Source organism: Zosterops lateralis (genome assembly GCF_965231275.1).
Source record: "Zosterops lateralis genome assembly, chromosome: 8".
Taxonomy (NCBI): Eukaryota; Metazoa; Chordata; class Aves; order Passeriformes; family Zosteropidae; genus Zosterops; species Zosterops lateralis.
In genome coordinates, this window is record NC_139768.1 from 20,017,265 (window position 1) to 20,139,801 (window position 122,537).

The 122,537-nt window shown below is 40.5% G+C and overlaps 2 protein-coding genes across 6 annotated transcripts; one reads left to right on the plus strand and one right to left on the minus strand.

The window, feature by feature from the left end:
- The first annotated feature begins 47,284 nt into the window (after nucleotides 1-47,284).
- Nucleotides 47,285-70,974, plus strand: HABP2 (hyaluronan binding protein 2). Of its 3 annotated transcripts, none has more exons than XM_083866084.1 (14): nucleotides 47,285-47,405; nucleotides 55,658-55,694; nucleotides 60,677-60,787; nucleotides 61,883-61,990; nucleotides 62,405-62,521; nucleotides 62,778-62,897; nucleotides 63,533-63,704; nucleotides 64,131-64,219; nucleotides 64,350-64,584; nucleotides 65,473-65,615; nucleotides 65,969-66,103; nucleotides 67,615-67,760; nucleotides 68,655-68,855; nucleotides 70,439-70,974. In XM_083866084.1, exons 1-13 carry the CDS (start codon nucleotides 47,337-47,339, stop codon nucleotides 68,829-68,831), a joined length of 1,659 nt encoding a protein of 552 aa, XP_083722210.1. In that variant the 5' UTR covers nucleotides 47,285-47,336; the 3' UTR covers nucleotides 68,832-68,855; nucleotides 70,439-70,974. The 3 variants fall into 3 exon arrangements, with proteins under 3 accessions (XP_083722210.1, XP_083722211.1, XP_083722212.1); XM_083866085.1 differs by having other exon boundaries at nucleotides 70,410-70,509; XM_083866086.1 differs by lacking the exon at nucleotides 70,439-70,974 and adding an exon at nucleotides 70,026-70,132.
- Nucleotides 68,884-116,697, minus strand: NRAP (nebulin related anchoring protein). 3 transcript variants are annotated; one of them, XM_083866082.1, is made up of 42 exons: nucleotides 116,459-116,697; nucleotides 116,097-116,191; nucleotides 115,344-115,422; nucleotides 112,997-113,101; nucleotides 112,342-112,446; nucleotides 111,557-111,664; nucleotides 110,635-110,739; nucleotides 109,978-110,085; nucleotides 108,928-109,032; nucleotides 106,095-106,199; nucleotides 104,266-104,382; nucleotides 102,766-102,870; nucleotides 101,707-101,814; nucleotides 100,899-101,003; nucleotides 99,431-99,529; nucleotides 98,806-98,910; nucleotides 97,123-97,230; nucleotides 96,207-96,308; nucleotides 95,524-95,721; nucleotides 95,280-95,384; nucleotides 92,941-93,039; nucleotides 91,790-91,894; nucleotides 91,226-91,333; nucleotides 90,293-90,604; nucleotides 89,145-89,249; nucleotides 86,974-87,072; nucleotides 85,041-85,145; nucleotides 84,540-84,647; nucleotides 84,000-84,113; nucleotides 82,497-82,694; nucleotides 80,996-81,100; nucleotides 79,871-79,969; nucleotides 78,941-79,045; nucleotides 78,468-78,575; nucleotides 76,566-76,877; nucleotides 75,691-75,795; nucleotides 74,928-75,026; nucleotides 74,705-74,809; nucleotides 73,071-73,178; nucleotides 72,095-72,406; nucleotides 71,698-71,850; nucleotides 68,884-70,498 (listed from the first exon to the last, which is right to left on the minus strand). In XM_083866082.1, exons 1-42 carry the CDS (start codon nucleotides 116,528-116,530, stop codon nucleotides 70,397-70,399), a joined length of 5,205 nt encoding a protein of 1,734 aa, XP_083722208.1. In that variant the 5' UTR covers nucleotides 116,531-116,697; the 3' UTR covers nucleotides 68,884-70,396. The 3 variants fall into 3 exon arrangements, with proteins under 3 accessions (XP_083722208.1, XP_083722207.1, XP_083722209.1); XM_083866081.1 differs by having other exon boundaries at nucleotides 115,335-115,422; XM_083866083.1 differs by lacking the exon at nucleotides 116,097-116,191 and having other exon boundaries at nucleotides 115,335-115,422.
- Nucleotides 116,698-122,537: the final 5,840 nt, after the last annotated feature.

The window sequence follows — 122,537 nt, forward strand, 5'->3', positions numbered from 1 at the left end:
GAGACTTAGAAAGCCAATTAAAACTGTAGGTAAGGTCTGTAAATTTAAACTTCCTTTTTTATTCTTTTTTTTTTTAGTGTGAGATTTTTAGGCTGTCTAATCCTAGGCACATCTGAGCTGTAAAGCACCTGTGCTGTGCTGAAGTTTGGTGATCTAGTGCTGATATCCTGGATGGTAGCATAAAATATTCACAAAGACAAATGTGAACTGAAGCTGTGAAAGCTCCCTCTACCAGCTGTGTGGACAAAAAAAAAAAAAAAAAAACAACAAAAAAACCAAACAACCCAACCCAAACGAAGCCAAACAAAAATACATATAAAAACCAAAATACCCAACAAAAACAAAATGAAAAAAACTCAAACCCCACCCAGTTAAAGGAAATGTGGCGAGCAATCAGAAGTGCCTCCACATATGTGAGTTAGTCTCTGTGCTTTAAAAGCCACATTATCAGGGTTTTGTGAACAATGTTCTCCTGATAAGTCAGGTGAATTTTATTCCTTTCTTTCAGCTACTCCAGTGAATTTTATGCAGCTCTCTAGAGAGGCTCAAGCTTACAGCGCTTCTTCCAAAAATGTCATCTTTTCTGTCTTTGTTGCATCCCTCTCCTTGTCAAACTTCCACTGCTCCAGTCCCCAATTCTTTTAAATGGGCCTTTCCTGTTCATTTTTGTGCTTTAGTGGCTGCACATTGTCAAAAGTTTTTCTTCCTGTCAGACCTGAAACACCCACGAAGTTAAACTTCTTCCCTTTGACAAAAGAAGGGGGGCATGGAGACTTAGAAATCTGCTGAAAGGAGAGAATAAACAGTCAGGATGGGTCTGTGAGAGGCTGGAACTATGGGTGTCCATGGGTTAAGGTGTCCCTCCAGACAAGCATCCTTCACAGTGCCTCTGAGGGATGTTTCCTATAACAGGTAAGGTTTGGACAACACTGGAAGAACAAGTAGTAGAGAAGAGAAGGTGTGGGATTTTGGGGATTTTTTTTTGTTGGGTTTGTTTCCTGTTGGGTTTGTTGGGTTGATCCCAGCTATGTGATCCCATATTATATAGGATTTGAGGCCCAAGGTAGAGGCAGAAAGAGCAGAAGCCTCTCCAGGTACTGCTGGATGTGATTCCTTGATGAAGGCAGGCTTAGCAGGGGCTCAGAATGGTCTGTCTCAAACTCACCCCTCGGGGCAGGTTTGTTGACCTCTGTTCTCTCCTGGCTTCTCCAGAGAACCATGACATTAATTAATGGAATGTGGAATGCTGGGGACACCTGCCCCTGGTCTGTGGGAGCCCTGTGCCCCTGCAGTGGCAGGAGGTGGTGGCTGCTCCAGCCCAGGGAAGACTGGAATGAGTGACCCAGAAGCAAAGAGCTCAGTATCCTGTTACTAATCCAGCATCCAGCTAGATCCCCTTCTTTCCCCTCTTTTTCTTTTTTTTTTTTTTTCTTTAAAGGGCATTTGCTGCACCAGCTGCCAGAAAATCTCAATTGCATCATGTCAGCAGATCCATCTCAGCCTGGTGTTTTATTCCAGGGAAGGTTGGGCTTAACTCTTCCGTTAAACAATTAAAGCCATGCACACCAAACTCGAAACAGGCTCTGTTGGAAGAGAACAATAAATACTGATGGGTTGAGGCAAGCCTGGCTTTTATGACGTTTGATGACAAGTGGTATCACTTACAAAAATTACATCATAAGGAAAAAGCAATGAAATTGCATGTCATCAAGCATCACTAAATGTCAGAAGAAATATGTTTATCCTTTGTTTTCAGATCCAAATTCAGTTTTAACATTCAAATGAAATCTAGGACCGTTTTGATATTTATCAGGCACCATTACAAAAAGTCTTAGGGTATTTTTGTTTGCTAACTTGCACATTGCCAAGGGTGGTGTGTTGTTTATGTTCCTGTTCTTTCAAGCCAATTTATGGTTAGTAGAGCATCCTCTGAATTGAAACATCCCCTTCCTCTTTACCCCACCCACTTATTTTTGTCTGTTCTCATCCTCTGGAGGATTCATGGGCTGGCAGCTTGTTGAAAACCTCAGTGTAATCAATGGCAGTACTGGGCCTGGAGTGAGATTCACAGGGGTCTGGTATTAGCAATAATCCATGGGTTTATAGAGATACTTGGAGATGTAAACACTTTGTCTCCTGTTTTTTTTGTAAGCTAAATAAAATTAGGACTGTCTGGACCACTGCACCACAGCTCTGTGGTTCAAACAAAACAAACCCTCCCTCTGGACATGAACCTCAAGATCCTATATATAGCCAAGGATGTTAAAATAAATGCTATTATTAAGCAACGTTAGAATTTTCAGCTATTCTGAGTGCTTTAATATCTGTTACTATACACATTAAGAAACCCCCAACCAACCAAAACAAAAACAAAACACAACAACAACAACAATAAAAGAGCCCCAAAAACAACAACAACAAAAAAAAAAAAAAAAAAAAAAAAAAAAAAAAAAAAATCCAAAAAACAACCACAAAGAGAAACCTTAAAATGCATGTGTTAGTATTGATGTCCTTTTGCTGGTCAAATTCTAAAAATTCATTCTTGTCTTTGCACAAAGTGGTAGATCATGTGAGAAACCTGGCCTGGGGTTCATTACTGCTTGTCAAGTTTCACTTTTGATAATTGAAACAAATGTAAAAAAGTTACAATTTGGGGAGGAATTGGTAGAAGAAAGTAGAAATGGCACTCAGCAAGCACCTGGGAGGGTACAAATGTCATTTCTCTTTGAAACAGCAACAACAGCATTGAGCACCTTTTACAGTAACCTACATCTCCACGGTATCTGAAACCAGTGAGCTCTTTGAGCAGAAGAGCTTTGCCGTTGCTTTCATTGTTAACAATGTCCCCTGATGTCTAATGTAGGGGGAAAAAATATGCTCAAGTTTTTTGACTGAGCCATAGGAGATGAATGTGTTCCCTTTCTCCTGTAGCCCGTACACAAAAGGTGCAGCTGCCCCACGTGCACCTCCAAGGTAAACTGTGCACACAGCCTCAGTGTCTTCTCAGACATCAGCCAGAACTTTTGGATTTAAGCACTTGGAAGATTGGGTAAAGCCTGCCCTGTACCTTTATGGCAAGTTTAGCCCCCTGAAGACTTCAGTGTTTTTCATTTAGAAAGCTGCTAGAAGGGGTCGGGGGAGTTGCATTTGACTCTGGGGGATCTAAACCCAATTAAACTATGCAAAAAGTACATTTCTGGAACAATTTTGCGGTAAAAGTTTCAGTCAAGTTTTACTTGTTGAGTTTTTGGCTCATCCCTAATGAACCAAAAGAGGAAGGGGGAAATGTATTATTTTTTTTTCCTCCTGGATGGTGCACAGGCTGCCAGTTCATGCAAGCTGAATAATCATTGCTGGGTGTTAGGTCTCAGATTTTCTGATGATTTTAAAGCAAGACAGGGGCAGCTGCAGTTGTTTTACACTGAGGAATTTCAAAGAATCACCATATGCTTTTTCTTGTAGTTGAAATGCTTAAAATATTCCTGTTTCTAAAGTAAGCTGAATTTACACACATCTATATGTATTTATAAACAAACACATACTAAGGCTCTAAGTCTGCTGGGAAAAAAAAAAGTAGCAGTTGAAGCAGGAATACATCTAAGTTATTCTGGGAGAGTATGAAAGCATAAAAAAGTAAATAAAACCTTTAAAAAATCCAAACCACAAAAAAAATAAATAAAAAAATCAAAATCAAGCATTCATAAGGACTGGAAGATAGTCCATTGGCTTTGCTCATTTGCATGTCAATGCCACAATGCCATGCCAGCTTGGAGCTGCTTCATAGCAGCACTGGTGTCTGAGCCCAAGGGAACAATGTAAGAGGTCAGAGCAGCACATTTGTAGGTTCACTGATTTCTTTTCAGTGTGCTTGGGAAAACAAAACAAGAGTGGAGAGACAGGATCCGTGTCCTACGTGGTGATTTGTCACTGACCTTTCAGGTCCCCAGCACAAGCACGGTGGCAGGTTTTCCTTTACACTGCACAACGTGGTGCAAGGAAAAACCCTGGAATTCCACTCTGGGCTCTGCTGCAGCCTCTCAGTCAGCACAGCACCCATCTAGGTGTGCTTTGACTATCAGCTTTTCCATGCCTGACCTGAAGGTCAGTCAGGGTGTCTTCAGCTGAAACAGGAGCAGTCAGCTTTAATTATTATTCTGTCAACTTCTCTAAAGCCTCATATCTGAATGTTCCAGGGCATTTTATGGATGTTAAGGTGTAAATTTAGCTCTGTTACACATGCAGGGCTTTCTTAAAGGACATTGTATTTGTGGCTCTGATTTGAAACAATTAAATTTCTTACTATCACATCAGCAAGTGCTTTTAGGAGGAGCCTCCAGTTCCTGTGTGACCTGTATGGAAAGCAAGCTATACTGATATGTGGGGTAAGAATAAGAAAAATACTGAATCTGAGGATGTGAAGGGTAAACAAGCCTGGTGAGAATCTCCTGCTTCAGTAGTTCACAGGTGAAGCATTCTCCTGAAATTCTCGCTGCATCTTACTGGTATTTCACAGGACTCCTGTATCTTTCCTTAGCACTTGCCACTGCTTCGTGGTGTCGGCCCTGAATTTTGTGGCTCACACTTTCAGGTGGTTATGGTTCTCTTCAGGCTTAGTTCTGGACTACTGCCTTCATAAGGTGGTTAAAAATTTAGGAGTTTCAGGTCCAGGGCTCAATTTTCTTTGTGGAGCCAGCTTTGAGTTTTCTCACCATGCTTAAGATGACTGCTTAAACAAGTCCAGCTGTTGCCACATGATAAACACAAATGGCTACTCTGGATTAGCCCTCCTGCTACAGCTGCAACTGGTTCATTTTTTATTTTCTTAAATGACTGGGAACTTATGCTAGGACCTCACCATGCTGTACCAAAAGCAAGAACAAGAGACCTGTGGAGGAATCCAAAATCTCTAAACAAACTAAAAATAAATTCTGCAGCTGGAGGATACCATGAGGAAAAGGAAGAGCTGCCAATACATGCAGCATTTTTCAGCCTATCATTATGTGCCAATTTTAGCTTGTCAACCATTGTTGGCAGTGGCCAGAGAATGTGAGTGATTTTCATTAATTACCATTTCTCTGCCAATGTAGATAACCAGAACTTTCTTCCACCTCATTGATGTACAATGTGACTTTTCTTTCTTTTTTCTTTTTTTTTTCTCAGTTACAAAACTTCCAATTATCTTTGGAAACAGGAACTTTCACCAGGCTTTAAGCCTGCAATTTTTTTCCTGGGTTGAAGTTATGTCTCATTGATTTAAGTTCTGTTTTACACTTGCTTGCACCTTCTTCGACACTGAATGCTGATGAGCTTTTCTGTAGTTTCAGCTGTTCTTAGACGATGGTAAAACTTTCTGTTCTCTGAACTGGATTTTTTTTCCCCAAAAGAAAATAAAACCCCTCCAAACTTTCTTTCCTTTGTCTTGGCCATGTGATAGGTGTGCAGAAAGCTGGATTGAAAGGGAGCAAAATTATCCATTTGGGGAAGATCACATTGTGTTAGTAATGAGGCAGAGTTTGTGGGATTAAACCAGCTAGAAAGCTGGTGAAAGCTGAAATATTGGTGTAAATCTAGCTCATGTTTTGTCATCACCTGCACAAATGGTGATCTTTACCTTCCATGCTCTAGCCACAATTATAAAAATATATGTAAGCAAGGACTACAAGGAGAGACAAAGCCATTTGTCTTTATATAAGCTAACTTCTTCCTTACTGCTTCTGTATTTTTAGACTAACCAGACTACAATGATGTTGACCCTTTGTAATTAGCAAGACTTTAATTTTATTTTTCATGAACTAGCAAGTGATTTTGAAGGCTACAAGGTTTTTTTCCTCAGATTTGCTCCAATAGAGAGTGTTTAAGTTTTTTCTCCCTACATGGAATATTTAGTCATGGTTGAACAAATAACAGATGAGAAAGTCTGAGAAAAGTGAAAGCTAATTTAAACCATTGATTCAAGACTGCTGGTATATTCAGAACATTTTGTTTAATGTTTCTGTTAACCTAAATAGTTGTATCTCCAGCATAAAAGGCAAAAATGCTGGAGTCTTCCATAGCAAAGTTCTCAGCCACTTCATCACTTTCTGTAAGACCAAGTTAATAGTTTTCCTCTCTTTAAAGGATAACACCTGCTCTGCCCACAAACTTAAGGTTCACTTTCTGAAATAGCCCCTGCGGTTCTGTGTTTTAGGCTCCGACTTAAAATACTCAATTCATTTTTTGTGTTAGCACAGAAGATCAGCCTGTGTTTCACACCTTTTGGCAATCTGCCACTGAAACCAGAAAAGTGTTTAGAACCAAACAGGTCTATCTCAATGGTGGGTAGACAGTGTTTAGAGAAAAGGTTTTAGATGGCAAAATAATGTTATTATCCAGCTTTCCATCAATTATTCTAAACATATCTTCTTCATAAGTTTCTTCATATGTTCTAGAGAGTACCAGAGGTCTAGTTTAATTTCTTTTCTTATCTTAATCACCTGGGCACTGGTATTTATGAAAAAAATTCTTTAAGATTGTATGTAGTAGAAATAAAAATCTAAAAAGTAATAACTTTGGCATGTTTCTCTCATGTCTCCTTTATGGTATTCAAGGCAGTTCTTGAGCTTTGATTTGATTTACCTGCAGCTTTTATCTTTGGTTTACCTGCAGCTTTTATCTTTCTAGCTTCTAATTAAATAAAATCTGATTCATATGGGAAGCATTTATATCCAAGTCATGACACTGTGAAACATATATGTAAGCTCCTGATTAAGTTCCTACCCGAGCAGGTGCCCAGATTGACCATATTGTACCTATTGAGACCCAAAATACTATTTCCATTCCCTCATTTCTGAATGAGAATCTTCAGATCCCTCCACTCGTTCAGGTCGCTTTTGTAGGCAGATTGAATCTCTGCTCTTATCCCTCCATTCTGAGGGACCTGAATCTTCCCCCCTTTTTTCTTGGGACCCTGAAGCTCTTTGTTTCTTCTGTCCTTCAGGCTGTACCACAAAGAAAATGAACCTGGCTCGATCTTGTAACTCGCTGTCAACCTTTCTGAAAGTCTGTGAAGAGCTCTGCTAATTGTGCTTATGTGTTTGCCTACCCCTGATCATGTTTAGCTGAGCTCTAGGAACAGTCAAGCCTCATTAACTAATCATACCTTTGGTGAAAAAATTGGGTCTGACATCTTCATGGACATAAATGCCCTCTAGTGACTAGTGATCACTGTAAAGAGCTGTACATTGGGTAGAGCCTGTGTATTCTTTGATAAATGTCTTGTATGTCTGGGCTGTTGGCTACTTATGGTACTGGTCTGTTATGGGAAAATTCAATGAAGTTTAGGGTTTTTGAGAAAGCATTCACTCTTTATTCTTTAACTCCATGCTTAGAGTTATATGTGAGAAACCCCTCTGATACTGCCGTGTTTTTCCAACCTTCTCTTCCCTCTCTATCTTTCAGATAACATGAGCAGATGATAGTTGTCACTTTTCCCTGACAACCCTCAGTGCCATGTTTTCCCCCAATACGGAGCAGCATACCTGCAACAAGTATTCCTGGGTCTAATCGTGCTCCTAATTGTGTTTTTCTTCAACTGGAATAACTTAATTCTTGTTAATGAGCAGGAGAACTGGGAACAGGAGGATTGGGACTGCTTGGTTCTGTTCCCAGCTCTTACTGTGAGATAATGTACAAGTAGATCTTTAATTTTTTAGTTTGGTGGTTTTTTTCTTAAAGCTCTTGGATCCCTTCTTCCTGGTTTCTGCTTCTATTAGCTGGGGTTCAGAGATCCAAGGAGCACTCTTGCAGAGGAAGTACAAGATGCCCATTGCCTTTGCTTTTTAGCATGATAGTGCCAGCCCCTCTGGAGAAGACCCTACCACTGCTGCCTATTGACCTGTGGACAGGTCTGCTCCCAATCTGAGCTTTCACCAGTGGAGATAAAGCCTTTGAAGCTGCCCTTAACCAGAGCCTTGAATCTAGACCTCATCAGACCAAAAGATGTCTTTCACCCACTTGACTGGGAGATAACAGGTCTTGTCCACTGGCAGAAGGTGTGATGACCACCAGTGGCACCATTGGAGCCAGGCACCCTGGCCAGGCAGTGCTGCCCGTCCTCTACTCAGCCCCTAATCGCCCAGTTTTGTTCCAAGGTGGGTTCACCCCACTCCTGGAATTCCTCCTTCCCCGTTCCCAGCTCATCCTTATCTTTCTGTCTGTGCAGGCTTCCTGGCCCTGCGCTGCTGGCAGCCCCACCAGGTCCGGGCAGCGCTGCCGATTTACATGTGAGTGCATTGCTGCCAGCCTGCTGCTGCTTGGCCGCCTGCGCTGACCCTGCTCGCTTTGGTTTGGGTTTTGTTCCTTTTAATGCTGCTAATCCCCAAATCTTATGTAGGACGAATACAGGACAGCTAAAGAATTTTTTTTTTTTTTTTTTTTTTTTTTTTTGGTTAGAGAGCCTTGCAAAGCTCCATAGTCAGCATGTGAATGCTATCTGGAGAGGAGGGAAAACAGCTGATCTTGGCTGTGTCTCAGGGTGGCTGAAGGTTTCACATTAGTCTGGGCTGATTTGTTTGGAGCTCTTTCGCACCAGGGTGCTTGCAATATCTGCTATACACACATATTCTGTGTGCTTTCATGCACGTGTGTTATTTTCCATGTTGCTCTTAAAAGGATTTGCCATTGCTATTCATATTCCTGTCCCTTTTGGGTGTCGTTTCCTTCTGCCATGATGACTAAACCGAAAAGGGGGAGGGGGAAAGTAACCATACAAATAAAAACTACAGACTCATCAGCCTTGACAAAGGCATCAATGTTAAAACAGAGGTTTTCGATACTATGACAGCTTTCCTGTTATACCTAGCTAAGGGAAAATGCAACTGATGTGTTTTTTAGTGATTAAGTGGTTAATGATTTAATGAACTAAAAAAAAATCTCATTTGTTGCATCCCTTGGACTCAGAAAAAACCTCAAAGAGCTGATTTTCTGTGTACCTCAGTCCAATATTGCTACCTGCTGGGATATGAACACAATCTCTAAATAAATTGCAAGTGGCCTTGGGCAAATGGAAGAGTTTCGCTTTGATCTTGCTAGAGAGAATGAACTCAAATGTTCAATCAATCAAATTCATAACTTCTAGCTACAATCGGCCTGACAACAGCCTATTATTTATTTTTAAAATCATATATTTCATTATTGCAAAACACACAGTCTCTCGTGGGGGGAAAAAGCCTAAATTATTGATAAGCCTTGTATGTGACTGAGTTTGTTGGTTTTGACATGCTTGTCACTAACTATTGTCAGGAAGAATTTACTAAGATGTTTAGTCTGAAAAGTTGGCCAGGAGTGTGTGTTGTGCCACATTTAACTGGGTAGAGAAAACTTTAATAGCTGCTTTCTTCTTGAATTCCTAGTTGGTAAAGACAGCTGAAGGCAGACTGGGCTTTCTAGTGTGAAAACAATGCATTAGAACAAGCACCCTTTGTTTTAATTGCTGCAAACCAGATGATTCAAGCTCTGAAATTATCCATGAGCTGGGGATATGAAACTTTTACTTGATTTGTGTATTTCTGGAAATAGCAATTCTCAGTCTGCAGAATATTTATGTGTACAGAAAAGGGAGAACAATTAACCCCACACCTCAAGAGTCTGTATTCACTAGTGTTTGCCAAAAGCATCTGAAGAGTGGCTAAGGGAAGAGTGTATCAGGGAAATCTGTAGGGAGAGTCATCCTGTTATACAAAAGCATTTATAGAAATGTTATGAGTAGTTTCTCCAGCCCAGCTGGAGTTTGTGAGGAGGCTGTGCAGACACCTGGATGCAGCTCCCACATGGCTCAGGGGACCCCAGGACTGACCTATCACCGTGTGCCTGGTACTGGATACAGTTTTGTAGAAGCATCACCTCTTCACTCCCCACTGTTGTTTATGTGACCCTTATGGGCCTTACATGTCTGTAAATAACTACTAATACTTCCTTCTTGCAGGAAAGAACAACTCTTACAACTCTGGAGCAGATCGAGGGGCACATCTGATCCATGAGTATAATATAAGTAAAAATCTGCAGAACTGTCTCAAACTCTAATATGTCACACAGTCATAGGGCTTGGCAGAGAAATCTTAAGATAATTTTAATGGGAAGGTGATGGTATTACAAAATCAAAGTGATCGAAATAATACTCCTTTTCTTCTAAATGCTGGCTCTCTCTGCAGAGTCTAAATGTCATTTTATTTCAGCTTAGTATAACACTGATATATTTTTCTTCTGGTTTTGGCATGGCTTGATTCAAAATGAAATTTTTCAGGTCACTAAAAGAAAAAAAATTAAATGTTGTCATAATCTCCAGAATGTTCTTTTGTTCAGATACTGAAATTATCATTTTATTACTTCTGGCTCCACTTGTTCCCAAACAATTTGTTCCATGAACTTTTGGATGATATTTCATCATTTTCTATTGACTTCACAACAGTGGAGTATCCCATGGGTTACAAGTTCCATGAGAAGGTAGTGGAAAAGCTGAGCAAAGAGGACTGATTGAACCAAACTAACAATCTGAAAGCTGTGAATCTCACCCGAGGTCTTCCAGGGTGCCTCTGCAGACCCTGCAAAGAGGAGCCCTTCCAGGAGATGGTTTGCCTTATGCTGAAGCAGTTGAGCGTGGACAACCTTTCTCCACAGAAATGGAGGTTACTATTGAAAGTACTATTTGCACTTTTGACATCTTTCCTCATTTCCTTGTTTTAGCGGCCACTGTTTCATAGTTTGTCAGAAACAACAGTACAAAAAAATCTCCAAACCTTTCCAGGTCCCTCTGTTCAGATGTGTCAGAAACAGCATTGTAGGAGCAACAGGCAGTACCAATAAATCTAGGTGGCTTTGGGAGTTTCTCTTCCTGGAGCTTGCTTGGCAACTCTGAGCATGAACTCGCACCATTTGTCTGGTCTGTATCACATATGGCAGTCCTATTCGCACCTAGGCTTGGGTCCAGACTGTGAATGCCTTTTAAGCCCCACACCAATTCACACTTGTTACAAAGCCTGGAAAATTAAGCCTTTCTTTAGGCTTTACTCCTGTGGCATCATTGTACCATGTAATTATAGAGACTGTAATGTTATTTTATTATGAAGGTTTAGCAAGATGAGCAGTTTGGGACACACTTAATGCCTAACATGCAGTTCAACTTGGCTTTGATTTCCGTTATGAGATTTATTATCACAGGGAATACACACTTCACTTGACACTGCTGTGTGCCTGTCTAAGCTGAGTACATAGACTTTTTAAAACTAGAAAGATTTATTTGTTCTTTTTAGTGTCTGGGACTAAACTTTTGCATGGAAGGAATGTGTTGCCTAAATATAATGTGATCCTTCCAGGTATATAGTGGGATAGAATAATTTGTTTTATATCTGGTTTTGTCTGAGGAATATTTCAAAGGTCTTTCCTGCCCAGTTTCCATAGGGCTCTAAGTGATTGTTGTCTGTTTTCAGAAGTTCACAGGTCTATCAAAATGTACAAATCCTATCTCTTCCCCCTTAGCACACACAGAGGCTCAGATCATTGTGGGGAGACAGTGCCAGCGTTGTGTTCTTTGCCAGATGCTTAGCTGCTGTGATAATGAGAGTTATTAAGGAAGCAGGGATATTAGCTGCTGCAATCCGTGATAGTGGGGGACTCTGCCTGATGACTCAGAAAGGTCTCCTCAGCTGCTGTGTTCTTGTGTTTAAGGAAGGTGGTGTTTGTTACCTGCCAAGCAGCCTCTGATTTACAATCTCAAAGCACCGTGAAGTGTCAACACCAAATTAATTTCTTTGTGTGTCAGCTGTGATCTCAAACAGTCCCTTCTGATACATGGTGGTTATGGAAGAGTGGTAAATTCGGCTCTGAGGTTGTTTTGGTTTTTTGGCTCAAGTGAACATCAGAGGATATCCTTCCCTTTTTACTCAACTGTGCTATTGAGAGGAGTGGAGAAACGGCTCAGCTATGCAGCTGGAGTCAGTTGGAAGTGTTTTCAAAGGAAAAAACAGCACTTGAAAACTGGATTGTCCTGTGATTTTTCTTAACCAGGTATATTTTGCTGTTAACTATAATCATGTAATCCCAAGCAAGCCACATACCATCTGTTTGTCAACTTATCCACTTGGAAATGAACACACAGCAGGTAATTCTGCTGCTGTAGGTGGCTCCGTGGTACCTCCAGAGACAATAATTATCAATCACTTCTGTCTGAATTAAGACACCCTCTGCACCGGTTCACAACAAGAGCAGATGTTAAAAGTTAACCACACATGCCTGCACAGGGAACCATTAGAACAAGTTTGTCACACAGGACAGGATCCTGTTGCCATTTTGTGTGTCAGAAATTATTCATTGACTTCAGCAGCCACAGAGTTTTGGCCAGGGCTTTGGATGCATGCAGCAAAAGTTTGTTTATGATGAGCTTTGGTAGCACAGCAACACCTACTGCCTTCAGGTTTGAGGAATGAGACAGTTGGACATTTTTCCAGGGAACTTGTGCATGTTACTGCCTCAGCCTGTGCTGGTTTTCTTTCTCATTCCAGTAACTTATCACAGCGCTTCATGACTTTGAAACCTGAAGTTCAAGGACACCTTTTTGCCCAGGCAAGCAATTGTGTGATTTACACATACACCGCATGTGGGCACTTCTGAAGGAACCAAGGGTGCCATCTGATTGTTTTCTTCTGGATTTTGCATATGAGGCTCCCCATTTTCATATTAGCGTTTTAACATACCATAAATAAAACCATGTCTCCAGAAATTATAAACCATCTAGACAACCTGATGCTTTCTCCATGTGAAAAGTGGAAGTTAACAAACCAGACGGTGTTGGATGATTCAGTTCCTTGTCCTTGCTGTGAAAATTTCCTAATTTCCTCAGGTTCTTGGGAAGCTGTTCATCTGCTTTATCAACATTTAATTATAGGCAATTACCTGTTTCCTCAAAAACATAATTATTGATGCATTTAATATTCACCCTTATAAAAGCCTGGCCACAATAAACTAGGGAAAATAGAGCTTTATCCCTAAAGAGAGGCTGATTTATTCTAGCAGTGTAGTTGCAATGGGACTCTGTGAACTAACAAAGGGACAAAAATGAGGCAAGAGGATGATAATCAGTACACACAGGCTGGAAGAAAGGCCCACATTTCAGGTTTGGATGGCAGCTGGCCCAGGCTGGCATAAAGCAGTGGGTGATTCAAGGTGCCCAGGTTCCCAGCTGAGCTCCAGCTACCCCTGCCTGTGACTGCATGGGCAGTGCTGAGCTCTGCTGCTCAGAGCATTTCCAGCTCTTGTTCTTATGCTGGTTTTTGATACATACAACAATTCAGGTGTGAACCTGGTCCATGAAGCTCCCCAGGAAATCTTACTATGCAGCACCATTGTTGATGCTGGTAGGTTTCCCACTGTTAAGTGTTAAGTGGAACACCACAGATTTTGCCATGCTGTGGTGTTGTTTGGAGATGTCCTGCTTCCAGGGAGAGCAGCACCTGAGTGCAGAACCATCATGAATGTCCATCCTGATAGGTATTCAGCTCACTGCCTATCCACCAGTTTTAGATTTACTGTATTGGTGGGAGCTTGATTTCACAGGGGCAATGGAAAAGATTTGACTCCATGATTGACTTTCCTCAAATGACACTTACAGTGGTTGATGGCCAATTGCTGTTGGTCTCATTGTGCTATTTTAGTTGAACTTCTTAAACCATAAAGTGCTTATATTCCTGTTTTTATCCTCATGGTAGCACAAACTGCAACTCATCTTCTGGATATAAGATGTGGTTATCTATAAATGCATGGGAGAGAGTGGATTATGCAAATGTGCTTATTACTCTGTTATGGTGCTGGTGGTAGTTTATTTGTGGGTTTGTCTTTGGTTTATTTTTAATTTGAGCTCATTAACACTTGAGGCGACATGTATTTTTCTTGCAATCTGAAGACAAAACCATAGAAAAAAAGATTGTTGCCACCTCTATTATGCCTGGGTGAGACATAAAAACAAAGAGGCTGCACATTGTTGACCAAGCCTTTCCTAAACCCCTCCAGCTCCCCCTATGTCAGTCCTTGTTTTCTCACTCCTGAGTTGAAAGTATCAACCAGGAGCAAACATACAATGTTTTTGTAGTTGTTTCCTTAGAAATTAGGCAGTTCTTCTGCTACACCTTAATTGCATATGTGGCAGATCCCGTCATAAGTCGTTCTGACAAAAAGGCCAGGGAATGTTAATATTTTTGTTTACACTATGTTAAACAGATGTTTTTTTCAGTGTAGAGATAAGACTACATTAATATGATTTTATAAATAGAGGCTCTCACAGCTCAGCTTCTCTCGGGACTGCTCTGATTTGCTTGTTGGATGATTATAATGGGTTTTTAATTACACCTGTTAGCCAAGGTGTATATCGGAACTAAATTACAAAGCACCTTACAGTTAAGATTTTTCCAGTGTACAATGAGCTGAGAAAGGCTTTTTGTCCATAAGGACAAAGAAATTATTTTTCACATTATCAAAATTCAGAAGTTTTCTGGGCAAACATAGTGATAACACACTAGATTAAGTCAGACAAACTTTTTCTCTTTATTTTTATTATTTGTTTATTTTGAAAAGTGCTTGGTAATTATGCCCAGCAAGTTTAACTCCTTGTGAGCAGCTGACTAAGCCTCTGCTGGTTTTAATAGTTGGTAAAGTTTGCAGCAGGTTATTTTGTCTTTTTTTTTTTCATTTTTTTTCATAAGAATGAAGAAGCCAAATTATGACATTAAAAAAAAATACCCCACAAAGAAAAAAGTCCTACCCCAAACTAAAAGGCTTGTGTTTAGAAGAATGAGGACAAATGGTTTTTACCCTTGAAAGAAAAACATTTAAAACAGTTCAATCTTTTCTGAGTCATCTGCAGCTGTCACTAAGGCTGAGAGGTACCTCTAGCTGCCATGAGGAGTTGGACAGCTGGAATCATAAAGGAGTGGCTATTTTGGTCATATATGAATTCTCAACGAACTTACAGGAGCACAATAATTCCATATAAACAATGATTGAGGTAATATTTAGAACAGGCTCACTTAGTGAAGGCTCTCAAATACATTATTTCAAACATAAATGCCAAGCTGATCCAAGTCCTGCTGAGGCCAGTGGAAATAGGCCCAGTTTCAAAGTTCTGGGTTTGATTACAACTAGCTCCAATATCTTTTGAATTTCCCTGACGCACAGGGTGAAGTTTTTGAAAGTACTAGTGTGAATTAGGGTTCCAGCTGCAGAAGCCTACTGAAAGGTTTTTAAGCATTTCATCAGTGTTCTGGTGTGCCTTTTAACCAGGAGTTGTGTGTTTCCATCCATTGAAGCACATAATGGTCTGAACATCAGAAGATCTGGGAAGGCCAGAAGGGTTGTGCTTTGCCAGGCTGCCCTTTCTGGGAGCGTTGCACAGAGGGAGGTTGTTGGATTTGCTGGGAGACCCAATTCTTTGGGTCTTAACCCAGCAAAAGGCAAGTCTTGGCCAACCTGCATTTTTGTTTTAGAACATGGCAGCTGTTGAATCCCAGACTTCCACAAGGAGAGACTAAGGAGAGCCCACAGTGGTGTCTCAGGGACGTCCAGATGTGTTTGAAAAAGCCCTGTATGCAACAAGGGACTTGATTGTTGGATGATAATAAGAGGCCTCTTGCTTATCCTTTTTTAAAATAATTTTTTCCAGTATCAGACTGTATCAAGGAAGCCACCATACACCTCCCATATTTGTTTTTCACCTTCCAGCAGCATTCCTGGGTGTGCCAGCATGCAGAGACACTGCTGGTCATGGGAATGACACAAGCTGTGGTACCTGGAAGCCCAGCTGCACTGCTCCAAGAACTCATGTTTGAAGAGTATGAAATGGACTTCAACTAACCTTTCTTGACTCCTGAATTGTGTCAGGAAGAGTCATTTCACTGTGGATGCGAATCTTTTACTCTATCTTTCAGAAGAATTTTTTGACTTACTGGTGTTTTTAATGAGTTGATTACAATAATTATGTGGGTCTGAACTTCTCTGAATAGCATAAGAGCAGGTGCTTCCATAGTTTGTCTCTTAAATGCATAAGTCTTCTCAGAAAAGGTGCTTGTCTCAGAGTGTAAAAAGACTTTTTTTTGGTTGTCACAACCTGAGTAATGCTGACCCTGACTGTTTGCCCCTTTAGCAGCTCAACATTGACTAGTGAAAAGAACAAGAAATCTCTTTTCCCCACATGTTTTGAGAAGGGGAGGGGTTGTTTCTTTATAAAATTTTGAGAAACTAAAAAGTCTACTGTAAAGAAAGAAGGGTGGATGTCAAATGAAGGAATAGTGAAATAGTCACCTATAGATATCATTGTTGAAAAGCTGTGCAGTCCAAAGATATTAGTCAGGCATAGGAAGGGGAAAAGTGCAAAAAGCAAAGCTGATTGCCATGTTTACCCTGCCTTGGTAAACTTACCCACAGGGCAGCCTCCCCTGTTGAGTTTACTGCCCATAAATGTGCACATGCACTAAGCAGGCAGTATCTCTGTTCTTGCCTCATATATCTTTCAGAGAATGAACTTGCTGTGTTTCTGAAGGTATTGCTTAATGGCCGAGGGGTAAATGGACCACTTGAGATAAGCCATATTTGAAGGAGCCTGTAGGCATGTTGTTCATGAACTTTAATTTTTCCCTGAGTGGAACTGGAAGACAGTAAGCCGAATGTTGAAAGGTGGTGATGGAAAAGTAATACAAAAAGAAAGGGTAGGGGGAAATGCAAGGCATAAGAAAATAAGTAGAGATGAGTAGATGGGAAAATTGAAGAAATGGAAATGAAAAGAGAAACACATAGTGAGGAAGCTGGTACTAAGTGATTGGTATTAGGATGAGCTTCCAGAGGAGATTTTATTATCTGTTCTGCTCCAATCATGCAGAGAGCAACTGACCACAGATATTGGCTTGGACACTGTTTTCAGACACTGTTTTCACCCAATACAAGTGTTAATGCTGGTTTGAATTAAGCATTTTACAATTTCATAGAGAAAAATGGAACATGATCCCCCTGGCTCTAATCTGATGGTGAGCAGTGGTGTTGTCCATTGTGCTGATTCCAGTTCTAGTGAAATTCATACAGGGTGTCATCAAACTTCAGCAGGAGCTCATTTAGCACCAGATCAAAGGCTGATAAAAAGAGAGACTAACTATGCTTCCATGGTAGCTTTCTCTTTTGGAAATGCCAAAATAGTGGCTGAATCTTGTTTGGTTTAGATGTGGCACATTAGGTTCAGCATGGTTGCAAATGTCAGTCTGGTTGGTTTGGGGAGTAATACTTACTATACACAGTTCCTGATACGACCATGAACACAGAGTATAGAAGGCCAGATCTGTAACAGGTATGAATTTTCTAGACAAAGATCTCTTCTGTTCCACTGAACCAAATATTTCTTTCACTTGTCTGACACTTCTTGCTGGATGTTGACAGTTAGGTCTCTTCCCAAGTGTTCTCCTCATTGCTCTGCTGACTTTGGCCAGGGTGTGATGGCTGGGACAGCCCCTCCTAAGTGAACACAGCAGGACTGCCAGTTTCTGACTTTTTCTTGTTTTTACAACAGGGGTGGCAACAGTGCAATAACTGTATCATTTCCCTGATGTTGCTGACTTGAAACAAACCCAGGTAGCATGTTTATCACAGTTCACAGCTCTTTTTCAGAAATCAAATTACCTTTGATCTCCAAATCCTCCATTTATTATCACTCAAGACCAGAAAGCCTGATTCACAATACTGAAGGTACAACCATGTTCAAGAAGCTGGCCGTGGCCTCTGTTGTGCCTCCTTTCCTGAGGTGTTTGAGGCCATAAGAGTGCTTTAAGGCCTCCAAATGACAGGAGTGCACTGGCAGTAAAATGAGACATACTGTAGGGCTGTGGCAACTGGAGTACACAGCGTTATAACAAGTAGCTCTCCAGTTGCTGTCAGCCTTGACAAGTACCCTATTGAAATGCAGATGCCTCCTTCTTCCATCCAACCAGCAAATGGTTCAGCCAGAGTACGTTCCTCTGGCTCTAACGAGAAAGAGGGGAAAGGACGAGCTTTTGATAATATATAATCATCTTGGCTTGTCTGTGCTTCAGGGTAGGCCCGTATCATGCAGGTGCTCTGCACATTATTCTGGTATAAAATTTAATATTTGGCCTGTCCTACCTACACCCCAGCCAGGAACCTGCAGTGATATCTGAGGATTTGTTCCCTGTTCTTTGACTTTGTGGCAGTAAGTGGGAATGACCTCAACCTTGACAGAAGATGAAATTTCATAAGCATTTATCTACAGGTGGATGTTAATAAATATTTCTTGCATTCTAATATCCTTCCACTTAAACATTAGTAGTAAAATCTCCCTTCCTCCTTTAATCACCGGAGCTAGACATTTCTGAGCTTTTGAAAAGAGACAAACACGCAACAAATCGCGCTTGACTAATTTTGTTAAATTCTACAGAAAAGCAAATGTGAAGTCAAGTCTCTAGAGGTCGGGTCTTTGGCAAGAGGAATTTATAAGCGGAGTACTATTTGTTCTCTGATTATTTGCTCCGCTGACAGTAGATGAAGAAAAGACGAAGCAGAAGATTTGTGCTAATTTAGAAAAATGTTTGAGAATGTTTGCCTTGCAAATCCAAATATATTAACTAAATGTTATTGAATAATAATGAGAATGGGCGTTTATTGACTGAAGGACTTTGGAACTATGCAAAATTAATTTGTATTTATTTAACACTGCCTTTCAATGGATCTTTGTTCATGTTTCTGCAGCTTGGATTTCCTTGCAAGAGCTGATCTCTTTTTATAGCACTTCTTTATTTTAGTAACCAGCCTAAGTGCCTTGGTTCCCTAACAAAGCTTGAACAAGAAACGAAGTAAATATACAAAGCAAGGGCTTGCTTCTCAGAGGTGCTATTGTTTGTACAATGGTGAAGTGCCGGCATCTCCGCTGAGGCCTGGGCCACCTCTTGCTGGATGTGCAGTAACCCCAAATCTTCCCAGACAAATGGCTGAAAGAAAAGAACTCTGTTATCTTCGACTTGCAGGCAGAGAGCTGAAGTGGGGAGCAAGCAGGAGACCCATCCCAGTCTCTGGTAACAGTGATCTGGGCTTCCCCGAGCCACAACCCCTTACCCCAAGCACGATTCCCTCCTCTCATCCTATACGAAACTCTCCACCTGATGCCTTTTTCTTACACAAAGAGAAATGTTTCATCAGATTAAAATGAAGAAGGATGAGAGTCATAGGTAAGGAGATATGAGAAGGATTTACTAGTAAAGAGTGGCTATTAAAAGCGAAAAATCAAGTTCTCACTAATCTTTCATACAAAGATGATCTTGTCCAGCCATGCCCACAAACATAATGTGGGAGATGAAATTAGTTGAATGCATCCTCTTCCTCACTCTTCCAGCACCCTGGGTGCCTTCCTGGTGTTTATGCATCCCATTCTGCTGTGCCCTGAAGCTCAGCAGCACTCAGTCCTGTGTGGTCAGCTCTCTGCTGAAGGACATACGTCTGAATTTCATTCTCCTGTGGGGCAGTGTGGAGCATGGAAAGGTGTTGGTTTACAGACTGGGGCTGCAAAGACCCTCACTTCTCCTGCTGCACTCCATGTAAAGGGCAGCTGGGCTCATTTCATCCCTGCACATCCTCTGTGGTGCAGTCTCAGGAGCCTGTTTAATCTTTTTCACTCACTCAGATGGGATTGAGCAACCCCTAAATCCTTTCTGATATCTTCTATAACAGGTCCATCAAGGGCACTCTACAGCTTCCTGCTGCTCCAGGAGTCTGGTGACTCTGGTGGCCCAGACTCGACATATCTTTATGTCTCTGTGGAGCACAGAGGGCTGTTACTCATTCCTCTTTCATAACAGTTGTTCACATGTGAAAGATTTTGCCCTCTCTGTCTTTTTCTTTAGTTCTAGACTAGCCAAACCCGTGGGGTTTTTGCCTCCAGTGTGGGTGGGGATTCTCAGAGCTCAAATGCTCTGAGCTCCATCCCATTTGCCACCTCTCCATCACTACAGAGCCCATATGTGTCCTTCCTGTATCTCCCGAAGAGGTCAGGAACTCTCCACCCTTCTCATTTTGGAAATGCCACCAAGGACTTCTGGAAAGATCAGTGAAAACATTTCACAGTTTCTCTGGAAATCCAGAGAATAAGGAGCATTTGTCAATAGGAACAAAAGCAGGATGTCATGTTCCTTTTCTCTGTGGGTGTGGAAGTGTTAAAGGCTTTTAAGCTCTGCTGAGGACAAGGTAAAAGAAGTCCCCAGCATGTCTGTAACAGTTACACCATTGCCTGCATGTACATGTATTATCTGTAGTAACACAATACTTTTGCAGAGGGCTTTGGGAAGTGTGAGAATGAAACAGACTCTTTTTAATCTCATTTATTTCCTCAGGCCATCTGGATTTAGTAAACACTCAAGACGACTGACAGGAAAAAGTTGAACCTTAGCACTAACAGGTTCATATGTGCATTAAAAGCCAGGACTTTCTGCACTCCAAGTATTGGTTGGATCACTGGCTTGCTATGAAGCCTTAATAGCTTTTCTGCAGTTTATATGTCTTAAAGTAGGCCCAGCTCTGACTTCTTGCCTCATGGGATGTTGGGAATGTTTATTGCTTATTGCTGAGAGTGGACAGCATTACTGAAAAAAAAGCTATCGGTCTTATCCAAGGTTCATTAAAACCTTGAGGATTTGGCTTGTGCAAAGTCATTCTCAGGAGTTACCTGTTGAAGTTGCTTTACACCTTCTTGTGTGAGAATGGCAGAGCTGAGCCTTTCAAATGGTTTCTAAATGAATCTGCTTTCAATGTGGTCAGGAGAATCTTTAACTGGCTTCAGTGGAAGCATGGGATGTGGTCCAAAGTAAAAGAATCGGCACTCTGGGAGTTTGAATGAAAACTAGTAACTAATAAATGAAAAGTACTTTTGTTTATCCATGCTGGCAAGCAGCCTGTCTGTAGTGGGAACACCAGTGCCCAAGTATGTTCTTTATCCGTTTGGATTTATACGATGCTAAAATGGGAGCCTGGCCAAAGCAGGAGGTGCCCCTGCCACAAAAAGCAAACTTAGCTCCGAGAGCCGTTTGTGAAATCTGTGTGAAACAGAGCTCCCAGCTCCATGAAATCCTTCTCTTTGCCTGTTCCTGTTTGTGTCTGGCTAGCACAGACTTCCATTAAAGATGTTGCTACGTTGCTGACCTCCATGCAATGCTGAGAGTATGGTGGGAGTATTTGGATGTAAATTGTGCAAAACATCAGCTAGAGGCCTGGAGGTTCTTTGGCCTCATAGTCCTTCACTAGGCTAGGAGGATTCTCAGATGGTTTAGTCATCTTGGCTCTTTTACTCCCTTGAAGTAGCACCAGGTCCAACTCACCAACACTTGTGTGACCCTGGACCTACCTCTCTACTCACTGGTGTCAGAAAGGGGATGAGTAAACCATAAGTTAACTTACGGTTTCTGGGGTTTAAAAGTAAACTTATAAACCTTGATTTATTTTGATGTGAAGGCAGTAGAAGGAAGGGTTAAGTGGTATTTTTCCAGTATTGTCACCTATCTGATGCTTACCCTTATCTACAGTCCTGCTGTGAGCCTTGTGTGTAGTTTTATGGAAATTTGTGTTATGGTAAGTGTTGTGAGAAGGGGGATGTTCCCCTTTATTGTTCCTGATCCAGAAAACTGAGGATGCAAATATTCTACTTGGACTTCAAAGTGTATTTTAACATTAGGAGAAAGAGTTGTTTAATGCCTTTTCTTGGGGTTTGCACTCAAGATACTGGGTTAAATGTTAAAATTTGGTCTAATTGTATGAATGAAAAGCTGCTGGAGGGAGTTTCGAGGAATCATTCAGCTGAGCCACACCTTAAATATCTTCCTAATTTTTGTGCCTGAGCACACTAATTACACCTCTTCCCCCTCCCCCCAGCTGAAACTTGTGTGGGACATTTTATTCAAGTCAGGCATATATTAATAGCTGCTACAGCATGACACAATGTAATAATCATTACAAGATAAGACAATCTCTAGCTCCAACATCATGCATGTCTGCATTTTTTTAAATTGCAGACAAAAACCTCCCACCTATTGCAAGGCATCTTGGTCAGCTGCTTCATGTCTTCCACTGGAGGGGGAGTGGGTGGTGCCATGCAGGCTGGTAAATCTGAACCCTGGTTTGACACCACCTCAGCCTGAGGTTGAGCCATTTGAATTTCACGGGTATGCAAAGCGATTGGGATGGAAGGTGTGGGGGGAAGAGGCTTTCAGCTAGTTAGAGCCTTACACTGCTCTTGGTATGATGCCTCCTGATGGGAAGCAGTCTAATAAAGCTTCCATTTTCAAGTTGAGATAAAAGCATTACCTATCCAATAGATCTGTGTGTAGAGACTAATGCCTCTCCGCTTTGTTTTCACGTATTATATGTACAACTGGCATTAATTGTTACATTTTCCTTATGTTTTTCCAGTATGTTTTTAATCTCTGCAGGCTGTATTGATTTTTTTCCTGTGTTGCTTCTACACTTGCCACCAGGACCTCCTTGTAGATAAGGTGTTTCAATTCAGTGTGTGATATTTCTTGGGAAAACACTCTAAAACACTTTTTTTTTTTAATGTGGTTTTTTTTCTTCTCTCCCCCCTTTTGCGATGTATTAAAAGGAAGATGCTGGAAAAGAATTCAGAACACAAAGCAGGGACTTGCAATGCCCTTTCTCTTTCAGCGAACTCTTTTATTCTACTGTGAGGAATGAAACGTTCCTGTTACAGCAAACACAGACTTGTGTTTTACAGCAAAAGCTGTTTAAAAGGTTATACACAGACTGTACACAGAGTTGAGCTTGGTAACAAGAGTGTTTCTGTGTTGCTAATATTGAGAAGAGAACACTTATTCTGAAGTCACAGCTGTTATGGAAGGAATCTTCCTTTTACTGTTTCTGTCATCTCTTTAATTCAGAGCTGAGGGGATTCTGGTTGGAGAGCTAGGAGTTAAGGCAACATATTAAGCTGTCACAGAATTAGGCTTGGGGGCTACAAAAAGGGTGTCCTTGGCTGTTCCTCTTGCCTGATGGATGATGACGGGGGATAAAGTTTGATGTGGGGTGGGTAAATCCAGTGGCCCCAGATAGAGATATCACAATATTTTTTAGTTTTTTGCGGTTTATGATGCATTCCTTAAAAAAAAATTAAATATTAAAATTCTTCATTACAAACAGCAGACACAAAATCGTCTGAAAATACCATGGAGGTGGACTCAGCTGCCATCTCCAGGCAAACAGAGCTGCCAGAGATGGTTTGTGGTATATCGTGATCACCAGTGTTGTGCAGATGTGATTTACGTCCCCGTCACGCATCTCCCACCATCCCAGGCAATCTGAGTGCTGCTGCCAGAGGGAGCTTTCCTCTCAAGCATTCTGCCTCTCTGCTGCCAGCCCCCACCTATGACCTCAGCTGCCCAGCCATAAACTGAGTTGTTGAAACTTGGTATGAGCACAATTCACCTCAGCACAGCACATCTAAAGAAATGCATCATAAAGTCCAGCTACAGCCACCCTGGCTGTGAAGGTCCCACAGAAGGGCAGTGGGGCTCCTGTCTCCCCACAAAGCTGGGCTTTCTCAGCCAGCTGTTGTGGCAGCCCTGATCCAGGGGAATGGGAGTCACATCATTCAGTGACATGTCCTAGGGAATCCAAACCACTGTCGAGCCCTCCTCAGTTATAAATTGAGTGGTTTCACTTGTCTTGGGAAGCAGGACCTTTTTCTGCCCTATGCACTCCCCTGGACACACAGTCGCTTTCCTCTCTCTTTCCTGGTGTGGACTGTGTGAGCCTGCTGCCCTGCCTGCTGCCTGGACAGTATCCTGCTGGTTTCTGGATATGGTATAAACAGGCTAACCCAGATTTAGCAGTCAGAAAACTGTGCTTGGAGCATCATGCTGTGCACTTCCCACAGCCTGTATGATGTGCAAGCCAGCAGCCTTGTCTGCCTCAGCCATGCATCATTATCTGGGCCCTTCAGATCCACTGCTGCTCATTAGGTCTCTTTTCTTAGCACAACAGTGTCCACCTGTGCATCCCCAAAATGTCAGGGACCCTCCTGGCTGGTGCTGCCGGGGTGATCACACACACATGAAGCCAGTGCTCACCAGAGGTGATTTTGGTAGACCACTAACTGCTAGTTCAGCTGCAGACTGATTCTGCTCTGGCGACTGGAGGACAGTGAAACACAAGCTACTCTTGTTATCAGGTGCAGTAAAGACTCAAACCTGTTTCTCTCCTCTCTCTCCCTTTATTTGTGCCCTGGTTTAGGGGGTGTTTGGCTGCTTATGGACCCCCCACAAATTGTGCTGACGGTGACTGCGCTGCATCCACTACTTTTGCCAGTACTTATGTGGTGATCTCATTGTTCTGGCTAAGTCCTCAGGGCAAGATAGAGCAGAGGAAACTCCCCTTCAAAGCTCAGGGTTCAAAATCAGACCAGCATCTCCCATAGCACTTTATTGCCTGGGAAGCCTATGTCAGCTGTGCCTCATATCCCACCAGCCTGGGATGCTCCAGCACACAGCCTCCCACAAGCAGGAGAGGGAGAGGAGGTGAACTTCCCAACAAGCACCAGGACAAGGGAAAGAGCACCAGCCTGAGCATTTCCCAGTGATGCTTATTCTTTCATGTGCAGTGAAAGAAATTGCCACGAGTAGGTCAAAGAGCCTATGCTCTATTGTCACAGGCTGTACCTCGGGCAAAACACAGCTGAAGGAAAAATCAGACACCTTCCAACCCAGTCAACTTGGATTGTAAGCAGAGTGAACAATGTTAGAGAAGAGCTACGTTTCCATCTGATGTCCCTAAATGCAAGTGATCACTTTAGAAAATAATTCAATATTAAAAATTCAGCCACATTAATTAGAAATAAGCCCTGATTCAACACAGATGTACAAAAAATGTTTTGAATTTTTAGGTCTACACCCCAACCCCAGAGAGCTAAACACTGAATCATCACCACTCTGAAATGCATGTTGTCTCCTGGAAAGCTCTCCAAAAGGTGAAATGTGTTGTGGTTTGTTTTGCTTCCAGGCTGATCTAACTAACTGTTTGAACTTTCAAAGAAACTGTGTAGGAGTCTGACATTTAAAGGAGTGGAGGGAAAAAAAGAACGTGATGGAGAAAGTAGAATTTTCCTCACGAATTTGAAAAGATATTTTTCTGCCCCCCTCCCCGAAGGAGAGTGTGTCTGGGGCACTGCTGGGCTGGTGTTTGCTCACAGGGGGCAGGAGATTGCTCTGTGTGTGTCCCGGTGCTGCAGGAGAGAGGAGAGTGCAGATGGGGGTGCCAGGTTTGCCTGGCTGGGCAGCCCGGTGGGAGAGGAGGGCTCGGATCAGCTCTCCTTGCATCGAGAGATGCTGCAAGGAACAATAGGAAATATTTGCGAAGACATTATGGGCCATGAGAGATTCAAAGCTGGAAAACACAGAGCGTGCTACAGACTGGTCATCTACCCAGGAGGCAGACAAGTCTTGTACTCCCTTTAGTAAACCAGGAATTTACTAAACTAAACTGGGGTGCATTCTCAGTGTGCTGTTCCCTCTTTGCAGTGTGCAGGATTCCCATGCTCGCATACACATATAGATATATAATAGAATCATACAGAATATATACTGCTATGATATATGCAAGTATTCTTCAGTTTAAGTATGTCTTTTATATTTTGAGACACATTATGAATGCAAATCAGCTGTTTGGAAGCACAATAAAATTTTTGCCAGAGCCTACGTGTAAGCCACGAGAAGGTGTCCCTAGGTACAAGATTTCTGAAATTTAGCTCAAGAGAGGAAAACCTGCTTTGTCCTTAGGAAACCATCACCAGGCAATACATATCCTTAGAGAAAGTTTTTTTTCCCTTACCATACCAACATAGACAGATCCACACAAATGATCTGGATTTAGATAAAAGCTCCTGAGGTGTAAATGTTGACATACAAATGGCCAAGTTCACTGTAATCCTGCCGAGCAGACGACCACAGGTTACTCAGCACAGCTGCCCTCCCAGGGCCCTTGCAGCTCCTGATGGTGCAGGTCCACACTGAGTGCCGGAATGATGCTGTTATGACTGGTAAGAATTTACCTCTCACAAACTGAAATAAATGTCTCGTTCAGGTGGAATGTGGTGGATGTTGCTGAGGCTCGTGGCCGTGAGGTGTGGGAACAAACTATGAAGTTAAAAGTCCTCTGCTGTCCTCCAAAACTATGCTCATACTAATTCTTCTCACTTATGTCATGCTTCCCACTAAAGTAAAATCAAACTCCAATGTTATTCCTTTCTCTGAGCTTCCCTCTACATCCTGTCTCCTTTGTTTCTTACAGAGGTTGGGAATGCAGGATGGCAGCTTTCAGCACCAAGACTTAAACTGAAAATAGTGCCTTACTGGTGAGGTGAGAGACAAAAAATATCAAATAGAGATTAAAAAACACATTTTCAGTGATTTCAGTAGAAAAATGCAATCTTAAGAGAGCATTAATTGGTGCAACTATCTGCAGAAATTATTTTTTAACTAAGTTAATATTTTAATTTATGGAAGAAATGCAAATCAAGATCTCTCTGCCTTAAATAATTTCAATTTTTAACAATTTTCTTTCATACAAGAAACCTCTAAATCTCCTGGTTTTCTTTTTCCTTTTTTTTTTTCCTCATAGTAAGATGAGCTAAGAATGCCCAGCAAATGTTTTTTTAAAAAAAAATTAATTTACATGAAGTAAAATAAAATGTTTTGTGTAAAAACAGAACAGTAACGGGCTCTCTTTTCATTCTTTTTTTGATTTTTGGTTATCTCCTAGAAATTTTAGGGGTATATTTTGCTAAAATTATTTCAGTTCTTACATTTGGTATATTCCAGTTACATTTAAAAATATTTCACATTATCTTAGTGTCATATTTTCAGTTATCAAGAATGACAGTCATTCACTTCTGCACGTTTTTTAATGCTGGGGTTTCTTACATCTGGTTTATAGCTAACAAAAAGGTGTGAACTGATTTGCACCAAATTCTCTCATAACAGGAAGAGTTTATAATAAAAAGTGATTGTGAAAGTGAGGGAAGAATTAAATATAATGTTAAAATAATTCTTTTAATCACTCAGGATAGGATAAGCATGAAACGCAGCTATAATATGAATGATAATCTGAAGGGAGAAGTAACAGCTGAAAGACTGAAAGAATTTCAATTAAAATATACTAAGCTTAACTGATTGTGCAGATAAAGCCCACGATACAGCAGTGATGGGCACTCCGTACATGCCAGTGTAGATTCCCCGAGCACACCAAACAGTTTAATTAAAAATGAATTTCGATACAATTATTATTTTAGCCTGACAAAACAACTGCAAGGGAAAAGTCTCATTTCATCTCAGGAGCTGCCGGCGCACAAAGCCTTTCATTGTCGGGTATTTACCCGCCCGGTTTTGTTTCACCCCCGGTAAGGGACAGTGGGAACGCGGCGCGATGAGCATTTCCTTGCGTTGATCCTTTGTTCTGGAATTTTATCTAAAGCTCTAATGAGCGGGAAGGCGGTGGCACCGCGGGAGCCCCGGTTCCGCTCAGGAGCCCGGCGCTCCATCGCTCCGGTTGTGTTTCAGTGCCCTCTCGTGGCTCCCGCGCCGCGGGGACAGGGGACAGGCGGCCCCAGGCGGGGACACGGCCACCAGGGCCGTGCTGGGGACCCCCGGCACCCCGCCGCGCCTCTCGGCTGCACTGAACCCTTCCCACATCCCTGGGGCACCGCCCGCCTCGGAGCGTCCCCGCGGGGTGGCACGGCCCGGGCAGCCTCACCCCGGGCGGGTCCGGGGGACACCCCTGCGGAGCCGGGACAGCCCACACTGCAGGGCACAGCCTTCCCGGGAACAGGCACGGCCCGGGGCCGCAGCGGGCGGGATTGCCGGCCCTGAGCCCGTTCCGGGGCCGGTGGTGACTCACGCTCCCCTCGTGTACCTGCACATCAAAGGATGCTGCGGCCCGAGCGGTACCTGCCCGCATGGCGCTTCTGTAACAGGCAGGGGTTATGGACTGTGTGATGGCTACTTCAATACTTAATCGAGCATTTCAAAGTTCCCTTGTGATCTATACATATGTGCCATTTAAAACATCTTTCATGTCTGTTTTGTTCTCATAACATTTTTTTTTCTTCCCACCAGCTGCTTCTTTCTGTCCCTTCCTCTCCTCCCAAAGCGAGCAGTGCCTCTCTCAGACTGCAGCACGGGGGCTGCAGGCTCAGGGGCAGCCAGGCTGTGGGAAGCTGCCCGGGGAGCATCCCACACACATCACAACTTTCTCTCAGAAATTAAGTTTCTTGTTCTCCCCTAGTCCCGAGTGTGCTGCCAGTCACAGTGATTTGTACCAAACCATGCAGTGCACGTGCTCTGATACAGAAAATTGTGCCTAATTCTGAATCTCAGTCACTTATCTAAGACTGGTTAGGAGTCAAGCTGTGACCATTACATTCAGATCACTTATGACACAAACTCGATTTAAACACGTATCTCAAGAAGCATAAACCTGTGTCTTCTGACTTTACTACAGTTTTAGATGATGGTAAAAGTCAGAACCACCACCATAATTACCCATCTATTTCTCATTGTGTTTTCTGTAGTGCCCATCACTGTAAAACCTAGGATATGATGTTTGAAAGTTAAATAAATGATGTGGAACTTAGATCTTTGTTTCAGCTAGGCAGTTTTTACAGCATCAGAGCTTGAGTGCAGACTGTAAGCCTTGTCTGTGCACCATGTCTTTTATTGCTCCCTTGCTTGTACAGTGCAGCTTGGGAATTTTAAGGTAGAGGAGGGTGTATGAATTGCACAGCTCTGTACCACAGATGGAAAAGATCCCTGATGTAATTCTGCTGAAGGTAGGAGAGCTGTAAATGAGAAGGGGTTTTGCTCAATGTTTAGTATATCCATTTCACCACGCAGTGCTCTGCCCAGCCCCTGAAGCCTCACGCTGAGGAAGAGACAGCTGGTGGAGAGCACTTGTAGGTTTTAAAAAAAATTAACTGAGCAAGAGTCATATTTCCTTCTTCTATTTTTTGGTGTCTCTGTGAGACTATGTAGATATCACTTTTTATTTTCAAGAACAGCAAATCAAAGCTATACAAGGTCTGGGTAGAGTTTTTCCTCTGAAGCCTTCCAAAGGTGTGGGAGTCTCCCATTCAAATGTTGTTGAATCACCAGTTTTATCTTCTGCTGAACTGAACTGATGCTCCAAATGTGGAGAAGTCTCTTTATAAAGATGGTTTTGCAAAAAAAGGTGAAGAGGCACCATGACTCTCTATGTTTCTGTGGGGTTCTTACTGGTTGGAAATTATGTATCAGTGGAACTGAGGCAGCTCATGGAGGTAGCTGCTACTTCCGCCTACTTTCCCAACTTTTCCAGCCATATTAAAAAGAAATGTATCTGGTCTTCAAAAAGGACAAGGGAAGCATACAGGGTCACAGGAGCAAGCAAAATTTCTACTGGGACCATCCATCACATCTGGTCAGGCAGCTCTGCTACATTATTAATATAAAAGTGTGCACACAGTTATCAATCTTCTATTTTGTGAACCATTGAATGTTACCTTTCAGTACAAACTAGGATACCTTCTTGTTAGTCTTCAGTATTTCAAGTACTTCTAGCATTGAGTCTAAAGAGGTGGAGAGAGGAGTTACTCATGTGCTTTGTGACTAAAATTCCAAAGGACCAAGGACTAAGAGATGTTGAGGACCCATTTCAATAGCTGTTCCCACTGCAGACCAGAGAAACCTGCAGTTCCTGCCACACAGACATCAGGTGTGTGCCCAGTGATGGGAAGAGCTGAGGGACTTTGTGGCTGCAGCCCCTTGCTGTGACTGTGACTTGAAATGCAGCTTCCTTTGCTCAGACAAGGCATTGAGAGGGAGTTTCTTTATTTGCCTGGACTGAGATGAATTCTGTGTTGCCATGATTTTGCTTTTCTGTGACTCCTGTCCTAGTGAACCCTATCTTGCTGCTCACTGACATTTTCTTGAATGCAACTGTTATAGTCAGAACAAAAGGTGAATGCTCAGAGATGTTTTTGGAAGCCGGTTGCAAAGGCCAGGTTAATGGTTACTTGTGTGCTAACACAGACTCTGACCCACATGGTGCAGCCAGAACGGTGGAGAGCATTGCTATCATCTGCTCACACAGCACAGGATGGCACAACACAGAGACGACCTGGAGTAGTGCTGTCTCCTCACTCTGCCTCATCTCTCATTAGCAGCAGCCTCTACAGCCAGAGATGCTTCTTTCGAAACTTAAAAAGTGAGCGTGAATGCTGTTCAAAAGCCTGCTTGTTAGAAGACTAGAAATGAGTGGCAGCCTGAGCCAGAGAGATATAGAAGACTTTAAATATATATATATGAATCATATATGCCAGCCTATGAGCCGGGGTGCATAGAAACTGACCTTTCTCTTTCATCACTGCAGGGTAAACAAACTGCATAATTTGCTCCATCTATGTGTACTTGTCCCCTTTATGCTGTCTGTCCCAATGTCACACGCTGCAGCTGGATTTGGCAGCTTGACTCCCTCCCTCTTCCCTCTATTCCTTCTGTCCTCTGTCAGCCAGCACAGCAGGGCACTCATTCCTCTGTCTTTCCTGTTTCTTCACCAAAAGTATGGTCCAGTTCATTCAGGTGCAGGGGTGAGCTCTGATCAGTTGGGCAGAGGCAGTGGAGATCAGAAAGCATAGGAACACCTTGTAGGAGAGCTGTCAAAGGAGTCCCAGTTTTACTGGGACAGTCTGTCTCAGATACAGAGGTTTAGGTGGCTGGATGCTTATCTGGAAAGGCAGACATCCTGCTCTTGGTGGAAGAAAAAAAATTATGGCCAAGGACAGAGTGAACAATGAGTCTACCATTAAAAAAGACACATGAACGGACTGCTCAGACCTGGTCTAATACATGTTTGGGTAGCAAGATTTGAGTTCACACTCAATGTCAACACATTTTCACAGTCTTTTTTGAGGATGTATCTGCTCCAGCTTGAAGAAATTCATCAAGGGTAGGTATGGTTTTACATTTGGATTCTCCAGTGTTGGGGCACTTTAAGATTCAGTTGGAAAGATTTCTGGGTCATGCTGTCTAGACTGTGCTTTTGCCAGGCAAGGTTGGACCAGGTCCTTAATGTCCCCTTCCATCATGGTGTTTATGATTCTGTGATTTCGTAATTTGCTAGCTAAATTGCACAAAAAGTTAATGTTCTCAAGGCTGAAGATCTACATTTAGTTTTCCCTTGAGGTAAGCTGTCTTCATCAGAAAATATATGTTTTTCACTCACAGAAGCAAACAAATATTCTCATGAAACTGATGCATAAAATAAGCAAAGAAAGCACCCTCCTGTGAGTACAGCAGCCTGCTAGAAGTACTGAGTAAGCAGCATTAGAAATCTATTACTTCATGGAGGCTGGAAAACGTTTGCTTAATATTTTTAGCCCAGTTGACAGTTTTGCTAACCTCTCTCCCTTTAGAACATTTTTCATGTAAATATTTTTCAACAGTAAGTTTATAGAAGCAGAGTGGTAAAGGAGCAGGGAAATAAAAGAGGAGCAGGCTAAACTGACATTGCAGGAACCGAGACTTATGAAATACCAACTCTGCAGCCTGATCTCCATCTGCTCTCTAGTGGATGCCCACACAGGGAAACTTCAAAGTTCCCTTGCCTACAAATAAATCTGATCTCCTCTGGGCTGCACACACATACCTCCAACACACAGCCCATCTCAGTGCATTCAGCTGGGAGCCCTGGCCCCTCAACACAGGAACTCTGACCCCTGAAAATGACTGAGAGGAGCCCATGTGTGGCAGGCATGAACCTCAGTGGTGCCTCTGAGCACCAGATCCATGGTGCCTTTTGTGTCCAACTCCAAATGGCCCAGGTGCCACTCAGAATAACTGGTTTCATTTCAGTGTAATGCTGAGATCTAGTCATAAAATAGGAGTGTGAGCTCTTTATTTGTTCTTGACTGATGATTTCAGGCATTCACTGAGGGATAACCATCCCAGAAGATGATAGGCAGTTATTTAATCAGCCTTCTTCTCATTGTTCCAAAAGAGATTTTTTTCCTATAAGTTTCCAGATAAAGGTGAAACCATGGCCCCTGAGACTTACAGATGATAGAAAGGTCAGGCTGCAGGAACACTCCCACCTGGATGCCCTGAATCCTACGCAAAGTATTTTCTGAGCCTAAAAGCAGAAAGAATGGTAAAAAGTCACTGGAATGGAAATTCTGAACATGTATTAAACCACCAGGTGTTAAGGGAGGCTTAGGTGATGGGACTGAAGAAAAGCATTATTTGTGGGGAAGTGATGTCATGACTGGAAAAATCATCCCTTTCCTTTCCTTTGTGCTGAGGTCCAGCCTTGCAGTGAGATCAGTGCTGGAAGAGGCTGTGGCAAGAGGCAATGCCTCCACTGCAAAATGTCCCTGAGATCCAGCTAGAGAACATTCCAGCAGTGCTAGAGCCCCAGCAGGGGACAGACTGGTGAAAATTACATGAATTTCTGTCATATTTGCTATTTTCTGGAAGGTCGGGTTGTTGGATATGCGTAAACCTCTGTCTCCTCCCTGCTGTAACATCAAATTACCTTCACTTCTCCTCTCTCCCTTCCTGTGCCACTCATTTGGATGGAGGTTAGGTGACCTGGCATCCTTTATTCATGAAAGGAGCCCTGTAATATATGTACATTTGTTCTATGTACATGGGGTTAATTTATTTTTCGCAAAAAGTGCAGACAAAGAGTCCTGAAGCTAAAAATCCTGTATTTTCCTTCCCAGAAACAGACGGTGTTGTCCATGCTGCACTGGTTGCCCTGCAGAATTTCTCCTGCCTTGTCTTCAACACCACGGGGAATTTCAGCTGCTTGTACAGTCCTTGGCCTTACTGAGATCAGGATAACAGGCTAGACTGGTAGATTTTACAGCTTCCCCTACCTCCTCCAAGCTATAAATTGGATTGGGGGAACCAAATTTTTTTCTCTGGGGAACCACAGGGGATCACAGTTGGTGACTGATGTCATCCTGTTCTCACTACCCAGCTGTAACCCATGGGCAGAAGATTTGTTGTCTTCAGCAATTAAAAGGTGATTTAAAAACTGGTTATCTATCCCTCATAGCAGGAAGTGTCTCCAGTTTAATTGTGAAACTTAACTCAATCAGAAAACTCCTGTTTATCCCACACGGGCTATGATGGAACTTCTGAGAAAGAAACTGCATTTGTCACTGGGGAATAATAAGTCTTATTTATAGAGTAGCCCATGCATGAAATCTTCTGGGCAACTAACAAAATACGGTCTGGTTTTAAAAAAACAACAAGTAAAGTCTGAAAAAATATCTCCATGTAGTCCAATAAATGCCAAGAGGGGTGAAATCGTTCCTTAATGTTTTTAGACCAAACGTGGTCAGCAGTAAATGAGTGTCAAATGGATTTTTAACAGATGTTTTCTGGAGTGGCTTGGCTATCCTCTTCCAAGCGGTTGGTAGCTGTGTGGGATGATCAGAAAAAGAAGAGAGAATACAGTTGAAGAGGTGACAATGTCTTGACCTTCAGCTCATCAGAGCACCCCTTCCGTCTCTCAGCAACTTTCATCTAAAACTACTGAAAAAAAACTAACACAGAGATGGCTCTGCTGAGCACCAAGTGATATTAATTTTGCCCTCAGATGTGGCAAATTAGGAGAAAAGGCTGCCTGTTTAAAATATTTCCCAGTTAAGTCTTGAGGTCCCATCTCAAGAGAGGAAATTTGGGGTTTTCCCTTCAATACATATTAGCAGGGCAGTCTCTGTTTTCTGAAGGGGCTGAAGTCATGAGGGGATCTGAGGAGACCTGGGCCACCCTTGAAGATCTGCTGGTCCCCATTGTCAGGGGTGGGTGTCACTGAGCATTACACAGAGACAGCACTGGGGAAAAAGTGTGAGAAAAGACAATAATATCCAGACCCCTTTTACCCCTGGCTGGAATATGTGTGAAGATCCAGGGAAGAGACTGGGGATCAGAGCCAGAGGTGCTCTCCATGTCAAGATTCTCATCTTTACTCGCTTTTTAAGGAGAATAAGAGTGAATTCAGGGTGCTATCAAAAACCTGCATATAATTTATGCAGGTACAATACGTCTCTTAATATCTTCCTTCCAACCACATTTTCTGTATGTTGCAGCTTTTATTTTAATTATTGCATTCCAAATCACTTGCCTTTCAGTCAGCAAGACCGAAAGATCTTGAAAGACCCCAGAAGTAATTTATGAGCAATTATCTGATTTTCATTTTTAGCAGCCTGTACTGTTCCGATTTCTGTCACCTTGGAATATTCTTCTCTGCAGTGTAGATAATTTAACTAATAGGAGGGACACCCATTTAAAAGGGGGCTTTCTAATGACAGGCCCTGCTGAGCCTGCTGACACTGGTGCTGGTAGTTGGAATTATTATGGTGATTCTCAGCATTTTCATTAATCTCTTCTGCATTCTCTGGGGTTTTTGGGTTGAAATTTGCCAGGCAAGGTCTTAGCAAAGTAACAACTTTTATTCTCTTTCCTTAAGGCCTTTTTCCTGTTGTGAGAGTCTATTAAATAAGTTAAAAGTAGTTCACAAAACTACAAATGAAGCTGGTGACAACAGGCTGAAGGCATATATAGGGAGAGCAATGACTGTCTGCTGGAGAAGTGAATTCCCCCTTTCTCATATTCTCCACCTGAACATCTGGGTCGAGGAGGGTGGTGGAGTGGCTGTGTGTTGGGAGAGAGGAATGAAATGCATCCAAAGAGTCCTGTGAGGGCTGTCAGATGGGTCTCCCCCACCTGGCAGGACATGCAGAGCAAGATGCAGAGCACTCACCTTCTCTCCCTGCTTGCCCAGGCATAGCTGAGGTGTCCTCCAGAAAGTGTTGGAGAGTAGGGCAAAATGGTCAGTGGGGCAGCACAATCACATCCTTTGTTCACTCTCTCTGTCCACCAAGTGGCCCCTAAGTGCAGGAACTGGCCTAGTCTGACAGTGTTTGACCAACCCTGAGAGGATAGGGAGACCATGGAAGAGCTGGTGGAACCAAAGCTCTTGCATTCCTGAAGCACAAGGACTCCAAAGGGTTCCCTCTTGAACAGAGAGCCCCACAGAGGTGGTGGAACCCAAGAATCTCTTGTCATCACGTCACCAGCTGGGGAGAGGGTGCCCAAAGCTCTAATAAACCAAGTTAACCAGAGATGTCCTGGCAAAATGAGCATTCCCTCATTCTGCTCTCTAACAGAAATAATCTGTTTCCACCCCCCTTGGGTTAAATTTGCATATTGAGATTGCGGGTCATTCAGAAGACAAGAAAGTTCCACTATTTGCCTGTACAGCATTGACTGCAGAAGGTCCCATTTTTGTGTGGAGCATTTGGGTGCTACCACAATCCAGATCACAAATAACACTTTTGTGTTTATCTTGTCTTCCCTTTGATCTTTCCCACACGGTGATTGCTGATAGATTCAGCTGGCTTAGAAACAAATATTTATTGCAGCTATGCTCTTCCATAAATAGAAATTGTATACTTTTTATTTTTCAAGTGTGTGTCTGAAACTCAGAGGGAAGGAAATCACAAGCATTTAAAAAGACACAGGATGTAAGCATGTGCACATGTCCCATGTCTGCACTAGTGCCAAGCTGAGCACAAACACCACTGCTGTTCTCAGCAAACATCAGAGTCTTTAGACTTTCAAACATTCAGTATGCAGGAAGAAGGAAGAAAAGGCATGGCAGCTACTAGCTAACTGGGAGATTTTGTTTTATTTCTCTCCCTGTTCCTCTTGAATGCACTTAGAGGGGATGGCTCAGAGGATTCAAACTTCCTTGCTTGCTTGCAGGAAAAAAAAAATCATCCCCGCTTTGGGAACCCAACTTCTCTACCCAAGTAGGAAGTCACAGATGTAACACATCAGTAGGTAAGAGAAATGCTCACCTTGCCCCCACCCTGGCACATCAGAAGTGAAACCTAGGTCAAATCTTTTCATGTGTTGCTCGTAGTTTCTTTAAAATAGTGTTTCCACTGATGCACACCAACATGATGAACATTTTTTTCATGTATTATTAATGCATTTCTTTGTATCATGTTCCAAAAAAAAAAAAGTTTTGATTTATTCCATACCTTAAACCCAATGTGACAAACTAGTGAGATGGCAGCAGGCTGCCTCTTTCTTTCTCCAAGATTTGAAAACCGAACTTAAAAGTCTGGAATTATACTCAGATGCATTCCACTCTTGTAATATTAACATTTTTTTTATTACCTGAACTATTTTCCCTGTCTCCCTTGACTCCCACAGCAGGGACTCTCATATTATTTCCTGCAGTGTTCCACCCCCACTTTCAGAGACCTGGATTTGAGGAGCTGCCCTACCGTTTATCAAAGCTTTTCCCTTGGTCATCAGAGAGAGTCTTGTCTGGTTTGGGCTCTATGAAATTGTCTGCTTCTACTTTTTTCCTTGCTTTTTCTTCCTCTTCTTTGTATCGAGTTATCTGTTCACAGCTGAGTAATCTCAGTAGAACTGCGGGGATGGAGATCTTCTTGCCTCACGTCAAAGATACAGAACCTTTTTCAGCTGAGCCAGGGATTGGTGATACAGACAGGTATTTATAAGTGCTCACACAAAGTAGGCATGAGGTGTCCGCTGTGGCAATTCCTGTGCAATATTGTATTGATCATATATACCTCTGACCTCCTTTTCTGCCCTCTAACCGCACAGTTCACCTCCACCAAGACTAACTGCTTTCAGTCTTCTTTACTGCTTGGTGCCTCTCAAGCAGCAACCATCTTTCTGGGAAAAAAAAAAAAAAAAAAAAAAAAAAAACAAACAAAACAAAACAAAACAAAACAAAACAAAAAAAAAAAAAAAAAAAAAAAAAAAAAAAACCCCAAAGAACACACACAAATCAGAAAAAGAAGGTCTTTGTTTCTTTTCTTCAAGATGTAGGATTTTCTCCCAAACCAGGGCTGTAAAATAAATTATATCCATTCCTAGGTGAGCTGACATATTTAAATCTCAGTGGATTGTAAAACACATTAAATCATCACTGTATTTATCCCACAGAGATTTGGGAAGTATTTGTTTGACAAGAAAGAAAAAAAAAATTAAGATTGAGGTAGGTTGCGAGATAATAGATTTGAAATTGCCAGTATTGTTGTACAGAGAAAAATCACAGATCATTTCTCAGTGAAACCATTGCTACTATATTTGTAGACAGAGTCCATCATCAGTAAATATTTTAAGGATATGATATTAGTTTAGGTGATCCAGCTGCAGAGTGATGTGATATGGCTCTAAGCAAACATTTTGGTTAAACTTGCTTGGGGGCTAAATTCTTTGTGAGCTTTCAGCTCTCCTGTTGGTGATCTTTTCCTCACAATGCAAAGCCCCTTCCCTGCCTGTGCTTTTCTTCTGAAGCTCTTTAAAAACATTTCTCCCTGAAAGCCTTTCTGTGGTGCAGGGAGTTCACACAGGTGGAAATTTTCAGTTGTCCCTAATCTCTGTCCATTTGTGTGACAGTCCCCTGCATGGGAGCCTCTCAGAATAGAAATTAGTTTCTCCTTCCTGAGAGTTTGGAAATCGTCTAGCCCAAATCAGCACCTGTGATAAAGATGCTGACACCAGTGTTGCAGATGGCTATTATTTATTTATGTGCTTGTAACAGGGCAATGGAGTGCTCTCACCTAATATTAATAGAAATACCTTTTTACAGCATATATATATACATATATATATATATATATATATATAAACAGTACAGATAATGGGAACATAAACTTCACTAATCAGGTCCTCGAGTATTTCCTTGAACAGAAAATCTAAATCTCTTTTATCTCTATTTGCTTTTTCAGTTATTTGGGGAAAGATTTTTTTTTTATCCCCCAAATATAATTGTCACATTTCCTTTTAAAAAAATTAGAGAGAAAAGACCCCTCTTTCTGCTGTGTTTTTATGCTGCAGCCCTTTCCAAGGCTGGGCACTTGTGGGGAAGCTAATCACTTTCTATGGCTACTGTAGGTGACTACTGCAATCACAAAACACTGATGTTTGCCTGAGATTCTGAGATATAGGCAGAAAGCAAATTTGGAATGCTAAATGGAATACAAAGAAACAAAATCTCATTCTAAGAGTAACACTCGATCTGCTAACCTGACAGTGAAAAGGAATCCATAGGAGCTATATATACCAAACCAAGGTTTAGCAGCCTGACTCAATGCATCCTTACCAGAGGGTTGTAGGAGACCTTTTTGCTAATGGTTACAGAACACAAAATCTGCAAGGTATTAGTGCACATTTTGTAAATATAAAAAGTGAGCAAATCTATAGAATAATTTATACACACTTTTTCCCACTTCTTTTTTCTGACAGCGTAACTCTGCCCATACTGTGCTGAAAAAAGGGTTTTCACAGATTTATGATGTTAACTGTTGAATCTATATTTATGAGTTTCCATGATGTTTCTGTAATAATAAGATTATTAAGATCTTTTTTACTTAGTATGAGGTACTAAGGCAATCAATGCATGAAACTCAGCTGCCTGCAACAGCAGCTGATTCATTAGCCAGGGACTGCTGTAAAGACTGGAGTGAACATTAAGAAGTCTGCATTTATTTTTAGCAGGGACTCGATATTCTGTGCAAATTCAGCACGAGAAACAGGAGTGGATTTCTCATTGGCAAAGAATCCTTTCCAGAATGGCCTCATTCAAACACTTTATACTTTTTCTTTCTAGTCCTGCACCCTAAGGTGCTGGTGAAAGAGCATGAAAATCACAGAGAGGGTTTTATGGTGAAACTGGTTCTCTGTTTTGAGTGTTGTCTGCTGCGTGTGCTTCTACCAACAGCTGTGCCCATTTAATACTTTGTCTAGTTGCCATTTTTGGCAATTAGCTCACAAGAACCTCATGTTGGGCTCTTTCAAAAGCCTCACACAATCTTCAGACATACCTTGCTCGTGCTAAATTCTGCCCTGTTCTTCATATTTCTTTTCCTTTCAAGTGAGAGCAGGTTAGATAGGGAGGCAGTTCCCAAAACCTGGATCTTGCACCCTTTTGATAACCCCCAACCTTGGTGACACCCAGATCCCTTGGTGGGCATTGAGTGGCCTCACCATGGATGTGTGGTCCAAAAGGCTCTGATCCAGCACTGGAATCCCACCCTGTCCCTGCGTGGGGCAGCCGCACACCGATGGCATGGTGCTGAAAACATGGCTTTGGTGAAGACAGCTTGTGAACATATTCAGTTCTTATGCCTTCATTAATCAGACTGGAAGTCCACTTGCTCAGCTGAAGAGCTTGCAACAGCATGTGGAAGTGACAGCTATGGAAAATGCCATCATTAAGGGTATTTCTATAGTGTCTATGGCTCTCCATCAGCAGGCAGACATCCCAAAGCAATGCACACAGTGTTTTTAAATTAATATAAAGTGTATATGAGCCGCCTTTGTAAGTTTGCTGTATATTCAGGAGGCTCAAACTGAGGCTCTGACCTGAATTTGGAATTGAGTGGTCCTTTCAGTTAAGTAAAAGCTCATTTTTCATGACTAGAATCTCTTTATTAGGTGAACCAAAAACCCTATAAGCAGACAGTTTTAGGATTTCAAAGTGCTTTCATACAGGTTCTAGGAAACAACTTGCAAAACATGCAGGAATTTATACAGAGATGTTTAATAAATCAAAGAGACACTTACAACAATGAACATCACTCAGTTTAGGTGATTAGTTCTTTACAGTCATTAGGATTGGAGACCAGAGTGTGTGGACTAGTCTCTTTTTATAGATGATTGATGGGATGAGAGAGATCAGAAACAATATTGTAGACAACAGATGAACAGAGAATATTAAAAAAGCAATGGGGGGAGGATTGAAGCCCTGCTGAAAGATTAAAGAATAGAAAGAAGTACAAATGAGCAAATCAATTATTGTGTGAAGATTTCTAGGATGTTGTTTAATTCATATTGGCCTGTTCTATATTTAGTTTCTTCACAGTTTCTTTTTTTATTGATGTTTCTTTTAGTTCCCTCTCTGGAATCTGATTCTAAGATGCATCATTGAATCATCCTTTGAGGGGAAATGTTACAAAATGAGACCCAATCTAGCAAACATTTTCTGACATGAGCCGTCTTGCCTTAACTAAGCAAAATTCAATGGTGCTGTTTCAGAGTATGAAAATCACTCAAAGGAGAAAAAAAGTCTGGAAATATGGGCCATGGAGGGGTACATATTCTTTGGGAGGGAAGGGCAGAGGAGGAAGGGGAAGGGGTAACTTCAGACACGCTTTTTCCTTCCTCTGGAATTTACTTGAACACCCAGTCTATGGCGCAGATTGCTGGAAGGATGGACCCAAAAATGTCCAGAGCAAAGGGGATTTATGTGCAGGGTCTGTCTATCAGACCCCCTTGCTGGATGCAATGTCAGGCAGCTCCCACATGGGAACATCTGTTCAGGTCCAGCTTCAGGGGCCAGGGTAAATGGGTTTTCACTTCTTCTCCTGCCTGAAGCCTTTTCTCCAAAGTATCCTGTACATGGTATGAAAGATCCTTCCCTCAAGGGGGTTGTTTGCTTCTGTTTTTGGGGTCCCACTAATTTAGGTGAACAAGCGAGGATGTCAGAAAGGACAAACCTTTGTGCTAAGGAGGCACCATGGTAAAGGGAAAAGGGAAAATAGAAACAGATTTTAAAAATCATGTACTGTTATAACAGACCACAGACTTTAAAATAATGTAACTATATTGCTTTGCTGTCTTCAATATGTCACTAAAGAGCTGAGATCAGGCTGTTCCGGAATCAGCTCCACTTTGGAGCATAATGGCATTAGTTTTAACAGTAAATTATTCAGTTTTTCAATGCCTGCCTTAGGAATGATTATAACATAACTGTAATTTCTTTTAATGTAAACACTGGGACATGCTGCCACCCATACCAGCACCTCCACATTCAAAATTTGGCATGAAAGTTTAGGGGCCTGTCTAAACCTACTGTATGAAAAGTGCTGTTTTATACACAAAATATCAACTTTTTATCAAAAAGTTATTTTTAACAATAGCCAAAAGAATTCACTGATATCCTTCTTTTGAAGAATTTCATAGGAAGGTAGTGACTCTTGACTCTTTTCTTCTTTCTGGAAGAATATGATATATTACAGGAAGATTGTCAACCGGGATGTTCATGTTATTGACAAGGGTTAGGAAAGGAGGAACTTGACAGCTGCTATCATGAAACATTGTCATGGTAGGCTCGTATAAAAATTTCTCAACCTTAAAAATGCTCAGCTTTTGGTTTAGGCGCCTGAAGTGAGAAAATCACAGTAACTTTCTAGTGAGCTGATACAGTTGTTGGTTGTTAACAAGAGAAGCCTCACTGGACACTGTCTGCATTTCCCTTTATGAACCCCAGACTCTGATTTTTTGTGGTGTGCTGGGTCTGTCCATTCCCAGTCTGGCCCTTTGAAGGTTGTGCTGGTGATGTGGGCACAGAGATCCACTGGGCTGCAAATATCTTGCTATCTTGCTTCCATCACTTTCACTAGGTCTGGCTCTTAGTACCTTCTATCAGTGTATCTTTAAACCCTGCAAGGTTTGACTGCAATGAGAAAAGAAATTGGAGGTTGGAAAAGGTGAAAAAAGAGATTTGGTAGCTGCTTGGTCAAAAAAAAGGCTGGTTAAAGAGGATCAGAGGGAAGCATGAAAACTGTGCTGAATGTAGTGAACTGGGGGAAGAATGGTGGTTGAAGCTTTCAGAGTAAGGTAAGGATAAATTAAGTTGAAACGGAACACAAAATCCCTTAGGATCTGCTCACAATTCCAGTGACTAACTTACAAACTATTACCCCTGCAGTTATTGAACTGGTGTTCACATTTAGCATTGCTGCTCAAGAGACAACTTTCTCATCTGAGAAAGTCTGATAAAAACCATGATCAGTTTTACTTACAGTTACCACTGCTACATGGAGAGAAGTGCAAACCATGCTGTTCTGTTTCTGTTACAAGTTTCAGAATCTTAAATAGAAAAAAAAAAACTTGTTTGACTCCAGCTCTGTAAAAAAGGAGCTTGAATACTGGAGCAGTGTCTACAGAAAAAATAGCTTTTCAGAAAGAAAATCCAGGTCAAAGTATAGATCTGAGATGAGGGAACAAAAAGAGGAATTGTAACCTGGGGAAGCCAAACTTAAAATTAATAATCTTCACGCACAACAAAATTGGCCCTGCTTATCACAGCAGGCCAGCCAAGTTGAACATGAAACCAAGATAAACATGGCATAAGGCTACTCATGTCATCTCCTCTACAAGGAAAACAAGAAGCAAAGGCAGGGTCTACCACCACGTACAACTTTTCATATGCCCATTCAGATGCATAATTCTGTCCATATGCACTAATGACCATTAGAAAATATATGAAAATTTAAAATCTGCTTTATGTGCTTATTTAGTGTGCTGCACAAGGAAATCTAAATATTTCAGGAGAATGAAATATTTGTATAGTTCTTACTGAAAATTCTTTGGCTCTGTCAGAACTGCATAGCTGTGTTCATGACATTTGAGCATCTTCGCACCTGAAGTTACTTGTCTCTGTTATTTCAGTCATTCAGACAATTCATTGAACAGCATATTAAATTATTCTGCCAAAGAATTCACAGATATTTAGTATGTGTATTAATGTATGATTGCCTGTTGGATTCCATTCCTGAAAACAAATGATGACTCAATGAAAAATGTGTGACTCTTCTTTAAAGTAACAACACTACAGCAAATGGGAAGAAAAAAATAATTTTAAAATTTCAGTAATTATTATTTAATGATGTAAGTTGGAGGCATGTCTTGGGGTTTTTTAAAACTCAGGTGTTTCCTAATCTGTGATTGCCTCTAAATGCATTCAAAATAGCATGAGGGTCATATTTTATTACAACTTTGCTTGTACGAGTTCCCTCAGATTAATGTTCCTGCTCTCTACCCTGCCTGGAGAATGACCAATGGGGTGGAGGAGGTGTTTGGTAACTGGAGCAGAGAGACTATATTAGCTCTACCTTTACAGTCTAAAAATATCTTTTTTTTAGGATGGTTGGACAGAATTTGGCCCTTGGGATTTATAGCCTAGGCAGGTTAAATGAGTGCTGTGCACATTAAATGCAGGCTTTGAGGTAGGCCATCGCATCTTTCCTAAAATGATGTTACCCTACGGTCAGATTTTGTTTGTTTTTAATACTCTGTAAATTTACTACAGGGGCTTTGATGCATGTTTTTCAGCTTGAAAGCAAAACTGTCTTCCTTCATCCACCACTTTACAATTTTAATGCTTTTAGCAGGCAGCTCTAAGACACAGAAATGGGCTCAGAAAGCAGCACAGCTAACAAGAATATCTGGAGCTGTTCTAGGAAAGATTTAAAAGAACACCCAAGAGGCCAGAAGAGGATAGAAAATATTTTAGCCAGGTGTCTGTCAATCTTTGACTGAGCACATGGACAAAGCTCCACCATGGCAGGCTGTTCTTCAAGGTGGTGTTTATGCACCTTCAGAGGAAGAGTTGGATACCAAATCGGTGTCAGAGAGAGGCTGCTGGTCCAGGTGTGATCCCTGGGGTGGGATTGCTTCTCTTTCCAACCAGCTCAGCTTTTTGCACTAGCTTTGAGCTTGCATAAAGCCTTTGATGAGTTACTCCTGCATTACAGCAGAATGGACGAGGGATGAGCCCTCTCCCACATCCAGCAGAACTTTCTGCTGCCTGCACTCACTCTGTTCTTTGTTTGTTTGATTATCTTGAAATTTTTAACTGTGCTTTGATCTGAGCCCAAGAATTGAAACCATCACTGGGAATGTGCTGCTAGAGACAATTATGAAGCAAAATGCAACCACAACACTTTAAATGTTGATTTAAGGGATGTCTAGACCTCATGCTGGCTTTCTGCACCAAGATGAATTTCTCATAGACAATACCCCTCCTCCACTTTCCAGATTTTGTATTAAAAGTCAATCGCCTTTACTTTGTCTCAACTCCAGCCCTTCTGTTCAAAGAGGAATAATAGGGCTACTGCTTTCTTATTTTCATTTACAGTTTGAAAAGGGCTTGTATTTAATGGAAGTAAAGGGAACACTAAAGAGGAAGCATGAACATGTGTAGGGCTTTTGAGTTATTAAGTTAGTTAAAGAAGGCCACAAAAATGGTAGCAGTGTAAAAGACCAAAGTCAAAGTATCCATGCATATTCCATGGTATTGCTGTTGACTCTGAAGAAAGATGTTCATACCCTTGAAGGGCCTGGCTTGTGCTTCTGTGGGCTGATGCCAACAAGTATTTCTAGAACTTCTGCTTTTGTTAGAGTCACATAGTAGATGTTTTTATCTTCCTTTTATATTTGGAAGTTTCTCTCTTCTCTCAAATCTGTGGTGATTTGCTTATTCTGGTGTTAATAACTAGATCTGCAGTTAGTGTATCTAATAGCATAATAATCCACATACACCAGACACATAGAGGTAGATCCTGCCCAGATTATTCATTTGTGTTGGAGGATGGAGAAGAGTTATCAGCCAGGAAGGGTTTGAAATGTTTTCCAAGATCAGAATTCAAGTGATCTGTAGAGTGGCAGAAAAATATCCAAGAGTAATATTTTTTCAGTGGAAATTCCCATTTTAGAGGGGAAAAAAAGGACAAAGTAATGTTTCTGCTGTTTATTCTGGCAACCAAAGCTGCCCAAGCATTATGGAGTATAATATTCAGTAGTAATTCCAAATAAATCATTTGAGATTACAGTCTTTTAGGTTATTTTTTCCTTCCTTTATAGTAGACATCACAGCTAGGACAGGGCATGTCTTTTGCCTGGAGCTGCTCATTAATACACAAAAAAATAGTGAGCCAGAAGAGTTTATTAATTAAACAGATGGGACATAGTGAAAGTAGAGAAGTTACTAGCCACATTCTCGTGATGGGAATGAAGAAGTATTTAGAGAAATCATTTGTTCAAGGCAGTATCAACAATGATGCAGAAAACCCCCAGCCCACCACAGTCCTGATCCAGTACTTCAAAGTTTTGCTTTCATCTATTAATTCTCAATTTAAAAGGATTTGATAGTTCTTTTCTTTTTTTTCCTCCATGTTTGTTGTTGGAAGACACCTAAATTGTCACAGAGAAATGTTTCATGTCTGATATGTAAGACATGATCAGTAGGATGTGCTCAGAAATGTAGGGAACAGTCGATTCCCAAAAAACCTGAATACCTGTGCCTAAGTCCTGCGCCACTCTTGAAGCCTTTTGCCATGTACAGCAATATATTTTATGCATTTCCATGCCCAGAAGGGCATGGTCATATCCTGATGGACAAGGAAAGCAAGACGTGCACGTGGGCTCACAACTTTGAAATATCAGTATGGTTCCAAAGCCTCTTTTCAGTTTCTTGAATCTCCCTGCTGACAAAGTATTTCCATATATAGGAAAGTGAAAGAAGGATTTTCACTTGTTTAAACTTCTTGTATAAACTTCTGTCTATCTCCTAAAACCAGAAGTTGTTGCAGGGAGGTTTGCCTTTGCATTGGGTCTGACATGAGAACCACTCTGCCTCTGCCAGGGGCCTGAATAAAAATGGATCCACTAGACATTCTCACTGGTCAAAATCCTCCTGGCAACAAAGAGAGACCAGCAACTTTGTGTCTTGCATCTTCTTTTGTGGATTTATGTGGTATAAAGGGCCATGAGCACTGTGCTAGCTCTCTGCACAAGGCAGGATTTCACTCAGCAGATTGAGAAGGTCAATTAAGTATTAAATAGCACCCAGGATAACAGGGTAAGATCACTAGGTGCCATATAGCATTTTTTTACATATCATGAGCTGTGCACAAGGGCATATCTAAATAAAATGCATAGGAAATAGCATCACACAAATATGATCTACATTTTTTCTTGATCAAAGAGGCTGAGGGAAAAAATAATTAAAAAGTAAAAGCCTTATGCAATGAGATTTAAAAGAAAACTTCGGAGGCTGACAAGACGCATCTGGCACAACTTCAAAGTCCATCAAAGTACATATAATCAATGTTTGTCAATAGCAGTTTTGCATCCTTTAATTTATCTTTCATGGATATAAAGCATGATGTTATTAGGATCCAGTCCATACCTTAATTCTGTTTGAGATTTGATGAATCAGGGCTCTATTAAAATTCAGTGCAAATCAGCTTACTCAAGGACACATTACATAAAGTCGTGTGTTATCTAACTCCTTTTATCTTGCTGTCTTTCTAACTAGTTAAAGAATCTGGAATTTCATAAACTTGTACTTGTGACTGGCCACCAATATGCTGTCTCAAACACATATTTCTTGTAGGCACTTGCTACATGGTATGCACATGTGGAATAGTTAGGATACCAAAATTCTTTGTGTATTTTTTGGTGTCTGAAATCTCCTTTAGGAATGTTCATGCTCCAGAATAAGGAATCATCAAAAACGAGGTTCTCTGGCATCCAACTTTCAGCACCTGTCACTGTAATCAAGCTCTCACAACTGTCTTTTTCACCACGAAATCACATTCAGGATGGAAAATTTTGAAGCCCTTGGGATTTCACTGTTTTCTTTCACATATTTCATCATGTCGACACTATTTATATCACCTTCTTCCTTTTCAGGTTCTGAACTGTCTTGGAGGAAGAATGGTCATTTCATTTGTTTTTGTAACATGCAGCACAACAAACAATATCTGTTAAGCAAAAGTTTGTCAGCATTTCTGCAACAGAGGGCTGTTTATTCTTGCAGTAATACTCTATTTCCTGAGTTGCTACTGTTGTTACAAATGCTTCAGCCTCAGGAGAATAGAGGTTACTCAAGAATTTAGATTTTTTTATTAAAAAAAAAATAAGATCCTGGTTCTCACATAAGTGGACAAAAGCTCAAGAACAGGAACTCTGAGTCATGTCTGAAATTTAGAAAATAATCAAATAGCACACTGATACTTTTTAAAATCGTATATTATGTAACAAGATCTCACTGTTTTTCAGGTGAGAGAGAAGTAAGTATGATTCATACCTTTTTTTCCCATTTAAAATAATAGTTGAAAGATAATTCTAATGCAAGATAAATGCTAACAATAATGTTAGTTTATACTGTTGCCATCCTTGTTACCTACTGATTTCAAACATTTGCCATTGGTCAATGCAGTGATTATCTGGACAGGATGCATTCACTGGATCAGGACAATCTGTTGAACATTAAACAATATTTGAAGCACGGTTAATTATTTGCACTGAATTAGCTTGGCCTCAAAAGATTGTGCCTCGTCTGAAAAAAAACATTGGCAAGAAGGAAAAGCTAATTTCAAGAAGAAACCAAGGATGGTTAGCAGCGCTTTGACGCTTCAGGTTCTTCCACTGGTTATTCTCCTAGGGAAAACATGTTTGGGCGTGAGTATGTTTTTATTCTCCTTTTCTTTCCGTGTGCCAGCTCTACTGTATCTGTAATTCACGCCACTGAGGTGACCAAGTTAATGCAACATAAGAGGGAAGCCCCATGGGGTTTTTGTACACTGAGTGACCACACTAGGTACACTTAGTGACCACACCACTCCCAGTGGTCAGTGGTGGGGAGTGTGGTGCCTCTCCTAGCCCTGGGCACTAAGAAGTGCCCCAAAATCCTGGGCTCCAAGAAGTGTCCCAAAATCCTGGGCTCCAGCATGGGCAACACATCTTAAAATCATAGAATGTTTTGTGTTGTAAGGCACCTGAAGGATCGTCTTGTTCCAACCCCCTTGCCATGGACACGGAATCTTCCACTAGACCAGGTTGCTCAGGGCTCCATCCAGCCTGGCCTTGAGTATTTCCATGGATGGTGCTCCCACCATCTCCCTGGGCAACCTGTGCCAGTGACTCACCACCCTCACAGTAAAAATTATCTTCCTTATTTCCAGTCTTCTTCTGAAGAGACCAAATATCACATTAAATGGGTCAGGTAGGCCCTGCCTTGGCAATTTTGCAAACTCTTCTGTAAAAGGTAAAAGTTCCCCCAGTCAAATGTTTTGAATGTCTGAATTTTCATTGTCGCTAACGTGGGAGGAAGGTTAATGGCAAAATATTCAACACAGCCAGGGGTGACCAGAGCTCTGCTCTGGCAGAGCTTGATATACTTTCCTACATCTATTCATCTCCTCTTTAAAGAAGACTGGAAGAATGCCTTGTAATCAAAGGAAAGTTAAAAGTCAGTTTTAAAAACATTTCTTTTGTTCTTCCAAGCAATCAAGTAGATTTTCTCATGAAGGAATCTGAGGCTCTTTTAAACATCGGCTTTCTTAGTGACTTTTCCTATGTGTGCAGGTTCATATTTATTGACATGCATTGCAAAAATTCAGATGTTAACGTGTTTAAATTGAAATCTTTGGGAAAAATATATAGTGAGGGGACTTAATGGGGCATAGATTTTTTTGAGAAGTCTGGAATTTTAGATCAGTGATTTTCACAACTCAGTAGAGTATTTATTATTTAGTGTATCACCAGGACCCATGTCACACTTGGTCAAGTAGTACATGTAGCATCTTACTGAGGATGCTAGGATCCTCATCTAGGATACTTTAAATACAAGTTTTACAGACTTTGTGGGAACACCTTCTCATACAAATAAACTCATAATGAATTTGGCAGTCTTAATTCATGCTCACTTAGGAAGATGTGGGGCCAGTCTTAGATAACATGAAATCTTGCCCAGATTTTTCTAACTAGTCCTAAGTGTTAGATGGATTCAACACTTTGACAGTCCTAATCTGACTTTGCTTTAAAAATTGCTATGGAAAATGTAGAGTATGTCTCCTCCCGCCTCTGAAAATTCATTAACATTGCTAAAATGCAAAAGCAATTCTGCTGTCACTGAATAGCAGCATGACAGAATATTCAGCAGGCTAGTTTTTAATAAAACATGCTTTTTCTTCATAATTAATATAACAAGGTTTTCTGGCTTAGCACTTGGCATGAATCCCAGGAAAAAAAAAAAAAAAAAAAAAGAGGGGAAGGAGTTGCCATGATGTGACCATTGCATGACAAACAAGTTATGAGAGGATATTTTTGTCTTAATGATTTGTCTTGAACAAAACGTTGCACTGAAATAGTTTGAATGAAAAAATAATAGATGCTGCACTTTGCTGAAACCACAGAAAACACCCTTAAATTCCTATTTAATCCTTTTCTAAACTATCTTCATAATTTTTATTTGAATCTGGTTTTAGAAGTTTTCATAAGTAATAAGCTGATTAACAAATATTATTGGTGAAATATAGTCCAAGTCAAACATTTAAGCAGTAGTTCATGCTGAGTCAGTCACAGTGGAACAAGAAAACACTTGGACATTCGTGGATCTGGCAGGTTTGGAGCAGAACCCTAAGACAAAAAATTTTCATTCAGTTCTTTCATACTACCTGAAAAGAAATTGATTCCATCTGCATGAATCCAAACTATTTCCATAAAAGGCATAAAGCTGCATGGTGACCACTGAATTTGGTCCTTTACTTTGGCATATATGATGCAACTGCACCAAAGATTGTCTTCAGACTTGGCAGGTCTTCTTAGGTTGGGTTTTTTTCCTCTGCTTTTCATTTCACTTCTGCTCAGCAAGATACTGTAGTAGAAATGTGCCTGCCATCAAAGTATTTTATTGTTAAGTTTTCCTTAACTAGTTGAAGAGAATACCAAAGCACTCTGCTGCAACTGAGCTATGTATCCTCAGTTATCCACACTTTTCTGGAATGCACTCAGATTTAAATTATATACTTAAATGGTGTGCTGAGTTGGGCTAGAGAAATCTGGAACAGGACAATAGAAGGTTGTGCCCCACAACACTCCAGTGACAGCCCTTCCCATATGCCAGGCTGCAGCTCCTACTTAACCATGCTCTAAAGTGATTCAGCTCATATTTTCAGGAAAAAGTATTATTTTTAAATCTACAGGTGTCCAGATCAGGCCTTTTCATGGTATCAGATATCCCTGCAAACTCAACTTCACTGGCAGCAGCAAGGAAGATTTGCAAGGGTCAGAGTATCAGAGGTGGCTCTCCACTGAATTTTTTGGAACTTCAAAAAATTGATGTCCACTTACTTGTGATGGAAAGTGTTTTGAAATCACAAGCCTTGCCCAATCCAATAACCAAGTGCACTTAGTAGTGGAAAGGGAAGGATAAAAGCATCACATCAGGATCAAACAATTGCAATAAAGAAACCCTTATCATAAGGGTCTATCTCCCTCTTGGCCCACAGCAAGCAGTGGATACTGTTGCCAGCAGTGCAGGTCTTTCCTTGCCTCAGGTGCTTGGAGACCAACATTTTAGGATGTTCCAAAGTCAGCTCTGTCTGACATCTTTTTCTAACCCCCAACGGATACCCTGCTGTTGTAAAATCCCACTTCTGCTTCCCTCACCCTCACTGCAGGGCTGCACCACACACACGAGGGCTGCACGCTCTGCCGTGTTCCACAATGATCACTGCCAAGAGAGGAGAATGCTGCCAAGCCTGCCTGGATTTGTGGCCCATCAGGTGTAATACCCTTCTGCAGTGCTCGCCTAAATTTGCCTGATGCAGCAGGAAAGCAACAAAGCCCTGGGAGCGCCCCCAGCTAATTTTGCACCGCGCTCTCAGAGAGGGAAGCGTTCCTTGCTGACCCCCGAAGGCAATCAGCTTATGCCCTGCAGCGTGCAGGTTGATATCCCGTGTAACTAAAGGGACTTAATGACTTTGCATAAGCTTTAAGTCTAGCAGTATAACCTGCATTCCCAGTACTGGCTGCAGAAGCGTTTGATGGCACAGGCACTAGTGTTAGTGTGACTAGCTGGCTCCTGCAGCCCCCTGAAACACATTTTGTAGCTTCCCTGTGCTGTGGCATCCAAGGCTGACCCCATTTTCCACCTGGGAGCACGAATGCACTTCAACCAACAGTGACCTTTAAAAACACCCAGCTGCTACCAGGCCACCTCTTACAGAACAAAGAATAATTTGGAAACTTTGATTCCTTGGAAAACGGGAGCAGGTAACTCCTGAGCAGAGGACCAAGCTGGTTTCAGCAGCACCTCTGCGGGATCTTGCTTTTTTCCTGTATCCCTGTGGGTTTTGTGTCAGGGGCTACCATCAGAAAGGTTCACCACTAAATAATCAACAAAATAAAGATTTTAAGTGTGAACTTCTCTGAGTACACTGGGACTGGTTGATAAGGAACACACCATTTACTCTGATGCACAAATTGCAGTTCAGTGTGGAGGCAGGAGATGTCTTGTTAGCAGACAAGTGAAGAACTCAGAGGTTTTGGTGGAATCCTTTCAGAGAATGGTTTCCCAGGCTAAAAACACAACATGTGTTGCATGTGTGCTCCAGATGATAATATGCCCTGCTTTCATTATAGTGCTACCATGGCCTTGGCTGAGAAATACAATGTCATTGCTGGAAAAGCCACTTTCCCTTGAAGTTCAAAGACTGTCACTACCCAAGATGGTTGCAGGCAAAAATCTGGCCGATTGTAAGAGCATCAGAACTGTCGATTCCCTCCTCCTTTGGCAAGCAGCCCAGACAAAGGTTCCTACTGAGAGCTGTCAGCAGGATCAAGGGGTTCACTATGAGAAGGCAGTAGCTGTGTCTGCCCTCGTGGCTCCTTCATGGCTTGTGTCACTTGTGGATGGAAGTTGATCAAATATCCATCTTCGTTCTCCAGCTCAACCCCATCCCACCTCCTTCTTGGCTGCAAAGCTGTGGCTGCACAGATGAACAAATGAAAGCATAAACTTTGTTTTTCTGCCACAGAGGCCACTTTCTGACAAGTTGCAGGAGAATTAGCAAGACTTCATGCAATTTAGTGAATAAGCCAATTCCTACCAATGCAGTTCAATACTGCAATTCCTGTAGTGCTTTATTGCAGTGTGTGTGTATGTATAGAGCTAATTTTCATCTCTCTTGCTACTCTATCATGCAAGCCTGAGCAATTACAGTATTTTCTCTGGGAGTCTGTTTTGCACACATGTAAATTCACAGCATAACCCTGGGCTGTCACTTTTTTGCTCTCTTTCTCCACCTGCTTTTGTGTTTTAGTGATTCATTTTTATTGTAATAAGAGGTAACATTGTACCCAAGACACAATAAACAGTTCAATTGCGGAATGCCCTTGGCAGCTGTAAATAATTTTCCTTGAATTTGGGGTCAAATCTTCCTGGGTTTATTCAGAAAGAATTACTAGAGATTAACTGGACATTTTTGTCTGAGAAAGAGCCATAGGATTCCATCCTAAGATAAAGAAAGCTCATGGTTCTGTCATTCCTGTTTGAAATCTATTACATTCCATTAGTCTCTCTTTCTTAAGGAGTTGAAATGGAAAAATTGAGTGTATCATGTATCTGCAATGTTTAATATTAGTACAAAATCTATTTAGCAAAATTTTGAAGGTTCTTTGGAGGAATGAAGTTTTAGTGAAGTGCTAATCATTACAGTGACAAAAGACAACAAAAGTCAGGTGAAATTAGGATATTTTGAATTTCGCAATTTTTTTCTAGGAGCCCTATAAATATAGTTGGCTCCATAGTCAGCAGTGCACTGGTATCCATGTAAAATGTCCCTCCTAGCTTATTCTCCCCCCCTCTTTTTTTTTTTTTCTTTTTTTTCTTTCTTTTTATTTGGTAAGGTTTCTTTTTTATGAGCCTGAAGTAATAAAATTTAAAATTGCTCTCTGCAAATTCTTCCAGCTCTGTCCCTCATCACTGCAGAACTGCTATGAACAGAACCCAGTGATTTTATTCCCTCTTGAGAGAGCACACTAAGTATCGGTGTCGAGCTGCAGCAAGGAGACGTTTGGTGAAACCAGCCCCACAGTCTAATTTCTTCTCCCCCCGCCCCCCTTCCTTTTGTTCAAATCCTGCTCCTCGCTGGGCTCAGAGTTGCACCTCGTCGGAAGGACAAGATCCTCCTCTGCTGGCCACGAGCAATACGGCACTGCAGGCAGGAGGCCCTGGCTCCACTGCCCCTGCCCGCACTGCCCCTGCCTGCCCTCCCTCCTGCAGCCCCGCCTGGACCCCCGCCCTGTGCACCCCTCCTGACAGGCTTCTTCTCTAGCCATGTCTAACATCCTGCATCCCACATCCTGCATCCCACGTCCTCTCCTGGAGAGGATGAAGGGGAGAGCTCCAGCACACAGCAGGGAAGGAGTGAGCTCTTCCTCCTCCTCCTCTGCTGCATGGCAAGCTTCACACCATGAGTCAAAAAACTAAAATTTTACCCTGCTGGCTAGCAGCAGTGAAAATGCTTCAAAACCAGAGTGGTCTGGTGAGTGGTCCAGAGGACCTCAGGACAGAGGAGAAAACTCCATGCTGAGAAGTCAGCTCTGCCAGAGGTTTTGTCCCCTGTGGCTCTGCTGCTGCAGCTTGTGACAGGCACACAAGGGGGGAGAGCTGCAGCACAAAAGGAGATACAGCAGCCTTACAGTAAAGATTCTGTTTAACTCCTGGACTCTCTGTGCTGGGTGCTCCAGAAGCCTTTGTTCCCAGTAATATCTATACTGTGCCAGCCGACAGAGGCTTTCATCCAAAAGCAGGAATCAAAATCTGGGACTCAGTCAGCAGCCACCAAGCCATTGCCTGCTCTGAAGGATGATACTGTAAGCCTGCACATTGTTAAGGGCATCATTTTATTGCAAGACAAATTTTACTGCCATTTTACAGTTATTTACTGCCTTTTTGTGGTCAGCTCTACCCATGTTTGGACAGAGCAGCAGGTGGATAATCAGGGAAAGAAAGTAGTGTAGCACAATGCTGCATCTCTCACCTTTTCTATTTCCTTGGGGTATGAACAATGTGAGACTGTCATCTCCACTCTACAGCCAGGGAAACTGAGGCACAGAACAGCCTGGTGCACCTCACTCAGCCTGGGCTGAATCCAGCATTCCCTGGGGTGCCAAGGGCTGCCCTGAGTGCAGGGGCAAAATTACTAAATCAACCTTTCAGACCCAAACCCTTTCCAACCCCATAAGGCAAACACCACAACAGGGCAGCACAGAGACCTGGAGAGCGAGATTAAATGTTTCTTGCATCATCCTGCTCCCAGTGCTGCTTCCTTGTTCTTTGTTTCATCTCTTCCTCCAAAAGAAAGAAGTGCACTTGCAAGGTTTGTTTTGGTCTGTTGTTTATGGATGAATGCTACCACTAATTGTAAATGGAGCAATTAGACCTTTGCTTTATATAGTCTCCATTGGGGTCTGGCAAAGGATCTGACGAATGCTGTACCTGCACTCAAGAAACATATACACCAAGGACAGAGCTTTTACAGCCTTCTCATTTACCATCATCTCCGCACTCATTCAGGAGGGGCAATTGTGTGTGGTTGTGTGTCCTTCCAGCTGCAAAGGATTTAGTTCTGTATGTGTGTGGCTCACTCAAATGCACCTGGGAAGGAGCTCTGCTGAGTGGTTCAGGGGACATTGCTCTCATTAAAGTCAGTGGGGAAGGGGAGAACTGGAGTGTCTGTTCTCCCTGGCTCAAACACAAGAGGGACGCAAATGTGCCTGAAGCAAAAGCTCATTTATATATTCCAGATAATATTCACAAACGTGAATTCTGAGCTTTTTATTTTGCCCTGTTTCTTATTCATTGCTTCTGATTCATTTGTTCAGAGTCTCAACCAGCATTATCTGAGAATGTCTTTCTTCTATATATAATGTGTGACTAAACACGGCATACATTTACTGTATATATTTAATTGTATCTGTAGCAATGCATAGCTGCACATAATAATTGCATGTGTCTGTATGCTGTCTTTCCTATGTGTGTTAAATTGTTTGGAAATACATTTTACTCCTTAGAATTATGTGAGGGATGAAGAACAGCAGCTTCAAATCCCCTTCACACCCACTGTTAGCATGTGTATCCTCACTACAGGCAGGTAATCCTGTCTTCAGCTGGGATTTAGAGCAAGAGGGAAAGCAAACGGAAATTGTCACACTGGGGATGCGCCCTGGTGTAGAGTCAGTGCCTTTGCTTTCAGACAAACCTCACTCACACTCTTCAAAGGCTAAGAGCTGTTTTCCGTCTTCTTCTGTTCCCTTTTGTTGCTTGCCCTTGATCATGAGCCAAACAGGAAAGGCTGGAGCCCCACATTGTAGGTAGGACATGTGGCATTTCCTCCTGGAGAGCACCAGAAATATTCTGCAAAGATTCCAGCTCAGGAGAAACAGCCTTCCATCTCAGGGGTCCAGGTCTCACTGGGTATACCAGCTGTAAGGTCCTGGGCCATGCTGCACTGCCCAACACCCACTCTGCTGTGACTGGGCACCTCCTAGCCTCCAGCTTTGGCAGCCAGCTGGAGTGTGGCCTCAGCATGTCAGCATCTCAGAGAAATTGGAAAATAGCCAGTGTGCCATCACCTCATAAGCAAAAAGACAACTCATTCAGGTCAAGTCTGCCCCAAATCAGACCAGCCCGGCAGCTTACACAGTATGCTTGGAAAGTCCAGACCCCTCCCATGGGTTGTTGACTGTTTGTTACTCTTTTCAAAAAGCTCTTAAAATCTAGGTCACTTAGCTCGAAAGTGGGGAACAGCCTTATCTGGATGTCTAGCACTAGGCAAACAGAATCTTTGTACTGTAAGCAAAGCTCTGTGCTGCCTTCTGTTTTTTTTAGAAAATGACTCTCTGACCTTTATTATCTCATGCAGGATTCACATTCTTCCCCCTGGGCCAACACGATGGAAGGTAGGTGGTTTCGGTTTCTTCATTTCAACTTCTGCCTGCCACAAAACTGAAAGGCTGGCAACCGGGTTCATCAAGACCCTTCACTAGTGCCCAGTGCTGAATTATATTGACTTCATGGAGAGCCTTGCTGAGCCTAAAATATGGCCTATGATCAACTAGAAAGTCTGTTTGACTTTGGACGAGTAATACGGTGAGTGCTTTCAGACCTCCACATGTGCAGTGTCAGTGCAGGAGACAATGCTGCATCATGTCCCAGCCAGGAGGGTGTCTGACACACTGGAGCCAAAACCAGAGGTACAGCAGCAGTACCAATGTGCAGCTGATCACAGGGTTCTCCTGGACCACACCTGGAATTCTCAATTCTGTCCCAAACCAGGACTTTTCTGCCTTCATGTGCTTTAGGGACCCCTGGGTGACACAGTGGGCCATGGTCTAGAGAGGTCATGGTGCTGGGCTGCAAACCTCACAGAAGGAGATACAGAACTAGACAAAAGTTGCGGATGAAAACTGAAGATCAAATAAAAGAAGGCTGACTTTCCCTTGCAGCATGCTACTAACTGTAGAACTTATTTCTGCAAGGCTCTGTCCCAAGTGCTAGAAGATTCAAAAACAAGCCCATGCAAGTAAAAAATCGTTAAAGGCTGTGTCGCATTAAGATGTTGATAAGGAAAAAGCTGTGATGAATATTGTGTGAGGACATGTAGGATGTGTGAGGATTTGTACATCCTTTCACAGCCTATGTGGTGCATGTAGAAGATTATGGTTTTATTGATAAATTTAGTATTTTTGCAGGTAAGCCTTGCTCTTTCTTTTCTTGTTTTCAATGACACTTAGATCTTTTTTACATATGTTTATAATGCATATCTAATGAAATATTACAATAATTTTGCTCATTTTTCTGCAAAAAAATAAGGTGGCTTTTAGTATGCACTCATTATTCATCTGCATTTCTGTTCATTCCAGTGGTATTTGGGCTTTTAGGTCAAACCAGGTATCTTGTCGCTTGTACAGCAGTGCCCAAATCGATGTTGCTGTTCTAGCAGCATGCATCTGGAAAAAATATTTCCAAATCATTTTTGTGTCTGAGCTCAGTATTTGGGTTCTGCAAATATTTGGCCACAGTCATGCACTTGATTCAGAGTTTACCCACCTGTTTACACAGCCTTGTGCAAACTGGTTGATCTGCTTTTTGATGATAGCTTATCCCTTTCACAATTTCTTAATTCATTCTCTGCTTTCTGGTGTATGGTCCTTGCACCTGTCCTTCCACTGTTCCTACAATGTCCTACTCCCCATCCCCCTGAAAGTCTCCACTCCTTCAGCCATCACAATTCCTCTTCACCCCACATCCATCCCTCAGAGGAAAAAAGTGCTGCAAAACTGCTTTTAAGTAACAGCTACAAAACTATTTGAAAGGCTTTCTGGCTTTGTTGTTAGCTGGTCTCCCTTCTTTCTGAAGCTGCAGATACTCCCAGCCACAGCCTGCTTGGAAGGGAGGAAATACTGTGAGGTCTCATATCTGCAGAAGTAAATGGGGAATATCTCATTATTTAAAATACAGTCAGGATTTCAGCCTCATAAAAATAACACTGCAATAATCTCAGAGCTGGTGACAAAAAGTATTTAGGGGGTGGTAGGAAAACTCACCCTGCTTAAATTAGGCCAGATTTCAGTCAGTCTCCAGAGGTTCAGAGAGCTTGAATAAATGCTGGGTACTTTCTGGCACTCTTGATGTGTGTTGGCAATAGGCTTTAACTCTGCACATCACTCATCTTGACAACTGCAGTCCAACAAAGTTACCTCGCAATTCAGGTCACCCGATGGCATCCTAATGCATCACTTTCCCACTTGGAACATTAGTCATCACTTGATCCAGGGAAGGTTTTGAAAACAGTGTGACTGTCGGCATTGGGGTATCTGTTCTTTCTGTAACAGAGAGCCCGTGTAAGCTAATGAACAAGGGGATATTGATCAGAAATCCATTGCTTGATTGACAGCTCTTGGCAATGTGAAAAACTGCAGATGAAAGCTTGTGCAGTTTAAAAGATCACCCAGACCTCAAAGCTGATTTGAAGCTTTAAAAGTCAATCTCTGTCTATCAATTATGGGGGGATTTTTTGTACTACACAGAGGAAAGTTATTCTTTGAAAATTTGCATGCAGGATGTCTAATTTAATTTCATGTAATAGTCACATTTCAGTGACAAATGTCAGATCACTGCTTTTTTTAAGCATGTTAAGGTTTTCCAGCACTTACAAAGAACGAACACTCTGATTTAGTAATATGTTTAAATCAACCAGTGTATCAGACTTTTTGCTTTAATTATGTGCTCAGATAAAAAAAAAGTGTTGTTTTTGCTTTAGTAAACCTATGGCTTGTTATGAATAATTAAAAAAATTGGAATGGGAGCACTTCTTAAATAAGAGATGTGGAAGCCAAATAGTTATTTAGTGTCAAAACAGTGATAAATAAGACATCTTTTAGTTTGATATCATATGCCCCACTAAGGGTTTTCTGGTCTTTGTTTATCACTGCTTCATGCAGCTGGAGATGACATGGAATAGCTGGGAGATGGGAAACATCACTCATGTGACCTGTAGGAGCTGTGTGTGTTTCTCAGTTTCATGAAGAGGGATACAAACAGGGAAAGCAGGGACACTGGTCTTCTATCAGATCTGTTGCACTCTTACATCACCTTTGTTGGTCTCCTGGCCAGTAACCTCAACTTCCTGGCTCCCGTATCCACCTGGGGGACAGGGTACCCAGTAAGGTTTCTGTTATCTTCTGAACCCTTTCCACATGCACCTGTAACTCCATGTTTGCACCTGTAACTCCATGTTTTGGACATTAAATTTCTTGAAATGGTAATTGCCAGCCCTTGAGGCATTGCTCAATGTTGCCTTCTTTACCTCAGCCCTGGCACCTGAAGTTGCCCTCCTTGAGGGGCTTCTGGGTGTCAAACTGGCCTCAGGTGTGCTATAGCCTCTGCCAAAACTGTCCCATCAGTGCACATGGGGGATTTTGCCCCCAAACCTCTCAAAGCCACCAGAAAAACGTCTTGCAAAATGTGAATTACATCTTGGCCATCTTGTTTACAGAAGAGCTGAACTTAAAAGTAGTTCATAATATGTCAAGTAATTACATAAGTGTTCTTAATAAATGATTAATCTGTTACTGAGAAATCATGCCAAACAAAAATCAAGTGACAGTAGCGTCATTTCTTGACAACGCACACTAAGCAGTTGGTTTAAAAACCAGGGTGGATGATTCTACAATGGGTTAGCTCTTTGTGCTCCTTCAGAGCACTTATTTTTCCTCTGTTGATTCAGAAGAGTCCTCACCAGCCTCTGTAAAGCATGCTGGCATATTTGCAGTCTGCTTTTCACAGCCATCACTCCCCTGTTCATCCTCTATAACTTTTAGCAGGTATGTTTTACCATAAAAAGGGATACCCCATTCTTCAGACAGAATCTGTGGAGTAAAAGCCAGCATGCCCCTCAAAGATTCTGAAAATAAACAGGGGATACAAAATCACACTACTTCAGACAGTTCCCTCAACCTAAAGTCGTTTGCAAAATCTCCTCTCCAACAAAGTGAACTTGGAGGCTGCATTTCAGGCAAAACTTCCTTTTTGTTTTTCTTCCTTAACTACATCACATTAAATTTAATTTTGTTCAGTGTAGACAATGTCCTTATCTTTCAGCAAGATCCTTCTGTTCCTCAGCAAGGCGTACACTTCTGCAACACTTGCACATAGTCAAGACTCAGCTCCTGTGGAAATAATGAGCTGAGGAAAAGGAGTCTTGACTTGACATAGCAATAAATGAGGTGAAACTTTCCTCTTTTTTTTTTTTTTTTTTTTTTTTTTTTTTTTTTTTTTTTTTTGGTGAGAAACGAGAGTTGGCATGTAGAAAAAAAAAGAAAAAAAAAGACAGTTCTATTTTAATATGAAATATAAAACACCCGTTGTACAAATGTGGAATTTCTTTTTTTCAGAAGCAAAGAAAGAATAAAGATAAAGGCTGCAAGCGAATGAATGAGGAGAGAAAACTAAGATAATGCAGTCGATAATCAGTTCAAGGCAGAGCATTATCCATGGGGCCATCGGTCCGGCCTTAGGGGAGAGCTTTTTAAAATGCTTCTGTACGTAGCTTAGCTTTGCTCATTACCATAGCTTGTCTTTGAAACACCAGAGTGGTTTCTACTGGCAAGAGCTGTACCTGTGCAAGGAGCTGCCAGTGCACTTTAATCAAGCAACCCCCAGCATGGCTGGTGAGGCCACAGTCCCCACAAGTTCCATGAGGACGCTGGCCATGGGCTGGCAGAGGCAGGGATGGGCTCCTCAGCACATGTCTGCAGTGCTGGACCCTCTACTCTTGAAGGCTGTTTTGTGGCTGAGAAGTCACCAAGCCATGCAGGTGCCTCAGGCCCTCTGTTCCCCCTCATTACTCTCTGTCTCCCCACACACAGCAGGGCTCCTGGGCTGGGGAGGGCCCTGCCTCATTCTGCAGCAGCAGTGGTGATGGTCAGCAAAGCAGCTGGACAAAGAAAATCCATTCTTACAGGAACCTGAATCTCTTTTTGTGCTGGCACCATCCTCAGCATCTGCCCTGGCTGTGGTGCCACATGAGGGGCTCCTTGTGCCTTTGCCTGGAAAGCCCTGGCCTGCATCCACTCTGGGGCATCCTGGCTGCCACCACAGGGGTCAGCTGGGCAGCCAGAGCCCCAGTGCCCCTCAGGAGCATCCTCAAAGGCAGCACTGGCCCCAGCTCCAGGTGGCCATGCTGAGCACTAGGTGACCTCTGCCTAAGCCAAGGAAGAGCTGAACAGCGTCTTTGGTCCTCAAGATGGTCTCTAAACCCATTGACATCCCACAAGAGCTGAAAGGGAAAAGTACTGTCCATCTCAGGAATAACTTCTTTCATAACTTGTCTCCTTACAGTTTTAATTCCTCTGTTCTTTCCTCTCACCCCTCCCTGCAGATGAGGATGATGACTATGAGAACTACTACTACTACCTTACAGAAGCGGCGCAGAACACCAACCGCCAGCGGGAGCTCTGGGAGACAACCGACTGGCTTGACACATCTTTAGGTGACATCTTTGCCATGAAAAGTACCTCTCAGGGGTGGGCAGGAAGGCAAGGAAAGGGTAAAATCCCAACCCTCTGCTTGAAGCATGAGCGCGGCAGGCCTGGCTGCCAGCCTGCTCTCGAAATGCCTGCATCAAAGGGATGAGTTAGGGGGATCGTTTGCAGTGTTCTTCTTTGTATTTCCCTTGTAAGGATCCCGTGTTTTATCTCCAGGTTTCACAGGATGGATTCTGATCATGCAGAACATTTCTGATTGCTACTACAAAAAAGCACAGGCTTATTTGTCTATAGTCACTGTAAGATGTAATTGCTGTTTTCATGGAATATATGTTCGGTATTTATGCTAGGAACCAAATGTAGAGCAGGTTTGTTTGGGTTTTTTTCTTCTTTTATCAGTTGCAGGAGTTTTATTTCCTTTTCTTTTTTTGTTTTGCCAAACTTCAGGACAACAGAAAAGGATCCTTGAGATTGCTCGGGAGACTCAAAAGGAGAGGCAGGGAAATTGCCTGTAACATTCCCTGAGTTATCCCCTGGTACAAAGCAAGCAGAGCTGACTTTTGGCTGTCTCCAACACCAATTGCTCCTGGCAGCTTGTACAGCCGTGGAGATGTTGAGTGTAGTGTAAGGAGCAGCACCTGAGTGACTTTCAGCAGGTGCTAGCTCCCTTGAGGCAACCCAGGGGTATGGTAGAGTCTAATGGTAGTGGATGGCTTTTCCAGGGGAGATCTAATGCTGTGTTCCAAACAGGGCATCCACAGCACTCCAGACTCAGTGTATGAAGGCAGACAGCCAGAGGCAATGCCACAGAGGCAAATCTATCTCTGATCAAAGGAAGGCACTTGCCCTTACAACTCTGTAATAGGACAAGGGGAGTAGAGGATCTCCATGCCCAAAGCTATGAGCCACTGCAGCTTGGAATAAACTCTGCAGCAACTCATACTGCTTCTGTGGGTGCTGAGCTGATGCATAAGCACAGCCTTTGTTACACAGGATGCTGTGCCCAGGAAGACAGACTCCTGCAACCACAGAATGCAAGAAGAAAAAGCAGGTGATGAAGTTTAAGAGGCTGAAAGATCTCCATCCTTTTACCTCTGCAGACTCATGCTCCTCTAACCCCTGCAAGAATGGTGGTACGTGTGAAGACAGAAGAGGTGACTTCAGCTGTCGCTGCCCCGAGCCATACAGTGGGGCAACATGTGAAAAAGGTAATGGCTCTTTTGCAAACCTACACTCCTTATTTTGGCAGTTAATGCTACTGTTGCAACTTTATAAACCCACTGTTTGCTGAGCTGAGTGTTCTGACAGCCCACAGCAGTCATAGTTCTTAGGACCTCATCCAGGCCAAAGTCTGTCTAAAGGGCATCTAGTAAAATAAACTTCAGGAGTGCAGAGAGTGCTCCTCTATGCCCTGCAAGGTGGGCAGTGGGGAGCTGCTCATTAATACCACAGATTTTTTGCCATAAATACTGTGAACAAGAAGTGAGATCCCAAGTCCACATCTGCCAAATGAAAGCTTCCTTGGAGCATCAAGGGAAGGCATCTTCCCATGATTCCTGCAAGAGCACAGCTCCTGTGCACACACAAATGCTGATGATGTACTTTATGTGTATTTTCCACAGTGGAGGACAGATGTCTGGAGAAGAACTGCCACATTGGTGACTGCCTGATTACATTAACCCCACCCTATTTCAAGTGCAGCTGCAAGCCTCCCTACAGAAGACCATTCTGCCAGCTTGGTGAGCTCTCAGCTGGGTACAAATTGTGCTGGAGACAGCACCATGGCCAATCTGGAGTGGGAAATCACCCACTGCAGAGAATGATCCTGCCCTAGATATGCTGCAGCTCCCATCCATGGGCCCGGCCAGTGATGAGTTATGATTCATTTGCGGGGTGGTGGTTCAATCACTGGAAAAAATATGCCATTGGGCATGTGAGTGGCTGTGTAGTGTTCAGCATATTGACAAGGTTGTTCTGTGTTTTTCACATTGACAGCATCCAAACAGTGCAGTCCAAATCCTTGCAAAAATGGAGGCATCTGCATACGGAACAGACAGAGATCAAAATTCACCTGCAGGTGCCCTGAACCTTTCAGAGGGAGATTCTGCGAGATCGGTAGGTCACAGCCCCTCAGGAGGAGGGGTGAACCTCCAGAGAGTCAGGCTGGCTTCCTCCTGGAGCCAGACTATCAGGATGCTACTCCTGTAGCATCCTGGGGTGACTTCCTGTTACTGTTCCAAGAGCCTGACTACACCGGGGCACCAGGCTCCTTGGAGGCAAGGTCAGAGAATGAGGCTGACTTCTGCAGCCACTGCTGGCAAAGGGGTTGAAACAGTTCCCATCTTGGTATTTCTAAGTGTGCTTTGACAAATCTCACTGGTAGATAATAAATGAGCATACATTTCCCAGAGGTCATGCTTGTCACAAAGGGAAAATTGTCAGAGGTTTTCCTTGAACACTCAAAATCTGATGTAGTGAAGATGCCTGCCCAGTTACCTGTGATTCCCCAGGCTGAGGGGACTGCTTCTGACGGGTGACATTTTAAGTCAATCAAGCTAGAAGGTGGACAGATGTTGGGACATATTTCTAATTTTTGGTCTGTGTACAATAAGGAATATAATTACTTGGCCCAGTAGGTTCTTCTGATCCTCCATAAAATGAATGTAAGACAAGGAAGAGAAGGAAGAGGAACCACTTTGAGCAAGGAACAACATAGAAGTCGTTTTCATATGAGGATTGTCTTCCTACAGGTCCGTATGATTGTTATGAAGAGGACTCCTCTACATATAGAGGAAGAGTGAACCAAGCAGAGAATGGCAGGACCTGCCTGCACTGGAATTCCCATCATCTCTTGAACGTACCTTTTAATGCCTTTATGGAGGATGCTGACTCATATGGCATTGGTGAACACAATTTCTGCAGGTAATATTTTGAAGAAGCAGCTATAGAGGTCTGTATCAAAGAAATCTCTGAGAACAAACTACTCATGAATTTGAGAAATTGATGCTATTAAGATCTCACATCTTTATAGATGCCTGTAAAACACCAGAATGTTAGAGATGCCTTCTCTAACCATGCTGATGTGAGGCTTCCAGAAGCAGCCCTCTTTGTTTTGAACTAGTCCCACATTTTTCTTATGGCTTAAGATGGATACGGGAATAGAAATATGGCAGTATTTTATGCTATGCTCAGACATCTTCTTTGACAAATCTTATGAAATATTGTCTTCGGAAGTTCATCTCCCATATGGGAGCATGAGGCTTCTCCCTAAGAATCCTCAGCTTCTTCACTGGTTTCATGGAGATTTCCCCATTCCCTCTGGCTGATTCTCTCAACTGTTCCCTTCAGGAATCCTGATGAAGATGAAAAACCCTGGTGCTACATCAGAAAAAATAAGGAAATAGATTGGGAATATTGTGATGTTTCACCCTGCTCAGGTAAAAAAATTAGAAGCAAGTGATTTGGTAGCATGCAGGTGGTCTAGAATAGCAGGTGACTCCCTGTTGCTTAATTCTTCCAGTCTGATATTAACTCTGCACTATACATCTGGTGTCTCTTCCAATGCAGCTGAAGAGACTCCAACAGAACCCCCTACAGACCCCCCTGAAATATTCCAAACATGTGGACAACCTGAAGTTCGTGGGACACTCAAGAGGATCTATGGTGGATCCAAGGCTACACCTGGAAAACATCCCTGGATGGCACATCTGCAGATACAGACATCTCCAGATGGGAGTGGACATTTTTGTGGTGGAGTGCTAATTAAGTCATGCTGGGTTCTTACTGCTGCACACTGCCTTGAGTAGGTGCCTGTCCTATGATTAGGATAGATAAATGTATAAAAATCAGGATGGCTAGTAAAGACAGCTTGGTATCCAAATTATTTGCAATCAAAATGATTGCTGGGAGTCAAATTGAAAGGAAAACATATATGGGGAGAGAAAAAAAATTAACACATACATAAAAAGTTTTATGTACTTGAAAATTGTGCTTGCTGAAATAACAAACTCAGGCCCCACTCAAATAAAATGAGCTAAAGAAGTTGTGTGAGAGTAAAAAAGGAGGAAAGTAGTAAGATTTTGTGATGTGCAAAAGAAGAAGTCCATGAAAAACTCAGGGGATATTGGGATGCCATAAGAAATATCGCATATTACATCAGAATTAATTTCTTCAAAACAGGCAAAATATGCACTTAGCTTTAATTTTTTTCTGTGTCAGCTGGCTTAGAATATTACATTTCCTCCAACTTTGTATTGAATCAGTTGGAAACCACCACTCTAGGAAACAGGTAAATTACACACCTGGAAATCATTTCAACATGGACTATTATAAATATGCTCAGACAATGGCAAGCAACTCTACTCCCATGGCTACATGAGCTGCCACCCGTCATCACTGCTACAGTAATAGACTGTGTGCACACTGCTACTCTGCCCTAAAATGCAAAGAAAATCATGTACCTGTAGCTTTAAATCACTTTATTTCATGATTGCAACAAATAAAGTGCACATGTATTTTCCAACACCACTGCTTTCCTATCTAAGCCTTCATAAAATGATTTTAGGAAATCTTCTGGCCAAGTTTTACAAAAGGAAGACATATCTTGACTTCTTGTTACTAAAAGTGCAGGTTTTCATCACCACTGATAAAAAATGTCTGTATATAAATGTCTTCTCTTTTTTTCCCCCAGAAATCCAGTATTAAAGATCCAAGTATCCCTTGGAAAGCAAAACATCAAGGAGAAAGAGGATCATGAGCAAATATTTGATGGAGTGGAAACAATTTTACATGAGGAATACAAAGAGAAGGGTGGTGTCCCATACAATGATATAGGTAAATCCTTTATTTGATACTCACACGGCTCACCTCCAACCTTTGTTGTTTGAAGTGCCTCCTTCCCATTAAAGTCAATGTAAAATTCTCATTGAGACTACGCTCTGGAAATAATCAGGCCAAATTGTGATCCAGACCCATTTGAATCTTGGGATGTAAATTTTGATGGGCAGGCAGAAGTCATTGCTCAGGAGGAGCCAAATGGGAACAGTGGGGACAGGTCCAGCACAGCAGGGCAAATGGAATGTTGAGTTTATGCAGCTTTGCATGGGGTTGCATCACACACTGCTAACAATGGTTTGAAATCAAAATTAGCTCCAAATACTTTTTGTCATTGTTTATCTCTTCTCCAGCACTACTTAAACTGAAGCCTGTTGATGGTCACTGTGCAGTGGAAACAAAGTATGTGAAAATAGCCTGTCTCCCTGACTTCTTCCTTCCTGTTGGGACTTACTGCTTCATTTCTGGATGGGGCAACACAGAAGCAGGTACTTTTGGGATAACTGGATTTTGGTGGGTACTCCAGTAGCAAGGTGGACTGCTACTTTCAGTAGCAATTGCCTGACCAAATGAGGACCTAGGCACTAGTGAAACCAAGACATGGAATTCAAAAATAAAGTCAGCTAAAACATGCCATGCAAATTACTCATTAGGAGAAATCTCCAACTGCTAAATCAACCAAACCTGTCAGAGTTCTGATAAGATGCCTGATTCATACTTTTGCCTGCCATAAGACTCTCCATGTCATGGTTTCATCTGAAGCCAGCTGCAGAAGCAAGGAAGTATTAAGAGAGGCTATTGTACAGCTTGGGTGTTTCAAAACAGGACCAAGAAAGACAGGAATTTTCACACAGTTTTCCAGCCCATTGGCTCAGATTGCTTTTCAGAAGCAGCATCTGGACCTTCAGGTGTACTGAAAAATAAAAAAAAATCCCAAGCTTTTCAAGTTCAACCAGCTCTATCCAAAAATCTTTCTTGCTCACAGTAAATCCTAAGGGGAGAAATTATTATGCTTAAAAAAATAAAATGGCAATTTTTTAAAAAATGGATTTTCTCATGTTCTGATTGATGTGTTTGCTGTAAAGCAGCAGAAGGAAAGCCTTCACTGAGGCTGCAGTAGGTGTCCTAGTGCTTTATGACTGATATGATACATGGGGCCTAATTCTCCCTTCTTATATAACTCCCATTGAAGTCCATGAGACAAGTGTGTTCATTTGATCAGAATGCACCAACAGAATTTAATGGACTCTTTTTTTTAAGTTCCAAATAAAAAGTTTCGCTTAAAAAGGCTAAGGGGGATTTTATGGGGTTTTTTCCCCCCAACAAAGAATATCAAATACTCTGTACGTGTTCAAACTAGATGGCTCCTTCTTTGAGCAGAACTATTATTAGCATTTCAGGAAATCACTGCAGAAATGGAATATTTCCTGAAACTCAAGCAGAACCAAACTTATAAACCACCTTTAATTATCTACAGATGTAATACTTTGAAACTAAGGCTATTGCCTTTAGATGTCAAGTTATGTCTTTAGATTCACTGTAATTAATCATTGCCCTTAAATATTGTATGATTTTCAGTTTTCATCTGTTTCATTAGCTTGCATGTTAAAGTATCTAATAGTACCAGTCTGAGAAGTGCTGAGCAGCTCAAATCCCATGGGGACCTCTGGGAGCTGCAGACAACCAGCATCTTGGAAAAGCAGGATTACGCTGAGAGAGCTGATTGGAACCAAATTCTGAATATCTGACTTCACTTTTATTCAGGCAACAACTCCGTCCTGAGTGAAACTTCAGGCTCCAACTCATTGGAAATTTACCATTTCAGCCAGATAGTTCTTTCCTTCCAGGCTAGCACCTACACCGCCCCCCCCCCCGCACCTACACCCCGCTCTTCCCCCATCCCATCTGTTTGCCAAGCAAGCTTGTATTTTGAATAAAAGACAATATGTAACAGGAATGTGAAGAAAGTGACTCCATTTTTTTGGTGCACATCCCATAGGTGACCATTCCCACCAGCTGTTAGATGCCAAAGTCAAGCTGATTTCACAGATGAAATGCAACGAACCCCAACTACATGGTAACAGATTGGATGAGAGCATGTTTTGTGCAGGAAGACTTCGGAAACCCGGAATCGATTCTTGTCAGGTCTGTTGCTTCCTCTGCATCTGAACACTAATTTTTTTTTGTGTAAAGAGTCAGGCTGTGCAGAGCTTTGGCAATGTGCTGCATATGTCTCTGTTCTCACATCAGTGTATTTCAACAGCCTTTCTGCAGCACACTTTGAGTTGTACATCCTTAGAGCTAATGTTGCCACTGTCACCTACAGGCAGATCTGTGGAATCAAGAGACCAGCCTAGAAAGCTTGGCTTCTGAGGCAGCTTGTCACAGTAACCTGAAAAATTGCTCTTTTTTTTCCTCAGTTTTGTTATGGCCTCTACCTTGCGTGCAATTCTAATCAGATTTTTCACTATCAGTACTAGGACTTGCAGGGAGTCAGTATTGATGTTTCTTTTCATTACAGCTAATACAAATGTGAAACAAGTTCATACTTACACCATTGAAAGGTAGGAAACAGTTTGAACAACACTTCTTAAGGTGCAAATTACTACTGTAAAGCATATTTTGAAAGAGAAATCAGAAATAAAACAAAAAAAAAAAGAGACCAAGCAACTCAGAATAAGGCTATTTTGAGGAGTGTGAGGCAGCCTAAGTTTTCATTTATGCCAGGGATCACATCTTTATCTTTCTGAGTTCAGGCTCTAAATTCCTAGTACCTTCACACTTAGGAAATTTCATGTGACCTTGTCAGACTTATGTCACAGACTGGAAAAAAACTAAAACTTACATCCAATAAGTCTGGTATCATTTGACATGGTCACAGAACTGCAAGTCCACTTAGGGGCTAAGCAGTATCTGATGGTACATCTGTTAGGAAAAAAACATCATTACAGCTTCAAAGTCTTGTGATGAGAGAGAAGCATTTTGATTTTGGTTATTATTTTGCTTCATGTTTTGAAAATGTGTGCTTTCCTTCATCAGGGAGACTCTGGAGGCCCACTGACTTGTGTAAAAAATGGCTCCTACTACGTATATGGCCTTGTGAGCTGGGGTGATGGATGTGGGTTAAGAAACAAGCCAGGAGTTTATACCCAAGTGACAAAATATGCCAATTGGATTAATGATGTAATTCAGTCTTCATCAAGGTCATATCATTAGGAGAGAGGTTTGGAATAACAAAAGGTAAGATTGAGAGTTTTACTATTTCTATTAATTCTCTAAATGCCTCATCTTTGACCAAAAGCATTACCGATATTTTCTCATGGCTACATGGGGCATCCTTCATCACCATCTTGAAAATAGCCTTAAGAGCATTAGCTAGAATGTCACTGAGAGTTTTTCTGTTGTGGGCTTGAAACAAGCCCACAGTTTGTAGCTAAACAGATCAGAAAGTAAAGCTACTCCATTTCTTCCCCAAACAAATCAAAGGCCCTGATATCATGTTTCTAGATCTGCTTTTCAAGCCATGAAAATTCTCCCAGCTCAGCTGCTGCCAGACATTTCCTCTTCCCCTCACACTCCTATCTAAGCTGTGTTTTTTCTGCACTCATTGGACCCTGACACCTCAAAGCTATTAGTGTGTCTTCTTAAAGCCAGTACCATTTTTCACACACATAAGAAGCACCACATGGCTGAGTTTGCAAGACTGTAGCCATTGGAACCTCCTGAGGAGGGAGCATCAGGCAGGACAATTATTTTTAAAAGCACTTTTGTGGGTAAATAACTACAAATTTTATTAGTGATGCATTTCAGATTGAAAAACCAAACAAACTTTTAGTACTAGAATTATCCACTTTATTCCTGACTAGAGAATAAAACATGTTGTGCTCCAGATCTACAATGGTTTATATGTGCTTAACCAGTGAGATCTAGTAGTACTAAACACTATTAAAAAAATCTGTCTAAAGTCATTTGATAATTTGGGAGTTCTCACAAGATGTACCTGTCAAATTGTGTAACTTTTGCCCAATGATTCTGCACAGAAATTTGGAAAACAAGGTATATGTATTAAATCAGGATATAAAGAATAGACTTGTTTGTAAAGAGTCAACTTCTTAATACAGTAATGTCACTCTCACTTGAATTCCAGGGTTTACAACCTTCTCTAAGCTGCTACCTAATCTGTCAATAGCTACCCCTACTGCACAGAGCAATTCTGATTTTTTACTTTGGAAGGTTTGGAAAAAACTGAAGAACTAATTGTGACCTGAATGCATCCTGGTAGCGTAGAACTGATTCCCTGATGTCTGCTAGAAGACCTGCCTTTGGCAAGTCAGTGATGGCTTTTCTCACACTGGCCTTTGATTCATTCATCTCTTAAGCCACCTGAATTGTGCTTTTTTACTCTCTTAGGTCAATGGTGCCAATATTCCAGGAACATAAAAATCTCCAAAAATTACAAACATGGAATAAGAGTCACCTGATTTATTCATTACAAATTATTTCATATTCTACTACCTATGGTACAAAGCTGAGCCTGCCAGTCATCTAGTACTAATTTCATTTACAGCTTTAAATAAATAGCAGAATCTGTAATACATTCGATGATAAATCATAAAGTATCCACACAAAAATAAAATTATCAGTTATTAGTTGCAATGTTTTGGTTGCTTTTTAAAACAAAAATTGGTAAATGCCATCAATTGTGTTTCCCAGAAAACCGGAAAAGCTACAGGATTTGCAAGACAAGATGAAAATATATTTAAGTTATGTCATGTTTCTGTTTACTTCTGATAGAGCTGCATTTGCCTTCTCTTGACTTGCAGAATTTCTGAAGCATCAGGGTTGACTCCGATTTGCTGAGATCCTTCTGTCTCCAACTGGTCCTGTAAAATCACATCCAAAAAAAATCGTGAAACCTGCCAGTGGATAGGGGAGGGTCTTAACTATTGTTCTACAAGAAAATTACACAACTGGAAAAAAAAAAAAAAAAAAGAAAGGAAGAAAATCTAAATCACTGTTCTGCACTGAGCGAATTTCTGCTGTGGAGAAGTACAGAAATGGACCATGTAAGTTAGATACCTCACATACTAAAGGACTAAATGTGCTAAAGTCCTAGTTTCTATTTTGAACCCTAAATAAAAAGCAAACCAGCAAACACCTGAGTTCCACATGGATTGCACACCTGTAGGTTTCCCTGGGACCATCAGATCATCATTATACCTTTGACTTAAGAAGGTTTTGCCCCTAGTTCCCATTGCCCCCGTTGCTCAACCATAGTTTTTCACTTATTTCCTGAGTAACTTTTTAGATGGGAATGTAAATCATGGGTATGCACTGTTTCTCTTGGTCTGGATTATTGCTTGACTTCTTACCAAAGTTAACAATTAAATGATTGAAGTATTTGAAGTGCAGTGCTTCTCTTTTATTGTAGATAAATGCTTCCTAACTGTAAGAGGTACAAGATTCCTGTATGGACTTCTGCTCTCTTGTGCTGGGACACTGTAGATTGGGAGTCATCCCTGTGGAGGCAGGCAGAAGGAAAGCCTGGAAGATCCCTGCTTGTAATATCTTTAACCTTTAGCTGGACAGAGGCAGAGGAGGCTAGAGCATTGCCCCTTTGCACAAAGCCCCCCACAGCACATATTATGCTGTTAGGAGCCTATACTCAGCCTGTCAATACGTCTGCCAGTGGAGATTACATGGCAGCATGGAATTACATGGCAACACGTGGTTCCTGATGAAATTAGGAAAAGAGAATGGGAGTTGCATGGGGAGTCCCTTCTAGCTCTGCTTCTGCTTTCCTCAGAGGTACTAGGACACTTGGAGATCTGACATCATCTGCCAGCTGGGGAAAACACATCCTGATATGACACCGCTGACACTGCTCAATTCCCTTCAATGGTTCCTTCAAATTAAGATGTACACTAAGGCACAAAGCTTCATAAGGGAAGTGCATATATCCTGTTCAGGTAACAGGGAGAACTGTAGACTCCAGGGAACATTCAAAAGTACTAGACAGGATGTGTGCAGGTAAGGAGCAGAGCTGCTGGGATTTGTGAGAAGAATGGTTTACTCTACTTACAGCTCCAGGTCTGTCCTGAGCAGAAGCACGCAACAATCCCATTTCCCGAAGGTATGCCAGCTCAGCAGCTCTTCTTGCCATTTCAACTTTGTGAGAACCTGGGGGAGTCCAGCCAATGCCTCTGAGCCAGTTCAAGTCAGACTTGTATTTTACCTGAGAGAATGAAACATGGACCAAGATGTATAATTTCGTGGAGCTCTAACCAAATTGCAAGCCCTGGCTATTCAAGAGTGAGCATATAAAGGAGCAGCAGAGTCAATAACAAACAGATTATTCATTTTTAGCAAGCAGAATGTAGTTCTTTCAAGGTGATTTTGCTGACAGGTAAGGTTTGCAAAGGAGATTGCACAGACGACACCCAGCCCAGGAAAGGAGCATGTCGCTCAGCCACACTTACATCACTCTGCAGCTGGTAGGCCTGCTTTGCATGTTTCACATTTAGCTGCTCAGGGTCACAAGTGTATTGGTGCAAGGGCTGCCTGTAGTTAACACTGCTTGCAAGCTGCTGGCTTCTCTTGGCATGGAGGAATCCTGGCTGGTTGAGGTGACTCTGGAACTGTGCCATGTTTAGGGCATAATCATTCCTGTACTGGAGCTCACTCTGGAGTTTCCCCACTCTGAGGACATGTCTGATTTTGGGATCATCATTTGCACTGAGGAATCCAATCTGCTGGCCTCTGTCTCTCAGGAAGGCTTCTCTGTATTTGTACTGCAGGGAGTGCAGAGGAAAATCTCATTTTCACATTCAAATTACCTTCAAATTCTGTTATGAAATAACTTATCCTCCCCTGGCTATCAATCATGTTTCCTGTAGTGCACAAAGACCAAGGGTTTGTTTGATATCAAACTACATCTCCTAATCTAACAAGACACTTTAGAAGAATTACCTTTGTGCTCATTTTTAAAGGAGTGGAAAGACTTAGGGGGCCCAAAATGCTCATCTCTCAAAAGTAATCAGAGATCCCCCTACTGTTGCACTCTTGGGTACACACAATACACAGCTCAACCAATGAAGCTCCTCCATCTTTAACTTTCTTGCCAGCTGTGGTCTTCTGTGTTCAAAGATAATCCACTTTATCCTAGACCATGCTTTAACTATTAATAGCCTAGTACCTATTTTATCTGATTAAATCATAATATGTCTTCTTCCCAAGAAAAACTCTTGGGACATAAGACAGAACAGCCTGGTATTGGACATTATTAATGGTAGCCTTTAGTTGGAAATCTTTGCACTTAAACAGCATGTGGTTTCATTGGATCACCAGTTTTCCACACCAGAATGAAGTTCACTCCTGTCAAACTTCACCCATTTTTACAGGATGGGGAGGCATGGGAAGAGGGTTGGGAAGTGTTTGAAACAGAACAATTCTTACATCGCTAGCAATCTCTCTTGAAGCCTTTGCTGTCTGGAATGGGATGGCGTCAATCCTAAAATCATAGCCAGATGCCCTTGTCTGTTCCCAAGATGTTTTATACAATTTCTGTGTTGAAAAGAAAAGAACAAAACAGTCATTTCCCCCTGCAGTTTCTTAAACGCAGTCCCATAACTGCAATAATAAATGTTTTATCCTACTGGGCTTATTTGTATCAAGAGTCATCAGTACCATCTCCGAGGTTTTGATCCAGTTCTATAGCACTTCAACTTCTTTTCTACTCGCCATAATGATAAAATGCCTCATCTGAAAAGTGCCACCAGGGTTTCCTTTTGTACTTGAATGTGGTTGTTTTTGATGTGATTTAATTTCTATTAGAAACTGTGATGCATCAGTCACATCAATATTGCATTGATATTGCCCTTATTCTCTCTTTTGATGCATCCACTCACAGTGTCTTGGGTTTCCTGGCATCATAATTTCAATACCAGTTATTTCAAGCTTTTCAAATGATCCTCGTCTCTATCCCCAGCCACATGTGGCTTCATTAACTCATGTGGAATAACAGCCGGTTCTAACATATTTAATGTGACTTTGAGGATGTGAATCACATTTACATCCTGAAGAGAAATTGCTCTAGATTTGGTTCTTCTTCCATAAGTAGCTTTCTTAAAATAGCTTCCAGTCTGCAGGTCCTACTACACAGCTATGGTATCTTAGCTGACACTTTCAGCTGTCCCTTTCTGATTTTATTCATTTGTTTTCTGTAAGTCTTTGATTCCTCCCTTCTGGGGTTTGTGACCATATGAAAAGAAGCACAAAACCCACTCCACATTTTTAGATAATCTTCTGTTTCACTGGTGAATGTAGTGCTAGGTGGCGATAAATTTGAAAGTAAACTGAGATGCCAGAAATCCTGCAAGACAGGATTCTGGCAGGGCAGAAGCACTGTAAGCATCACTATACACCCTGCTAACAGGGCTGACCTTTCATTTGTGTGCAATCCTTGCACACAGTATTTGCCTTTTTACATTTTCCTCTATTGCTTCAAAAATGTAATTTCTGTTTCTTTCACCTATGTCAAAGCTCCTTACAAACTAAGGTCATTCTGACCCTATAGGTAAGGACATCTATTTAGTCAGGAAACAGAACATTAGGAATAGACAGAGCTCCTCTCTATGAGATAATGTGGAAACAAATTCTCTTTAAACTAATTCCACTCACTGATTCAGTTACATCCAGATTGATGACAACTATGCCTAAAGTCCAACACAGTGTTGCAGAAAGTTCTTCAGAAAGGTAGTATATATAGTCTAAGAAAGAGGGTTCTCCCTCCTCCCTCACCCAACAAAACCAAATAGATTTCAATTTGTAACTAATCATATTTATAATGAAGATTTTAAATCCTTAATAATAGCTGACTGCTCTAGAAAATTAAACGAATGCTCAAAAGGAAAATTAGCAGATTTTTCCCGATTCCTCCAGCTCAAACCTTGCAACGTGTTGGCTGTTCACTGCCTCTGGCTTCTTTTAGTTCTTGTCAGGCTCAGAGAACTTGGCTTCTACATACACAGAAGTTTTTATTCCCAAACCAGTTTACCGAGTCAGCTCCTCAAAGGAGAAGGTTTACTCACATCACTGATGTAAAGGGCATTCTGGCGGGCTCGGATAAAATCCGGATGATCAGGAGGCAGGGTGTACCTGTGCCTGTCTTCAGAACCTCCAGCCTTGTACAGTCTCTGTGGGGCCAAAAGTCATTGAATGCAGATGATACTGGAAGCAACGTCAAGATCAATTTTTTTATGCACTATGGCACAGCAAAAGTTAAGATCAGTTATACATTAGAATGAAACCTACATCATTGCACTGGAGGTAGCTGTTTTTGGCATGAATCAAACTTGGAGAGTCAACCACAGCAGTGAACTTCAGGCTTTCTGGCTTCTGACGGTACTTTACCTGAGAGGAGCAGGAGGCAACAAAAACAAAGGAAAAAAAACCACGAGATGTTTCTGTTAATCATATATGACAATTCCAAGAGTGTGATAACTGGGGTAAAATATAAAAGACCCTTTCCTGAAGCCACCATTCTGCTTTAGTCTCAGTTGTTCTTTCAGCTAGGGACTGGAGATGCCTTTGTATCAGGCACAGAACTTTTCTGTGTGTATGTCTGTGCCTGTGTGCGCGCAAAGGACTTCCCACTAAAAATTCACATGCAAAAAGCTTTTGAACACTACACTTTTGACAGCTCATAATTTTTCTCCATTAATGCATGATACTGAGCAGGCAAATGCCCCTTCAGTGTGGTTGTCAGTGCTGTATCTTTCTATATAACTTCCATAACCACCTGCTTAGAATTTAATAATGGAGTTTCCTGCATTTATTTATTGCTACATGTTTTGCTTATACTCTTGTGTTTCATTTGGAATGGAAAATATTCAGCAGGTGTCACACAGTGGACTTGTGTCTCCCGTGCTGCTTCTTGGTAACTTACACCTTGTATAAACAGGCTCCCACATCAAAAGGAAATGATAAGCTACATTCGTAAGTGTCATGTAACGAGGAGCCTTGATGGTAAACAATTCCTACAGACTTGCTATCCCATGAAAGATTTATCAGTTACCTCACTGATGAGCTCTCCAGCCTTCTTTACACTTTCTATCTGCGGAGATCTCAGAGCCATCCAACCAACTCCTTTCATGAAGTTCAGGTCTGATTTATAGCGATGCTGTTAAAAATGAAAATCATTAACTATCAGCTTTGTATCCACAGCTATTAAGGTTTTTTTAAAAATCTCCCTGGTTCATATTCACATTTTGAGGTTTTTCATTTGCCATGCACATATCAGATCGTAAAGCCAAACTGTTTGCATTTGTTCGTTCCACCAGGAATTAAATAATGTATCATATGCAAGTTACAAGAGAAGGCCCCACGAGTGAATTAGTATGACTCAAAGCAGTAAGTAATAACCTGTTTGTACTGGGCGTAAAAAAACCTCTTTTGAAATAATTTTATGAGGTGAGTTCCAGTCAGGAATACTAATTATTTTATCTGGTTCATGGTTCCTCGTTAACCCCATTTCTAGGAGGACACATTACTCTTTCTTTGCTCACATTAAAGGCTTGCTTTTACCTCCTAATCTATTAAAGAAAATCAGGCAGACCCAATAAAAAGTGAAAGCCAGCAAAGTGCCTGCAATCCCAGTAATCCTGATTTCACTTCAGAGTCAGAGTGTTGCACTGTGTGACTTTAATCCAGTCATCCATTTTTCATTTTTGTTCTCCCCTATATGTTAAAAGGCCATAACAATCAACTAACTCATGTGTGCTGTACATTACTGTACCAGGCAGCGAGGGTATCCAGCAAAACCGTCACCATCCTGACTTGGTATTCTAAAAGTAGGGGCCAAGCCCTGAGGTTCTCCCTCACATCCTATCCCATCCCTCTCTAGGCATGCTCAGGAGTACATGCTGGTAAGGTCCAAAAGAAAGATTTTACCTCACTCTGTAGCATGTGGGCTCTTTTGGCCCACTTCATCTTCATGTCTTCCGGGAGTGCTGTAAATTCATGGAGCCTCTTTCTGTAATCTTGATCACTAGCCAAGGCCTGGGCTTTCCGAGCATGGACGAGATTGACCATGTCCATGGGCAGGTGAAACTGAGACCACACATCTTGGGATCCCTTCTTGTACTCTTGTTCACTCTGTAATTTGGCAGCATGCAAGCAGTGCAGCAACCTGGCGTCATCCAAGACACTTCTGGCACCAATGCATTTTCCTCTCTCCATCACAAAATCATGTTTATATTGATACTAAAAATTTTAGAAAAAGGGTAAGAGTGAAAATGTGCCAAACTTAGACCAGCTATTCTAGATAAGATAAATTACTAAAACATCTATGTTTCCTGCTAAGCCAGTCAAGGTATATAGCACTAGAAAGCAATTGTTTGAATAACTCATTGCTATCGAATTTAGATACCACAGGAGCTGCAACATTAAAATTAAGTGCATCTCGTTGCATTTTCTGAACATGCCCAAAACATTGATCATGTTTAACCTCAAATCATGTATTTTATGGTATCTCTGGGAATTTTATTCCCTTCGCTAAGAATGAGAATGTGAGAGAAACAAACAAAAGACAGAAGAAAAAAAAATCCATACAAAAGCAAAACACCGTGCACTCTGTAGCCTTCAGATTTGCAAATGCCACCCAGCTATTTTAAAGAGTAAATTCAGTTTTCCTGGAAAGAATAAGAACCAGCAACTCCTCATTCTCATCTTAGCTGGGACTATGACTCTCCCTGTGATCTTGCATTTATCCTCTCTGTGAAATAGTGATGATGAGGATAATGCTTATTTATACAGCATCAACAGGGTGCTTAGAACTTTAAAGGGAAGGCCTGGGCCCTGAAGAGTTCATAATGTAGTTGAAATGGGATAATAACACTTATCTACCACACAAGAGAGTTGCAGGGATTAAATTACAGCATCTAATGTTTATAAAGTGCTTCCAAGATGAAGGGCCAAATTCAGATCTGTTGTAAGTGGATGTAATTCTATTATGGACTTGTACCCTCTAGAGCAGATCTGAAGCTGTAACCAAAAGCACTCTGTAAAATATGGTTAAGTATATATTAGAAATTACAACTAGAAATGGTTTCGTCATTAAACAAACACATGTGAAATATATTAATATTTTATCACATTAGAGATAAAGTATGCAACTAAATATTACACAAAATGAAGACTTTTTCCATCTTTCTGGAATTTATTAAATATCTTGTGAAGGAGGGATGAACTTAGGCTTTCTGAGAAATGGGTACCACCATGTCTGAGTGTTTTGCAACCAACAATCCAAATGATAGGATATTTATAAAGATCAGATGACTTGTTTCTTCTACTTTAGAAGTTAAGGGGATACATATTTACAGGAATTTGCATTGATTTTTACTTCCTAACCAGACAGGTAACTCCTGATTTTTGGAGATTCTAAGAACCCTCAGCTTTTTCTGACTTCATTTCAATTTGGAAACACTAAACATTTCCAAAAGTCAGATCAAAACAGAGTGGACAGAGTTAGTGGGCACTTTATAATATGAAGAGCCAAAAGCCTGAAAAAGAGAAGAATTCCTGTTTTTTCTGTTTGCAAATACTTCAGTTCATTTGCCATTTCCCACTGGAAGATGTTTAACCTGGCTTGGTTCCCGATTAGCAGCAATTCTTCCTCTTCCTTTTTTTTCCTAATTCACACAAAGAATCTCATTCATAAGTAATATATTCTGTCTCACACTTGTCTCACATGGTTATGGAGTTGCTTTAATTCAGTAAAATCTGCTTTAGACATTGTTTTACATGAAGTTAACAGAAATTAGGCAAGAAGGGAGGTTGAATCATTCAACTCACATCACTGGCAATTTCTCTGGAGGCCCTGGCAGTCTGGAACGGGAGTGCTTCCATTGTCAGCTTGTAGCCTTGAGCACGTAGATTATGCCAAGATTCTCTGTATTTTGCCTAAAGTAGGAAAGGCACATGTAGACTGCTGCTTTACTTTTAAATGCACAAAGGAACAAACAAAGGAACCATCTTTCATTTGTTATTCTGTGTTACAGTCTCATTCTTTATAATCAAAGGAATTTTTTTTAAATTATCTTTGGGAAATCCTACTAACTCAGACAAAACATGTCTCGTTTTTTATGTAGATTTAATTTGCTCACAACCGTATTTATGCTAATGGAGATAAATATCATTATAATCATATCAGGGAAAGAATAAATAGAATAGACCTCAAATTTCCTCTACTTATCTATCTTCCTTGCCACTGCACAATTCATCCTGCATCTGAAATAAGTTGTAAGAAATACAGAACAAATTCTTACATCACTGAGGTTGGCTGCATTTATTCTTGCCCGTGTAAACTCTGGCAGACCCAGCGTTGGTGTGTAGTGATGCCGACTGTCCTCTCCTGCTGCTTTATACAGGCGCTAGGAAAGAGATCAAAGAGACAACTGAAATTAATTTTCTCTCTTGTTTCAATAATACAACAGCAGTACTTAACTTGTTAATGATTGTGACAACTGTAGTCAGCCATCATTGAAAGTAGCTGAGTATATCATTGAAATTGCAAAGCTTTTTTCTGGGCATAAAGATGTGGGGCTCTTGCCGGGCATAAAGAACATTTACATTAATTTTTATAAATATATGATGATGCCAAACCACTACATTCTCAGCCTTGCATTGTTACATTCCCAGCAGGGCAAAAGTAGACCTAAGAATGTCAAGGGCATCATGAATGTGTGTGAAATAAAAAGGCAAGCATTTCTGTAAGAGTGGGCATATTTTCTAGCTTGAATTTTTTCTTCAAGTTATTATATATGATTTTGATAATTTTTCTATAGGTTCATCTTGTTTTTTCAGAATTTAGAAAAGTGATGCTTTTCTAAAAAGGAAAAGGCTCTTTGAGGAGCCCTCAAAGGTGGATCATACTATGCAAATGAGCTCCCTCTAGAACACTCCACAGTCTTGATTTTTTGAGTCTCTGTTTCATGTAGAAACTTGATAATGGAACTCTGTTATATGGATACTATGTGAGCTTTTTGAAAGAAACTGATTGAAAATGGTATTAAATGTTTGGAAACAAAAAAACGAACAAAAAGTGATCTAACTGTGAAAAAGCACAAATCAGTGATGCTTTCACTTTTTTTGATGCATTTTGCTTTCAGAACAGGGTTGTCTTTTTCCCAGTTCCCCATCCCCAGCTTGCTGCATTTTGAAAAGCATATTTTCTGATTCACGTTAGGAGAGCCTACCTCATTAGCAATCATATTGCTGAATTTTGCATGAAGGAGGCCAGGAGAGTCTGTCACCGATGTGTACTTGAAGGAATGTGGCTGCTGACGATATTTACTCTGAGTTCACACACAAAGAAAAATGAGCAGCATAAGTAAATTGCCTTGTCAGAGAAGGGATTTTTTTTCCAATTCCAGTGGTCTAGTACTGCTTCTTGTGCTTAAAACTCTACTTTGTCTATTAATCCTTAGACTAATTTACCTTTTGCCATTCTGAGTTAGGTGCATTCGAGTCTCACAGGGGAAATGAAAAGTAAATAAGGAATAAATTGTGAAAGGAAAGTGCCGCCATGCTGAATATGCTGAAAACAGTAATGAGGTTACTTCATCCCCTTGGTGTCATTAGCCCAGGGTAGTAGAATTACAGCAAAGGCAATCCAGTTCAGAGAAAGAAGGAGCTGGACAAGTCCACTGTGGTTTTTTGTGAGGAAAAAAAGGTTTCACCTGGCCTGTGGTCTGATGTCAGAATTGTGAACAAAACAACTGCAAAATCACTGCAAGCAGGGATTTTTTCCCCTAGAACACAACTCCTACTTTTTCTCATTTCACATCCATGTGAATATGGACAAAAAAAGCAAGATTTGAAACTAGGAGAGACTGTACAAAGAGAACATGACAGATGAAATAAAAGTCCAGTTACAGAGGGAGAAAAACAATAACACACAAAAGCAGCAGGTGAAAAACAGACTGACTGCAAAGCAGTAGAATGAGGACCCTGTAATATTCTGGGCACTGTCCAGCTCATTCTAATTTTGGAGAAATAGTACAAGGTACTTATTACAGATACTTACAGCTTTATTTTTAGTTGAAAAAGCCCATTTAAATTCCTAAATAAATAACATTAAATAATGACCTCCTGGGTCTGAAACACAGGAGAAAAGATTTGCAAAATAAGTTAGAAAAGTTTGCAAAGCCTAAAACTCCACCAGGTTCACCCATCTGCAGTTTGGACACGAGTGGAATGATCAAACGTAAGGGGAGGGAGTCTGGCATTATCCAGTGAGTCACTTTGCCAGCCCAGTCTAATAGAAAGACATCTGGCAAACTCTTGTTCGTAGTGGAGAAATCAAAACCCTCTTTTGTTACCTCACTGATAAGTTCAGAAGCTTTCTTCTTTCCTTCAATCTCCAGGGCCCCTGGGGTAATACATCCAACGCCTCGCATAAAGTTCATGTCAGACCGATATAAATTCTAAGGAAAACCAAGCAGAAGTAATTACGAGTTTGCATTTGAGATGCCCTATATTTATTCACCCAAAAATATACAATAAATCCATTAAAATTAGTATCTACCACAGAGAGTTTGTACACATTGCCCTAAGATCTTGTGTTTCTGAATGTGTCTGTGTGAATACAGCCCTGACAGATCTACAGCACAGGTGCAGGATTCTGAGGACTACTGAGCCTCATAAACACCAAATGCTGCTTCAGCTCCTGTCTTCCATTTGTAACCTTGAAAAAACCTTTTCTAGGTACATGAATTTTCATCATATATGATACATAAATCACAGGTAGATAGTATTGATTTATAAATATACATAAAATAAGAAAAGTTTATAAAAATATAAGAAAGTATGTTTTTTCGTTCCCTTTTAAATAAGAGAAACTGCAGACAAACTAGACTTGATTTTTAAGTTCTGAATGGTCATAATGTGTGCAAGGAACACTAATGAAAAATAGCACTGAACCACTGCATACACCTCATTAAAATATTTTCCAGACCACCAAACCTAGCAGGGACTCACTGCAAACACTAAATTTTCAAAAGTTACCAATAGGTTCCTGATAAACATATTACAACAATATTATTTCATTTGATAATGAGAAGATGAGGAGTAGGATGGATGGAAACCTGCCTCAGAATCTCTGATTCTGTATGTTTCACCTAAATTAGGGTAACACAGCTGGCATCTGATGTTACACTTGTTTGGACACAGTCTGTCATCTCTAAGTCTGTTGGCTGAAAGTGTAAAGGTAATACACAGTAGCATTTTGTGGCTGGGTATGTTTTTAATATACAGCCCCTCCTGAGGTCTGCAGGGACAATGTGATCTATGAAAAGGCCTTTGCTTGAGGCTCTGCCTACAGATTTGTAAGGCATTATTTAGTTAATTTTACTCAGGACTATGTAGGGAATTAAGCTTATTCTTAGAATTTCAGTGGGTATGTCTTGGGCTGAAGCTTATCAGTGTCTTACAAATCAAATCTTTCTTTTTTCAAAGTACACCTGAAATTTCATCTAGATCCAAACCAAGTTGTAACTATCAGTTGGTAAAGGGTTTGTATTGTTAGAAAGACCTTAAAAAGTGCATTTTTACCAACAGTCCAATCATCCTCACTTGCAAACCCATCTCTACCCAACCATCAGAGACTACTAGACTTTATCTCTCAGAGCAGTGTGATCACACACATTGTTCCACTGCTCAGTAAGATAAACGTCTCATTCCTACACGTAATCAAGGGGGAACAGCCACTGTTTATCCCTCAGCTCCCGCTCAAACACATGCTGCCTGCTGTCAATGAGTTGGAGCAGAGCTGTCTCACATTAGAAACAACAGGGAGATATCCCTGGGGCACTCTGCAGTTACCTCACTCTGCAGTTTGTAGGCGTTCTTGGCACACCTCAGCCTCAGGTCGTCAGCCAAAGCCGTGTAGTGGTGCAGCAGCTGCCTGTAGTCCTGCTCACTCACCAGCGACTGGGCCCTCCTGGCATGCACCAAGTGTACCATATCCAGTGGAAGGTGGAAGTGAGACTTTGTGTCCTCAAAACCTTGCTTGTATTTCACCTATCAAATGAGAAACAGATCACAAAGATAACACAGCAAAGTAATTAAAATTCAGGTTTTGATCAGATGAGACGTTCTTCGTATTTCTTCCATTTTGCAGTATAAATTATTCTTTTTAAACAAGTTCCCTAACTTGCTTAACCATACTGTGAAAGATCAATAATTATATTTAGAATATGTGGCAGTCTATCCTTCATCAAAAAGTAGCCATCTATATTATATTCAATTAAGCTGAGATTATTTCTTTATTCAGTTTTTTTTGTTAAAACTTAAAACATTGAATTTATTACATTAACCAAAATGGCAAGAGAAGATAATTTTAGGAAGTGCCACAAAAAGGGGCAGTTACTGCCTGAGTAAAATAGGCAAGCAGCCTTATTTATATTAGAGTTAGAACAAACCCTCAGGTAAAAATATTTGTTGATTTGGCCCATTTAGTTTCATAATTTTGGACTAATATTTAGTGCTGGGTTGGTTTTTTTCACTTCTTGTCTCTATCCAGGAGAAGAAAGGTGCAGAAATCTTCAAAGAACTTTTTTCATATGACATTTCCAAGATTATGCAAATTTGAGATGTTCGAGCTGTTTATTTGGATAATGAACATCCAGAGTTATTGGTGGTCATCAAATTACTTAGAGTAACTTGAGAGGTGGATGAATTCTTCAGACACTTTCTATTACCTACTTGTCTAAGCCTGCCATCACTACAAGACCAGCACTTCTGAGAACCATGAACAAACTCCCATATATTTCACTGCCTTCTGGATCAAGCCACAGTCTTCAAAATGCACTGAGGAGTTACAAATCTTATAAGCAAAGACCAAATTATGCAATTCTTAGCACATGTCAAGACCAGGTGGGAACCATTGCCCAACCAAAAAGTCCAACTTGAAATTCCATAAATTCATTCATCCTTAGGTCTTTCAGAAAAACAATAAATTGAAAATAAACACTAAATAACTAATTTAATTTACTTCTGTACAAAGATCAATGCTAATTCTCAATTAAACCTGCCTCTGAGTGAGGCTTTCACAGAGTAAAATATTCTGTGATAGTCAGCAGTGGTATGAAGCAAAGGAGTGTGCTAGAACCCAGGCTTCTTTTACTGTCAAATTAATGTTACTGTAAATAACATAGAAGAATGGCAAGAATATCATGATTATATTAAAATATCTGGAAAGTGGGACAGAAAGCCCTAAGTTTTAAATAAGTAGGCTATTCCACAGCTAGTCCACAGCTAAGTGCATCTTCCTTGAGGAATGATACGCAGCTAGGAAACCAATTCAATCTTCTTCCTTGTACTTACATCACTCTGCAGAGATGTTGCATGGACTGAATGAGCAATACGAATGTCACCATCCAGGCCACACGAGCCAACCATCTGCCCTTTCATTTTCTGAAATGCCTCCTTATATTTGTGCTAAAAAGGAAGTAGGAAGAGAAATGTGGGTAGGAGTAAAAATAAGTATTAGTCCAGCTGTTAAAACCTGAATAAAAGGGCTTTCATAATACAGTAAATTCTGACAATATTCACTATGATAATATATCTGAATGAAACTTTAGTGGGTTTAGGAAGACCTCACCCAACTGCAATCCCTGTGACTGTCCAGTCACTGCAGCAGGGAAACTGCTCAGCTTTGCTTTCTCAAACCTGCCTTTGCTTATTTACCAATAACACCTCACTGTGGCTGCACCCCCAAAAGCACCACTAGTCCAAGGCCAGTTGTCTCCCAGATGCAGAGCTGGCTGGACATGCTGTTTCCATCAGGAGTCACTCAGCAGGGCAGATACAGTCTGGAGTGACTGACACATCCTACTGGACAGTATCAGCAGTGGGTTCACGTACATCACTTATGATTTCACCAGAAGCCTTTGCTGCCTGGAAGGGGATGGCATCCAGTCTCAGCTGATAGCCACCATCTTTCATCCTTCTCCAGGACTCCTTGTAACGAGTCTAGGAAATATGGAACAGAAATAAAGAAGAGTTGCTGTTCAGAGGGTTGACATTTGCAGCTTTATTGAGACCTTAGAAATGTTACCACATGGGTTTCATTCTATTCCAGTGCAGAGGGCAAACACAAATGAAATTATCAATGCACACCGGGAATTATCACAAGACGAATGTCCATTATAAAAGACTATTTGTTCGTTCATTCTTAATCTTTCTAGCGTAGTGAAGTTGGATAAGAAATCTGATTTCCCACACTACTTCAGAAATATTAAACCATAAAATAATCATATATTGGGGAAAGGAAAGAAATCTAGCATGATTTCCTGTTTAGGACAAATAGCAAAGCACTATCAACATTTACACTTTCCTTTAAAATATTAAAGGTCAGATTTATACCTCACTGATATTCATAGCATTTAATTTAGCCTGAAGGATTTCAGGAAGATCTGTCGTTGGTGTATACTGATGCTTTATACTCTCTCCATGCTCCTTGTACAGCCTCTGCAAACAGAGATGAATTTCAGTAGCAAGTACTCTCTACACGTTCAATCATTAGTTCAAACAAAAACATTAACAATTAAGCTTATGGAAAGCAAACACTACAGAAAAAAGCAGAGGCATTAATAAATACAGGTAATTGTATCAGTCAAAATGGATTCAAAAGGCTTTGGGAGTCTGATACACTTATCAGCTAGAGTATTCTAGAGAGGAGCTCCTTGAAGTTTTGAGTGTGTAAATCAATGTATATGAAAATTCAGATATTTGAATATCAATTTGATAAAACTTCTAACATATGTGAGTGGGGAGAAGAAAAATAAATAGTAATGATTAAGGGTGTGCAGCAATGAGTAGCCCACTGACACTTTGAAATTCTGCAGAAATACAGGGAGTTGAAGATCCCTAAACACTTCTCCAAAGGTGTTCAATTTTAGCTGATAAATGGGATGGTAATTATCTGTGCAATTACTTCAAATTTATTTCCAGAGTTAGTTGCAAAGGGGTGCTCAATAGTCAATGGGAAGAGATTTAAACACCTCAGAAGGTGATTTATCCCATCATAGAAGAGGTCTCTGTGTGTGCCACTCCCACCAACCCTTGGAGGAAGAACACAGAGCTGGCCCAGGACCAGATAACTTTCAGATGTCTGCAGACAGGTAAGAGGAGTTCCGTGCATTAACTGGAACTGGAACTGGAACTTCTCCTGCAATGGCTATGCAGAGTCCTTCTTCTCATATTTTTTTCTTTGCTAACCTAGTTTTCTTCTTACATTGACACCATAACTTTCAGATGAGTGCAGACAGACACCTTTATTTGGCCTTAGCCATGACCTGTGTCTGGAGCACCTGACTTCCTTGCCCAGGTTATTATTTCTACAGGAGAATTTGAGACTCTCCAGATTAAAATGGACCCCTCCATTTCACCTATCTGACACTTTTTAGCAGCTGGGCCCACTTGTATTGCAGCTCTGTAAGAGGAAAATTAATGAGAACTCCATGTGTGAAGAAGTAGAGCACCAGACTGATTTTGACTGTGGCTCAGTGGAACAAAATGACTTATATTTATCCTGCCTGAGATGTAAGTCTTTTGGATCTTATTAATTAAACCAAAGGCACAGACACCAAAAGTATTACAATAGCATGTGTTTTACACAAAGTCTTTCATCTTCTCCTTCACTTTAAAAATATCTATTTTCACAATAAAACATCCTCTCATGTTTGAAACTTGTCTTTTTTGAGTGACTTTTGCTTATTATTCACTTCTGTATTATCCCAGTTAAGTCTACAATATTTTTAAATCGCTCTTCTATTAAAAATAAACATGTTTAAACACCAAACAGCCTCAATTCTTTCCTTTAAGGTTTCCCCTCCTGGATTTCTCTCTCAGCAGGATGACAGTTTGAAATAATTTATTTTTCCTTCCTTGTCATGCTGCCTTACATTTTGTTTCCAAAGAATATGCAGAAACTGAAATTTGAAAGATCTGTTTGAAAAGGGGAAAGAACCCCCAACATGTTCTTCCTTAATGAATATCAAAAGGCCAAAATTCTTTAAAGGTCAAAAGGTCAGTCTCACTGTTAAATTTTACTTCTGAAAATAAATGGGACAGAAAGTGCTCTCTGTATGAAAATCCCATTCATTTCTGTGGGATCTCTTCCCAATGCAAGTTAGAAACATGCTCTTTGTGGGATGCACCACACCAGAATACAGAAGTTTCATGGTTCCCAAGGATAATCTCAGAGAAAGAAAGAGAGAGAAAGCCAGTGCTTCAATCAGGTCGTTCAAAGAGGATACCACTCTTATAATCATAATGTATATACATTATAACTTACATCCACAGCCTGGTTATAACTAATTCTAGCCTGGATCATCTCAGGAGTGTCTTTAATACTGGTAAACTTCAAAGCATATGGATGCTGACGGTACTTCTTCTGTTGAGCAGAAAAAGATCAAAGCTGTGAATTTTGTGCTGCTCTTTCATGCTATTTGAAAGAGAAAAATCATAGGTTGCTGGAGATTAGAGTGAATTTGTGAACATAATTATTATTCCTCTTTCCTCATCTTTATGTCTTAGGTACTTTCAGATTAATATTTGTTTCAATTTAACAATAACCTTTTGCCAATTAATATTAATCTTTAAAGATAATAAAAATATTTCAAAATCAGGTTCTGCTTACCTAAATACTCCAGAACTCAGGATTTTAAAATCTTTTCTACGTTACTTCAAACAGAGTATGACTGATTGTATTTGTAATTTACAGTTCCTTTAAGCAAGAAATGATAGACATTTGTACTGTGTTAATAATGGCAATTATTTGGCTTATTGTTTAGGGGTTTAGGTTACCTCCTTAAATCTGCAGCAAATCTGTGGAGTCATTGACACTGTACCTAATTTTTATGGCCTATCTTCTAGATAATGATATTAATTTTGCTTGCTGTTAAAGACTCAGAGTAGCTTCTGAGAGCTTCTTGGTTTTGTTATATATACATAATTAAGGTGTAGGCACTTCAATGGAAAAATGACACTTTTTCCATTTGGTCAGGTCACTAAAGCTTCCCTTCCTGCAGGAGTTGTCTTAAATCCATCAATACCCTTATCACTTCTCCAAAGAGCACATACTAAATTTTCCAAATGCCTGAGATAAACTCATGGCTCATCATTTTCCTTTAAATTGAGCTGTGGCCTGCAGAAGTTTATTTGAAGCAACATCTTCACCCTTCAAAGACTAAAAATACCAATGTAAAACACATAAGCACTTTAAAGTATTATAAGTTTACAAGTAATGTTTTGGTTTCCAAAAGTAATATCTTAAAATCAGCAGTCTTACTGAATTTAACAGGGAACAAAAGTGGTTTATGCCTTGTCTTAATCAGATTTGGAGACAAAGCAGAGCTTTGCATCTCTGCATAAAATTGCTAGAGATTATATTCTGGCAATTGTTTTTTAGCAGTATTAGAAGGACTAGTCACTATGTGTAAGAAAGGACAAGGCTCATAGCAACCTAACATTACTTAGTACTCACAATAAGGTTGAGATGAACAACCTAGCGGGTCAAATTTCTACTGAGCAGTTTTCACTACTGTAACATCCAAATGGAATACCTATACAGATTCACAGTTACTATTGCAGCTGGCATTACTGTACCAGCTTTTAAAAGGTTACCTTGCTTGACACTAGCTGAGGATCTCATTTACTGTGTCTAAAAAAGTCATACTTCTTCACAATGGATGATTACATGGGGAAAAAAATAGTGTTAGCAATCAGACAGTTGTGAAAAGATGACTGTACTTTTCTGAGATGTGGCAGACTGAATGGACACACGATTCCTGCATCATAGCTACTGAAAAATCACAGCATTCAATCTATTACAGAAACAGATTTGGCCAGCAGAAATAATAGAAATAACTCTGAAATAACAGAAACAGAATTCTGTGAACCTTTTAACCATTTCCACCAGAACTTCATTTGAAGGTCTCATGGGACAGGCACAAAGTATTCTAGAACCTGCCTTCTACTGTAAGTGATATTGGTTATAGGGAGAAATAAGGATGAAAACTACTTGGGCTGATAGCTACAGACAGAGATATCTATATGAATTTCAATAGCTAGCATGAATATATATGAAAAATGAGCAAGAAGGAAACGTGTATCTGTTATAAAAGAAGTTTCTGGGTCCAGTGGTTCCATCTTTTCATCATCTCTCCTGTTTTGCTTCATTAAAAAGGTGGGCTAGTGGGTAGCAATTGAGCACTGTTTGATTGCCATTATTATTCATAATATCATTTGTCACCTACTTTGTTTTTGCAAAGGCTATATGGACTCCTACTGGTATGTGTTTGGTATCTGGTTTTCCTCTAATTACCAGTCCTATCCCTGGTTTTGAGGGCTTTCATGTGGTATGCCTTTTTCTTTCCCCTTTGAGTGGAAATTATTTTAATTTTATACAGACATTTTGCACACATTATGCAGCAAATTCTGTTACATGCTGTCATGAAATCTCACCTCACTAATGAGTTCTCCTGCCTTCTTAGCCTGTTCCACATTTAATGACCCAGTGGCTATCCATCCAGCTCCTTTCATCCAGTTCAAATCTGCTCTGTATCGGTTCTGACAAAGGAAAGAAAACGTCCTATTGTTGGTGTTCATACACTTAAAATGCCATTAAAGAATTCAGACATCTCCAGAACAACAATGAAGTCAAATTAGTGCCTGCTTTTGTTTTATTCACTATTGTATAGTTGCAAGGAAAGCAAAAAAAATACAGAAAGAAATAGAAGTATAAGGAACTCACCAGCACTTGTGCAATATGCCTTGCAAGGTAATTTTTAAAAGTGGTCTACACCTTACTGTTGTTTGCAATTTTTACTCTAACTTTAGTTTTATTGTATATGGAGCACTTTTTAAAAGATCATCCATGACTTGCAATAAAAAGAAAATGATGCTTAGCAATTCCTAAACCATACCCTTTTGTTTTACTGGAGAGAAAGCAGGGGCTTCTTGTTTGTTTTTCCATGTGTCTTTAAGGAAGAAGAGTACAGGAGCACTTCTCACTTTCCTCACAAAATCTCTCCTACCAACAGTACTGAATTTCAAATGCTTGGCTGCAAGTCAGGTTTCTCAAAGATGTCACAAAAGTTTCAGCAGTCAACAAGGCCTGTACACATTTCTATCTCCATCTCCTTGAAAAGTTCTGACTTACAGCCTCAGCATGGAAAGTCTAACTTCACTGTTTATAGTATCAGGCAGTTCATCTGATGATTACAGCTGAACATATGGTCTCCATGTGGAATTTTATCACCAATTTTATCACCATACATTATTTAACCTCCCTGCACATTAGGAAACAAAAATAAATGTACATCATATAGGAATCCTAGTGTTTTATTAGCGTTTCAAGTAGGCTTTGAAGAAGCCATGCTCATAAACGGAGTTATAACTCTCCTTAAAACACTGCATAACTTAAATATATCTATTGAGGAAATAAGTGGTTAATATTCACTGTTAATACTCACTGTTCAATAGCTGAAAAATTAGGTGCATAAAGATGTCACGGCATTACAAGTATAAATGTCTGAAGAAAGTCAGCCCTAAGTGGGGCTGAGAATGGGCTGGATGAGAGGGTATTGAAATATGTGCAGTTTTGGACTTACATCACTTTGCAATCCATAGGCCCACTTGGCCCATGCCACTCTCCTGTCAGTAGGCAGGGCTGTGTACTGGTGGAGAGATGTCTTGTATCCTATATCTGTGGCCAGATTCTGAGCCTTTTTGGCATGAACAAGGTTAACCATATCCATGGGGATCTGGAACTGACTCTTTGTGCCCTCAAAGGCCTTCTTGTACTCCAGATCACTCTGCAACTTTGACATCTGCAGGGAATGAGCCATCTGCGAATCTTCCTCCACAGCTTTAACTCCAATGAGCTTACCCTTCATCTTCTCATAGTCTTCCTTATATTTAACCTGTGAAGAGGAAAACAGACCAACAGTAAATGATTTAAGCTGCCAAGCTGACAGACCTACTGGGAGTAAAGCAATGATCTGTCAGTGGTGTGGCACACTGGGTCCACAATACAAGGAAGTAAGAGGATCATTTGCAAAAGAGAACTGGAATGCCTAAGAAATTAGTGTCTATAAAGAATAAGCCCTTTTTTGATAATTATGTTCACAAAAATCTGTAAGAAATATTTTCTCTTTGGTTCTCTCTAGGAACAACAATATTCTTCAGGCACAGAGGTCAGAAGGTTCTTTCAGGAATTTTCTGGCCAGGCATAGATATATTAAGTAATGATGTTTCAGAGGACATTTCCACCTCATTTTGAGTTCTAAAATTCACCCTTGGGTCAAAATGAGAATAGGAAAACACAGTCAGCATGTGGGGAAAAGCTCTGAATTGCTCAGAGCAAACCTTCTGACTAATTACAGAATGCCAATCACCCAGACAACTCCTCCATCGCTCCTTAGCATGAATCGAGTGAGGGTGGCTCAGGGCACTGAGACATATGTGACACATCCCCAACACCAGCAGCAACCTGGACTGTCAGCTGTCCTAAGAAAAGGAAGGCTGATGGAGTCCATACTCACATCACTTGCCAGATCCCTCTTTGCTTTAGCTGTCAAGAATGACAAAGCATCCAAACGAAGCACAAATCCTTTTTCCTTCTGCTTCTCCCAGCTACTCCTGTAGAGTTTCTAAAGAGATGACAACAGCACAGTTCCTTTATTACTATCAATCCATTCTGTTTGTTCTGTAGTCACAGTGAAAGCTCTCAAGTAATGAGTCCCTCCTACACTCCATGCCCAGAAACCATATGGCTACAGATCAAATCCTGGTGTCTTCCTTTACATCCTGTAACTGTGGATACTGTGGTTACTGCAACCTCCCAATATCTCACTGGTTCCACTGAAACTGTCAGTGTGCCACTCACCTGGAAGCATGTGAAAAATGAACAGCTTCAAACTCTACAAGTGACAAGTCTTCAGAACAGCAGATGTGACTGCTGTTTCTTAAGAGCATGGAATTAAATTTCAAGTTTTTGTAACTAAAACATGAAGAACTTCTCTGAGAAAGAACATTACTTTTACCTACAGAACAAGTATTTCACAGTAGCTGTAACTGTTCACAGGACTGAGGGAATCACACAGTACCTCACTGATATTGGCAGCATTTGCTTTGGCCAGCATGAAGACAGGGTCATCTTTGCTGATGGTGTACTGATGAAGAAACTGCTCCTTCCCTGACCTGTAGGCAACCTGTCCACAGGAAGCAAAGCAGAGTCAACAAGCAGTAGTTGAAGAAAACTTAATGTTGAAGGAATACTGGTTAAAACACCCCAAATATTCAAGGATTTGTAATGGTTAACTTATTTGGGAAAGTAATTCTTTAGCATCTTGAACTTTTGTGTTAAACATGGAGTTAAAAACTGACCTACAGAGTCAGGTTGACCAAACTATTCATGGGTAAATTTCAAGGAAGCTGCACAACAGCACATATATCAGGACACTTCAATTTTATTTCCCAAAGTTAGCTACTTACCTAGCTATAAAGCTGACAGCAACTCATATTCTATATCAAATGCATGCAAGAACATATTTCACCCTAAGTTAAACTACTTTTTGGGTAGAATTAAAGTCTTTAATAAGACACAGAAACAGAGAATTCTAGGCATGAAATGAAGAACATTGAGCAATTGAATCTGCAGAGATAATTTGTGACCTAAATTTGATTGCTGACACAATACTCCAGTGAGGACTAACATTACAACTTTAAATGAAAACATCAAGGACCTTTTATGATCCAAGTAGAAATCATCCCCATTTTATATCCCAGGGCTATGACAGCAGAGAAATAAACTGTTTTGTTTTAGCTCATGAAATTCTTGGAGGAGCTGCTGAAATACTATGAAAATATACCCCATTTCACAAAGTGTTACATTTGTTATATCCACAGAAAAAGAAGTCCCTACTATAAAGCTCTAAATCTACGAGATTTACTATTCTGATTACAGCACACACAGAATGGCAGCTTGACCAGCACACAAGAGATAAGTAGCAAGAATCAGGAGCCCATTCCCAATGGTGCTTGATTTTTGTTGCTGTTGTTCTAGTTCAAAGAATTCAAGGAGAGAATTAATCAAATAAACAAATAAAACCCCTTGGAATGAATCTGAAGAAATTTTGTATATTGAAAGGCTTCATGACTGAGGGCTCTCTTACCATCACACTGGTGTACATATGTCAGCAATGACCACATTATGCCTAAGCTGCTTGCAAAGAGACAAATTCAGTCAATGACTCACATCACTTTGAAGTTCCTGGCTTTTCTTGGCATGCTTGATCTGAGAACTGTCAGCCACACTGGTGAACTTCAGAGCATCAGCCCTCTGCCTGTACTTTTTCTACAGCAAATTAAAGCAAGTTACACGAAATTTTCTACACAGTACTTGCCCTCCCCCAAAATACATCACTTTTAAAAAATACATGAGTGATAGTGCCAGAAGTACCCTGTAAACTCCCAAGACAGTTTTAAGATAGGTTTCAAGAAGATAAACTTCCAAGTACTGCCCAGTGCTGATATTTTGAGGTGAGGATGGCAGTGCCAAATGCACTGCTGCTGACATTGCAGGCATGGATATCTTTGGTGCTAGATGTGATGTCAACATATCTTACAGGACCGAGGTTGCACACCAACCAGTAAGTGGTGTTCACAACCTGGGTATGACTTAAGTCAGGGCCCAAGAGAGCTGATAAGCCACACAGTCAGTGTTATTATCTCATTTCCTTACAAGAGGCTTCTCAAGCAGATGCATGGGTGTTCAAATCACAGAGCAAATGTTACTGAGATATTTTTTAATTATTAAGATGATAATTGAATTAGAGCAAGCAATTTTAGAGTCCTGAAAGTAACTTGGATTCAAAATCTTCCCCATCCTCTCAAAACCTTCCTCTTTTCAAAGCAGAGCTAGGCATAGATATTGCAGTCAGACCTTTCTGGGATGAACAGCTACGAGAGGCCTCCACAAGGAAAAAATATTGTTCTTTATTCATCCTCTGGTGCCAGTGTTTATATAAAATCCAATTGAATGGACAAATGTGCATAGAGATTAATATTTTTAGTTTGGTAAATAAGACTGTCAGTAGTTTCATTCCCTTTTACATTTTATTTTACATCTGAAACACACTGAAGTGAATGGAAAACTTTAACTGACTTCATAAGGCTTTAGAACAGACCTGTTTTAAATTATTGTCTTTGCCTCAACCTTTTGCACCACTCATTTGAGAGCGAGCTAAGCATTCTTTCTTTCTTTGAGACAATACAAGGAAATGCAGGACTGCTTCCAGACCACAATGTGACAGGGAAGACCAAGCAAACACTTCCTATACACTTTAATTGAATTCTTATTCTACCAGTTCAGTCATGAATTGGGGCACTCCACCTAGAAAGGGTGTAAATGCATATTTTTCATTATCTGGCATTTCAGGAGAAAAATTCTTCTGTTTGAACTGATGGGTGAACAGATCAGTTTACACTGTGTCTCTGCTAGGGGAACACAAAATAGAAGTTAAAAAAGCATGCAGCACTTCAAAGAGGTGCTCATCGCTTTATTTTAGAAACCTGGAAGGGAGGGAGGCAGATTAAAAACAGCATGTTTTGTCACATTGCATGGAACACAATGTAGTGACATCTTGCAAAGAAATGACAAAATACCAGGCTTTGTATGGCAACAGAGATCTCTAAAATAATATCCACCAGTCTCTGGTTTAAGTGACTGTCAGCTGTCTCGTGGCCTTGCACAGCACTGGATTGAAAAGGTAGATCATTATGGATTAAATAGTTGTGGAAGTGATTATTACCACAGCACACCCCAGAAGCAGATGTCAGTCTACCCATAGCAAGACACCAGATCTGAGGTAGCTGCTCTTTTGTTTCTGAGATGTATTTTCTCCTCTTGTAGGAGTAGTGAGAGGATGTCAGAGACCCAAGGTGTCAGAGAGTGTGATCGCCAGTAACTAACTGGCTTCTGTTCCTCCTTCCAGAACTAAGTGGGATTTTATCCTTCTTGTCAAACTTCCCCTAATTTATTCTTCTCTCTGTTTTCTAGTTTTCCTAGCACTAGTGAGACTGCTCAACCATAGCTAAGAATCTGAAGAAGTTTACTTCCATGAGGTTAATGGCAGTGCAAAGCCATGAATTAATAAAGCAAAAGCAATGAAAAGCAGGAAAAGCTGAAGTTGCCCGTAAAGTCACAGCCCTTACTTGCCAAGGAGCAAGGGAATTTTCAGCTATGGCTAACAAATATCTAATTTTTCAATACTGTTCCTTAAAGCCCCTTTGTACTTCGTGCAGTACATGAAACTGAATGGAAATTCAATGCTGATCTGCAAAATGGGCAGGAGAATGAAAAGAGGTGGAAGCACAACTACAGGGATTTCTACCTCACAGATAATTTTGATAATTATATAAAGAGAAAACCCAGGATCTTCTAAATTGTAGAATAACTAAATTATGCCCATCAGTTTTTCCATTTCTCAGATATTCCTTGTTAGGAATCCCTTACCTATTCCACATGATGCAACAGGATATATGTGCATGAAGCTTTGAATGAACAACAGACTGAAGCCTGAGAACTTTGCTTACCTCACTGACTAAATCTCCTGCCTTTTTGGCTTGTTGTATATTAAGACTTCCTTCTGTGATACATCCAGCTCCTTTCATCCATGTCAGATCTGCCCTATATTGGAGCTGCAGAGGAAAATTACATTTATTGGGACAGGGAACACAAATATAAGTGTTCATACGAAACAAGAATTAACATCAAATGGGAAAAGTTATAATCTCTTGTACTGTTTTTAACAGTTAAGCTGGGTGTACATCATCTTACATCACTCTGGAGATCATAGGCCTTCTTTGCCCACTTGGTCTTCATATCTTCTGGAAGCACTGTGTACTCATGGAGTCTCGTTCTGTAATCCAAGTCACTGGCAAGAGCCTGAGCCTTCTTAGCATGCCTCAGGTTTATCATGTCCATGGGCAGGTGGAAATGGGCCTTGCTCTCCTCAAAACCTTTTTTGTAGGCAATCTAGAAATAGCAATGAAAATAGACTGTCTGTATCAGATATTACAAAGATATCTTAAGTCACCCCTCTTGTTTGGGTCCTTATGCAGATTAGGCAAAAAAAAAAACAAACCACCCAAACACATTTAGAATCAGGTCCTATAAGGACAAAACAGATGCCAGGGTAAATTTTCTAGATTCTAGAGACATTTTCTATATTACAGTACCTCTTATTTTTAAACACATCCTTACAGACTTGAAAGTTCTGTGTAGAGGTGTTTATATTGAGGTTTTAACAGGATGTTATTCTCCTGCCCCAAAATAAGAACACCATTGCCCAAAATCCCCTGCAATCACTGTAGATTAACAGATGTCAAAAGAAAACAGTTTTGTTAAATGCTTCCAAGAATTTCTTACAGTGAGAGCAGTAACAGCACAGTGAATTACATAGTGTTACTGAAAGTTTTACAATTATGAAAAACACCTTTTGAGTAAGAGAAATAATTTACCTCACTACTCATTTTGGCCACCTTCAGAGAGTGCAAAAGTCTTGAATCCTTGGTTTCAGTTGCTTTCCCTTTTGTTTTTTCATATTCTTCTTTATATTTAATCTGTCAAAAAAACAGCATAAATCTAAGAATATTTCCAATTACCCATGAGATAAGCAATATGTTTCTTACTGGTTATTTGGATGATCAAAATTTAGAAGAGTTCAGTCTAATTCTCTCATTGTCACTTCAGATTTCCCAGATTTTATCAGAAATTCCAAAGATGCAAGGTCAGTCTCATTTATGAGGTCTTTAACTCATTCTTTAAGGCTCAGCCCTCTGGGTCTATATCCTTATAAACGTGAATTCTTCAAATTAGCTAAATTATCTGGCTCTTACAGGCAAAGATAAGAAATCAATTCAAGCAAGGCATTCAAGACTTCCTTTTTTTAATGAGGTAGGATTTTAGAATCCCACCACTGCTGAACACTTTCCAGCTGCAGAAAAAGTGTCTCTCTTTTCTGCCTCTCCACAGGTTAAAATCTTGATATAAGTTGTTTAGAAAGATATTGTTTGGATTTTATATATATATATGTGTTTATGTTAAAGAAGCAGACTAAAGGAATATGCATTCTCTTTGTAGAGATGATAATACTATTTTTGAGGCAATAAACCATTCAAAACACTTAAATTTACTAGGGGTTTATTGTGTAAATTTTGCTTAACTCCGTCCACATGATTTTTAAAAAATAATTTTTGGAAAGTGAAATTTCACATCAGAATCTGAGAAAATTTCCAACTGTTCATTAGCCATAGAGAAAGATGGACAGCCCAAATACAGGATTTCAAAATCCAAATGAAGTGAGCTGTGCTTTATTTCCCTGTGCTATAGCTACTTATATAAAGAATAATTCCCAGGTTACTAAATGTAACATACATCACTGGCAAGATCCCTTGAAGCTTTGGCAGCAAGTAAAGGCAGAGAATCAAGTTTCATTTCAAAGCCCCGGCCCTTACTCTTCTCCCAGCCTTCTTTGTACTTAATCTGAGAAAGGAAAGACAGCAACATGTTCACTACACATAAACACACAGGATTTTCAAACAAATGTGGAAATGACTCAGAGAGAAAACAGAAGCATAAATATGCTCAGTCCACAAACCGGGACCTTCTTAAGTCACAATATATTGTCATTTTTAGCTAATTAATTGTCTGAAATTGAGTCAAAATTTTATTCTTGGAGTTCACAGGTGCTTAATGTCCCAGAACATCCACCAATAATTCTCAATCTCAGATATATATGGAGGAGGGAGGGTTTTTTAAATTGCCTCTGGTTATGTCTACCTATGCAAATAGGTAGATCAAGAGGAGCTGATCTGTAGGCAGAACAGCTGGTGCTAAGGACCAGCTAACACACCACTCATTGCAGGATTTTTCTTTCTCACCCACAAACTGCAACCAGTCCAGTCCCATGCACTGAATTGGAAGCTGCAGTTCTTTACAGGAGCTCGTGGAGAGCATTCCAAAGGAATCCAGCTTGTGTGCTCTGAGCCCACCCCACAGCGTGAAGCAGAGGTCAGTGAAGCAACTCTTGTGATCAGGAGAATTGTCTTCAAAAGCACACTCCTGAGCCATACTATCTCACAAACACCAATGAAATGCACGAGAATCACATACTTAAACTTCTGAAAGTTGTGGAACTTTAATAGTTTTTCAAGCTATTTTTCAAGATTCCACTTGAAATTCCATTAAAGCAAGATCATGTATGCCTTCATCCATACTATGCATGCACCTAATGAAGGCAGAAGGTTTTCAGGAAGCCCCAGTTTCTGGATTTGGCTTTTTGCATGTTTATATTTTACCAGTATTTAACAATGAGCCTGCATCCCAACACAGTACAGTCGCAAAGAATGCTCCTCCACAACACTCTGCCAACTCAAATAAAACTTAGAGGAAAAACACAAGACACAAAAAGCTCAGAGTAATGACAACTCAAAACCATGAAAAATCATGAAACTGGTTAAAAAATAGAAGTCACGCCAGGAATATCTGGAGGGTTTTTCCCTCATTTTGCACTTATTTGTCTTGGATTTTTTTTCCTCCAAAACTATCTATGACAATGGAGGCCTGAAAAATACACTGAAAATTAAACAGAAATTCAGCTTTTCCTGCAAGCACTTGGTTTCAACCCACAAGACTCTAAGTGAATCACTATTTATTTCCAGGAATTATGAGTGGTACAACAGTGGGCTTGATCCAAGTCGGCTGAAGTCACTGTTCCTTTCCATTGACTTCAGTGGACTTTGAATTACTAGAACTGTGCAAATGTTCGTTCTTCATACATGTGTCACTTCAGCAGCAATTAGTTTTGTGGAGTGAATATTGTTGTACTGATTTAAAGAAGTTCAGATCATCTGAAAATGTCTTTAAAAAAAAGTCTAGAGGTTTCACTGTCCTTGAAATTGGATCTCTGTCTATTCTGGGCACCATATTTTATGTTCTTTTGTACAAAGCCAAACGATAAAGGCTAAATGCTTCCAGAAAGAGTGTCATCATCTTTATATTAATTTCAGTCTATTAAGAGCATCATGAATACCAGTATTTCCCCAAGACTTGGCTTACCTCGCTGTATAACTCAGCATTGGCTTTTGCTTTCACTAAGAGTGGAACATCCTGAGGTAGAGTGTAATTTGTTTTTGTCTTCTCATACTGGGCTCGGTAGTTCAACTGCATAGGTTGAAAAGGTCAGCAAGAAACTCAGTTATTTTTAACTTTATAAAAATATAGCCATTAGACTGATTTATTGCTGTTAAATTTCAGGTTATTTGTGTCATAAATTATAAATACACTCATAGGAATTTGTGATGCAAGTATGAAGGCAACAAGGCTAACTTTTACTTAAGCATAGGAAGTAGAAACTTATTCTATAAATAAAAGAGTTACTGATTATCTTGAAGTACAAAAGATATAATTTAAAACCTTGCCTTAATAAATACACAGAAAATAATTTCTTTAAAAAGCACACTTTTTAAGTGTTCACACATACAAATCTTAAAAGCAGAGACAAAGGTCTACTGGTATGCTTGTCACATTTTTGAAAGTGATTTCATTTAACATGTATTCTTGGTTTGGCTATGAATCTGCTGAATAACTATCAAGAATAAAACACATAAGGCTATAAATGCTGTGAAATTAAATTATCTCATCATTCTACTAAACAACAGTAGCTAATGGTGGCAGAACTTACATCACTGAGCTGCTGAGCATTTATTTTGGCTTGAGCAATTTGTGGAGTGCTGGCAACAGAGCTGTACTTCAGCTTGTCTATGCTTTGCCTGTAGTTTACCTAATTTAAAATAAATATGCAAAAAAAAAAAAAAAAAAAAGGCTTAGTAAATGAAGAAATTGACAGACTGGAAAATGAGAGATTGCATAGATGAAGTTTTGCTGACTAATACTCTGGATAAAATATTACTTAAACTATAATAAATAGAGATGAGGAAAAATGCCAGGATCTCTTGGATGAGATCTGAGTTAATGCTCTGAAAGTTTCCCTGTCTGAGCTCACAGTTTTCATCCCACTCTGATCAAACCCTGATGTTTACTATCAACTGTAGAGCCACTGGAATTGCTGAAATGTTCTTCACATTTTGGACATGACTTTATGCTTACCTTGAATTCTTTAAGAACATAGCTCTCTCACACAGTAAGCAATCTAACACTGAATTCTGCTATTCTCAGCTTTTACAAAGGCAAAGCTGAAATTACTGCTGTGGAGGCAATAGTTCACCTTAGGGTTGAGGTATACCCAATGCTTCCTCTAAAACATCAGGGTTCCCAATTCTAGCTCTTCACGCCACCAACCCTATTTTGGAAGAGGTGTTTAGGCCCAGATAAATCTTACACAATGTTATTGACCTCTCTAAGGCATATTGCTCCTGGTTTATTGGAATTTCAATGTAAAGACAGGGTGTATACACTTTAGGAAGTCAGAAATGCCCTGCAGAGCTGCTGCTCTCTGACTGTTGATTTTATAAGCAATGCCTGGTGACTGTGCTCCTAACTAAGGCACTAAGGGTAAGTTGCCAATGGTAGAGGAGATCTGTCAAGCTTTTAATGCTTGTGGGAGGTGAAAGTTTCAGAAGCTGTACAGACTGCCATCCTTCCTTTGTCTGAAGGACACACACAACCACAGCAGTGTACACAACCTCCTCACATTGCTTGCCCAGCAACCCAAGCCCAGGCACAGGGGGCTCCTCTTTCACATGGACCACAGGCTGGAGGAAGGTTATGTGACCAACCAATTCCCCTTCAAAGGGCAACACCCTGTCCTCAGGGGACTCACAAAGGACTCACAAAGGCTGGTTTAGTCTCCCTGTCCTTTCAGTGCCTGATGCTGCTGTTGGAGCTGCCCCAGGATGGGAAGCCCTTCACAGCACAGGGCTGAGACAAGGCAGAAGTCACTGACTTCAATTCACTCTACAATCTGTGCTGAACTGAAGCAATGACAGAACATGGCAGCACTTTCCACTGCTCTGAGACCTCCTGACACTGCACTTTTTTGATTTAATTTTGTTAGCAATGGCTGTTTGCTCCTACCATTAAATCATCATTTGACATATCCAATCTATCACAATCTCTCCTACAGAGAGAGATGATGAGCTATGCAAGTCATAGGGAAAAAAACCCAAAAACAAAACCATAAAATTATTTACATCTTTCAAAGGGACCAACTTTCTTGTTGTCTGGTATGAAGGAGTGAGAGTAGCTGGGTAATTGTAGTCAACACCGTCGTGTTTGTAATCAGACTTATAGGCTATCTGAAACACAAGGAGAACAAAAAAAAAATCATTCCTTTTTTTTTTTAGCTGTCATTTGTTTGAATAATTATCAGTCAAGAGGAAAGGAGAAACAATAATATTAATATTAAATACAAGAAACAAAGTAAGTTCAATGTCATGAGTGACAAAGAAAATGAAATTATTTGCATAGTTTAGCCACTAATTGATTCTTTTTCAGCTTCTCAATTAATCCAATGCCAACAGTGGGAGCATTAACTTAACTTCCACCTATGACACATCTCTTTTATCTTCCTGCTTAGTTCTCAAGCTTCTTACAGATTTGTAAATAATGTACTTGAAGGAATGGTATGTAATGAAATAGCTTCTTGACTAACCCAGTAAATTAAATTGGAATCCAGAAATCTTCATTAAAGACTGTTTTTTCCAGCAAAGGTCTGACCCTGGGAGTGGTGGCAAACAACCTTCAGCATCCTACTGATGTCAAAGAAAACTGAAGGATCTCAGTATGTTGCCAGATCACTGAAATTTCTTATTTTAACTTCTTCCACACAGTGAGCCATAAAACAGTACAAAAGGGTTTCCAGAATTTCCCCTCTTCTCAACTTATCTATCCATCAGACCCCTAGTACAGTATGATCTAAAGTTTTCTGTCAACTTAATTCTGGAAAAACTGAAAGACAAGGAGACATTAATCATACAAGTGTGATTAAAAGGGACTCACATTGCTTGCCAAGCTGCCAACTTTCATGGCATGGAGCATCCTCTTGTCCATGCCAATACCCACATAGTGACCTTTCATTTCATTCTGGTAGGTTTCTTTGTATTTGATCTGTAAAAACAAACGAACAAACAAACAAAAACACTGAGAAAATGTAATGTATTCAACTTTTCTACTGAAGAGTTTCAGCTTTTCAGAGATTCCCTATTTTACAGCAGGGAGACAAATTGTCACAGCTCTGGTCTACTGGTGTTGCTCCAATTTAGGAGCTCATTAGTCCATAACAGCTTTGGTTCTTAAAAAAAATAAAAGCTAAAACCCTCTGTGAGTTTCTTGTTCTAGAAGGTATCATTTGCTTGCCCTTCATATCACCTGAGTGCCACATAAAGATACATCTGCATTTCACCAGAAATAAATACTCGAACAAAGTCCCAGGGAGACAATATTCAGACATTAACAAATGAACAAAATTGGATTGTTTTGGTGCATCTTTCACCAAACCCAGAGCAGGGGATTTCACAAGAAAAATTGATCATTTGACCATCTCAGCTGTATGGCAAAATATTTACTCCTCTGCGATTTCAGAGAATGGTAAGAGGCAGTATGAAACAAAATTGTATTTCATGAGAAACAAGAGATATAATTATTAACACTGATTATTTTCACACAGTAATTATGATTTTCTCTGGCATGAACTCTGGTGAAGTAAGTACCTTTTGCCTAACTGTCTACTCAGGAAATGGACATGCACAATGAAATAAGTAATAATTTTATGACAGACAACAGTAACAACAGACTGCTGTTTCTTTAGATCAGCAGTATATAACCTCTCTTCCAAATACTATAATAGTACTTTCCATAATCCTAAATAAAACAGGCCCCAGCTATATATCAGGACACACTAGGATAAATGTTGTACAAAAAGCCCAGTACAAACTGGGCTAAAGTCAGTTATAATCACATTTCCAGCACACATTTATTTGAAACAAACACACACAGATGACCTGTGATTCCAGCAGCTACCAGGGCAAACAAGCCACACACGAGGTACTGAAAACTTACATCACTGGTGAATTTTGAGATCTTGCTCATATTCTTGAATTGTGGAGTGTCACAGTAGTTCATGCTGTAGCCTTTATTGTTTCCAAGATCCTTCTTGTACTCCACCTTAGTGACAAAAATGCACAATGGGAAGCTATGGTAAAACCCTAATCTGCTTTATCAAGTTCCTTCATACACTCTTTATTAGGCAGACCCACTGCTCAGAGATTTTGATACATGGTTTTCATCAGATAGCATATAATGAAAATTATTATGAAGACAATTCATACACTCAATTCTCATTTTATAGGCAAAAGAAATGCAATTTCATCCTCTGCACAGTATACAAGACAGTGACAGGAGGAAAATTAATAAAAAAACAATGATATACAAAGAAATTCTAAGGTGAGTGCGGAGCAAATGAACATGTACAAATGTGCCATGTATCAGATTCCAGCAAGACCTCAGCAAGAGCTTTTTCCTCTTACAGTCATTCCTGTTTAAGGAACATGTACTCAGCCTGTAACAGCTGCAGTGAAAGACTGAGAGATGAGAAGAACTCAGCTTGCTTAGTCGAGGAAATCAAAGGCAGAGAGAAGAAAATGGTATATTTGTAAACCTCTCAAAAAAGTACCCATGCAGGGAGAAGAACTTTTTTAACTAAAGGGCAATGCTAGCACAAAACATACTGCTAATAAAGTGGACAGGAATAAATGTAGGCTAGAAATTGGTATAGGAGGATTATAAGATGCTGTGTAGAACCAGCAGGAGACAGGAATCATTGGCCCAGGAGGCCCCTTCGAGCCCTACTTCCAGGGGTTTTTCATTATTGAAGGTTTTATACTTTGTCATCTCAAGAGTATAAGTTTTTAAACTGCCATGGGGAAGTTCTAGAAACTCACATTTATTAATAGTTTTATAGCTGATATGACACTATAAATAAATTAATAATTCAGATTCCACTGAGAATTCTCTTGCAATCTTCCCTTACCAAGCAGAAAAAGAATCAATTATCAGTGATTCACAGTCTTTCACATGATGGGAGAAAACATAAATCTACATAACTAGAATGGGATAAATTTTGTCTCTGTTCTTATTTTTTGATTATTAGAATACCCTTTGAGGGTTTATAATACCTTTGAGGGTTGTACTCTATGGTACACACCAAATTCACCCTAAAGCATTATATCTTAACATCATATTAAAAGCACAATGCAGGTTTGGGGTGGGTTTTTTTCAGATTTTGATTCTTCATGTGGTCAGAACTAGAATCACTCTCCTGGGGTTAATTTCCCACACTTTCATACAGATGATTGGAATGACCAGAACACAGCACTTGCAGATCTTGTTCTTGAGCTTTTGTCTCCAGCTGCTGTGCTACACACAGATGATTTTTGTTATGTACAATGCAGTAAGAACAACAGCTTTTTTTTTAACTTGCAGTCCTTACTCATTAAACACAAATGTTTGTGTTGTGTGAGCTGCTCCCAAACTTGTTAAAAGATCGATTCAAGCCCTTACCTCGCTGACAAGCTTGTTAACACTTTGGGCTTGTTTAAGGACCAAGTTGTCTTCAGCTGTTAGGCAGTGAAAGTGAGCTGCACCTTTCATCTTGGAAAGATCTTTCTTGTATTTTATCTGAAAAGAAGTAGGGAGAATTATAAAATAGATGTGTGCCTTTTCATCCTTACTATTTAGACTGGCTTCATGAGTCAGGATAATACCTTCCCTGTGCTTGCTTTGATAAGTAAATAGAACTTGCCAAGCTGAAAGACTGTGTTTACTACCTTGAATAACCCAAATAAAACCCCATAGCCCTTTGCAGTCCCTCTCAAGACATTTTACTAGATAGGGTTTTTTTTAAAATTTTTGACATAGACTGAACAGCACTGGTTGTTGTTCATAGCTTGAACAGATTACCAGCAAATTCTTGGCTGGAGCTTTTGTGCTCCTCTATTAACGAATTTAATCCTTGGTGCTTAATTTCAGTCAGGGAATTACAGATAGTCATCAAGTGCTCTGCAAACTTTTCCTTTGGTAAAAAACAGCTTTTCTAAAAGCTGTATCTTTTTGTACTTTTAGTATGTTTAAGGGAATTGTGTTTCTCTATGAAATCAAGATTGAAATAAGGGATTTCTAAATTTAATTTAGACATCAGGTTACTGATGTAAATTGGACTTGGATGGGTGAAGAGAAGTAGCACTTGGCCTTTTATAAATTATTTTACATGAACTGAAATGCAAAGTGGTTTTGTTTTTTTTATTTCCCAAGTCTGCACACATTTCCTCAGGCTTTGAAACCGTAAGGCAGGTTGGTAATGTTCATTGCCACGAACCAATCCTCCTCTTCACTCTATGAATGAGGAAACTACTGACCATTAGTACTTTCAAAACCTATGAAACTGTGGCCTTTATCTAGAAAGCTTAAATATTTCATGTTTAAACAGAGGATCACTGAGTTTGTCATCAAACTGGGATTGATCACAGAGGATTTGAGGTGGTTTATATTCTCTCCGTGAAAAGCTCAGGTAACAGACTATGACTGATCCTTTCACTGCAGTTTATTGCTTGTGTCTAGTCAAGACTAACACAAGCTGAAAGACTCAGCCATCTGTTAGCTCCCCAGAAGACAGACTGAGCTCATCAGCTCAGACAGCCCCACTGGGGACAGGTGTCCACACTACAAAAGTTGTCACTCACAGGAACCCTTCAGAGCAGCCACAGGGTACTGCACTACAGACTGACCCATTTTTTGTCACTGCCAGAAATGGTCTCCTCAAATAGGGTTGAGGGCCTCTAATGGGCTGGATGTATGAATCACACACTACCACCACTTTGCCAATTCTTTAGTTTACCAACAAACCCAAAAATCACATCCCAGAAATAGGCTCACTTTTGTGAAGTGACAGTGTCATACTCCATGCTTTTTTCCCCTCCATATGGCTTGCTTTGTGCTAGAGGCATGATACATCAAAATATCAAAACCAGTACAGTTCATTCATCCTCCATTTATTCACTACTGGGAATACCACAGTAGTCCACAGGATGATTAAGGCAGTTGAAGGTTTCATTAATAATACAGGTACAGATTTGCCAGGAGGGTTAACCTAACAGTAGGGATCCCCATTAGTTGCTACATCCATCTCCTTCCTCATGCAAGTTGGAGCTGTGCCCCCTTCTATTAATGGATATTATTAATCCCCTGAGCCATCCAGTTCCCAGCAATGCAGAGAAATGTCACTTTTGTTTACTTCTCAAGTGCAGTTTTAGCATTTTCCTCTCAGGCATTGCTCTGACAAACTGCTGTTTTTAATTGTTTATGAATTGTATTGATTCAGGTTTCATACTTACATCACTTGCCAATTCATTTGCTTTCTTGGCATTTTGATAAGCTGGAGTGATCATAGCAGGAAAGCTTCCTTTCCCTCTGCGTTCCTCAAACTCATCCACATATCCCTGAAGAAAATTCAGAGTGTTTACTCCTCACACACGAGCAGGTGGGGCCATGGGTTATTTTACAAAGCCCCACAGTCCTTGTTAGTAGACAGGTTCATGGCTTCGATGACTTTTTTTTTAAATGAAAAAATTACCAAAATATAAGAATAAATTGACCCTCTGAAGCTACCTATGTTGCATTCCAAGAGAAATTTAGGTAGCTATTAGCTGTGGTCAAGATACCATTCAAGTGCACAATGGCATATACCCTTCTGATCTCACCTCATTTCTTACAGAGATGATATCTACTTGCCTCTCTGTTTGTCAATACACGTTTTCCTGGAATATTATAAAAACAGCTAATGGTTTGGCTAGCCAGGAGACTTGCTTAAAGTTAGCAAGTTTAACATGGGATCAGCCTTCCTTTGTGGTGTTACAGAAGCTGTTTGATCTTTCCATGGTCATTTTTCACATCATAATTGGCCAAAAATAATAGTTCTCTGGTGCAGTGATGTACTTTGAAGAGGAATTAATAAATGAAGCAGAGATACCTAGATATCAAAATGCCAAACTTCTTAGTGAGCAAAATCACAGAATTCCCTCTGTCTGATTTAAAAAACCCAGTTGTTGTGGAAATAACACCCTTAAATCCATCTATAGATAAGTTTATGTGTAAATATTTTACTATTTGAGAGCCATTTAAATAGTTTAACAGCAAAATACTGGAGATTTTTTTTTTAAATTGTAATGGACAATAATCATCCTGAAGCCTTCTATGGCAAGATCTGGGGAGAATATGGAGTACAAACAAGAATACAAACAGGTGAGATATAGTGTAATGTGTCTCCTCTGCAATATTTTATAAATCTTTTGTAGCAAAGAGGCAGTTTGAGTGAAAATAGAATGTGCTATGAATAGAATGCATGTCAAGAATGCCATGGAGAGCACAGATAGGAAGGACTACAAATATCTGGGATATCTCTTTTGTGTGTTCTCAATGCAAAACCATCCATTGTAGGTCATTTTGTGCACAGTCAGTGTCATGTTTTAAAATAGGTCACGCCACAAGTTTGTGAAAAATATAATGCCATAGTTACAATGGCAATAGTCTATAAACAGGCATAGAAAAAAAATATATAGTTGATTATCCAGCTGAGTTAGTTTCTTAAAATACCATTAATGAGTTTGAATCCTCCAGACCAACCTGTCTTTTGCTTCTAACTGTCTTGAATACATTTTAATATAATTTCTAATATTGTGCATATATTCATAGTTTCAGAAAACTATTTTAACCACCCTTAAAGTTTTTAAGCATGAACAAAACAGATGTTCAGTACAGGAATTTTATGGTAAGATTCCTTCAATTGTCTCATGTTATATATATAAATATGCATATATATATGTATGTATATCTATATATATCTGATGCACACTCAATTCTGTTGATGATCTCAACAGTTAGAAATCTAATCCGTTTGCCCATGTTAAGTCACAATTTACTCAGAAAGATCCATCAGTGACTCTGTGTTATTTGACTAATAATATCATTTCCAATCTATAAAGATTAAAACTCAAATAGAATTTGAAGTCCATGACTGAAGTTTCAAAGATACTTTCAAAGAAAGAAAACTTAAATTAATTCTAAAACAGAAGCATTCTAATGGTTGGAAATGTAATTAGTGCTTTTTCAAATTCATTTTATTTGTTTATTCCTATTAAAACTTGTAGCAGTTCAAAAGACAGAACTAATTGAAGGCTTCATTGCTACAATTCTAAACTCATATTCTTCAAGGAGGATTTGCTTTCCACAGAATACTAAATATAGATTTGGACAGACGAAGTGAAAAAATGTAAAATATCAAATGTTTTAGGAAAGGACAGCCTCTGTTGCCTCATTTCTTCAAATTATATGGACCTACTGAGGAGCAGGATAAAACCCCCTAAGATTAACCATATAATTTTCTTTATACAACACCACTATTCAATTCCTTTCAAATTCCATTTAGCTGCATTCTGTTCTATTTAGCTGTTTCCCTAACCTAATTGGAATAGAACTTTGGGTGCATTTTGGACTACCACAAAACCAATTGTATTCCCTTAAAAATGAAACATAAGCAAAAGAAGCGCCACTGACCAAAACAGAACTAAAGCCTATTTGGTCCCACAAATACAGAACTACAGCTTGTCAGGCTTATAATACTCCTTTTGTAGAGGAGGTGAAATCTAAGAGATCGTGTATCTCAGAAATTCAGTGCTGTTAATACATATTTAGAGCTACAAAGTTCCTAAGATTGTGAAAACACCTCACAGGGAAAAGGCACCTATCTGCCAACTTTCTACCATTTCACAACCCTTTTGCTTTTCTCCAGACCGAACTTCCTTATTCATGGAATGGGAATATTTCCTGGAGTAAACACATTTCAGTGTGATACATAACAACACCAGGATAGAAATGTAGAGTGCACACAGATAAAACTTGCCAAGGTCAGTCTTTAGGAATGGCCCTACCGTAAGGGTCGTGCAGTGACAGTGCAGCCACCTTGTAGTCACATCTTTAGATGGCAGTGACAGACAGATACATTACACTTTAGGAGCACAGTGCTGTTTGCACACCATCATTTCCCCTGAGACCTTGTTTTCTCAAACAGGAAAACAAAGTGAAAATAGGTGTCACCAGTTTCTAAAGCTTTGAGCAATCAGCTGTAGTAATGATCAACATCAGCATGGCTATCTCTTGGATGTTGCATACCTGTCCATATTGATCTACATTTTCTCTTGCAAAAGCAACATCTGTTCCAGCTGTATGGCTGGCTTTTCCCTTGATCTCTTTTTCATATCTTTGATGATACTTTACCTAACAGGAAAAAAGGAGACAAATAATCCGGGTGAGTTCAGTCTGGTACACAGATGCTGCACAATAAATAACAACCAAATGAGATGCACATGTTGTCAATAAAGGATTGTCAAAATTCCATTGCCACCAAGCTGCACAAGTCAAATATGCCACTTGAAGTTATAAAAACAGAACTAGAGCTGTACTTTTTAATGATGTACTAGTAGCATGGGACTTGCCATTTCACCCCAGACCATTGGTTCAGTGTGTTCAGCACCACCTGATCGACAGTGGCTAATCCTTGATGCTTCAGCAGTTTAAAAAAATAGAACTAATTGAATGCAAATTCACGGTTACCACAGAGCACATTTTTTACCACAGGGTCACCTGAACCCCATCAATAAATGGGTTTGTTTCTGAAAGATGCTTTATATTATGGAGTTTTAGGCAATCAACCTTCAAGTTTAGACCAAGATTTGCACTACATTTGCTGAAGTCAAAACAATGCCTGTAACCTGATGCTGCCCTTTAATCACCATGTGTGTTTGCTGACAAAAGTGAAGGGTTTTCCACAGATCAAAGGCAAACAAAAACATATAATTGTTTTAGAGTCAGTTGCTTTTACCTTCAAAATTACAGATCTCTTATGTTCCTCAATGACTCTTAATAATGTTTTAAATTCTCTTTGAGTTATATGTTCTTCCATATGTTATCTTCTCCAACAAAAAGAGTTTTTCTTTCAGTTTCCAATAAAAAAGCACAATTAACTGTACATTTTGAAGGAATACTGATGTCTTTTTATGGTGCTTATTAAAGAGTACAGGGGTGTTGTTGTTTTGTTATGTTTGGAAAGGAAAGCCAGTGAAGATCAGTATGCCATGCTCATGGAATTTCTCCCAGTAAAAAAAATTTGTGTGACAGTTTAATATTTTCTTTCCCAAAAGAGATTTTGCTTTGGACACTTACATCACTGGCTAATTCATTTGCTCTCTTGGCTATTTGATAAGCTGGAGTGATCATAGCAGGAAAGCTGCCTTTTCCCTTCCGTTCTTCAAAGTCTTCCGTGTATTTCAACTGTAAAAATTCAAGACAATTCAGGAGCAATTAGAGCAAATGTATCTTGATTGCACACATAATCAATCTTTAAAGTTGCAAAGTCAGGCATTCATGACTGTCATCTGCCAAAAGGAAGATGAACCATGAAGTCTGAATCTTTGTGATTTGGTCTTTGACTACAAAATCACACATCTTCTGCATGGCCCCTTGGTCTCATTCAGGGTGTACAATGAAAAGAGCTGTTTAAAGAAAACACTTAAGGTGTCTGCAAGATGCCTGCTCTATTTACATTCGAGTCAGGCAGCTTCTTTCTTTACTTTGCATGGCAGCCAGTTGCTGGGTGTGGAACAGACTGGTTCCCAGCTTCTGCTCTGGTAGCCTAAAATGGCCTCAAATTGATTGTTGTCTTTGTAACTGAAAGTATTAAATGCTTAAATGGTAAAATGAGTCTGCCTTTAAAATATTAATTTTTATTTTTCTTTGTTTTCCTATTTTCAAGTAATTTATAAATACCCCAGGAACCACCTGCAGGGCCAAAACCAGATCGATCTATTTTGTTTTACTTACATCACTTGCAAGATGTGCTCCAGCCTTTGCATGAAGTATATCTGGAGTGTCTACAACAGAGGTGAATTTTGAAACTCTCTCTTCATGTCCACGCTTATATTCCACCTGAATAGGAAAAAATATATTTCCATATTACAAACAATAATCAGCAAAATTATATTTCCTATCAGAAGGCTTCAAGAGAAAATGAGCAACAGCAGTTGTGACACTCTGCACTCTCCACAGTCAAGTTATCCACATATTTAAGGCCCAGTTTCCTTAAAGTGAATACCAGAAACAGACAGAAATGGACCCTGATATTCAAATTTTCACTTGAATTATGTGAGCCATACATTTGATTAAAATACCATGAGAATAGTCATTAATATCCCAAGATCATACTGCAATGGCAATGGAGATAGTATCTGCAGAAAACAATGAAATACTTGAAAATAATTTTTATGGGATTTCTTGTTACTTATCTTTTTCATGTGAATTGTTCTTTCTATAAATAAGGAATTTTCTGCACATAAAGTAGCTTGTATATTAATTAATTTCAATATTACAGCTAGTTGATGTCAAATAATAAAGTGAAAAATGTCAAATGTAAATATATAGATGAACAAAGCCATAATGTGAAAGCAAAGGCAATGAATTAAATGAATATTTCAGTGAGTCACAATCTTTTTCAGGTTGTGCTAAATTACAGCAAAAGTTGCTACATTTTGCAGGAAACATCTACATTTTCATTTATTCTATATGATTGTCTTCCCAGGCCAAATAGTTTATTAACCCTGTTTTCTGCATTATGTTAACATTTTCTCATTTTGTAACAGTATAACGTATATTCACCATAGAATCTAACATCTCAAGTGAATGGCCTGAACCCAGGATTCTCCAAATTCAGAAGTGTAAAATATAATTAAAAACCACTGTGACTTACATTACTGCTTAGCTGGGTGGCTCTCTTAGCAACCTGATAACCTGGAGTGATCATAGCAGGGAAGCTGCCTTTGCCTCTTCGTGGCTCATATTCTTCTGTATATTGAAACTAGAAGAGGAATTTGTTTATTAGAGAAGAATGTAGTTTAATTTGATTCTTCTTTTCATGCCTGCTTCCTAAAGTTATGTATCACTTTATTTAAAAACAAACAAATTAAAGAATTTACATTTTATGAGCTTGTTAGTTACAACTATTTCCTACATACAACAAAAGATTTCTCATTCCTATCAATTATCCACTGTTAATTTCCTATGTTGATTAGGTCATTAACCCATTGTATGGACACAGTCGTAATTCAGAAGTGATTTTCATCAGTCATGGAAACTCAGTGAGTGAAAGTCTGGTCAGTGGAAAATATGATGCGTTTTCCATCGTAAGTTCTGCTCTACTGAGAGGAAGAGCACTGCCTGCTGGATCAGATCACCACAGTTTGGTCCGTAATTGAAATGTTTCTGAGTTACATAAATACATAAATGTATGATGGCAATAGAACTCCTATGTGACTTCAATCTCTTACATGGCTAAGTATTGTTATTGGCAGAAATAAACACATCAGTCTCTCCTTTGGCAACATCTTCACAGAGATCAGAGTGTAGACAGGCCCTCCAGATACTCTTCCTGCAAAGCCTCGAGGTGGCTTCTTAACAAAGACTGGCTTTGATGCATTTGTAAGTCTTCAGAATACGACAGACCATGAGAATAAGGCCAAACATCAGTCTACTTACATCACTCAGAGCCTTCTGTGCCTGTGTTATCTTGACCATCTCAGGATCTGGGATTGTTCCTGGGTACCAGGCTTTTCCTTCCTCATAGGCAGTGTAGTAAGCATTCTACAAAACAGGAACTAAATAACTACCTATCTTCACCCTGGTTTTAACACTCAAACAGCTGATCTGACAGAGAAAGAAAAGAAAAAAAAAAAAAAAAGGAGACACACAGTGCTGTGGAAGTGAAATTGTGCAGCACAAGGCCTACATTCCACATCCCTTCAGAGTGCCAAGGCAGAACTTGTATAGCAAGAACTGACATCAAGATGACAGGATCTCAGATCTGGAGTGAAACTCAAACAACACCCCCTGGGAATCAGATCACCTGCTGTGAAGCTCCAGTGCCAGTAGAGAGAAGACACACAGAGTATGGCTGTAGGTGCAGCAGCCTCAACAGCTGACTAGAGACACAGTCTTCCTTCCTCACCTTCTGATTCTTCTATGCTAATCTACAATTGAGCTATTTCACCTTGAAAAATTTAGCCAAATGAGAAGCAAAGGCTTATTTTTTTGGCAATGGAATGTGGTTAAACCCCTAACAATCAGGACAGCCATGGCCAATCCCTGGTGTCCTGCAGGCTGCTGGCTTGGAGACTCGAGGGATATTTCTTACCTGGGTAGCCAGTTGTTGGGCCTTATAGACATTTTCAATTTCTCTGGACCTTACATCCCACTGAAAGACTGATTTGATTTGTTCACTCTGTTCTCGGTATTTTATCTTTAAAAAAAAAAAAAAAGATAATGACTCATTTTAGTCGTTTGTTAGTACATACTAATACACACCCCCACCGTGTGTGTTAGTACATACTAACACACACAGAAGAATAAGAGGGGAGACACATAAGGTGGCAATTTCATTTAGCCTAAGGCCAAAACTCTGCTTTCCAGTCCACGTCCAGTTTCTACCTAACATTCCTGCCATATAGGAGTCGCACATCAATAAAGGAGCAGCATATTACACCTGAAACCTGGCATGACATTCTGAAATAAAAATTTGATCCTTAGATAACCCTTTTGTAGGAAATAATCTATGAGAATTGAAATCCCTAAGAAATTTTAAGCAGGATGTGTCAATGCATTAGATGAAAAAACTATTACCAAGTGAGCAATATTCTACTTTTCTATTTCCCTGCACAGGGTCCACAAAGTATCATATCCTAACTGTGTATATGTAAATGACTACTGTACTTAGTCTTGGGTCATTATGTTCCTACTGCTACTTTTATCACGATAGCACGTAGAAATCCAACTGAAATCACAGCTGTTATACAACTCACTATGCAGATGTAAAAACCCAAAGTAGGAAATTTAAACTGACTGGACAGAAATGTTACCGAGCACATCTACCATTATTCCCATTTATAAATAAGGCACAGAGGGGCAAAGAGCTGAATATTTTCCTGCTAACACCGAAATTCTGTAGAGAGAGACCTAATTTTTATCTCTGCATTGCAGTTGATGTCTCAACATAAGACTCATGTGAGAACATCAGGTTGGGATTGAGGAAACATTCTATTTTCTGCATCAGAAATAAAAAATATAAAACAACAAACCTCCATAGAAACAAGTGAAACCTTTACCCAAGTTATCATTATTTTATACATTTACTAGGGAAAATTTTTTCTGCTCTCAAAATTTTTACAGAAGTACTCCCTTTAAGCAGGTACTGCAGAATCAGCTTCTTTACTACCCTTAGCACTTTTCTCTCTGGAATAGAACCTCATTATGTGATTGAAAAGGACAGAAGGTCTTTAAGGTGTATAAAACAAGGGAAAGTGATCTTTGAGCTATAATTTCTCTGGCTTGTGTACTCATATGCACTGGAAGTATCAGTCTCATATCACTGCCTAAACCAGAAATAGAACCTGCAGTAATCCCAAACTCATTCCTGAGCAGATTCGTCACACACAGTTTAAAGTATGTGAGATAGTCATTGCTGAAATAGTTACAGCCCATGATACTGCAAAAACTGAGGCACAAGAATTCTGTACAAAACGATAAATGATAGAGTGCTTGACAAAGGCTATTCATGTGCATCAAGTTTTTACAGCTAATACAGGACATCAGAATGAATTTAGCATGCCATAATCTAAGAAATGTAACTTCCTTTGATAATTTTAGTGATGGCTAATCACATCAAAACACATTGCTTTGCCTGCCAAATATATTCACAATGAGTAACATTATTTCAGAATATAGAAAGATGCGACATTCGAGAAAACAGCATTACACAGAGAAGCAACATAGCCATCGATTACTGGGCGTTGCTGTATTTGTTGTACTTCACCAGACTGTTAGAAGTGCAAGTCTGAGGATGTGCCAGGAGGGAACAATGCGGAATTCCCGGGAATGGCGCTGGGATCCACGGCGGGCCCCGAGCGCCCCTGGCGGCCGGCCGGGGCACAGCAGCGCCCGCAGGTGGATGTTCCTCCATCCCCAAAAAACGCCTCCAGAAAAACCCTGCAAAGCTCCCCGGACCTGCGGTTTGCCCCTCTCACTCCAAAAAGTATTTATGGGAACTTGTGCCTGCCTCCCACCTAGTTATAATTAATTTCTTCTTTCCTAGCAGTTTCTGATAAGATGACAGAGCAAGTCCGTTCTCGCTTCCAGAGGTTGAGCAACCCTGCTTGAGCTTACACAGCTCTGGGCGGTTCAGGTGAACTGTGCTTCCGTATAGATTATCAGGTATACTGATATTATCCAGGTGAGGAACTCCAATCAATTTTTGCCTTCTGAGAACAGAAGCAAATCCAGATCTAAGATTTCTTTCACATGAGTAATCACATGAAAAAAAAAAAAAAAAAATCATGATTCAAAGCCAGCTGAGATCTTATTGATCTAAAAGAACACAGGGAGGTAAGTAAAAAGCACATATTTATATTTATCAAACAAGAGACATAAATATGTTATCAAAATGTAGAACAAACACATTTGACCCTCAAGCTTCTTACCTCACTTACCACTTCTGACAGTTTTTTTGCATTCATATTTATTGGTGTTTCAAATACACTTGTGAATGCATTGTTTTTTGGATTGTGCCTAGAAAAGGGAAAGCATAAAAGGATATTAGGGATGCACTAGACAGCCCACCAGAAATGTTCTCTTTGAGCACTCAAAAACATAATACCAGCCTCCACCTCTCTATACACAACTTTTCCCCCACTCACAGAGAGATCTTAGATTACATTCAAGTTATTATTGTAAGGAGTAGGTGCCTAGAGCAAAATTAATTTTAATGATCATCATATCAATGCTGTGTTTCTAATAACAAAAGAGAATAATAGAATAAAAAACAACTGTCATCTCTCCTTTTTCTGCTGACAAATTTGACAGAAATTGATCATTATAAAATAAAAACTTCCTAGAACAAGCCAGTTCCAAAATCTGCATTTTATACATTTTCCTTTATGATTAGCTCAATCTTGTTAACTCTTAACCACTGATTTGGAAAACACTGAATTTTGTGGTTGGTTTTATTTTATTCCCACAATACCAAAATGGAACTTAATTTGATATCTTTTAACACACTGGCCAAATGAGGAAGCTTTATGATAAAAGGAGCTTCCTATCATTTGTGATTCAGGTAAATCCAAAGATATGCACACATGGGATAGACTGAGTCCAAATTGTGATTTTCCATTATATTAAAATGACTAGCCAAATTAAACCTTTCCTTTAAAAAAAAAGGAAGGACAAAAAGGAAATACACTTACGCTTGACAGTAAGGCTTTTTCTCATGGCTAACAAAGTTGTTTACTGTTAACATCATCTTGCATACTTCACAGTGAAAACAGGCTTTGTGCCATGTCTGGAAATGCCACAAAAGAGAAACCAAACACATATGATTTGTATTTCATTATTATTCTGCTAAGTTTAAGATCTCACTATTGATCCTTACCGTTCATTTAATGAATTTGACTATTTTTTTCTTCAAATTTATACGTATTATTAATTCATTTCAGTTCTGAACCCAGTTATGAGCAAAGAACTTTTGGAACTGAGAGATTTGCACAGTGTTAGAAGTGCCAATCTGTACATTTATTATAGTCCAAAATGATAAAGAAAGAGAACTGACCTGATCTATACAGTTAATCTTCTCAGCAGGGTAAACCCCATAGCCACATCTAGCACACGGCTGCACATTCATCTTGAAATCCACAGAGTAAAAAAATATATAGGTTTATACAAAAGGTTCAAAGAGTATGAAAGTGACTTTTTGGCCTGTGCAAAGCACACTCTAGACACTCCAGTCAAGGCCTTTTGCTGTGGTCAATGGCTCCCATTAAAGCTCTGAATTGAAGTCTGTTGCTCCCTTTGCTGACCTTCTGTTTCAAAGTCAGCTGCAGGCTGGCTTTTAAAGCTGCCAGTTAGTAAGAGCGGTTATTTTGGCAACTGTGTCAGTGCAGAAGGGAGGGCAGCAATATCTTTCTCTAAATAGAAGAATGAACTCACAGAAACAAATCATGTCCATGTGAATGTTAGAGCCTAATCATTTTGTATTTCAGTTTTGCTGTCATAAGGACAGGATGAAAAAGTACTGTCCTGGTTTAGGGCAAATTTGGGAAGAAACCTCCAATACAACCTTTAATACAGCAGCAGCAATATACCATTAGTTTTTCCTCACCCTGATGAAGAAGTGACCTCATGGGGGGAGTATTGTGTATTTAGGAGCACTCTCATAGCAGGAGGAGGTGCCACCAGAGATACAAGCCAGAAATGGGTTGGAAGCTTCCTGGCCTTTGGGTGGATGTAGAAGAAATTCACTGCCATTGTCCCAGACAAGTCATTAATTTTTTCCTTTGGTGCCAGCTCAGTTTCACCTTGTATATTATGTCATCAGAGCACAGCACACTCTTTTCTCATATCTTCCTGTTTCATCCACCTCTCACTCCATCTCCAGATGTAGGAGGATGCACTGTGAAACAGGCAGAGCCTCTTATCTCAGAGAGTTCTAAACATGATGGGTACAAATCCAAACCTCTAACTCCTACACGAGAAACTTCAGAAAGGAACTATTTACTTTTGAATAGAATGAACAAAGCAGCTATTTAACAGTGTTCAACAAGAGTAGACTGGAATAGATCATAGTATAAAAATTCCTTCACCAAAAAATGATAAGGAATGTCTGATATTAGTATTCAAGCAAGCTATTAGGGTTGTGAAGTCTGCTCTGAACAAAAGAAGCTATTAAATTCTACCAGCTACAAATGGTCAGGATTTAAGATTTACATCTCACCCAGTCATAACACCTCCAGCTGCAGGGCTCCATAACCCTGGGACACAGCTAAGAGTTATCTCAACCTGAGTAAAAGTCTACTTAGTCATCTATGCATCTGGCCCACTGCCTGCAGCAATCCTGGGATATTGCTAAGCACTTCCCTTTTCTATAAATTGCAAACAATTCCATCAAAATAATTTCTGTCTAAACCTTCTGGGTATGCTTAGAGAGCCTCCTATCCACGTCTCTATTGAGATATGCAGTTCTGCTTAACATATTATTGCTACTTTTACTGAATGCTGACAATGTACTGGCACAATGTTCTGTCAGCAACTGGTGTGCTGAAAATAGAGTCTCTAATCTGAAGAGCAGTGGCACAAAGTCCTGAAAACACTTACGACCTTTCAAAGTAACTAATATCAGCATATCAAGAAATGCATTTTCATTTTTTAAAAATGTCCCCAGAACATAATTTCTAATATTAAAATAACTGCTGAGCTAATTCATATTATTCTGTTTGGGATCAAGAGAGATTTATGTCAACCAAGTTACATCACAATAATATTTATCCTGCTCACACCTGTGAACCAAAATAGTTTGGAAGGCTTCCAGTTCCCTTCTCACACAGCTTTGTATCTTGTCCCAGATTGCCATTCTGTTTATGCAAGTGACCTGTATTAGGGTCACAGTGGCCAGGATGTCCCCCCCTTGTTTAGCATTTGGCACACTAGCAGTTGTCACCTCTTTGTGTTCATCTGCTCCAAGAGTCATCATGCTGTATATTTTCCAGACAGTCCTAGCTGTCTCCATGCTGTCTGAAGCCATACTGGAGCCCTTGCCTCACAGTTTAACAATAATAAAGCTGCATGACCTGCTCCTGTCCCTTAAATGAGTTCAGAGAGGTGGTGAAAGCAGGACATCCCTGAACCACACAAAACCATAAAGACTTGGCAATTACATAACAAATAATTCATCCAGGAGTCACCTAAACACTGATCATCTGAAGAGGACTCCAGCATGCATCATCATGCTCTCCATAGGCACTGTCTACCCACAGAGCATACAGATGTCTCTGAAGGAAATAAGACGTGTGTTCCTTCCAAGAGGCCTCTCGGACAGATAAAGCCCTTTATTTCACAGATAAACCCTACTTCATTTCAAGATACACAAAGCCTGGTTCTCTTTTTGCACAGTGGCAGTTACTACCACCAGCTTGGCTGGAAGTCAGCAAATGAATTTTCCAAGTTCTCCTGCTTCTCCCAAGTCACAGTATGTTCAAAAGGAGAAGTGTGGTAAAACACAGTGTTCTCTACAGCTACTGTCTTTCCCAGCCAACTGCTTCCTTCACATCCATTGTACACCAGTTCTGCTCGAGTTGCTCAAAGATTTTCCCATTTCTGAGGACCCAAAATTGTCCTGTTCTTCACCACCCTGGATTAAAGCCAAGTTGCTATCAGAAAAGGGAGAGTTTTTTAAAATAAACATGGAATGGTCTCATTACAAAGTGCGCCCTGCATTTTGATCATGCAAGGAATTAAATCACAAAACCAGTGCAAGTTTGTTATCTTAACAAATCTTAGCAAGACATTTTCTCTTCAGTTAAAAGCTCATTGTGTTTTTTTTCTCCTTTAGTAAAGGCCTCATAAAGGCTTTTTGATATCAATGAAAATCTTAAAAGGCTTTACTTAGCAGTAGAACCTTAATCAATGTGGTTTAAAAGTACTGTGGTTACACATAAAGTACAAGGAGACAGCACCTTGAAAGTGCAAATTAGTGGGAAGAAACATTGTTACCTCTCCAGCCTCCTTAAATTAGTTGAATTAACTGCACAGAAAACTTGAAGCATATCTGCATGCTCAATCTGATTACAAAAAAGCAGATATTAGTTACACAAAATAACCTCTTCAGAGACATTCAAATCAGGGTCATCTCCTCTGTCTCTCCTGAACTGAAGCTGTGCCCTTCCCACCACATGAAGAACAGGAAGCCAGACAGCACAAATTATGAGAACCCTATCTTCCCTCTGTTTGCAAAAGAACCCCAAAGGTGCTGGTTCACTACACAAAGTGGGAGTTTTATGCACTGGTAAAAGCTTCCTGTAAAAGTTCAAGTGCTCACCCAGCCCTATCTATGTTCACCTCTGAACCCTGTGGTTAATTAGTTACCTCAGGGCCTTTTGCCTCATACAGTCTCTCCATGCTAATCAAACTTAGCACAGTAGCAAATCCAACTTGGAAAAATATTGAAAGAAAACTGGAAAAATTTATCAACAGAAAAATCTCCCAAGACTTGAATAAAAATTTCTAAGGAACCACCTTCCAAACTTGTACAGTTACTTTTTCCATTTTTGCTGTTTTGGAAACCAACCAACTGTTTATATTTAATTATTAAAAGGTTTATGCTTACACTTTCCCTTTGTTGCCAGTGTCAGGAAAACCTGAGAGTGCAGGGATTTTTCAAATGCTTCTAACAGAGTAAGATAAAGTAAGAGAGAAATCTAAAAAAGAATGAAGGGGCCAAGAAGATATCACTGTTACGGAGCAGAGAAAGAACTGGTGAGGATGTGCTACAACTTAAGCTAAAAGTTTGAAGTGTGAAAAGTATGAAAAACAGAGTCCACATGATCACCAGTGTCTAAATATGCCCATTTGTTGTGTATCACAACACAAATAAGACTCAAGTTTAAAACTCATAAAATATGGCATGTGCAACAGACCATCTCTGCCTGATTACAGAGAAATCCCAACAAAACACATGCATCAAGATGACTGAGGTGCATTATTCTACAGAATTCCAGAAAGTTGTGGTGTGCCCAATCACCCTGCCCTGCCCCCATATTCCTCACAGCATATCAAAACCATCCATCCTTTCTTGCAAAATACGGGAAAATCTAACAACTGTTGTTTAGAAGGGAACACATTGCAAATCACTTGAATCCTCCATCCTAAAAGTATCCTCACACCTGCTTCCCAGGTCTCACAAAACTCCATCCTTGCTTTCACAGATGTAGTGCAGAACACAGGACACAGTTATTATTTCAGTCAGGTACTGATCAGTTGCCTTGAGCCTTTGAACCTGCCATCCACCCCTCAGTTTCCCAAAGGCACGCCCCATTTTCATCCTGCAGCTGCATGCACTGGTTAAACACTTCTTTTCCCCAATGCAAATATCCAGTCAAAGGCTCCATCAGTAATGTTTTTAAGGAGGAGAGGGAGTCTCCAGGGCAAAAGAGAGGACTGGTGATGCTGTAGGTATCACATTGCTTGCTCTTCGCCCTACCCACTAATGCATACAGCCAGCTTTGCCATATTCTACATGAGAACTTTTTTTCCTTCCTGACCCTTTCCTAGGTGGCAATCACTCCATGCCCTGAAGCAAGAGACTTCCTTCTATTTCTACTATATTTCTGATTTTCCCCTTACTCCGTATTGAAAACAAGCAAGATTTTCTAAAAAAGAAGTCTAGCACCTTGTACTACATTAAAATTAACATGTATTTAAGGAAGGATGAGGAATCAAACTTTCTCTTTGTGAATGCCAGCAACCAATGTGAAAAGAAAATAGAAGTTTCATCTAAAGTTTGAGTTTTAGAAATTCCCCATAACCAGTTCTGATTGCAAACTCTTGAAAATTGGCAAGCATTATCTTTTTTGATAGCAATACAACAATGTATAGGAAAAAAGCCATTTCTATGTCTGCTTATTTGGCTGTGGTGATCAGATTGCAATGGATAAACATTTTCATCAAGATATAGCAGGAAACAGTTTCTGTATTTCCTGGGTAACATAACACCCATAGGCATCATCAGAAAAGCATATTTGGATATTCCGAGTTTCAGGTGCCACTGCCAGTCACTACTGGTGGTTACAGAGTCTCCTCTCTGATAAATGATCAATATATTTCCAGTGTCTCTGCTGTCCATGGTGATCCATTATGGATTTGGAAAATTTGCCGTCTCCTTGAAAAGCAGCAGCTAACAGATGGCATGAGAGGAGCCACGGGATTCCGTTAGTTTGATTTTCAGGAGAAAACTTTGGCTGCACATCCAGCCAGGAGCCAAAGGCACAGTCCCAGGAAGAAGGGAGCAGCCCCAGCAGCAGCAGCGTGCGGGCACACGGCAAGAGCTCCTCCATCCCATCGAGGCGCTGACCTGCCGGGGAGCAAAAGCCTGTTTGTTACCATGCCTGTGTTTTGTGCCAATTAGGAGGCAGTTACATTGAAAAATGTCTCTTTGATGTAAATCTCTTCAGGTAGTGAATGTTAAACACCACGCACCGCTGGGCAGGTGTATGATTTTGCAGGCTCGGAGCCCGTATCCAGGAGTAATTAGCAAGACTGTGCCAATCTTCGGTCCATGCCCTGGACTGCTAGGCCCGACACCGCGGGATGCCGTAATTAGCAGAGATGCAACACGCAGAATAATTGGGAGGATAAGGAAATGCCACTGAAGTTTATATAAGGGGAAAAATTTCCTTAGATCTAGACAATCTCGTGTCACCATGAAACTTTGGGCTCTTCTTTGGCGGGGTGTGCCGGAGCACAGCTACTAGAGAGCGGGAATTCCGGCTGTGGTGGGGCCGTCATTCCCTGGGGAGCCAGGAGAGCCCGGGGCTGTGCCCAGACCCTCTGCGGGGGGACGGGGACGGGGAGGGGGTCAGGGGACGAGGGTCGGGGATGGGGACGGGGATAAGGGTCAGGGAGGGACGGGGTCAGGTATGGGGTCAGGGGATGAGGGTCGGGGATGGGGACAGGATAACGCCAGGGGGCCCGGCCCCGCCCCGGTGCCGCCCCGGGGGCACGGCCCGCCGCTTTCGATTTAACTAAGTTTCGCTTTGGCTGCCGCCCGGCCGGACCCAGCACCAAGGCAAGCCCCGGGCCCTTCCCGGCCCTTCCCCTGTCCCCTGCCTCCCCCGGCCCCGCTGGCCGGCCCCTGCCCT

Excerpts from the sequence above, each read along its gene's own strand:
- HABP2 (XM_083866084.1), top strand. The coding sequence starts at position 47,337 with ATGGTTAGCAGCGCTTTGACGCTTCAGGTTCTTCCACTGGTTATTCTC. Across the intron at positions 60,788-61,882 it reads CTGGCTTGACACATCTTTAG|ACTCATGCTCCTCTAACCCC; the intron begins GTGACATCTTTG and ends TTACCTCTGCAG. Across the intron at positions 63,705-64,130 it reads GGTGAACACAATTTCTGCAG|GAATCCTGATGAAGATGAAA; the intron begins GTAATATTTTGA and ends TGTTCCCTTCAG.
- NRAP (XM_083866081.1), bottom strand. The coding sequence starts at position 116,530 with ATGAATGTGCAGCCGTGTGCTAGATGTGGCTATGGGGTTTACCCTGCT. Across the intron at positions 110,740-111,556 it reads CCACCCAGCTAAGCAGTAAT|GTGGAATATAAGCGTGGACA; the intron begins GTAAGTCACAGT and ends TTTCCTATTCAG. Across the intron at positions 82,695-83,999 it reads CAACATCTCTGCAGAGTGAT|GTGAAATACAAGCAAGGTTT; the intron begins GTAAGTACAAGG and ends CTCATTTGATAG.